Here is a 144,179-nt window from a genome sequence, read left to right on the forward strand (position 1 = left end):
GGATTGTGCTGGTCATTATGGAGGCTAGATCTGAGTATATCCTGAAGAGCTTGTTTAGTTACGGCAAATTTCTTCAACATGTGAATGTCATGAAAGTATTTAATTTCTCCATCATAAATGAAACTCAGTTTAGCTGGATACAGAATCCTGTGTTGAAAGTTATTTTTTTTTAGGAGATTAAAAGTCGATGACCACCCTCTTCTGGCTTGAAAGTTTTCAGCAGAGTGATCTGCAGTCATTCTAATATTCTTCCCTTTTTAGGTTGTGGTTTTCTTACATCTGGCTTCTTTCAGAATTTTCTCCTTCATAGTAACATTAGTGAAGTTATTAATGATGTGCCTGGGGGATGTCTTATTCGGGTTGAGTCATGCTGGGGTTCTGAAACTGTCTGCTATCTGAATTTCAGAATCTCTTGGCATGTCTGGAAAATTGTCTTTCATAATTTCATGTAGAAGAGCCTCTGTGCCTTGTGAAGCCACTTCATCGCTTTCAGGGATTCCTATGAGGCGAATATTAGCCTTCTGCGAATTATCCTAGGGCCCTCTGAGAAAATGATCCGTTTTTACTCTACATTTCTCTTCCTCTTTGAGTGTTTGGGAGTGTTCAAAAGCTTTGTCTTCAATGTCAGAAATCCTTTCTTCTGCTTGCTCCACTCTGTTACTGAGGGATTCTACTGTATTTTCCAGATCTTTGAGGGCTGCAAATTCTTGCCTCCATGTGTCAACATCTTTGATGATTTTGTCTTTAAATTCTTTGAATTCTTGAGACAACTTTTGAATGGCTCCTTGGATTTCTAATTCCAACTTTTCCTCCATTCTATTAATCTTGTTTGTAATCCAAATTCTGAATTCGATTTCTGACATCTCAGCCATCTGTTTATGAATGGATCTTCTGTTATGTCAGCCATATCTTTCCTTGGGTGGGGGGGGTTGATCTACTCTGGTTATTCATGTTACCTGAGTTTTTCCGCTGATTCCTCCTCACGCTCATTTTGCACCGTTTGCCTAGATGAGTGGATAAAGAAAAGTTGGGTTCAGGGCTCCAGGAGTAGTGATTTACCAGCCCTTTGCCCAAAATCTGTGACTAGTGTCTGTACATTTTCACCTGGAGCTTTGCAAAGGACCCGTACTTTGCGATGGCCTGAGAAACTGGGGACCTGCTTGGTGTGGTGGGGCTAAGTGGCTGTCTTGTTTTCAGCTGATCTCTCTCTGACCCTAGTGAATCAGTTACTGTGTGTTAAAGTCTCAGCTGTGGAGAAATACCAGCAATTAAGTCACCCCCACCCCCCACAGGGAACAATTGGAAAAGGAAAATCAAACCTTACTACAATCACACACCCTGGGTACCACTTGGATAGTCCTCAGGTGATTGGCCCAGTTCAAGTGTTCCAAATCAATTATCTCAGTCATCATCTGTCTCAGGTGGGAGAGTTTAAAAGGTCTCTGGCAACTAGATCACAGGGGTCTGCTGACAACTCTAATATGACTTGCTCCGGTGCTCTGTGAGGTCAGGAGGACCCACCCAGGAAATAGACTAGTCTGGGAAGGTTGATGCTTCCTTCTCCACCTTGCACCTCTGTCACACCAAGTCACTGATTACCCCCATGGCTGTGACCCAGTTGCCTCCAATGAGCAGATACTCCAGGGATTTGCACCTGCCTAAATCACAGGGAGATCTATGTCTCCTCAGCCAGGCCGCTGCTCTCTGCCACTACGCGGCAGGGGGAGGTGAGGCCTGACAACCTCAGGTGCTTAATGGAGGCTGGGGCCGTTCACTCAGTTCCAGCCCTGCCCCTAATTGATGTTACTGACAGAACAGAACAAGTTTGTGGAATTTGTTTCTGTCCTGGCTAAATTCCCCTGCAGAATAGAAGCTGTTTTGAATTCACAGAACTGTGCTTCAGGCTCTGTCTGTGCTGCTGCCCCGTCTCAGCTGTAGTTTGTTTGTGCAGCATGGTTAGCTGTCAGTTCCAGCCTCCTGCCCTCCTTTGTCTTGGTTAATGATCCCCTGAGGGCCGGTACATCCCAGGCTCAGTAAAGTGTTCATCTGGGTCAGCCCTGCCCTGGGAATCTGCCAGGTCTGCACATGCGTATTCCAGTCCCCATGATCCCCCCCAGGCCAGTACTGCCTCAGGGAAACCCTTTACTCACGGTGCCTGCATTTCCCTCCAAGTTCTGTTCCACCAGTGGCTGCCACTGGAGAAGATGCACGGAATCTTCTGTTTGCCCAGAGAGACAGGGAGTGTGACTCCGGGATATCCAGGGGTGAGCCCTATGGTTGCCAAAAACGGCTGCTGCTCTGTCCCTTGGGGCACCACCACTCCTGTGTGGTTCCCTCTCAGCCGACATTCCTCTCCTCACTCCTGTGCTGCTGAATCAGCACTGACCAGCACCAGTCCATGCCCTGTCCACACCTCTCAAGAAAATACCCAAGAATCTGTACTCCTGGGGGACAGGCTTCCAGATCTCAGAGTGAGAGTGGAGGGGAGTGCTTGGGAGTTCAGAATTGCAGGTAGAGAATATGTATAGTTTTATAAGTTTTATGCATGGCAGGAGAGTGCCATGGCACCCTAGTAGGGGAAATAGGTCCAGTTTGAGGGTCTCTCCTGTGGGATATAATGGGAGGACTTTTGAACTCTGCTCTTTTGTTTATGGGGTACTCTGAGCCGCTATCATGAGGGAGGGGACTCCCGTCTGCTTCGCAATGGATTTTGTACCTTTTGTTTGTATCCTTGGGGTCACAGCTTGCCTCAGCAGGGTTGATGTGCGTTCTTCAACCTTCTCTCTTGGCACAGCTCTAATCTGCCAGGTTACTTGCTAAATTTCTGTCCTTTAACTCTCCTTCTGGACAGGAGCCTCTGTGGAAAGCTGGCTTCAGTCAGCCATCTTGACTCCACCCCTGGCTCATGTATTTTAGAGTCTCTCTCATAAATTGAGGTGCATTCTGGTTGGGTACATAAATGTTGATAATTGAAACCTCATCATGTTGAAAATTGCCCTTAACAAATATGAAGTGACCATGCTTATCTTTCCTTAGTTTTTTTGGTTTAAAGCCTATTGTATCTTCAAATAAAATTGCAACACCTGCTTTTTTCTGATTTCCATTTGCCTGAATTATAGATGACCATCTCTTCACCTGAGTCTTTGTTGATCTTTTATGGTAATGTGAGATTCTTGAATTCAATAGATGTCTGGCCTGAGTTTTTGTATCCAGTCAGCCAACCAGTGCCTCTTTAGGGGGCAATTTAAGCCATTCACATTAATTGAGAGTATTGATAAGACAGATAGTATTTTGGGTATCGAGTTTTTTGAAAGTCCAGTGGACATTTTTAATCCTTTCACCACTGTAGAAGTTGAAATTTGATCAAAAGTTTCTGAGTGAGTTTACTTTGGTGGTGGAGGATTGTGTTGTTTATTTTTGAGGATAGGTCTGAGAATATCCTGGAGAGCTGGTTTAGTTATGGCAAATTTCTTCAACATGTGAATGTCATGAAAGTATTTAATTTCTCCATCATAAATGGAACTCAGTTTAGCTGGATACAGAATCCTGGGTTTAAAGTTATTTTGTTTAAGGAGATTAAAGGTCGATGATCACCCTCTTGTAGCTTTAATGGTTTCAGCAGAGAGATCTACAGTCATTCTGATGTTCTTCCCCTTGTAGGTTATGGTTTTCTTACGTCTTGCTGCTTCCAGAATTTTCTCCTTCATATTAACTTTGGCGAAGCTAATTATAATGTGTCCATAAGAATTTTTATTTGGGTTGAGTCTTGCTGGTGTTCTGATACTGTCTTCTATCTGAATTTCAGAATCTCTTGGCATGTCTGGAAAATTCTCTTTGATTATTTCATGAAGTAAAGCATCTGTATCCTTTGCAGCAACTGCACCACTTTCAGGTATTCCTATAAGGTGAATATTAGATCTCTTTGAATTATCCCAGAGCACTATGAGAGAATGATCTGTTTTTGTTCTCCACTTTTTTTCCTCTTTGAGCGTTTGGGAGTGTTCAAAAGCTTCGTCTTCAATGTCAGAGATCCTTTCTTCTGCCTGCTCCATTCTGTTAGTGAGGGATTCTATTGCATTTGTCGGATCTTTGAGGGCTGCAAGTTCTTGTCTCAATGTGTCAAAATCGTTGCTGATTTTGTCTTTGAATTCATTGAATTCTTGAGACATCTTTTGAATTACTCCTTGAAATTATAATTCCATCTTTACCTCCATTCTATTGATCTTATTTGCTATCCAAATTCTGACCTTGATTTCTGACATCTCAGCCATTTGTTTATGAATGGGATCTTGTGCTGTGTCTGCCATATCACTCCTTGGATGAGTTGATCTACTCTGATTATTCATGTTGCCAGAGTTTTTCCACTGATTCCACCTCATGATTGTTTTCCACTGTTGGCTAAATGGGCAGGTAAGGTAAAATTGGATTGGGAGCTCTTGGAGTCGTGGTTAACTAGCCTTTTGTCAAGGATCTGGGACTGATGACTGCAGCTTTTTCCGTATATCTTTGCATAGGACCCGTAAAGTATTACAGTCTGAGGCTGAGGAAACCTGCTTGGTGTGGTGGGGTTAGGTGGCTCTGTCTTGTATTCAGCTGGTTCTTGTCCGATCCTAATGGATCAGTGACTCTGGTGAAGTCTTAGCTGTGGAGTAATACAAGCAAGTAAGACACCCACCCCCCATGGACAACTGGAAGAGGAAAATCAACCTTTCCTGTTACCACACAACCAAGGTACCACCTGAGAGAGTCCTTGGGTGATTAGACCAGGTTAGGAGTTCCAAACCAATTGACCCAGCCAGTATAAACTCTCACGTGGGAGAGTCAGAAAGGTCTCAAGCAACTAGATGGCAGAGGTCTACTGGCTGCTCATATTTGGCTCACTCCAGTGCTCTGTGGAGTCAGAAAGGCCCACCCAGTAGCAGAGTTGGACCAGGGGGCTGAGTCTTTTTCTCCACTTTGCTCCTCTTTCACGCCCAGTCACTGGTGACCCAAAGCAGCTGAGGTCCTGCTCCCTGAAATAAACAGATGTGCCAGAGCTTTGTACCTGTCAGAGTCAAAGGAAGGTCAATGCCCAATAGCCCAGCCACTACCCTCTACTGCCAGCTGGCTGAGGGAGCTGAGGCCTGCCTGCCTCAGGTACTCAATAGCCACTGGCTAGTGTTCCACTTGGACTCAGTCTAATCCTGAGGGTAACAAGTTAGCAAATGCTTTTCTCCCCCAGCCACTGTGCGTTTGCCCCAGCTACTCTGCAGCACTGGTATCCCTATAGAGTGAGTTCTGGTTTCCTCTGGCAGTCCTCAGAGTTGCAGAGGTGTCTCTCCAAGATTAGACCCTGGAGGGATTGCTCTATTGTTGCTGGATCTTTGTGGGAAGTGACACTGCACAGCTCCCAGGCAACTGGGAGTAGCTCCAGGAGCATGAGGCACACAGATCCAGCAGCAGGATGGTGGACACTGCACACAGTTCTGGCAATGCCTGGCACCTGGTGACTTTAGCAAGGAGAGCACTTGGCTCATGACTCTGGCCGGGCGTGGTGTGGTGCGGAGGCAGGGTTGGTGTGGGGGCTGGGGCATGGCACGTGCAGCTCTAGCAGCATGGGATGCAAGGCTATGGCCAGGTGGGGTGGGGTGCTTGGTCCAGCAGGGTGGGGGGGTGCTGGTCATGAGCATCCTCCCACAGTCTCTGCAGGGGTTAGGCTTCTGGTTCAATAGGCAAGGGGGGAAGGGTGGACTAGAAGTTCAGAATGGCAGGGAAAACATTAGTTCAATTTTTCTGCCTGGCAAGAACGTGCTCAGGGTCACAACATGGTCCCCCTGGAGAAGTAGACCCCAGTTCCTAGAGCTCTCACCTGTGGGGTGAGACAAGAGGTCCTCTTTCACCTCTTGCCTATGGAGAACCTACAGCAGTGAAAGAAGAGAAAAAGAAAAAAACACACATGCAACTTTCTTGGGGAAGGGGATGGACACTTTTCCTTTGGGATGAATTTTGTACCTGAAGTTTGCTTTCTTGGAGTTGCAGCTTGTCTCAGCAGAGGTGACCTGCAGTTATCACTCTTCTCTCTCGGCTCAGCTCCAAGCCTTCAGCTTAATTGGGTACATTCTGGACATTATCCTTCCCTATGGACAGGAGCTTCCATCAGAGGCTGGCTCCAGTTGGCCATCTTGCCCTTCCCCTCCAGTGGACATTTTTCATCCTTTCACCACTGTGTAAGTTAGAATACGATCAAAAGTTTCTGAGTGCATTTACTTTTGTGATGGATGATTGCACTGGTCATTATGGAAGATAGGTTTAAGAATATCCTGGAGAACGGGTTTAGTTATGGCAAATTTCTTCAACATATGAATGTCATGAAAGTATTTAATTTCTCCATCATAAATGAAACTCAGTTTTGTGGGATACAGAATCCTGGGTTTAAAGTTATTTTATTTTAGGAGATTAAAAGTCGATGACCACCCTCTTCTATCTTGAAAGGTTTCAGCAGAGATATCTTCAGTGATTCTAATGTACTTCCTCTTGTAGGTTATTTTTTTTCTTACATCTGGCTGCTTCCAGAATTTTGTCCTTCTTTTTAACTTTGGCAAAATTAATTATAATGGGCCTAGGAGGTATCTTATTTGGATTGAGTCATGCTGGGGTTCTGAAACTGTCTGCTATCTAAATTTCAGAATCTCTTGTCATGTCTGGGAAGTTCTCCTTCATTATCTTGTGAAGAAGAGCCTCTGTGGCCTTTTGAAGCCACCTCGTCCCCTTCAGGAATTCCTATAAAGTGAATATTAGTTTTCTTTAAATTATCCCAGAGCTCTCTGAGAAAATGATCCATTTTTGCTCTCCACTTCTCTTCCCCTTTGAGTGTTTCGGAGCATTCAAAAGCTTTGTCTTCAATGTCAGAAATCCTTTCTTCTGCCTGCTCCATTCTGTTACTCAGGGATTCTACTGTATTTCTCAGATCTTTGAAGGCTACAAATTCTTGTCTCAATGTGTCAAAATATTTGGTGATTTTGTCTTTGAATTCATTGAATTCTTGAGACAACTTTTGAAATGCTCTTTTTTCCTTGAATTTATAATTCCAACTTTACCTCCATTCTATTAATCTTATTTGCAATCTAAATTCTGAATTCGATTTCTGACATCACATCCATCTGTTTATGAATCGGATCTTCCTTTGTGTCCACCATGTCATTTCTTGGGGGAGATGATCTACTCCAGTTATTCATGTTAGCAGAGTTTTTCCACTGATTCTGCCTCATGATTATTTTACACCATTTAGCTAGATGAGCAGATAAGGTGAAGTTGGGTTGAGGGCTCCTGGAGTAGTGACTAACCAGCCCTTTGCCCAAGAGCTGGGACTTGTGTCTGTACCTTTTCCCTTAGAGCTTTGCAAAGGACCTGTACAGTGCTATGGCCTGAGACACTGGGGACCTGCTTGGTGTGGTGGGGCTAAGTGGCTCTGTCTTGTTCTCAGCTAGTCTCTGTCCTACCCTAGTGAATCAGTTACTGTGGGTTAAAGTCTTAGCTGTGGAGAAATACCAGCAATTAAGTCACCCTGCTCCCCACAGTCAACAATTGGAAAAGGAAAATCAAACCGTCCTACAACTATACACCCAGGGTACCACTTGGATAGTCCTCTGGCAATTGGCCCAGTTCAAGAGGTCCAAATCAATTGTCTCAGTCATCACCTGTCTCAGGTGGAAGAGTTTAAAAGGTCTCTGCCAACTAGATTGCAGGGGTCTGCTGACAACTGAAATATGACTTGCCCTGGTGCTCCATGAAGTCAGAAGGACCAACCCAACTAATGAATTAGTCTGGGAAGGTTGATGCCTCCTTCCCTACCTTGCACCTCTGTTACACCCAGTCACTGGTAACCCCGCAGGGCTGTGACCCAGTTTTCTCCAATGAGCAGATGCTCCGGGGGGTTGTACCTGCCTGAATCACAGGGAGATCTATGTCTCCTTGGACAGGCTGCCGCTCTATGCCACTATCCAGCAGGGGGAGCTGAGGCCTGACAACTTCAGGTGCTTAATGGAGGTTGGTATAGTTCACGCAGTTCCAGCCCCACCTATGATTGATGTTGCTGACAGAACAGAACAATATCACAGAATTTGTTTCTGTCCTGGCTATATTCCCCTGCCGACCAGACACTGTTTGAGTTCACAGAAACTGCAACTCAGCCCTAGTCTGTGCTGCTGCCCAGAGCTGGCATGTCTGTCTCAGCTGCAGTCTTTGTTGGGGTGGGCATGGTTAGAGCTCACACTCAGCTGTCAGTTCCAGCCTCTGCCCGCCTGCTGTTGTTTCAGCTATGAGGGCTGGGTGCTTCTTAGGCTCACTAAGGCAGTCCTTCTGTCTCAGCTCTACCCTGGGAGTATGCCATCTCTGCATGTGTCCCTGCCACTCCCCGCCCAGGCAGGCACTGCCTCAGGCATACCCTTTATTTATGGGGCCTGTGTTTCCGTCCCAGATCTTTTCCACCACTGGCTGTCACCAGAGAAGATGCCCGGCTTCCTATGCTTGCCCAGAGAGGCAAGGAGTGTCTCTCCAAAATATCCCCAGGGATGTGAGCCCTGTTGTTCCCGCTGCTGCTGCTGCTGCTGCTGCTCTGTGCCACAGGGCACTGCCTCTCCCTCTCCCATATGGTTCCCTCAGTTCACTGTTTTCTCCTTACTCCCATGCCTCAGAATCAGCACAAACCAGGAACAGCCTATGCCCTGTCCACACCTCTCAAGAAAATGTCCAAGAATCTTGACTCCATGGGGGACAGGCCTCCAGACCTCAGGGTGAGTGTGGAGGGGAGTGCTGGCTGTTCAGAATTGCTGGTAGAGAATATATACAGTTTTTTACAGTTTTATGCCTGGCAGAAGAGTGCTATGGCACATTCGTAAGTCCTCTCTAGGGAAGGAGTTCCGGTTGTCAGAGGGTCTCTCCCATGGGATAAAATAGGAGGGGATATGAACTCTGCTCACTTGTTTATATAGAGTATACTGCTAGCCATTCTCATGGGGGAATGGACTCCCGTCTGCTTGGCAATGGATTCTGTACCTATTGTTTGTTTCCTTGGGGTCACAGATGGCCTCAGCAGGGTTAATGTGCATTCTTCAACCTTATCTCTTGGCTTAGCTCCAAACCATCAATTTACTTGTTAAAGCTCTGCCCTTTAACTGTCCTTCTGGCCAGGAGCCTCTGTGGAAAGCTGGCTCTAGTCCACCATCTTGCCTCCACGCCCTGATTATTATTATTATTTTTTTTGAGACAGAGTCTCAAGCTGTCACCCTGGGTAGAGTGCTGTGGCATCACAGCTCATAGCAACCTCAAACTCTGTTTTGTTTTGCTTTTGAGACAGAGCCTCAAGCTGTTGCCCTGAGTAGAGTGCTGTGGCATCATAGCTCATAGCGACCTCAAACTCCTGGGCTTAAGCGAGTCTCCTGTCTCTGCCTCCCAAGTAGCTGGGACTTACAGGTGTCTGCCACAGTGCCTGGCTATTTTTTGGTTGCAGCCATCATTGTTGTTTGGTGGGCCTGGGCTGGATTCGAACCCACCAGCTCAGGTGTATGTGGCTGGCGCCTTAGCAGCTTGAGCCACAGGCGCCAAGCCAACAACCTCAAACTCTTGGGCTTAAGTGATTCTCTTGCCCCAGCTTCCCAAGTACCTGGGATTACAGGTACCTGCCACATCACCCGGCTATTTTTGGTGTTGCTGCAGTTGTCTTTGTTGCTTTAGCTGGCCCAGGCCAGATTTGAACTCGCCAGCCTCTGTGTATGTGGCTGGCACCCTACCCACTGAGCTACACGTGCCACCTGGTTTTGTTTGACTTAGGTCTTATATACGTCTTCTATTACCAAAGAACATTTTTTTTCTTTTTTTTTTTTTTTTTTTTAAGGCAAAGTCTCACTCTGTTGCCTGGGTAGAGTGCCATGGTGTTATCATAGTTCAAAGCAACCTCAAACTCTCTGGCTCAAGAGATCCTTTTGTCTCAGCCTCCCAAGTAGCTGGAGGTACAGGCACCTGCCATGACAGCTAGCTTTTCTATGTTTAGTAGAGACAGGGTCTCATTTTTGCTCAGGCTGGTCTTGAACTCCTGAGCTTAAGTAATCCACCTAACTTGGCCTCCCAGAGTGTTAGGATTGCAAGTGTGCCACTATGCTCCATCCAAAGAACACTTTTAATAATACTATGTTCTTGGAAAACATGGAATAAAACAGTTAAAAGAATCAAATTTTTATAGAAAACGAACACTATCATTTCTAGAAATCAAGGCTGGGTGTGGTGGCTTATGCCTGTAATTCCAGCATTTTGGGAGGTCAAGGCAGGAGGATCACTTGAGGCCAATAGTTCAAAACCAATCTGGGCTGTTCCATATCTATAAAAAATAAGAAAAATTATCTGCATATGGTGCCATACTACTGTTCCCAGTAGTCAGGAAGCTAAGGCAGAAAGATCACTTGACCCAGAATTTTGAGCCTGAATTGAGATATGATTCTATCATTGCACTCCAGCCTGGGTGACAGAGGAAAATCCTAACTTACAAAAGAATAAAATGACTAGGCATCAGAGAACTCGCATATAATCAGCATCAAAGCACAAATACAATTGGGTCATACTTTTTGATAATTTTCAGTTCAAGTCTATTATATGGAATCAATACATTAAATTGTTAGGTTACTCAAAAGGGTCCCTATATATTGTCAAGTATACAAGTAGCTCTATAAAAATGAAAACACCCTGGAATCCTAAATTTGACTTAACATTAGATTTTATTAGCAATAATTCCATTTGCCCAAAGGGTAAAAAGGTAAATAGTAATTGCTTTTCTATTTTAACTAATGCCCTTTTTCTCCTTTACTAAAATTTCCTACGGCATTCAGAGGCATTAAAAATGATTCATTTTTAACCAAGCATGGTGGTGTGAGCCTATAGTCCCAGCTACTTGAGAGGCTGAGGTGGGAGGATTGCTTGAGTTTGAGACCAGCCTGAGCAAGAGCAAGACCCCCATGTCTACAAAAAATAGAAAAATTAAGTGGCTGTGGTGGCACGCACCTGTAGTCCAAACTACTGGAGGGGCTGAGGCAGGAGGGTCCCTTGAGCCCAAGAGTTTGAGGTTGCCGCAAGCTATGATGATGCCATGGCACTCTGCCCAGGGCAATAGAGTAAGATTCTGTCTCAAAAAAAAAACAAGCAAACAACAACAACAACAACAAAAAATCTCTGCTGAGGAAGTACATTCCCTTAACAAACATTTAATGAGCAACTTTATTTGCCAGACACTATGTTAAGTGCTATAAATACAACAATGAAAAGACACAATGAAAGTACAATTTTCAGAAATCATTGTGTCCTCCTTAACTACCTAAAGAATGGTGTGCACACATAGTAGACATGCAATAAACATCTGCTAATAAATGTATGAACAAATGAGCTTGTAATTGAATAAAGCCAGACAAGTAAACAAGAAAATACAATATGGTGTGATCAACACTATTTTAGAGGTATTCATGGAGGAAAGGGGAGAAGGAATCTAACCTTTATTGGGGATCTACTTTGTGGCAGGCACTGTGTGCACCTTCTATTACATCACATAGGAGGAGGTGCAGTCAACTCAGCCTGGGGACAGCACAGAAGGCTTCTGAAGGAGAGTGAGGCTGTGCACACTGATTCTCAACAGACAAGGAGGGTGTGTGTGTGTTGTAGGGTAGGGGGCTGCAGGAGTTTAGAGAATGAACCAGGCAGAAGAAACATGGGTCAGGGCAGAACGTAGTCAAAGAAAAATAAAACCCTAGAAAACTGAAATGGAAACCTAAATAAAACCAGGGACAAACAACAGTGCAATTCAAAGAGATGAGGCCTTGCCTATTAATTGCCCACTTAGATGTCATTTGAAGAGTAGAAGAAAGCCCACTGCCCAAAAATCATCGTTCTGACAGCCTGTCAATGATGTCTGAAAGTATGCCACTGGAAACTCATTACTTTGAGTCATTGACAAATTGCCCGGTTAAAAAACAAATATCCCTCCTAGAATTCATTTCCTTTTCTTGATCTGGTTACTAGATTGGCAGATCAGAGAATGTGATAGCTATAGTAGATTTCATTTCATTCAGGCGTTGAACAAAGTTTCCCATAATGCCCTTGCATATGAGATGGCAAAATATAAGCTGAATGCTCAAGCTGTTTGTGGAGATGAGCCTATAACTAGTTGAACTGTAGCCAAAGAAGTGAAGGAATGGTTTAGTATCAGACTAGAAGGGAAGTTCCAGTAGAAAGCCAAAAGACCCTATTTGGGGCCATATCTTGTTTGGCTCATTTATAATTTTGTCTCACTGTAAATAAGAACTTTTAAAACTATCAGAGCAATCTAGAGACAGAATGGCTGCCTTGGGGAGTGATGAGCACCAGGCACTGAGGGATTCACACCAACTTTGAAGAACCCTCTACCCAGTAGTCAAGCAGTGGAGAGGCCCCTTTTAAATCAGTGTAATGTAGCCCAAGAGTTTGAGGTTGCTGTGAGCTATGATGATGCCACGGTACTCAACCCAGGGTGACAGAGTAAGACTCTGTCTCTTAATGAATGAATGAGTGAATAAATAAATTAGTGTAATATTATGAATCAAGCATGAATTTTGAAGTCAAAAGATCTCGGTTCAAATCTCAGTTTCACCGCTTACTAGCAATGTGACCCTGCGCAAGGCACTTAACCATAATGATTTCAAGTTCCCTGTCTGGAATCTGGGGATCAAAATATCCACCTTGTAGCAAATGCTGTGATAATGTAATATGTAAAACCATCTAGCACAGTGCTTGACACACTGCAGGTGATCAGTAAATGGTAGTTATTATACCGGTGACTCAGAATAAGACATACAAATACATATTAAACCTACTAATGACACAAAGGTAGGAGGGACTTTGAAATGATTTAGGCAATATTGCAGTAATTTTCAACCAGTGTGCCGTGGCACACTAGTGTGCCATGAGAAGATCATAGATGTGCTGCCAAAAATTTTAAAGATCATTAATTAAATTATTTTTGAAACAATTTCAAAGCACAGCAAGTATATTCTTTTTTGAAGTCTTTTTCTTTTCATGTGCTGTGGAAGTTTAACTATAGGTTCAAGTGATCCTTGAGATACAAAAGGTTGAAAACCACTGCAACGTTGGATAATGCTGAGCCTAACCTGACAAGGTGATTGATGGATAACATTTACAGGAATAAATGTAAAGTATTACTTTTAGCTTTAACACATGGCAAAAGGACAGAGTGAGGGAGATCTGGAAAGAGCATGGGCTTGGGAACTCTGTTTTATAATTGGGGCATCCCACACTTCACTCATTTCTTCATTCAATAAACATTTATGGAGCACTGTGCTAGATTCTGGGGAAACAATAAGAAATAAGATGCAGCCTTTTCCCTCAAGGACCTCACAATTTGGGGAGATAGACAACGTAAGAGAAAAATTACAGTACAACACAATGTAATTATTCTAATCTCAAAGCCACATAGCAGGCCCAGAGATGGCACAGAGAAGGGAGTACAAAATTAGAGGAGGAGGAGATAACTTTCTGAAGGACCTGATCCCTGAGCCTTCCCCCACCAAAAAAAAAAAAAAATCACATTGTATTTATTTTTGAACAGCTAATTCAGATTTATGGTACAAAGTACAAAATATACAAACAAGTGGGCAAAGTAAGTTTTCCTCCCACTCCTGTACCCCAGCCACCCAAGTCTCCACAAAGGTAGATCACAGTCACTAGTTTCTTGTGTATTTATCTAGACATACTTTGAGTCCAACTTTGAAAGCCAAATGAAGACTTGGCTGGAAGATAAGGGGCCATACTAAGCAGAGAGAACAATGTGTACAAAGGCATGGAGGCATGGTGGAGTGTTCAGTCTGACATTATTTGGACAAAGAGGATAAGGAAAAGATGGTAGGAGATCTCTTTGCCTACTTGCCCTGGCAATGGAGGCCTGTTCTCTGTCTATGGCGAATGCATCCTACTTTGAAAACTTTCTTGCTCTGTAAGCCTTTCTTCTCCTCAATAAGCTTTGTTTCATGCTTGCCAAAAAAAAAAGAGAGAGAGAGATAAAAAAAAAAAAAAAAAGATGGGAATGGTAGGCAGGGGGTGCAGATTGTGAGAAACTTTGTAAGGCACATGGGGCAGCTGTACCAGTAAGCAGTGGGAAGCCATGGTAAGGCTTTAAGGAAAGGAGTGGTGTAATAGGATTTGTATTAGAGAAAACTCATTCCAGCACCAGTGTGAAGGATGAATTAAAGGGGAGGTGGACAAGGGCAGGGAGACCAGTTAAGAAGATATTTGAGGCGGCACCCGTAGCTAAATCGGCAGGGCAACAGCCACATACACCTAAGGTGGCAGGTTCGAACCCGGCCTGGGCCTGCTAAGCAACAATGAGAAACTGCAACCAAAATATAGCCAGGCCTGTGGTGAGCACCTATAGTTCCAGCTACTTGGGAGGCTGAGGCAAGAGAATTGCTTAAGCCCAAGAGTTTGAGGTTGCTGTGAGCTGTGATGCCATGGCACTTTACCGAGGGCAAAAGCTTGAGCTTCTGTCTCAAAAAAAAAAAAAAAAAAGCTATTTGAATAGTTGAAAAAATAAGATGATGGAAAGCATGGACTAATAATATGATGTAGTAACATAAAGGAAAGATGTATCAGATGGATACTTAGAAGGCAGAATTAATATGTCTTCATGACTGGTTGAATGAAGAATTTAGGATGGCTCCCAAGTTTCAGGCCTGGACAACAGTGTTAATAGAGTATGAGTCACCAAACTGTGGTAGGGGGTGTATAGAGGAGAAGGGATGGATTTGAGTAAGGAAGATAAATTTGGGGCACGCTGAGTTTGGTTTCGAGATATCTATGGAATGTGCCATGTTCTACATGTCTCATCTCAAGTAAGTATACAAGTCTGGGGCTCACATGAGAGGTCTGGGACTACAGTTATAGGTTTGGAGGGTCAATCACATGGTAAATAAAACAGTGGGGGAATGGATGAGGTGATCTGGGGGAAAGGTTTAAATGAGAAAAATCCTAGGAAGATATTCTGGTGGTAGAGGAAGAATCCACAAAGGATCATGAGAAGAAGAAATCAGTGAGGAATGAGGAAAATCAGGAGAGGAACATCACCAAAGCCAAGGAGTAGGCACTTTCAAGAGAAGCATAGGATAGAAGAAGTAGGGCAAGAGAAATCAATTATGTTATTTTTGAGGGACAGGGTTTCACCATGTTGCTCAGGCTGATCTTGAACTCCTGGTCTCAAATGATCCTTCTGCCTCAGACTCCCAAACTGCTGGGATTACAGGCATGAGCCACCACACCCAGCCAACTGATTATGTTAAATGTAGCCGAGAGATGTTCAGTAAAACAAAAAAGAATCTTAAAATTGTTCATTGGATTTGGCAATTAACATGTCATTGGTTTTAACAAGGACAGTAACAGTAATTTTCTGGGGAGGGAAAAGCAAGAGTAGGGGCTGAGTTTTGAATAGGAGGTGAGGAAATGGAGAAAGTGTCTACACTTTTGAAAAGCTTCCATGACAATAGAAGAAGAAAAATAGGGCATGTGCCAGGTGGGATAGAATTGAAAGAAAGTTGTGGTTGTTTCTTTTTTAGGGAGGGAAAGTTGAGCATATCTAAATGCTAATGGGGTGGTCATGGTGGCTCACCCCTGTAATCCTAGCACTCTGGGAGGCCAAGGCCGGTGGATTGCTTAAGGTCAGGAGGTCGAGACCAGCCTGAGCAAGAGTGAAAGATCATCTGTACTAAAAATAGAAAATGAATCTGACAAAAAAAAAGAAAAGAAAATTAATCTGACAAAGACATCTAGAAGATACAAAGAAGTCAATTTAAACAATAAGAAAAGAGCAGGTGCCGAGCCAAGAACAAAAATCATTGTACCTCAAAGACATTTGCACCAGAATGTTTATTGCAGCTCAATTCATAATTGCCAAGTCGTGGAAGCAACCCAAAATGCCCATAAACCCATGAATGGATTAACTAACTGTAGGTATATGTATACCGTGGAATACTACGCAGCCATGAGAAAAGATGGAGACTGTACATCTTTTATGTTTACCTGGATGGAGCTGAAACACATTCTTCTTAGTAAAGTATTGCAAGAATGGAAAAAATATATATCCAATGTACTCAATACAATATGAAACCAATATATAAACAATTACATGCTCATATGAATAATAAAACACAAATATAGTCTAAAAAATAAAATTTTTATTAATTTGAAATTAAAAAAATAAATAGTCAAAAAAAATAGAAAATTTAGTCTGGTGTTCTGGCAGACACCTGTAGTTACAACTACTCAGGAGGCTGAGGCAAGAGGATCACCTGAGCCCAAGAGATTGAGGTTGCTATGAGCTATGATGATGCCATGGCACTCTACCCAGGGCAACAGAGTGATATTCTGTCTCAAAAAAAAAAATGCCAATGGGAAGTAGCTAGTAAAAAGAGAAGTGGTTGAAGATATAGATGAGAAAGGGGATAACTGATGAAGAAAGGTCCTCTCAAGGGGGTGAGAGAGAATCGGCTCCAAAGTACAGAGAGATGAATTAGCCTTAAATTGGAGAAGCTAAGTCTATTCTTGCAAGGAAAATAAAGTTAGGATTTGTAGGTGTGCAACTATATGGCAGAGGCAGGGTTGAGTGAAGGCAGGAAAATGAGCATTAGCATCTGATGGCCTAGATTTTCATAATGAAATAAGAGGTAAGGTCATCTTCTGAGGATAAAATGGATCCCTGGAGTTGGTTGGTGGAGTGAAGGTAAAAATGATGGAAGGATGAATTTTTTAAATAGGTCATTTACAAGGACATCAAAGTCACTCAAGATGGTGGCCAGAGTTGGGATGGAGGGGAGACTATAGTGAGGTGCTGATGTCCTCAGTAAGTGAGAAAACCGGAGTACAATAGATGACAGTAGGAAGGATTAGAAGAGGGCGTCTGTACCATCTCCTGGCCCCATAGGGTAAGAAAGAGCAGAGAACCTCCACCATTGAAACTTTGGGGAGGTTACTTAGTAGATATTAGGTACTTGACCTAAAGTAGGTGCTTAATAAATATGAAGAAGCGACTTACTCTTTTTTAAACTAAATATGATCATAAAATTGCACCAAAAGAGCATAGGAAGTGGCATTCCCAGTGTACTCAGCTCTAGTCAAACCACACAGGCAACAGTTTCCATTTCCAGGTGCTTTATTTATAAGTGAACATTTACAAACTGTAATACATCTAGACAAGGGCCCCCAAAAAAACTATTGAAAGCTGATTAGGATTGGGTATGTTTCATCTAGCAAAGAGATGATTAAAGGAGGATATGATGGATGTCATGAAACATTCGAAGGGCTATTTTTGCTCCATATGATAAAAGTAAGATTAATGGATAGAAGTTGGAAGGAGAAGATTATAATTATTTTAAAGCACAGTTTTTAATTCATCTGATGATGAAACGTGAACTTACCTAGTCCATTCATGTGGGAGCCGAATGAACACTTACCCACTCAAGGTGGTAGAAAGGCCAACCCCAGGCTGGGTGCGGTGGCTCACATCTGCAATTCTAGCACTCTGGGAGGTGGAAGCAGGCGGATTGCTTGAGCTCAGGAGTTCAAGACCAGCCTAAGTAAGAGTGAGACCCATATCTACTAAAAGTAGAAAAACTAGGTTGATGTAGTGGTGGGAGTCCATAGTCCCAGCTCTGGGGAGGCTGAGACAAGAGGATGGCTTGAGTCCAGGAGTTTGAGGTTGCTGTGAGCTATGACAACATGGCCATCTACCCAGGGCAACAGAGTGAGACTGTGTATCAAAGAAAAAGAAAGAAAGAAAGGCCAACCCCAAATTTAACTTCCCCAGAGGTTTCAGGGCCCATGGAAAAGCAATCCAGTTGTTGGAGGCTACAAATCCTGAAGCTGATTTGCAGACACGGAGAGAAACTATTTTCTACCTAAAAAGTAGAGCTTGGCTGGAGTGGAGGGCTATCTCTGATTCTTGTTATTGGGGAAAAATTAGTCAGAGAGTCTAAAAATAGAAGAAAAACTTGCAAGAATGGTTCAAAATGATCAGTCAAAATCCTAAGGGAAGGAGAGAAGGTGGAAAGATAAAGCAAATAACCTTCCAGGGGACAAATTTTTTACTGAGCTTCTGGAATTGGCAGGAGGACTCTGCAAAGAATCTTTTCAATGGCCACTTTAAACTAATGCTTGGTATAGTTTCAACTATGTGAAAGGATTAAGAATCTGGATTCTTTAAGAAACCAGGCTGTTTCCTGCTCCAAGTGAAGGCAGTAGTTTTGAGAAAGGAAATTAGAAAGAGCTGGGACTATAGTGTTACTACATGCCTTTCTTTTTTTGTTGTTGTTGTTTGAGACAGAGTCTCACTCTGCGCATTGTTGTTGTTGAGTGCTGTAGTGTCACAGTTCACAGCAACCTCAAACTCTTGGGCTTAAGCAATCCTCTTACCTTGCCCACCTTGTAGCTGGGACAACAGGTGTGCACCACCACACCTGGCTAGTTTTTTCTATTTTTAGTAGAGATAGGGTCTTGCTCTTGCTCAGGCTGGTCTTGAACTCCTAAGCTCAAGCAATCCATCTGCTTCAGCCTCCCAGAGTGCTAGGATTCCAGGTGTGAATGACTGTGACCAGCCATGCTTCTATTTTTTTTTTTTTTTTTGAGACAGAGTCTCAAGCTGTCACCTTGGTAGTACCGTGGCATCACAGCTCACAGCAACCTCACACTCTTCGGGCTTAAGCAATTCTCTTGTCTCAGCCTACCAAGTAGCTGAAAGGACAGGTGCCCGCCAGAAAGCCCGGCTGTTTTTTGTTGTTGTTGTTGTTGTTATTGGAGTTGTCATTGTTGTTTAACAGGCCTGGGTAAGGTTTGAACCCACCAGCCCCAGTGTATGTGGCTGGCGCCCTAACCACTGAGCTATGGGCACCACCCATGCTTCTATTTTTTAAAAAAATACAATAGTGGGCTCGGCACCCATAGCACAGTGGTTAGAGCACCAGCCACATACACTGAGGGTGGCGGGTTCGAACCCGGCCCAGGCCAGCTAAATAACTGCACCAAAATAATATCTGGGTGTGGTGGCGGGCACGTGTATTCCCAGCTACTTGGGAGGCTGAGGCAAAAGAATTGCTTAAGCCCAAGAGTTTGAGGTTGCTGTGAGCTGTGGCACCACAGCACTCTACTCGGGGAGACAATGTGCGACTCTGTCTCAAAAATATATATATTATAGTGGCAACCATTTATTGAGCTCCATGAGGAGAGAGTAAAGAAAGTGGCCCTCAATTGAAATGAAGAAACCTGATACAAGAGCACATTCACACACTCTTCTATACAAATCCCTCTCATGCATACACAAACATCTCAAACACCTGCCTGCATCATATACATAATATCCACACACAGGCAAAGCTCCAAATGGAAATATATTCATAATCACAAAGATTCAAATATCTTACATATATAGGATCTTACTCTTGTTTTCTTTTTAACTCTATCCCATTGAAATCAGTTCTTTTAACATTTGCTTTATGTTTGCACTCTATTGTTTTTGTACATAAAACACTGAAAGTAAGAAGGATGAACAATAGCCCTGGCGTGGTGGCTCACACCTGTAATCCCAGCACTCTGGGAGGCCGAGGAGGGTGGATCACCTGAGCTCAGGAGTTTGAGATGAGCCTGAGCAAGCGTGAGTCCCCATCTCTACTAAAAATAGAAAAATCAGGTGGGTATTGTGGCAGGTGCTTGTAGTCCCAGCTACTTGAGAAGCTGAGGCAAGAGGATCCCTTAAGCCCAGGAATTTGAGGTTGCTGTGAGCTATTTGAGGTTGCCGCCCCAGCTACTCTAGCCTGGGGCAACAAGGTGAGACTGTCTCAAAAAAATAAAAATAAGGGCCGTGCTGGGTAGCTCACACCTATAATCCCAGCACTCTGGGAGGCCAAGGCAGATGGATTGCTTGATCCCAAGAGATTGAGGTTGCTGTGGGCAAGAAAGTAAGACTGTGTCTCAAAATAAGAAGAAAGAAAAGAAAAGAAAGAAAATTGAAATCATCTGGTCCAGCTTTCTACCTGCCAACAGAAGTATCTATACTATTTGAGACCTCTAATTGTCTATCTTGTACTTGATGGTCCCTAAGAACAACTTTAAAATTTCCCCTAGTTGCCCTTCTCCACGTTTTATTTCTCCTTGATCAATCAACAAGTGTTTATTGAGTATCTACCATACTCAAGCACTGTGCTATGTATGCTCGTGGAAACAACCTCAGTGGCAATTAGTAGACGAATGGATAAAGAAATTGTGGGATAGGGCAGTGCCCCTAGCTCAGTGGGTAGGACACCAGCCACATACACCCAGGCTGGCGAGTTCAAACCTGGCCCGGGCCAACTAAACAACAATGACCACTGCAACAAAAAAGTAGCCAGGCATTATGGTGGGAGCCTGTAGTCCCAGCCTCTTGGGAGGCTGAGGCAAGAGAATTACTTAAGCCTAAGAGTCTGAGGTTGCTGTGAGCTGTGACACCACTGCACTCTACCAAGGGCGACATAGTGAGACTCTGTCTCAAAAAGAAAAGTAAAGAAATTGTGGGATATATATATATATATTCAATGAAATACTATTCATTGTGTATATATATAGGAGGAAATCCTGTCACATCTTACAATGTGGATGAACCTGGAGGACATTTTGCTATTTGAAGTAAGTCAGACACAGAAAGAAAAATACCATACCCCACTTATAAGTGGCATCTAAAAAAAGCTGAATTTATAGAAACAGAGAGTAGAATGGTGGTTATCAGGGGCGGCATGGGGAGATGTTGGTCAAAGGATACAAAGCTTCAGTTATGTAGGATGAATAAGTTCTAGAGATCTAAGGTATAGCATGGGAACTGTAGTTAACAATATTGCACTGTAGGAGGCGGAGCAAGATGGCAGCCAAGTAACAGCTTCCTTGCATCTGGGCACCGTGAGTCTGGGGAGATAAGACTCCAGGCATCTCTGGATGGTGGGAACTGCCTATCATCACTCCTATGAGGATACAGGGAGTCAGCGAGAGACTTCTGGACCCCAAGAGGAGGACTAAAACTGTGGAAAACCGGCAAGTGGTCGCGTGTCTTCAGTCTGTCTAAACCCGCCCACAACTGTAAGTTCAGTAGCAGCGAGACTGCAAACCAGAAAGGCCTTACCTGTGGACTGTTTTGATGTCCTTGGACTTGGCACTGAGTTGAACTGCCTTGGGGAAGGCCTGAGCGGGAGTGCGGAGAACTTTGGCCGTTGTCTAGGGCCCCAGTCTGAGCCGCTGAGCCAGACAGAGCTAATAGTGTTTGGCGGTGGGTCACACGGATCCATTGTCAGTGATCTGCCCCGGCAAGCTCCGCCCTCAGGGTCGCAGAGCTAGAAAGGGTGGGAGCTGGTAACCCAGCAACCAAGTAGCCTAAGGGTGGGGTCTGAGCCGCCTTGCAGCCCTAACCCTCAGGGGCAGAGTGAGACCAGTTTTGGCACACTGGGTAAGTGGATAGCCACTTCAGCAGCGATTCCAGCGAGAAAGCTGGGAAAGCTTCTGCTCAGCAAGTTTACAAGTCCAAAGTGCCTTTTAAGTAGGCTGAAGAGAGATTTAGGGTGTCTACCTGCTGGGGTTTGAGAAATCAGCAGCCTCCAGTCGTATCAGAACTGTGACTAACATCTCATACCCCAGAAGACCACGTGTTGCCCAGACAATATTCAATAACATATACAAACTGCTTTGTTTTTGGTTGTGTATTTTTTTCTTTTTTTTTTTTTGTTTGGTTGGTTTTTTTGTTTGTTTATTTTGACGTTGCCGATGTTCTTTTGTTTTTTTAATTTCAATCTTTTCCACACAGATCCCTTTTTCTTTCTCAATTTTCCTAGTTTAATTATAATTTCCCATTGCTGCCTTTTTGAATAACTTCAACTTCATTTTTGCTAGTGTTTCTACCGATATAATTTGGTTTTTCACCCAATTTTATCCCTGTAAAGTTTTCTGTTTGCTTGTTTTGGTTTGATTTATAGCATTTTTGTCTTTCCTCTCTACTTGGTGGAGGTGGGGTACTGTGTCTGACCAGGTTAGCAAAGAGCTGCTGACCTCAAGGGAACCACGCAACTGGGCACCCCCAGAAGGTGGGGTTTTTTAAGGTTGTGTCAAAGTACCCTACTGTACACCTATATTGCCCTGTCTCCCTCTTTCTGTGCCTCTCTTCTTTTTGTCAATATTCCTTATACCCACCCCTTCTCCTTTCTCTATCTTTCTTTTTTTTCTTATCACTCGGTCCTCCTTTCTTTCATCCCCTTTTTTTTCCTCTTCAACCTTCTCAACCTTCTGGTCCTGTAACCCTTAGTCCACAGGCACAAGAACTTAAAGAGCAAGAGGAAGTGAAAGGAAAATTAGGGCAAGGAAACAGATAAAAGAAATCACTCATGAGGAAGAATCAGCAGAAAACTCCAGGCAACATGAAGAACCAGTCTAGAACAACCCCACCAAGGGACCATGAGGTAGCTACTGCAGATGATTCCACCAGTATAGAAATGTTAGGAATGACAGAAAGGGAATTTAGAATACACATGTTGCAAACAATGAAAGAAATGACGGAAACAATGAAGGAAACTGCTAATAAAGTGGAAAATAACCAAAAGGAAATCCAAAAACAGAGTCAAATAAGAGATGAACGATATGAAGAATATGAAAAGGATATAGCAGACCTGAAAGAACTGAAATAGTCAATTAGGGAACTTAAAGATGCAATGGAAAGTATCAGCAACAGGTTAGACCATGCAGAAGAAAGAATTTCAGAGGTAGAAGACAAAGTTCTTGAGATAACTCAGACAGTAAAAGAGGCAGAAAAGAAGAGAGAGAAAGCAGAACGTTCACTGTCAGAATTATGGGACTTTATGAAGCGTTCCAACATACGAGTTATAGGAATTCCAGAAGGGGAAGAAGAATGCCCCAGAGGAATGGAAGCCATACTAGAGAATATTATAAAAGAAAATTTCCCAAACATCACCAAAGATTCTGACACACTGCTTTCAGAGGGATATCGGACCCCGGGTCGCCTCAACTCTAACCGAGCTTCTCCAAGACACATTGTGATGAATCTGTCCAAAGTCAAGACAAAAGAAAAGATTCTGCAAGCTGCCAGGAGTAAGCGCCAGTTGACCTACAGGGGCAAATCCATCAGAGTTACCACAGACTTCTCTAATGAAACGTTCCAAGCAAGAAGACAATGGTCATCTACCTTTAATCTACTTAAACAGAACAATTTTCAGCCCAGAATTCTGTACCCTGCTAAGCTAAGCTTCAAAATTGATGGAGAAATCAAATCATTTACGGATATACAAACATTGAGGAAATTTGCCACAACAAGACCAGCTCTACAGGAAATACTTCAACCTGTTCTGCACACTGACCACCACAATGGATCAGCAGCAAAGTAAGAACTCAGAAATCAAAGGACAGAACCTAACCTCCACACTGATGCAAAAGATAAAACTAAGCAATGGACTCTCACCAAATAAGACGAATAGAATACTACCACACTTATCAATTATCTCAATAAATGTTAATGGCTTGAATTCCCCACTGAAGAGACATAGATTGGCTGACTGGATTAAAAAACACAAGCCATCCATTTGCTGTCTGCAAGAAACACACCTGGCTTCAAAAGACAAATTAAAGCTCCGAGTCAAGGGTCGGAAGACAATTTTTCAGGCAAATGGAATTCAGAAGAAAAGAGGAGTTGCAATCTTATTTTCAGATACATGTGGATTTAAAGCAACTAAAGTCAAAAAAGACAAAGATGGTCACTTTATATTGGTCAAGGGAAAACTACAACAAGAAGACATTTCAATTCTAAATATTTATGCACCCAATTTAAATGCTCCCAGATTCTTGAAGCAGACCTTACTCAGTCTGAGCAATATGATATCTGATAATACCATCATAACAGGGGACTTTAACACACCTCTTACAGAGCTGGACAGATCCTCTAAACAGAAATTAAACAAAGATGTAAGAGATTTAAATGAGACCCTAGAACAACTATGCTTGATAGACGTATATAGAACACTCCACCCCAAAGATAAAGAATATACATTCTTCTCATCACCCCATGGAACATTCTCCAAAATTGATCATATCCTGGGACACAAAACAAATATCAACAGAATCAAAAGAATTGAAATTTTACCTTGTATCTTTTCAGACCATAAGGCACTAAAGGTGGAACTCAACTCTAACAAAAATGCTCAACCCCACCCAAAGGCATGGAAATTAAACAATCTTCTGTTGAATAACAGATGGGTGAAGGAAGAAATAAAACAGGAAATCATTAACTTCCTTGAGCATAACAACAATGAAGACACAAGCTACCAAAACCTGTGGGATACTGCAAAAGCAGTTTTGAGAGGAAAATTCATCGCTTTAGATGCCTACATTCGAAAAACAGAAAGAGAGCACATCAACAATCTCACAAGAGATCTTATGGAATTGGAAAAAGAAGAACAATCTAAGCCTAAACTCAGTAGAAGAAAAGAAATATCCAAAATCAAATCAGAGATCAATGAAATTGAAAACAAAAGAATCATTCAGAAAATTAATGAAACAAGGAGTTGGTTTTTTGAAAAAATAAATAAAATAGATAAACCATTCGCCAGACTAACAAGGAATAGAAAAGTAAAATCTCTAATAACCTCAATCAGAAACAATAAAGGGGAAATAACAACTGATCCCACAGAGATACAAGAGATCATCTCTGAATACCACCAGAAACTCTATGCCCAGAAATTTGACAATGTGAAGGAAATGGATCAATATTTGGAATCACACCCTCTCCCTAGACTCAGCCAGGAAGAAATAGACCTCCTGAACAGACCAATTTCAAGCACTGAGATCAAAGAAACAATAAAAAAGCTTCCAACTAAAAAATGCCCTGGTCCAGATGGCTTCACTCCAGAATTCTATCAAACCTTCAAGGAAGAGCTTATTCCTCTACTGCAGAAATTATTCCAAAAAACTGAGGAAGAAGGAATCTTCCCCAACACATTCTATGAAGCAAACATCACCCTGATACCAAAACCAAGAAAAGACCCAAGCAAAAAGGAGAATTTCAGACCAATCTCACTCATGAATATAGATGGAAAAATTCTCAACAAAATCCTAGCCAATAGATTACAGCTTATCATCAAAAAAGTCATTCATCATGATCAAGTAGGCTTCATCCCAGGGATGCAAGGCTGGTTTAACATACACAAGTCCATAAACGTTATCCACCATATTAACAGAGGCAAAAATAAAGATCATATGATCCTCTCAATAGATGCAGAAAAAGCATTTGATAAAATCCAGCATCCTTTTCTAATTAGAACACTGAAGAGTATAGGCATAGGTGGCACATTTCTAAAACTGATTGAAGCTATCTATGACAAACCCACAGCCAATATTTTACTGAATGGAGTAAAACTGAAAGCTTTTCCTCTTAGAACTGGAACCAGACAAGGTTGTCCTCTGTCACCTTTACTATTCAACATAGTGCTGGAAGTTCTAGCCAATACAATTAGGCAAGACAAGGAAATAAAGGGAATCCAAATGGGAGCAGAGGAGGTCAAACTCTCCCTCTTTGCTGACGACATGATCTTATACTTAGAGAACCCCAAAGACTCAACCACAAGACTCCTAGAAGTCATCAAAAAATACAGTAATGTTTCAGGATATAAAATCAATGTCCACAAGTCAGTAGCCTTTGTATACACCAATAACAGTCAAGATGAGAAGCTAATTAAGGACACAACTCCCTTCACCATAGTTTCAAAGAAAATGAAATACCTAGGAATATACCTAACGAAGGAGGTGAAGGACCTCTATAAAGAAAACTATGAAATCCTCAGAAAGGAAATAGCAGAGGATATTAACAAATGGAAGAACATACCATGCTCATGGAAGGGAAGAATTAACATTGTTAAAATGTCTATACTTCCCAAAGCAATCTACCTATTCAATGCCATTCCTGTCAAAGTACCTACATCGTACTTTCAAGATTTGGAAAAAATGATTCTGCGTTTTGTATGGAACCGGAAAAAACCCCGTATAGCTAAGGCAGTTCTCTGTAACAAAAATAAAGCTGGGGGCATCAGCATACCAGATTTTAGTCTGTACTACAAAGCCATAGTGGTCAAGACAGCATGGTACTGGCACAAAAACAGAGACATAGACACTTGGAATCGAATTGAAAACCAAGAAATGAAACTAACATCTTACAACCACCTAATCTTTGATAAACCAAACAAGAACTTACCTTGGGGGAAAGACTCCCTATTTAATAAATGGTGTTGGGAGAACTGGATGTCTACATGTAAAAGACTGAAACTGGACCCACACCTTTCCCCACTCACAAAAATTGATTCAAGATGGATAAAGGACTTAAACTTAAGGCATGAAACAATAAAAATCCTCAAAGAAAGCATAGGAAAAACACTGGAAGATATTGGCCTGGGGGAAGACTTCATGAAGAAGACTGCCATGGCAATTGCAACAACAACAAAAATAAACAAATGGGACTTCATTAAACTGAAAAGCTTCTGTACAGCTAAGGAGACAATAACCAAAGCAAAGAGACAACCCACACAATGGGAAAGGATATTAGCATATTTTCAATCAGACAAAAGCTTGATAACCAGGATCTATAGAGAACTCAAATTAATCCACATGAAAAAAGCCAACAATCCCGTATATCAATGGGCAAGAGACATGAATAGAACTTTCTCTAAAGACGACAGACGAATGGCTAACAAACACATGAAAAAATGTTCATCATCTCTATATATTAGAGAAATGCAAATCAAAACAACCCTGAGATATCATCTAACCCCAGTGAGAATAGCCCACATCACAAAATCTCAAAACTGCAGATGCTGGCGTGGATGTGGAGAGAAGGGAACACTTTTACACTGCTGGTGGGACTGCAAACTAGTACAAGCTTTCTGGAAGGAAGTATGGAGAAACCTCAAAGCACTCAACCTAGACCTCCCATTCGATCCTGCAATCCCATTACTGGGCATCTACCCAGAAGGAAAAAAATCCTTTTATCATAAGGACACTTGTACTAGACTGTTTATTGCAGCTCAATTTACCGTTGCCAAAATGTGGAAACAGCCTAAATGCCCACCAACCCAGGAATGGATTAACAAGCTGTGGTATATGTATACCATGGAATACTATTCAGCCATTAAAAAAAATGGAGACTTTACATCTTTCGTATTAACCTGGATGGACGTGAAGACATTATTCTTAGTAAAGCATCACAAAAATGGAGAAGCATGAATCCTATGTACTCAATCTTGATATGAGGACAATTAATGACAATTAAGGTTATGGGGGGGGAAGCAGAAAGAGGGATGGAGGGAGGAGGGTGGGGCCTTAGTGTGTGTCACACTTTATGGGGGCAAGACATGATTGCAAGAGGGACTTTACCTAACAATTGCAATCAGTGTAACTGGCTTATTGTACCCTCAATGAATCCCCAACAATAAAAAAAAAAAGAAAAAAAAACAAAATAAAGGAAATATACTCATTAAAAAAAAAAAAACAATATTGCACTGTATACTTGAAATTTGCTAGTAGGGTAGACTTTTTTTTTTTTTTTTTTTTTTGAGACAGAGTCTTACTCTGTTGCCTAGGCTAGAGTGCCATGGCATCATCATAGCTCACAGCAACCTCAAATTCCTGGTTTTGAGTGACCCTCTTGCCTCAGCCTCCCTAGTAGCTGGGACTACAGGCTCCCACCATGATGCTCAGCTGTTTTTTTAGAGACAGAGTCTCACTCTAGCTCAGGCTGGTCTTGAACTCCTGAGCTTAAGCAATTCTCCTACCTTAGCCTCCCATAACAACAACTTATATGAAGAGATGGAGATGTTAATTAACTTGATTGTAGTTTATGTATATTAAAATGGTATGCTGCATACCCTAAATGCATACAATTTCAATAAAAAATTAAAACAAAACCAAAAAGCTTGTGGTTGCGAACATTATAGCTCCCAAACCTGTCTATCTATTAGAATTACCCAGGGACTGTGTAAAAACATAATTCCCTGCTTCCCATCCAAACCTACTGACTCTGATTGGGGTCTGTTGAACTGGGAGTTGAATTATTAATTATGTTCACCTGTCAAATTTGTATGTTGAAGCCCTATCCCCAGTACCATCCTCAGAATGTGAGTGCATTTAGAGAGGATCTTTAAAGAGATGATGCAGTCAAAATGAGATGATTAGGGTGGACCCTAATGAATATGACTGATGTCCTTAGAAGAGGAAATTTGGATGTAGACACATACAAAGAGAAGTTCCCGTGAAGACCCAAGAAGACAAGCATCTACAAACCAAGTAAAAAGGCCTCAAAAGAAACCAACCCTGCCGACACCTTGATCTCAGACTTTCAGCCTCCAGAACCAAGAAAAGAAATTTCTATTGTTTAAGCCACTCAGTCTGTGGTACTTTGGGCAGTCCTAGCAAATTAACACAGAGTCCAAACTACCTGAGGTTTTATTTTATTTTAATGATATACATATTTTAATTCAATATTCTTTCAACATGTATACAAATATAAAAACTTGTTAATGAGATTTTTCACACCCTTTTTAGTATTAAGTCTTTGAAATTCAATGTGTATTTTATTCTTATAGCACCACTTCAATTTAGATTAGCCATATTTTGAGTGCTCATGAGCCATAGGGGGCCAGTGTCCACTATATCATACAGCATGCGGTTAGATTATAATATATCTAGTCATGTAGTTGAAAAATTTCATTTCACATACATACTCTTAATCAACAGGAATGACTTCCACAAAACATTAACTATCATATACTATACCCTAAAGTTTATCGTAAAATGCATTATGATATAATTTACATTATTATTAACCTGTGTTAATAAAAATGCCCAAATACCTCAGTTTTAAAAATAAACTTCTCAGGCCAGGCATGAGGGCTCATGTCTGTAATCCTAGCACTCTGGAAAGCCGAGTCAGGTGGATTGCTTGAGCTCATGAGTTCCAGACCAGCCTGAGCAAGATCAAGACCCCATCTTTACTAAAAATAGAAAAGCTTGGCCAGGATTGTGGCAGGCGCCTGTAGTCTCAGCCACTCAAGAGGCTGAGGCAAGAGAATTGCTCAAGCCCAATAGTTTGAAGTTGCTGTGAGCTATGATGCCATGGCATTCTACCCAGGGTGACAGAAGGACAGAGGGAGACTCTGTCTCAAAAAAAAAAAAATTTAAAAAGAAAGCTTGTCAGGTCATTCTAATGTAGCCACCTGGTGCCAATCCAAGACATGAAGTTTGCTTAAGAGCATGAATGGGGTTTAGAGTCACAGTGACTTAAGGTCAATTCTCATCTCTTTCACTTCCATAAATAACTCTATGTCTCTGAGAGCTATAAAAAAAGACTGCCTCACTGGCTTGCAAGGAGGAATAAATGGAAGATGGTTGTCAAGCCTTTAGCACAGTGCTCAGCATATAGTAAAAGTTCATTTATGTTAGCTGTTGTTTTTCATATTATAAGGTTGATCTAGAGTACAGATTCTTTATTTTTTTGAGACAGAGTCTCACTATGCCACTCTCCATCACAGCTCACAGCAACCTCAAACTCTTGGGCTTAAGCCATCCTCTTGCCTCAGCCTCCCAAGTAGCTGGGACTACAGGCACCTGCCACAACGCCCGGCTATTTTTTGGTTGTAGTTGTTGTTGTTTGGCAGGGCCGGTCTGGATTCGAACCCGCCAGCTCCTGTCTATGAGGCTGGCGCCCTAGCCGCTGAGCTATAGGTGCCGAGCCTAGAGCAGAGATTCTTAAAAATACAGGGGATAAATGAACTTAGATGAAAAAACATTACATCTTTATTTTCACCAACCTCTAACTGAAATTTAGATTTCCTTCAATTACAAATGCAGAGAACAGATCACAGTAGTATTAACAGTACCTATGACTTTGTCACCGATAGAAGTCATAAATAGTTTTATGTCACGTTACTGTTATTATAGGTATCTTTAAATATTTTTACACTTACCATTACTTTGAAGTTGCCATGGTTATCAGAGCTGCATCAAGATCTTGTTATTTATTACATTAATAAGAAGCACTTATATAACTATGCCAGCTTCCATCTTTATCTTTTATTCTCCAGTAACATGAACTGCTTTGTGACCCTCACTCGCCCCTGGCATACTCACTGTTCTCACCCCCAGGCCTTTGTTCACTAGTCTGTGTATTTAGATGGCCCTTCCCTCTTTCCAGAGATAACCTCTCCTCCGCAGTACACAAGGACTCTGTCATCTCTTACCATTTGTACTGTCTTTTTTTTTTTCTTTGAGACAGAGTCTCACTTTGTTGCCCTTGGTAGAGTGCTGTAGTGTCACAGCTCACAGCAACCTCAAACTCTTGGGCTTAAGTGATTCTCTTGCCTCAGCCTCCCAAGTAGCTGGGACTACAGGCACCCACCACAATGCCCGGCTATTTTTTGTTGCAGTTGTCATTGTTGTTTAGCTGGCCCGGGCCAGATTCGAACCTGCCACCCTCGGTATATGTGGCTGGCACCATAACCACTGTGCTATGGAAGCCGAGACACCACTTGTACTGTTTTTGTCTGTCTACATATATTTCTGCTGCTAGACCATGAAGTCTTTGGGTATATGGGTAGTATCTTATTTACCTCTGAATCCCCCTTGCCACTAACACCGTACCTGGCACAGGGCAAGGACAGAGTAAGTGACTATTGAATGACTCCATCTGAGATAGAGGTGCCCCTTCTATTCCCTTTCTGCTCCACCCAAAAAGCCACTGGTTCTGTCTGGAAATGGAGCTTCCCTCTGTTGAGTTTATGCAAGAACATTTTGCTGCTTGGAGTCTCTCCATCCAACACAATATATGTCAGCAAAGCAAGGCTTCACAGAGGGGAGCCAAGGTAGCCCTGCCCAGTCAGCCTTCTCCTGTGAAGGTATGCAATATGTTACCATAAGCTGGACTTGTATGCAAATACATGGCAGCTCTCTGAACTCTATTGTTGAACTACCTATTTTTTTTTATATCTCAATTATATTTGCTCTTGATCAGCCTGGATATAGTATGCAAAGCTGTACTGAATTATTAACAATGCTGCTTGAGAGCAAGGACTACAACAAGGGAAATGTCAAGGGGACAAAAATCTTGAGTTTAATGGTGCCAAATGTCAAAAAGGAAATACTTCCACCAGGGCCTTGTCCCAAGGTTATGCACAAAGATAAGACAACTCAGGCAAATATAGAAGCAAAAGGCCCAACAGTTCTCAAAACACAACTTAAACAAACATTTATGGATCTAATATATTTTGTTATAACATTTAACATAAAATAATTATAAACAAGAGGAAAAATCATAAACACTGTAATTAAAAAACAATTTAGTAGGCTATAAGTCTACACAACACAGATGAAATTTCATATTCTACTACCTCCTCTGGCTTTTACCCAAGAACATTAAAAAAAAAAAAAAGACAATGAAGAAGTAGAAGAAATTGGGAAATTAGCGCATCTAAAGGATTGGCTTTTGAGAGAAGAAACAGAGACTCCGGTGAGAACACAAGGACCCTACTCTCGGTTGTGCAGGTCTGGTCAGTGACCCCAGGGCCTCTTTCATCCCTGACCTTGGGATCCTGCCAGGAGCCAGGGATACTGCTTGTTTCTGCCTTTCTGGCTACTACAGCAGGCACCCCTTCTATCTCCCCTGAATTGGGAGCCCATATAAGACCCACAGGAAGCCACTGGAAGTAGTGGCTGCCCTTTGCTCCTAATCACAGGGCTCATGCTTGTAACACTTGGAGAAAATTTCAAGTCTATGGAAGTCAGTATCTGCAGGGACTCAGGCAAGCACAGCTCCGCTAGAAAAAGGGTGACCCTGGCCCTGAACGATTGGTGTCCCCCGCATATAGCTTGGCCTTGGGGCTCTCTTAATACAGGAGGTCTACCTCCTGTGCACTGTGAGTTTCACGAAGAGGCACTTCTGATACCTCACAAAGCTCAGACTTTTGTGACGCAGGCAGAGACGTTTCCCGGCGTGGGCACAAGATGGCAGTACGCACTGATTTATATCATAGGTCGCGCGGGCTTCTCAAAGAAGCAAATTGAAGAGGGGGTAGGGAATCATGGGAGAAATTGAAATCTATTCGAATTCTACATGAAAACCGAACATAGTGCTAATTTTAAATATTTTTCAAGAACCAATAATTATTGAATCCTACACATTCAATGTAATTCCAGTCTCTAATTTTCAAGACACCCGAAAGACAACCATTGAAGACCAAATACATCCCTACATCTCACCAAGCTGGGGTACGACCTAGAACACCAGTCTACTCTCCGTAGATCTGCCCTTTCACTTCACCTCAATTCCTGAGTCGCCCTCTCTTCAGAGCCAACAATCTCCCGACCTACACTTTCAAGACACCCTACTGCCTGTCCCAAAGCCTTTCAGGCCCATCTCTTGAAAGGGTAAGGACAGATGAAGACCACCTAAAGGTGCCAGGTGGGATTCAGTCAAAGGGAGGGGAGAGCTAGTTTGGGGGAATAGTAGAAGGTAAGTGAAAGGAGGGTAGTGAAGGAGAAATGAGAGAAAAAGAGGAAAGTGGGAGAAAGGGGAAAAGGGGAAATTGAAAAAAGGAGGATAAAAGAAATAGAGAAGGGAACGGAGGAGAAAGTAGAGGAAATGGGTAAAGTAAGAAAAAAAGGAAAAGGGGGGGGAACGAGGGAAATAAGGAGGCACGGTGGCTCAGGCCTGTAATTACAACACTCTGGAAGGCCAAGGCGGGTGGATCGCTTTAGCACAGGAGATTGAGACCAGCCTGAGCAAGAGCGACACCTGTCTTTAAAAAACTAGCCAAGCTTTGTGGCAGGACCCTGTAGTTCCAGCTACTCACTCGGGAGGCTGAGGCCAGAGGATCTCTTCGGCCCAGGACTTTAAGGTAGCTGTGAGCTGTGACCCCATGGACTCTTCCCAGGGCTACAGAGTGAGACTGTCTCAGAGGGAGACAGAGACAGGGAAGGGTGGGAAGCCTCCTGGACAGCTCGCACTGTAGGAATCCAGGAAGGGGACTCCTCACATGGAGTTCACGGAAGAGGGGACAGAGTTGGTGTGTGTTGGGGGAGGGAAGGTAGAGTCGGTGAAGAGAGAAGAAAGGGGCTGAAACTAAAGAGAGTTTGGACGTTCTTACATGAGTTCGGCTTAAGGCATTTATTGGGTACCCCAGATGTGTGCCTGGCACTCTGACTCTGCACAGGCAGCCGTTTTCCTAGCACACAGCCCCCCAAGCCGGCTTACGGAAGGTGGTAGCTTAAGGCTAAGACGCGACAGGCTTTTGAGCGCGTCGTCTCTCCTGTAGGGGGACCCGTCCGCGGTGGGACTAGAGACATCGTGCGTGCCCTCTCGCCCAGCTCAAGACCCGATCCCAGACGCCGGTAAATAAGGAGGCGCGGCGACTGGTAAGGGCTACTCTCAGGTCTGAGGCTGTGTATGTGCCGAGCCTGAGCCGAGGCACGGGATGCGTAGGGTGCGCGGGACGCGTGGAGTGCAGGAAAGCCGTCCCGGCTCCCAGGAGCGCTGCGGAGGGTGCGAGCGGCAGCGTGGGTGCCGGGACGCTGGCGGGCGGGGCCGGGGGGCAGGGCGGGGGGCAGGACAAGCGCTCGGGCCCGCGCCCGCGGGCCGGCCCGCCCGCCCTCATGCGGGGGAAGCGGCGGAGGAGCGTCCTCCGCCGGCCCCTCTGGGGTAATTTAAATGCTGTCACAGCCAGTACTGGCTCCCGGGCGTGCAGCTCGCTCGCTCGCTCACGGCTCCAGCTACCGCTCAGCCGGCACAGCCCAGGGAAGCCCAAGAGGCGAGTCGGGAGGGAGGCGGCAAAGAAGGGAAGCAGCGAGGGCACGCCCGGGTTCTCCCTCTGCCCTGCTCCCGCCCTTCCTGCAGCCACAGGTCCGCCCCGAGCCCCGCTCACACTTGGGAAACTTGGGACTGCTCTGGGGCAGCGTGTGGCTGCTGAGCGGGGGCGGCCCCGGCTTCGGGGGGAGGGGGAGGAGGAGGAAGAGGAGGAAGTGAGCCCGAGGGATCAGCTCCGAGCTGTTTGTCCAGCTGTTTCTATTCGCACCCCGAGAGCACCATAGCTAGAAGGGGGCCGAGCCCAGGGTGGCTGGCTTTAAGCGCTAATTTCCAGCTCCTCTCATACCTTGTCTTTTCCAGACAGGCACCCTGGAGTCCCCTCAGAATAACCCGGCGGGCGCGCACCTGCCAGACGTCCCTGACGTCCCAGACGAGAAGACCCCTGAACCTGAGAAGATGGCCCAGGCCAAGAGCGACTGCCGCTCACCTGTGGGTCTCGACTGCTGCAACTGCTGTCTGGACCTGGCCAACCGGAGCGAGCTCCAGCAAGGCAGTAGCGGGGAGAACAACAACCCCGGCAGCCCCACCGTGAGCAACTTTCGGCAGCTGCAAGAGAAACTGATCTTCGAGAATCTCAATACCGACAAGCTGAACAGCATAATGCGGCAGGATTCGCTTGAGCCCGTGCTGCGCGACCCCTGCTACTTGATCAACGAGGGGATCTGCAACCGCAACATCGACCAGACCATGCTTTCCATCTTGCTCTTCTTCCACAGGTGGGTAGCTGGGCACGGGTGGGTATGTGGTCCCGGCTCGCAGCAGCCTCTGCTGCACCCTCACCTCTGACAAAGGGGGCAACCAGGAAGTTCACAGGATGGGGGTAATGGGGAGGACGGGCTCACACAGGCTGCGGTGACTGGACCTTGGGGAAGCCTGGCAGGTGCAAGCCCTATTTTGAAGGGTGCAAAGGTTTTCCAAGGGGGATGCTGATGCACAGAAAGCATGCAGATCGCGGGTAGAGGTAAGTGGCACCATACACTTCTCTGGCGCATGCATTTCTACAGCCCCTTCGGAGAGAGATTTTGCCTTGGGGTCCCCTCGAGATTCCAAGTTACATCCCTCTCAAAAGTCCATTTGTAAATGTGCAAACTCAGATTGAAACTGCAAGGGTTTTTAAAATACTGAGTGGCCCTGACTGACAGTGAGAGCAAGCAGAATATCAAGACAAATTATGCAGCTGATGGTGGTGGTTTGGAATTAAAAAAAATCCAAGACCTGTGAGAATTTCTTGAGGTCCTCCATGGGGGTACCCACCTCCTCCATGGATCACAGCCGCTGATTTCAAGTGTAGGCGAAAAGCAACCCCAGAGAGCATATTAGGACATCTCTCTGAGTACCTCAAGAACTGTGTGTGGCAGGAGGGTGGGTGAATCCATGTCGTCGTGGCCAGCGAGTGTTGCAGTGCAGGTCAGACTTTCTAGAAATCTTGCTGGAGAGGAGAGGAGAGAAACACAATGGGAAAACTCAAGGTGGCTGCTGTCCTTGACTGAGATGCTATGGTAAGAGCAGTTCTCAGGGAACAACTGAGACAATTTAGAGGCAGGGGAAGCAACTTCAGGAAACCCAGTCAGGGGTTCAGTGTTGTTAGCGCCACTGAGACAGGGCACTTGTGTGTGTGTATGTGTGTGTGTGTGTGTAAGAGGGTGGATTTATTTTTGCTCAATGACGAAGGTTATGTAAGAGAAAGACATTATTGCTGTGGCAGACCTGGGTTGTAATCCAAGTTATGGCTCTATCTGTCTGTATGAGCCTGAGCAAGTTGCCTGACCTCTCTGATCTCTCTAAGGTTCCTTCTACTCTGCAATTCTAGGTTATGGGCTGGTAGTGCGCGCAGACAAAATAATAAGAAATTCTGAACACTCACAAAATATTTGGGTGACAGTGAGGCTAAAATAGGAGATTTTTTTTTTTTTTTAGACAGAGTCTCACTATGTCGCCCTCGGTAAAGTGCCGTAGCATCACAGCTCACAGCAACCTCAAACTCTTGGGCTTAAGTGATTCTCTTGACTCCCAAGTAGCTGGGACTACAGATGCCCGCCACAATGCCCAGCTATTTTTTTGTTTGTAGTTGTCGTTGTTTAGCAGGCCTGGGCTGGTTTCGAACCCGCCAGCCTTGGTGTATGTGGCTAACGCCGTAACCACTGCACTACGGGCACTGAGTCTAGAATAGGAGATTTTAATAGCAATCAGAAAGGCAGACATGACCCTCACTTAATGCCAAGACCAGGTTTGCCTCCGTTGCCCCAAGACAAATGCAGGCAGGACAAACAGGGCTGCGGACTTCATTAGCATCATTATAACAAGTTGTATTCATCAGGCATTTTTAATGCCATTGCAGCCCTTTCCAGTCTATTATTTCACTTTGGGCATCAAATTATTTCATTGTCTAAAATAAACCAGGCCGCAGATGGAACAGGTTTCAAGGGAATCTTCATTTCTGGTGAAAGATTACTCCAAGTGTGTTCAGCCCAGAGCTGCTGAAACCCTGCCGAGCTAAGTCCCTAGCAGGTTCCTAATGATCCACCCATCTCTGTTGGAGAGTAGCAGCGGGGGAGGGCTAGCAAAGAAACCTGGAAAGGACCTTTAAAGCATTTGCATTCTTTCAACTGGGCCTAGGAGGGTCAGACCTTGGTGAGTGAGGTGTAAGGCTGAGATTAAAGTGTTCACTTGTGCCACACAGGGGGAGGGGCCAGGAGGGACGTCCTTGTTTGGGTTTTTTGGATCAAAAGACCTCCTTTGTCTTCTCTACTCCACTGACACCAGTATATTGATACTTGGTTCTCTGCAAAGCCTAGAAATGCTACAGATTGGGAATGGGGACATTGAAGGACAGGGTGAGGGAGGAGGGTGAACTTATTAGAAGGGTATGCCCATGCCTCCTGGGATCACAGCAACTCAGCGTCCCAAACCACTGAATAGCAAACCAGCAGGCTGTCAGGCTTTGCTGAGGCTGGGGAGTGATAGGGCCCTGTGGTTACAGACCTATGCTTCTAGCAGGACAAAGCATTCTCTCATTTTCCTGGACAACTGGGACCTTAGAAATTGTAGATTCTGAATTCAGTTTAGGGTTTGTGGGGAATGACACGCTCATTAGCAAACTAGGAGACATTATTGCTGATCATGGGGATTCTCTGGCAGTGAACAGCCCTCTCAGTGAACGTTTCCTTTCTTCATTGAATTTTCTGGGTTTCTGTCTTCATACTTAAGCCATCATCTTTACTCCTATTCCACTTAGTGATTTGACATTTCAGGTTCCTATTGGGTGTCTTTTTCCTGTATTTACTTTCAAGGCCACCTTTCCTGCTGAAGACTCCTGCTACATTCCCCACCCCTGGTCCTTTAGCCCATTCCTCTGTTTTGAGGGCTCCTATATTCTTGGGAAGAAGGGCGGGGCACATTCCTGATTTATATCTGGTTTGTCTGCTTTGACCTGTCCTTCATTCCCATCTTAGCTGTTGATTTCCTTGGAACACAAGAGTGTAAGCAATTTGAAGGTAGGGCTGTGTTTTACTCACTTGGTTTTCCCTTGGATTCTAATTATACAACCAGTACTCAACAAAGGTTTTTTTTTTTTTTTTTTTAGTTTTTTTAGTTTTAAATATTGATATGGACCCAGGTAAAGATTTTACAACTTTAATCCTTTTTGGAAAATTGTATTAAGGTTTAAGTGTGGTTTTGCCCCCACATGTAGTAACTCTAATAGCCTAGTAGAAGGCCTGATGGTGGCCAGCGCTGTGTATATACATCAGAATCAGCGTCAATGAGCATGCAGCTTGTCGTCATGTACATGATACCTCTACTAAGGGGTTGTTAAACACCATCTCTTCAATCTTGTGTTCTGTAAGTAATAATAGATTAATAGCTAACATTTATTGAACTTTTACAATGTGTACTAAGCATTAAATCTGCACAATCTCATTTAATACCTACACTAACCTTATCAAATGGCTACTATTACCACCCATTTTCATTTTGTAAGAAAGGAAGTTAAGGCCAGTACTTTACAAAGAAGAGCAAGGCCTCACAGTGATCTCAGGTGGGTGTATGAATGGTCTGTAAAAGAATTGTTAAGAACATGAAGTAACTATACGAACATTAAAGAAACTGTTGGAACACTTAAGAATTTTCTATGAAGCAGAGGTAAGTGTGGGCCCAGAACCCTTGCAAATGGTCAAAATGTCCTTTTTAAGTAAGGGCAGCAGACATCCCATTCCTGGGGCACAGGACTTTCTGGACTCAAACCTGGACAGACCCAGGGAAATGAGGATGGTTGGTCACTTGGTTATTAGAGGACTCAACTTTGTCATTTGAATCACTCCTAATACTGGAAAATTTAGGAAGGAGATAGAATATGCTGACAAACAGCTGGAGTTTCCTATTTAAATGTAGTATATGAAAAAACTCCCTCTGGCAATTTTTTTTTTTTTTTTTGAGACAGAGTCTCAAGCTGTCACCCTGGGCAGAGTGCCATGGCGTCACAGCTCACAACAACCTTAAACTCTTGGGCTTAAGCAATTCTCTTGCCTCAGCCTCCCAAGTAGCTGGGACTATAGGTGCCTGCCACAATGCCCAGCTGTTTTTTTTGTTGTTGTTGTTGTTGTTGTTGTTGTTGCAATCGTCGTTGTTTAGCAGGCCTGGGCCGGGTTTGAACCCACCAACCTCGGTGTATGTGGCCAGTGCTACCCACTGACCTACGGGCGCTGCCTACCCCAAACTTCTTTATCAGCTCTATTCTGCCTTTGACCCCAGAGCATATCTACCCAGCGTGGTCAGAAATACTCTGAGTTCCGGTCCATCTCTAAAATTCCTAGGATTCTACCATTAAGCCACTAACCCAGCACCAACTAGTTCCCACACCTACATGCTCAGAAGATAATAATAATAGCAAATATTGCTAATTGCCTTATGCATGCTAATTCATTCAATATCTGCTATTGAGCTGATATAGTATAGTAGCAAAGAGGAGAAATATAGATTCAGAAATCAGATTTTCAAGAACAATTTGCACACAAAAATTATTTGTGCTTTTCTAAGGGAGTCTTAGAACCAATAATCTCATAGTGTTTATTCTTGGACCTGGCTTCTGAGCAGGCAGCCACTTACATGGTGTGATTTAAGGGGCTGCCTGCTGTAGTGCCTAAATTCATACTATTTAAGAGTTAGTTCTCTGTCCATGTACCATCCTAAACTCCTCTCCCATAACACCAGTGGTATGCGGCCCACACTGTGAGAAAGCCTGAATTAGAGATTGCAGCCCTTTGTCAACTAATTTACCGTTTGATTTTGAGGATAGAATTCTTTGCTGTAAAGAGGTTTTGGATTTCTATGTGGTTAAGCCTGTCATTCTTTGCCTTTGTGATTTTTGCTTTTGGTATCAACCTTCGAAAGTCCTTCCTTAGCCCAAGGTAATTTAAAATAACTATTTCCTGAGTGCCTAGTGTTCTGACAAAGAATAGGCACTCTTGGATTAAGGAACATTCTGTGTTAAAAAACACAAGTGCATTTGTAAACTTAACATGCATGGTTTGGGTACCTCATGAGAACCCAGACGTGTAAGATGTTTTTTTTTTTTTCTGGGGCACAGATAAGAATCACATGTTCTAGGAGGCTAGTATGAGGGAGCCAGTCCTTTCACCAATGAATGAGCCTGGTGCCCTTTCCAGCACCTACTATTATGTATGAGTGTGTGTGAGAGAGAGAGAGAAAGAGCGAGAGAGAGGGATGTATACGTATTTATTGTATATAATACATACATAGTGGTATATATAATATAAAAATTTCTGCTTGAACTATTTTAAGTGTACAATTCAGTGGCATTACTTGCATTCACAATTCTGTACAGCCATCAGCATTTCCAGAACTTTGTCATCATCCCAAACAGAAACTCTCTGTGCCCATTAAACAATAACTCTCCATCTTCTGCCCCCCCCTCAGGTCCCAGTAATCTTTAACTTGCTTTCTGTCCCTATGAATTTACTCTAGATAATTTATTTTATTTATTTATTTATTTGAGGCATAGTCTCACTATGTCACCCTGGGTAGAGTGCTGTGGTGTCATAGCTCACAGCAACCTCAGACTCTGTGGCTTAAGTGATTCTCTTTCCTCAGCCTCCCAAGTAGCTGGGACTACAGGTGCCCACTTACAACACCTGGCTATTTTGTTGTTGTTGTTGTTGCATTTGTCATTGCTGTTGTAGCTGGCCCCGGCCAGGTTTGAACCTGCCAGCCTCAGTGTAAGTGACGGGTGCCCTACCCACTGAGCTACGGGTGCCACCCTACTCTAGATATTTTATATAAGTGGAATCATATGACATATGGCCTTTTGTGTTGGGCCTCTTTCATTCAGCATAATGTTTTCAAGGTTCATCTATATTATAGCATATACCAGTATTTCATTACTTCATTCTTTTCTGTGGGTGAATAATATTCGATTGTATGAATATACCATTTTTTTTTTTTGAGACAGTCTCGAGTTGTCACCCTGGGTAGAGTGCTGTGGCGTCACAGCTCACAGCAACCTCAAACTCTTGAGCTTAAGTGATTCTCTTGAGCTGGAACTACAGCTGCCCGCCACAATGCCTGGCTAAATTTTTTTTGTTGTTGTTATTGTTATTTAAGCAGGCCCCAGCTGAGTTCGAACCCACCAGCCTCGGTGTCTGTGGCCGGCACCCTACCCACTGAACTACCGGTGCTGCCCTGAATATGCTGTATTTGTTTATCCATTCATCTTGTCAGTGGACACTTGCATTGTTTCCACCTTTGGCTGTTGTGAAGAATACTGCTGTGCACATTAGTGTACAAATATCTGTTTGAGTCCCTGTTTTCAGTTCTTTGGGGTTTATTCCTAAGAGTGGCATTACCCAGCACCCTTTTCTCAATTCTGTGGCCCTCTGCTTACAATCAGTCCATGTGTAGTGACTGTCATGAAATGAGCAAATGTCTTGTTTCTTTGAGGAGAATGCTTTGTCCCTGAGTCAGCTGCTGGTGCTGTTGATTACAGTGAAAAGAAAGATAACAAGTTTAACAAAGTGATGGTGCTAGCTGTAAATAGAAGTGATGTGCTTTCGAGATTGCATTCATGAGTTGGAGACTGGCAAAAGTTTTAGTGTGTATCACTCATGAATGGCCAGGGTCTAGCATACCTTTTAAAAGAGTAACATGTGACACCATTACTCATCATTGACTTCTTTGTATGGATTTGTTTATCAGACCTTCGGTCAGAGTGACAGCTCACTGAGAGTACGGTTATATGGCAATGGGGCATGGGAAAGGGAAGCCAAGTTGGATAAGAAAGGTAGAGAGATGGAGGCTGGAGTCCATGAAAGGCCTAGCTTAGGTGGGCTGCTGCAGCATGGGGCTCTGGGCAGTATGAGAGCTCAGGAGATCTGGTTGGAAAGTTCAGGCTCTTAAAGAAAGGTGGAAAGAATAGAAGGTGGCTCACGCCCGTAATCCTAGCACTCTGGGAGGCCGAGGTGAGTGAATTGCTTGAGCTCAGGAGTTTGAGACCAGCCTGAGCAAGAGTAAGACCCCATCTCTAAAAAAATAAGTGGGCATTTTGGCAGGTACCTGTAGTCCCAGTTACTCGGGAGGCTGAGGCAAGAAGATCTCTTGAGCCCAAGAGTTTGAGGTTGCTGTGAGCTGTGATGCCATAGCACTCTACATGACAAAGTGAGACTCTATCTCAAAAAAAAAAAAAAAAAAAAAAAGAACAGAGCCTGAATTTCATCTACTCCTCAATTTTTCTAGGAGTAGACCCAGGGAAGCCTACACCTCAGAAAATAACTCTTTCCAGGGTGACCTTATTTTCCCTCCCTGCCTAAAGAAAAGGTTAACACCCCTGCATATATTTGCACTTTTAGATAAACTAACAAGCTCTCAATTCCAGGTAGAGTGTTGGTGCCTTTCCAAAACAGGTCCCGGAGGCCAGAGAGTCTGGGTAAATGCAGATGGATGTATCTGGCCAAGGCTGCCAGGATCTCTGCACCCCGTGGGTAATGGAGCCTAGCAGAGTACTTGCCCCAACCTTGTGGGTTGGTTGAAAGAGTGAGGTCGGCCATGTCCTCCCCTGGTGGTGGCTGTTGCGCTGTATTTGCTCATCACAATTCCACTCCTACCTGATCTTTCTGCTCTTATGTAAGGGATGCCTCAAGATAACTGTGAAGCCATAATATGCCATGGCTGGTTGGGTTTACATAATAAATTGGTTGTGTCGTGCAATAGCCTCTTGAGCCGTGGAGAAACCAATGTGCTGAGTTGAGATTAAAGCTTGGGCTCATTTGGTGGGGCACTCTGTGTGCTCAGTGTACCCAGGGGAGAGCATTCCACGACCACAGGGGCCAGGAAAAAGAAATTTCTTTTTAGATGAAGAGAGCAATAATGGCCCAGGACATACTGTGCTGTCCCAGTGCCTGCAATAATAGAACAAAGGTTAGGGCTTCACTGTAACACCACAGCTTTGGCAGACAAGGCCCTCCATAGAACCCCATGGGCTAACTGGAACTCCGTGAAGGCCAGAAGGCTAGATCTCAGCCTCAGAGCAACCTAAGTTTGATGAGGAATTGGGACAGAGAAAATGGCTTCTGGAGATCACTGCCTGCCATGCTGAAATCCAGTTTACTAGAGTTGGAGTGGGGCTAAGATAGCGTCTGCAAGAGCAGAAAGCAAACTTTTCCAAATGCTACTCCAGGCAGGGAATTTTATCAGCGTACAAGGCAAGTTCACTTGTACTTTCTAGCTGGAATTCCTTGCCCCAAAGTAGCTATGGCCCTTCTGGAAACAGTGTAAGAGCCCAGCCAGCATGGGAGACTGAAGGGGAAGCCTCCCATTGTGCAGACAACGACCCAAAGAAAGCAAGAGCTTGGAAGCGGGCTTGGTCAGTGATGACCCAGGCTTACTCTCAGCCTTCCTCTCCTGGGAGCTGCTTTCCTCAAATAGGTCCAGCCTAAAATTGGGACCCTACTTATAGACAAAGCACCACAGGGACCTTCCCCATCCTTCCTTGAAGGAAGACTTGACTCACAAAATAGCCTTGGATACTCAGCCCACTTCCTCTCATCTTCTCTTCAGGGGAGGTGGAGAGCAGCTGTTCACAGCTTAGAAGACTGCCAGGGTTCCTGCTCCGTGCTACCTGGGCTGATGATTGGCTACAGCAATCCCTAAGGAAGAAGGGGAGAGGAGTGAGAGAAAGGCAAGAGGCTCCAGAGGCTCCTTCCTGGCTTACCTGGCTCCAACACCCCTCCTTTGGTGCTGCCGTTTAGCCTCACTTCCAGACTAGGCTGGGCCTAGGCCAGCCTGCGGGCCCTGACTCATAACTAGTGTAGTGCTTTATGTAACAGAGCCAGGTTACTGAGGCATCAGGCTTCTGCTTGCTCTGTGGCAGGCTTCCCTGGGGCCAGGCATTCAGAAGCCTGCTGGGGGTCCAAATTGAGCTCACCATGCTTCCCATGGAAAATCCTCTCTCCAATGTTAGGCAGGCGATCTGCTCAGAAGCAAGTGCCAGGCTGTAAAGGCGACCCCCAGAGTCCCCACACTCAGCAGTAAATGTAAGCAGGCAGGCGAGCTGGAGTGGGCTTAGTCTGACCTGAGAAATTTTGAGGCAGGGCCAGGGGTCGGGGGACCTGCCATCACCTGATCAGTGCACTGCCTAAGAAACCACCTGGTGAATGGAAGGGCCCCAGATCAGGTCTCAGAAGTCCTTCTTCCTTTTGTATCTGCTCGTTGGTTCAGGGACTGTTTGGCAGGGGTGTGGAAAGGCACCCCAGGCTGACTGACATCAGGTGCAGAGGTTGGGGGGAAGCTGGAAGAGCTGTTTAAAGGGAGGGCTTTCAAGAGCCAATTCCTAGTCCATTCTCCACAAAGTCTCAAAGTGCCCATGCTGGCCTGAATTCACAATGATTCTTAGCTCTCTTCCTGGCCTATTCAGAAAATCACATTTCAGCTTGGTGCAACTGAATCCCCAGTGAAGTCAGGCTTGCTAGATCCTCTGACATATTTCTCTACCAAGCGAATCTATCTACAACACAGAATATCCCCATCAATCTAATATTCCATTGGTTCAAAGATTGTGACTAAACCAATAGCTCCTTTTCTGTTTCCTTGTCTTTGCCCCAGCCTGTCCCACTGTCTTGCCAGTGGGTAAATAGCTCACAGGCCGAGAGTAGGTGGAGACACTGCTCTCTAGTCCAAGAAAGAAAGAAAGGAAGAAACAGGTAAATAAATTTAAAAAGGTGGTGTCAGAATTATTAGTAGTCACAGTATGTGTCCAAAGCTGACTTGTAAGTCCTTGGACAAGCCCAAGACCACCATCTCAGGATCAGGAGAGCTGAGCACTCCTAGTCTCCCAAATGATAGCCAGAATCCAGTGAAAATTGGGGGTCCTGAGGTAAAGATACAGAATGCCCCTTTTGGGGATTGCTCTCAGGCTTCTAGCCCCTCGCTTCTCCTCATCCCCTCTGCCCTTTAGGTTCATAGTCAGTTGTGACTAGAATAGGGCCAGCAAATGGACTAAGAAGCTGTTAGGGCCCCTACCAGCATCCTTCAGCCATCTTGTCTCCTGCCTAAATTAGTCTCAATGGGGCACCCCACATCCTACACTCTAACAGTTTGGGGGAGCACCACTATACTGGGGCATTGGAGTAAGACTGCCCACCCCAGGTACTTGTTGTGGAGTAGGAGGAGTTCCCCTTCATGCACACAATGAAGATGACACACAGGATATAGACTAGACACAGAGGAAAGAGAAAGAAAAGAATGAAAAGAAAAGGGAGAGAGAGAGGAAGAAAGAAAACGAAGCAAAGGAGAGAAGGAAGGATGGAGGAAGGAAAGGAGAAGAAAGAAAGAAAAAAAAAAGAAAGAATAAGACCTGCTCCGTTTTAAGGCAGTATAATTTGCCTGCCCAGGTGCACAGAGAAATGAATGATGACAGCATCTCCCTCGGCCTTGTAGTAAGCAACCAAGCACTCCGATTAATCAATCCATCATTTATTGACCCAGGGCCTGCTATTTATTGAGCGTCGACTGCAGATTTATTGAATGCCTACCCTGCTAAGCACTATAGAGGACATGGAAGACGTCAGAGGCTAGGACCAGGGCTGCGAGGAGCTGAGAGTGTAGCTGGGGGTTGTGCCACAGCTGCATCCAAGGCCAGTGGGGAACAAAGAGACTGACCGCAGGCTTCTCCTGCGCCTTGAGAGAAATCTCTTAAGCTTACCACTCCCAGGGTCCACAGGTCTGGAGCTTGGGCAGTGCCAAAGCAAACTAGGAAGAGTCTCTTTATGGCAGTGGCTTCCAGGGGGGCTTAGAAGAATGGGTTGGGAAGTGGGTGGCTGGGTGGCAGGGTTTTCTGGTTAAGAGAGGGAAGCAGAACCTTACCAGTTCAGCAGGGTCCCTAGGTAGGAAGGAACTTGCCTGGAGTGTGAACACTTTTGATTCTTCCTGGGCTAGAACCCAGTCACCAATATTCAGGAACAAGACAGAAAAGTTCACTTTACACCCCTCCCCTCCGTTGTCCCTCTCTGACTCAGGGCAAGCTGGACCCTAGTACTCTCTCCTCAGGACCCTGGGCTAGCCCTGGGTAGGTGGAGGCCTTCAGGGCCTGGGAGTACGAAGGCACCTCTCCCTTCTGCCTGGAGAAAGCCCATTGGAAGCAGGGTTGAGCCTGTGGGTGCTTTTGAGGGTGGGCACCAGAGGAGCCTGGAAGCTGTGGCTTCATATCTGTGTGTCTCGGGCCTCAGTCTCTTTAAGGCCCCTCTGAGGAGGGTGACAGAAGCAGGGGGAGTCAAGGTGTTGCCATGGGAGTACATGTGCCATTCACCCAAGTCTTTCTGGAAAAAAGTTACTGGTGGCCCTGCATGGTGTCATTTTCGTCTTGTTTGCAGTTCAGTCAGACTCTTCTTCCCCAGATGCCCTATAAATGAAGACCTTAGGGTAGGGGTGAGAAAGACAGGAAGCCTCAAGCTGACAGGAAGAGAGAGGGAGCTGGAGTAGCAAAAGAAACCAGTCTCAGGTAAACTGGGGAAAGAGAGTGCTGCTTGTGGTCAACACTCCATCCTTGCTTTCTGTGGCCCTCTCTCCAGGTTAGTGACCTGGACCCCTGTGCCCATATTTTTTTCCCACCAGTGCTCTGGAGAATTCACATTTAATTTCATGAACTAGTCAATAGCAAATATTCTTTGCACACCTTTCTTTCTTTTTCTTTTTCTTTTCTTTTCTTTTTTTTTTTTTTTTTTTTTTGAGACGGAGTCTTACTATGTTGCCCTCGGTAGAGTACCGTGGCGTCACAGCTCACAGCAACCTCAAGCTCTTGGGCTGAAGCAATCCTCTTGCCTCAGCCTCCTCAGGCACCCACCACAATGCCCTGCCATTTTTGTGTTGCAGTTGTCATTGTTGCATTAGCTGGTGGGGGCTGGGTTCAAACCTGCAGCCTCTGTGTACGTGGCCGGCACCGTAACCACTGTGCACGGGCGCCGAGCTATCTTTGCAAACCTTTCATGTGCAAGGCTTGGTGTTTGGTATTGGGGATATAATGGGAAACACACAAAAGGCATGATCTCAGCCAGCATGGAATTGTCAATGGAGTGGGAGAGACAGACATTAACCAAATAGTCACACTAATGAAAGAATATATAAAGGATCAGACAAGGCTTCCTGAGGAAGTGATATTTGAGCTAAAGAAATGAACCTCTAATGCTGAAATTATAATCATCAGACTCAGCCCAAGGGAGACATTTTCAGATGGAGACTTTCTAAAGAACCCCTGAAGTCATACCCTGTAGGTAGCTTTCACACCCCCAGAAATATCTCCAGACCATGAGTAGCCAGCAGGTCCTGAAGGGGAGGATTGACAACATTCTGACAAGAGGAAGAGATGAGTTTGAAGCCCATGGGGCAACTGGTATTTAATGTCATCCTTTGCTAAAAATAGTCCATGACAGTATGGAAATGTGTAAAGGCTGGCCCTGGGGACCAGTGATAAAGTGGGTATAGCCTGTGGGGAGGAAAATTTGTTTTTGTAAATTATTCACTGTAAAGAAAAAAGAAAGGGGGAGTACTCTGGGTTTTCTTTCCCCTTTCAGCTTCCTTCTGAGTTATGAATGAGTCTCATTGTACAGAGGCAGTGGGGCACAGAGCTTTAGGCTGTGCTCCTTTCTGGGGCCCAAGGTGTAAATTTACTGCGCTGCAAATTCTGAAAAACAGCCTGAATGTAGAAGAGAAGGGAGACTACACCTCCAGGAAGGGCAAAGCAATTTATCAGGGGGCCCCAAAGAGCTTTCATTTGAGAGAGGTGGTCCCACCACAATGGCAGGACAGATGATAGCTGAGACCTCAGTATGAACAAGGGAATCTGATTATAAAGAGTCAGGATAGGGCGGCACCTGTGGCTCAGTCGTTAGGGCGCCGGCCCCATATACCGAGGGTGGCGGGTTCAAACCCAGCCCCGGCCAAACTGCAACCAAAAAATAGCCGGGCGTTGTGGCGGCCGCCTGTAGTCCCAGCTACTCGGGAGGCTGAGGCAAGAGAATCGCTTAAGCCCAGGAGTTGGAGGTTGCTGTGAGCTGTGTGAGGCCACGGCACTCGACCGAGGGCCATAAAGTGAGACTCTGTCTCTACAAAAAAAAAAAAGGAGTCAGGATAAAGCCAATAGAACTTGTTTAGCCAAAAGGAGGTAAACCTGGAACTTTGAGGGACCTGTGGGGCAAAGCTAAAGGAACTAAAATTATTGATCTAAGAGAAGTTTAAGGGTAAGGAGTGGAAGATGGTAGAGAGAAAAGAGAGAGGTTGACTTTCAAATATAAGCAAAGTCAATTCAGAGTGGCTGACTGTTTCCCAACCACACTAGGAATGGAACAAAAGGAAACAGGCCCATAGTGTAGCATGAAGAATTGAGATTAGATATTAGAAAGAACTTCCTGACTCCAGGCATTCAGAGAAGCTAGACAAAATTACCAAGGGATGTTACATGTAATTTATAAACACGGGGAAGGTGGTGACAGTAGCATAGGAACTGGATAAAAGTATGAAAGGGCTAGTTTTATAAGGACCATGGACAGAAGGGGACAGACAGGTGGGAAAGCAAAGAGATAGGAGTTTGTGCTTATACGAAAAACGAAAGTGCGTCTGTGAAGATGAAAGTGTTTTCATGAAAATACTTTCAAAATAAAGTTGTCAATGAAATTTCCATTGGCAGCAAGCCAGTAAAACTAAAATACACTCTCCTGCGACTAAAAATAGGGTCAGAGATTAGACAAAGAAGCTATTAGGACCCCTTCTAACATCGTTCAGCCCTCTTGTCTCAATGGCGTACCCCATATCCTAGTGTAATAGTTTGGGGGAGCACCCCTATGCTGGGGCATCGGAGTAAGCCTGCCCACCCCAGGTACTTGTTGCGAAGGAGGAGGGTTTCTCCTTTATGCACACAAGGAAGATTAGACACAGGAGATACAGCAGCAAACAGCAAACCATGCAGGATCCTTGTCACAGGACACTTAAAATTTACAATTTAGTGGTGGAGACAGACATCAAAGAGTAATCACACAAATAACAACATCATCACAATTGACTGTAATGAAGGAAAAGTGCAGGAAGTGAGGAAAACACAGGCTATAGGGATTTCACCCAAAATCAGAAAAATCTGCAAAAGAAAATTCACCGTGTAAAGACCCGGGGCATTGAACGTGCACTGCTGTGAGTGATTCTTGCCCCCAGTCAGTACTAAGGAAAGGCAAAATGACCTCAGTCATTGCTGATGCCCTAAGATGTGGATTTTGAAAACCCTCCGGCTCACTGAAACCCCGTCAGATAGGAGCAAAGCCCCAAGGAAATTTTGTCACTGCCAAGATCAAGAAGCCTTGATTTAGACAGAGTGATTCTCTAAGAAGCATAATGGCCTATCAGCTGCAAGTCAGGATCAGAAAGGCTTTGAAGAGCTCATCACCTGCCAGACGAACAGGATGGAAGTCAGGGAAGAGAGTGAAGACCTAATGTGATGAAAATTGCACTTGAAACTGACCCCCAGAAATGACCGTGTCTCCCAAATTCAGTGCCCTCAGTCTCTTCTTTAAAATGTGGGAGTCTAGTATATTCTAGTATTAGCTGTAAGGTGTGCCCAGGGCTATTGAGCAGGACAACCATTGATAGACTTTGTGACTTTGGCAAGTGAAACTAACTGGACCTCAGTTCCCTCCTCTAGAAATTGGTGGTAATGTGGTTGGGAAAGTTAAGGGAGAGGACACTCCTAGAAAGCACTGAGTATCCTTTCTTTCATTCTCATTAGGCAGGTCTTCCGTAGTACCAGAACAAACCTCATCTGGCTTGCCTTGCCTTCCTTTCTCACTAAATCTGTCTCTCACTGACCCCACCTCTTGCCCTGTCAATCACACACCATTTCCTGCCCAGAGCCAGGTGTCACCTGAAACCCAGTCTGGAGTGCTTTCTCCCTGTCAAGGCTTGCACTTTCAATCTTCTTTATTCACACTCAGGTATAAACGGCTGAGAATACTTCTGGTTTCCCTCCTGCTGGGTTGTGGAGAGCTTTGAAATGTTTATAGGAAATCAAAACTTACAGAAGCAACAGGGTGCCCTAGCGTTATTGTTCTCAAATGGGAAATGATTTCAGAAGGCAATGGGGCTGGGGATAGTCTTAAGTTCCCAAGCCTCTCCCTTCCCAGGGTTGGTGGCTAGCCCCTTCTGCCTCCATATGCACCTTAGATGGAGACACAGAGGCTCAGAACTGGTAGGAGTTTCCGCAGCCATTGGATCTGATCCCCTCCCATTATAGATGAGGAAACTGAGGCCCAATGTGGGGTGGGAACCTGCTCCCAATCAAACAGCCAATTAGTGACCAGCTAGAAAGAGAAGCCATGTCTCCTGATTTTCTGATCCAATGGTCTTTCGACTTCTCGTCTCTAGACGGTTGTGCACATCCCATCCCAGTAGGTACACAACATCTCCATGCCAGCAGACCAGCTTTGGGTACACCTGATGCCAAAAACGATGTTTTTTTATTTGATTTTATTTAATGGAATTGACCAGTGGTTTGGGTGTTACAGAGCCCCGGCCCTGGAATCCTGCTCCTGCTCAGGCTGGGGCTGCATGCCACAGCCACAGTCATGCAAGGGGGACAGAAAGGCCTGCTGTTCGAGTTGGAAAAGAAATCAGTTGCTGAAACATTGGTCTTTTTGAAAGTTCCAACCACAGGGGCTGGCTGGCAGAGCCGCCGTCTGGGCTCCCCCGGAGGATCCGGCCCTCCCCTTCAGTCTGGGAGTTAGTTTAGGAAGCTGGCCCAGCCTCTGCAGAAGATCCCGAGAGCAGCGCTCACCCCAGGAGTTCCAGCCTTCCCTCAGAGCCTGGGAGCCCCCTGAAGGCACTCAGGGCCCTGAATCTCCTCCTGCCTCTACAGCCGAGCCAGCCCAGGCTGGCCCTTAGGCTCCCTGAGCACTTTTTCTTCTGAGCCTGGAGTTTCCAGTTGCTCCCGCCCAAGCCAGGAAGCTACAGAGAAAGCAGGCAAGAGTGAGAGAGGGGAAAGGGAGAGCGTGCTCAAGTAAGAGAGAGGAGGGAACCAACCCCGGCCAGGCGATCAAGGCTTCCCTGGACAGCGGTAAGATGAAGGTGGAAAGGCTGGAGGAGCCCCAGCTTGTGGAGGAGCCCCAACTTGGGGAGAACCCAGAGCTTGGGGAGGAGGCGCAGTTCCTGGAGGAGCTACAGCTCGAAGTGGTAGAAAGTGGGTCAGATTTAGATCCAGAAGATTTGGGTTCAAGTCCAGACTTTGCCACCAATCTGATGCTTGAGCTTGAGTAAGTAACTCCCAGCCTTTCTGTGGGCCATTTTTCCTACTTAATGAACAGGGGAGGGGAGAGACAAGATGATCTCTAGGGTCTCTTCCAACTCAGATATTCTGGAAGACTGTACTTCTAAAATCTTGATGTGTGAGAATAGTATGCATGGAAACTTGAACCCCAAGTCGATGAACCCCAAAATGTCAGAATGGTGTTATGGAGGAGAAGGAGTTCACATAAACAAGACAGAAGAAAAAGAATGAGAAGGTGGTAGATGTGTAAGAGTCATGACCCCAAAAGGGGGTCTAGGCTGAACAGAACATTAGGGTATTACAGTGGATTTTCAAAACTCAAGGATAGGCTTGGAATGGGTCAGTAACGAGAACCAAGTTGTTTGGGGCGTCACTAATAAGCAGTTGCTAATAACCTTTTCCACCAAATGTCTCCCAGTGACCCCCATCAGCCCCAAAATGCAAGTGCCGAACCCAGAATGCATTTTTTAAGTTCTGCAGAAATTCTTAATCGAATTGGGGGCAATTTCAGATGTTGACATCCAGATCTAACTAAAACCAATCTGTTTGGTGGTCATTGGTGTTTGGTACATTTCACTGTATTCAGATTCCTTCAAAGTTCATCATCTTTTCTGGGTTACATGGTGAGAGTCTCTAAGCCATAGCAGGTGACATTTCACTAGCCAGGGAAAGCACCTGCCAGTCCAGGCTCCCTATATGGTATATCATCTGCAGTGTCTTCTGCCAACCACATACCCACCAGTATCTCCATGGCTGGCCAAGCTGCAGTGGTGACAATGAGTAGAAAAGGAACCTCCCACCCCCTACCCCCGCACCCCCGCCCATCCAGACATCTGCCCACAACCCAGATGCCTCCCAACCACATTGCTCCCTCCCTGCTAGGCCTCATTTTTGGCTCAATTCATTCTTTCAACAATAATTTCTTGGGTGATTTCTGGCCACTCGGTTAATCTTAATCAATGATAGATTCCTAAGATTGGAAGGGATCTTAGAATTTGAATTCCCACAGGACAGTGGTTTTCACAGAACCATTAGGGTCCTTCTTGGCAGCTGCTGGAGGGGGGAGAGAAAGGGAGGTGAGTTTGGGGGAGGAGAGGCAAGGGTGAATATGAGAGGGAAGGCGGAGAGTGTTTGGAGGAGGACAAAAAAAAAAAAAGGAAAAAGGACAGGGAGATTAGGCCACTACCCTCATCAAATAGACACAGATAAGGTCATAAATAAGAATCTGTATGTGCCTTTAAAAGTTTGTAGAGCTTTGGTCCTCACCTGGTTTGCTTTACTTTAAGAGAGGGTTTTCAGGCTGGTTAGTTAGTTTTCCACTGACAAAAGGTGTCCCCACGTGAGTAGTGGATGTTGGATGTTGGGGACACTGGGAGCAGGGTGGGAGGAGCTCCTGGCCTCAGCCCCGCCTTCCTCAGAGCTTTTCCAGCTATTCCTCTAAGGACTTTGTATCCAGAGACACCGAGAGCTTCCAGATTAGACCAGAGGGTGGGAGTAGAAACAGGGGTGATTATCTGTTTAACAAAAACAAAAAAAAGTTGTAAGCCACAGAATGACCTTCACTCCCCAGCTGAAAGAAGAGTCTTTTCTAAACCACCCCCAGCGAGTGGACACATTGCCTAGGCTGGACCGTATCTACACAGACGCCAGTTCACTGGGTCAGCGCTGATTGTAAGAATCTGTCTGTTTAGTGAAAATCAGCACACATCCACATCTTTCTTGCCTGCAGAACGCTTTGGCCCCTCCTCTCATGTTCCCACTGCAGGCCTCTTTTGTCTCCTGACCCTAAGGAGCAGGTTCGGGGAGATGGATGGTCACTGGCTTCCCCTGGTGCATGTGGGGGCAGCCCATGTTCCCAACTAGGGGCACCACATGTTCCGTGGAGCTTGGGCCAGACAGGCAGGCTACCGATGTGGGCTTGGGGCACTCCAGTTGATGTAGCCCCTGGGGCCAAGGCAGAGGAAGTCCACTCCACAGAGGGCACTGGCCGAATTAAGTGAAGTCTACTGTGGAATTCTGGGCAGGGAAATCGCTGGAGGGAAGGAACACTTGACGAGGAATAAGGGCCCTGTGTTCTGTTGCAAACCCCAGCCTTGGCTGAGGCTGTCACCTGAAAGGAGAAAAATAATAACGGCCAGGACCCTGAGAGGAAGGAGGAGGGAGCTGGGCTCAGGATGGTATTCTGGCCATTTGAGGCAGTCTAAAGCTGTGCTGGCTTTACATTGAAGAAGGAAATAAAGCCCCACTTGTTGGCAGCAGGGACCATCTGCATACGTATACAGAGAGCACTGTTTCCCCAAGTGGGGTAAACATATGCTGGTGGTGTGCAAGAGGATTTTAGGTGGACTAACTTTGTTTTTCTATTTTTGTAGCTATTTATTTATTTAATGTGTATGGAGGGGGGAAATGCAGCTAACATATACCCCATGATTTTGAAAATATTTCTAAGCATGAGGCATTTTTTAAACAGCGAATCTGCAGAAGCTAATTTAGAGAAAATATTGAATGAATACAATACTCAGATATAGCAAAAATCTTGACAATGGTAGACAAGTAAGTAGAGGTGAGGACATGTTATTGCACTGTGTGTTAGCAGAGGTGGAGCAAGGGAAGCCATAGGTAACAGGAGCCATACAGTACAGTTTGAGATCTTTTCCATGTGAACCTAGCTTGAAGTCCCCCTCTGACAGCCTTATTCCAAGTGTAAGAACAAACTGCTATTTTTATATCCCTGGTGTCCTGCTCTGCCCCATGACACTCAACACTCCAGATTAGCAGTGGGCCTTTCCCTTGGTTGAGGACACTGTCCCCACCATGCTCCAGCAGACTTGGGGAAATAGGGCTGGAGGGTTGATAGGGTTGTCCTCACCTGCGTCCACTGATTTATTTTCAGCATTGTTCACGGACATGTTCATCTTAAATTTAAGGAGGTGTTTCCAGGAAGCAAGTCAAGAGGTGATAATCTTTCTTTGAATGCACAAAGCCACAGTAGGACTGGAAATATGTCACTAAGGCAATTTCACATGGACTTGCGCTGATTTCTGGACAGATTCAGACAAGGTTTGGTGGGAAATGTATACAAAATCAATCTGTACAACAGGGTTCCCCCTTCTGCCAGGAGTTTGTGATGGGCTTCGTGTAAATAAGTTTGGTCCAGGGCGACGCCAGTAGCTCAGTGAGTAGGGCGCCGGCCCCATATGCCGAGGGTGGCGTGTTCAAACCCAGCCCCGGCCAAACGGCAACAAAAAAATAGCCGGGCGTTGTGGCGGGCGCCTGTAGTCCCAGCTGCTCGGGAGGCTGAGGCAAGAGAATCGCGTAAGCCCAAGAGTTAGAGGTTGCTGTGAGCCGTGTGACGCCACTGCACTCTACCCGAGGGCGGTACAGTGAGACTCTGTCTCTACAAAAAATAAAAATAAAAAAAAAAATAAGTTTGGTCCACTTCCTCCTTCCATTGCCCTGTGATACAGAACATGATCATTAGTCCTGCTTCTTCCCAAGGCTAACCTGGCAGATTTCATGAGGGTGAGCTCTGGAGGGAAGCAGAAAGGTGATGAAGGTTATGGGTCCAGTCTCCTGCCTTCTGGCTGGGTTATAGCTCAGGAGCCTTGTGTGTCTTTCCCGTATTGTTCAGTCCCTTGAACTGTCTTTAGCAGAAGCCTCAAGCAGAGACAGCTGATCTTCCAACACCTCTAAGAAAGGAGATACGATGTGTTCTTTGGTCATACATTCTGGTGTTTAATAGCGTCTGTTCTTTGAGATTGCTCCTCCTAATTCTGTCTTCCAGCTTTCCTATACTTATACTTAATGTATTTAATATTCTTAAATGATTGTTATGATGACTTATGTCAGCCTTCTTTTCCAAATTAGCTAAATCCATTTAAAAAAATACCTTTGAACCATCTTGTGTTTCTCCATCTTTTAAATAGCGTACAAGTTCTGCACTAGAGATTTCATCCTGTCCTCTGTAAACAGTGGAGATGGTAAGGCCAGGTACAGTGGCTCGCGCCTGTAATCTTAATACTCTGGGAGGCCAGGGCAGGAGGATTGCTTGAGCTCAGGTGTTGGAGACTAGCCTGAGCAAGAGCAAGATCCTGTCTCTACTAAAAATAGAAAAAAATAGCTAGAAAAATTGGCCGGACGTCATGGCTGGCTCCTATAGTCCCAGCTACTCATTACGCCGAGGCAGGAGGATTGCTCGAACCCAGGAGTTTGAAGTTGCTGTGAGCTAGGCTGATGCTCTAACCTGGACAACAGAGTGAAACTCTGACTAAAAAAACCTGAGATTGTAGTACAAACACCTTTGCCATTAGACACTCACCCCAATCTCACCTCTACTCATTGACTCACATTTGCAGGATTGCAAGTTAAGAAAGGAACAAATTAACTGGACTGCAGAGGACCCAATTGCCTGCCCTAACCACCGGAGCTAGCTGTCTTACAGGAAACTGAAGCTCTATAGGGTTTCGTTAGTGGCCAAGGACCATGGAATAGAGAAGGAAGATGACCTCATAGTTTCTACATGCTTCTTTCCTATTTAGAGCATCCAAGATCATGCTCATTCCTTAATGATACTAATCTGTGCACTAGCATTGCAGCCTCTGCCTTTAACTGCCTGCCCACATAGTCCCATTCTTGTATCTGGGTAGAGTACGTTTTGATTATCCCTGTATTCATTATCCACTTTGTGGATTATCCATAGCAATTATAAAATCACAGGCTGCCCCTTTCCCACCTCCTAGCTAGTTTTTGGGAACTCAGGTGTCTTGCAAAAATAAATTACCCACTCACACATGGATTCCAAATCTGAGCATGATTGAATTTCACATGGCTAGGGTAACGTAGGACCTGTGACATGGGTAATCCAAAATAAGAGATAATACAGGGGAGAAATCATGGATAGCTAGCTTTGAAATTGCACGATAGGTCTAATCTTTTTCATAGTTCTGCCTTCCTAATTATTTGGGCTGATGTGAAAATGACCTTGCTAGAAACTTGGAGAAATTGGATTTAGGCAGAAGCTAAGCTGAGACCAAGCATTGCTACTGATATTTCATGAAGTGGAAAAGCCACCCGGAAACATTTGGCAGCTGATTTTCGAGTGTACAGAAGTCATTTCTGTGTGCCTTTGGAATATGTCATCTGTTTGGGTACCATCTGGATTTGTCCAGGAAGGTCTAGGGGGCCTGCACACTGGTACCTAGTTTGACTTGGGAGACAGAGCCAGCGAGTCCCCAGGAAATCCATAGTTCCCTTCTTCCTCCCTGAGATAGCCCAATGGTTGTAGCACAATGCCTGGTCTGATCATTTGACCTGTGTGAGTCTGAAGGAGGTGGTGCAATTCATCTGAGGGAAATCACATTTGAGGCAGGAAGGGGCACGGCAGCCTCTTCAGCCAAGGATTTATGTATGTGTCACAAGAGGGAAGTGTGAACTGAGAAATGACTCCCAGAAGTGCTAGAATTGGAAGAGGCAGCACTGCTACCTATCACAGTCAGTAGTGTGCTCATGGAGAATCTGTGCTACCTCAGGAGGCCAGCATCCCAGCCCTTCCTCCCTTCCTCGAGTCCATCCTCCCTCCCTCTTGCCTCTTTGGCTCAGCACACCCTTAAGAAAACAGAGGAGAGCTGGCCAGGTGCACTCTGCCAGGAGCCAAGCAGTAGGTGAAGGAAGGATAACAGGGGCTTGTGCTGCTCTGTGCCTGGCAGTTAGAGGCTAAAGGGACAAGTCTCAGACCCCTGAGCTAGCCACAGCCGGCTTGCCACTGATACCATGTCACCATGGCTAGAGCTAGTGGCAAGCTGGGTGGATAAGGCTTCTCTTGCTCCTGCAGCCTCCAAAGACCAGTGAGATCAGTTGGGCTCTATCTAGACTTAATTCTTGCTGTCTTTGTGAATTGATTTTTGCATTTTTGCTTGCCATGTGTATCTTGGCTATGGGACCTCTGCTGAACCTGGAACTGAGTTTTCTTCATGTCCCTTCTGCTCTGCAAGGCGGCCAGCCCAGCTCCCTTGGCAACCTCTTTAGGGTCCAGTGGTGTCTCTGGGCAATCTAAGCTGGGCAGCAGCGCTCCATCCTTAGGGCTGTCTCCCATCCAGATGGCTTCTAACCCCTCCAATGCAAAAGGCCCCAGGTGAAAAGTCAGGTCCACCAGCCTTTGGGAGCACTCACGCAAGGGGAGCAAGGCTAGGAAAAACTCCCAAGCTTCCAAGGTAACTCTTTGCGCCTCTCTTCTCTCTTCTGTCTCCAGGCAGCAACTTGGCCCAGGGGGCAAATGACTTTCCACCCCCCCCCAATCCACAAAAAAGAACTAATGACTGTTTTCCTCCCTTCTGGAAGCTGGGGGCCTTGAAGCCCCGTAAGAAAAGTAAATGCCCCCAGGCTCCAGACCTAGTCCCTTCTTACAGGCACTTGGTCTCTGCCTTAAGTGAGAAGGGATGAGCATGAATTCTAGGGAAATGCCTCAGACTGGAGAGGAGATTGTATCCCCTTTGTTGTAAACCTAGTTGCCTAAATGAGAACCATTTTTAGCTGGGGTAGAGGAAGCAGGCCCATCCATCAGAAAACAGTGGACTGGGTAAGATTTGGTTTTGACACTCTATGTTCCACCTACTCCCATCTAGCACAAGCTCCTTCACACTACCCCCAACTACTCAGGGCTTTCTTTCTTTGCTTTGCTTTTTTTTTTTTTTTTTTTTATTTAATTTGGCCCATTTTGTCAGCCTTGCTTTTTTTTTTTTTTTTTTTTAGACAAGGTCTTATTCTGTCACCCTGCTAGAGTGCTATGGCCTCATATCTCACACCAGCCTCAAACTCTTGGGCTCAAGTGATCCTCTTGCCTCAGCCTCCTGAATAGCTATGACTACAAGCACCTGCCACAATACCTGGCTAATTTTTCTATTTTTTAATAGAGACAGGGGTCTTGCTTTTGCTCAGGCTGGTCTCTAACTCCTGAGCTCAAGCAATTGGCTGCCTCAGGCTCCCAGAGTGCTAGGATTAGGTGTGAGCCACTGCCAGCTCTCAGTTTAGAATTTTCTGGATCTCCTGTGCCTTAACCATAGCCATCCGGCCACACTTTCTGTTAATAGTAATGTCATGCCATGAATATAATGGTGTAAACAACCAGGTAGCAACTGGAATGTGCTTCCCCTCCCAAGTCACCATTGTATTTAAACCTGGGCCTTAAAAGGAGTAAGCAAAGTAAGAATTGCAGGCTCAGCAGAAGGGGAGTGGAGCTGAGCTTTTGGGGCATGGTCCTCTCTGACCTTTATCAAATCACACCCTGCAGGCAGCCACCTCTCCACCTCTGGGTAGGGCCATCTCTGGAGATGTGATTGCCTTTAGAAGAGGGAACTGAGAACATCCTGGCTAGGTAAAGTCCCCAGGTTAGTCTGCAGAGTGGGTAGCTGAACTCTGCCTGGGCCTCTGGTCTCTCCCCTGACTGGCCAGGCGGGCACTTATGGAAGATGCAGAGAAGAAACTGGAAATCTTCCCTAGAGCATACCTGACTCAGTTGACTTTTTAAATATCTGAGAAGGCAAAAGTGAGGCAATTACTTGTAATAGCAAAACCATTCCTGCTTTAAGGGAGGAGCTCTAACCACTTACAGAGCAAGGGTTACAGTCCTTCCAGGGCTCTGTTGCAAAGCTATTTGGGGCTCATTTGCTCTTCTTTCCTTCTTGAGTTCTGTTCCTCTCTAGGCCTCTCAGGAGCCTCTCTCCCCACCTCCTTCCCGGTGTCGGTGTCTGTGCTCATGCAGTTTACGCAGGGAAGTAACCTCTAGCCAAGTGATTCTCTCATCCAACACATTTTCCGAGATGGTCCCACTGCTCCCTTCCATAAGAGCAGGGACAAAGACTGTCTGGGCCAACATAACGACCTCTTCCCCTCCGCCCAAGCACGCCGGAATTCCAAATGCTCTCGTTTCCTTCGAGCACAAATGGCTTTTGCTGCTGATCCTCGGCTCTGGGTTACCCATTTCCTGCTCAACCCTGGCACAGCAAACCTGTCTCTGCAGCAGCTACCTCAGAGTAATTTGAGAAGCAGCTCTAGGCCACCACATGTGGAAAAGGAATCAGGGGAAGACACATGTGGAATAAGAATCTCCTAGAGCAAGATGCTGGGCTTTTGTAAACGGTTTTAATAATAGAGAAATACCAGCGCCGGATGTTTCTAGGATGCCAGCATAATTTACTCTAAGGTGATTTTTTGAATTATTATGATATCCTCCCAGTTTCAGCGACTTTAACATCCCTGATCCTGTTCCATCTGCCTCAGGGAGTCAGCTACCACCCACCTCCTGGCTGCATGAAAGTCTTGGGCACATGTACCCCTACTCAGCTTGGAGCTCCAACTGGTACCTGCAGTATCTGATCTGTTTCTGCCTAGTCAGTCAGATGTGCCCTGTTGCTGAGCCTGTTTGGGTGGGGAGGATGGGAAATTGGGGCAATGCTCCAGGAGGGACTGTTCTCAGTTCCCACCCCACTTCAAGCGCCAGCTCTCTCTCCTTGGTCTATGTCTCCAGTTTCTAGGCTGTAATCCTGGTCAGGACCAATGCCCTTCACTTGTGATGCTGGGTCTGCAGTCTTGCTCATGCTACGCACTCTGCTACCTCACCTGCCACTTCCACTGCTCCATCCTCTGCCTAGCCCCTGGGCTGGTGACACATTTCTACTTACCTGGCCACTAAGGCCTCCCTCCTGAAGACTTCCTTTGGCCTTTTCCTCCTCACCAGACCAGGATGCTCATTCCTGGTGGGGCCACAGGATGGAAGGTGCTGCTTCAGCAGACTCACCCTAGGGAGCAAGCGCTTCCTGCTCAGAGCTAAGTGAGAAAGCAGGAGGATTGCTCATGTTCACTGTTCACTTGGTCCATGGCTTTGTTAATTTCTGCTTGCACATTTTAAAATTTACTTTATTTTCTTAGAGACTCACGCAGGGGAAGTAACTCTGGTGCTCACTCTGTTGCCCAGGCTGGAGTACTGTGATGCCATCATAGTTCACTATAGCATCAAACTCCTGTGCTGAAGCAATCCTTCTGCCTCAGTCTCCTGAGCAGCTGAGACAACAGACAGATGCCACTATCCCCAGCTTGGAGCCACGTTTAATAGACCTTCCAACAACACCCATTACCAAATCTACAACCCCATTCTATGGTAACCTGAGAATGCAGGCCTGGGACCCCAGATGAAGCTGCTGAGTAGATAAAAGGCATTACACACAACTCTGTCCACCTTTCTATAGTATTGTCTCAGCCCCATTCCTGTGTGCCCTGCACTCCAGCTGCTCCAGTGCCCAGGGAGCAGCAGGTGCTAGAGCTCCTGCTCTATACTCCCAATTCCAGTGTGCTCCAAGGGCAAGTGGAGGGCCTAGCCAGTGAGACCCCATGCCCACCACAACTTCAAACCCAGTAGTTCTGTTTTCATGTATTTTACATATTGGCTGTTCCATGCGAGATTCTGTTTGAAAGTGTCCACAATTTTTAAAAATTATTTTTTATTTTTTAATTTTTTTGGGAGATGGGGTCTCACTCTTGCCCAGGCTGGTCTTGAACGCCTGAGCTCAAGCAATTTGCCCATCTCAGGCTCCCAGAGTGCTAGGATTACAGGCATGAGCCATCAAACTAGGCTCACAAATTTTTAAAAAACAAATCACTAGGCCTTTCTATCTCCATATCAGAATTAACCTCCTCTTGTCCTCTTCCCTTTGGCTCTGAACTGTGCTTAGATCCGTGGGGGTAATGCTAATCAAATAAGCATCCCTACTATAGGCTGGCTGTGGGCTAGCTGGCTGGCCATGTGAATGCCTTCACTCAGTTAAGATGGTAAGGAGAAAAAAAAAGATGGTAAGGAGAGCAGGCAGATTGGCACTCTGCTTCTCCCATCACATGGCCACCTCCCCACCCATCATTAATAGTAATCCCTCGCATTTGCATAGCACTTGACAATTTCCAAAGCACTTTCACAGACTTTATCTTATTTGATCCTCTGGAAAGCCTGTGAAGGCCGTCAGGGCAGGGGCTGTTATTTACATTTTACAGACTTGGGAGACTCTCGAGATCATTTAATCATTGGACTCTCTGAAGAGCTTGCTAAGGGAACTAGTTGGTGTGAGCTGAAGGGCTGGTTAAAACGAACAAGAATTGGAACAAGGGTTATAAAAGGAATGACAGAGGAGGGAGATTGAAGCAGAAGGGAAGAAGAGCCCACAGCACTGGGATACACCAGCCCAGTTGGCGGAGCATTTAAGAAGCAGTATTGGGGACAAGACATGATTGCAAGAGGGACTTTACCTAACAATTGCAATCAGTGTAACCTGGCTTATTGTACCCTCAATGAATCCCCAACAATAAAAAAAAAAAAAAGAAGAAGAAGCAGTATGGAACTTTGAGAGGTGCCAACTCAAAGAGGCAGAAATTTCCCCTTCTCTAGGACAGTGGCTGTTGGGGCACCTGAGCCAGGCACTGCTCCCAACGTATCTCTTTCCCACTCCACAAACCTGATCTTGTCACATGGCTCTCTTGAGGCTCATGGAGCAAAATTTCAAGGCCTAGAAATGGAAAGGCCTGTAGAGATAATCTAGTCCAGCCCTAAATTTCTCAGGAGAGGAAACAGAAGCTCAAAGATAGAAAAAGTCTTGCCCAAGGTCATGGAGAAGTAGAGGCAGAGCTGGACTGAAATCCCTATCTCCTGACCTTGGCGTCCAGAGAGTTTTCTGCTAGTAACATACGGTTCTGTGTGTGTGTGTGTGTGTGTGTGTGAAGGCCTGTGGGCATTACCCGGAATGCCTGTCCAGTGAACTGCCGTGGCCTGGACCTTGTACCCATACACAATGGCTGGAGGTTAAAGCCATTTGTAGGGCCTGGGGTATGATAGGGTGTGAGAAAGACAGGGTTCAGGGTTTCTCTCCCAAGGGGATTCACCCATATAAACTGCTCCAGGTAATTAAGATCCCAGAAGAATTGGCAGCTGCTTGCTGAACAAATTAGACTCTGCCTTTATGGGCATGTTCTGTGCTGGAGATCAGAAGGCCCTCCCTGATGTTTGGTTCATTAGTCATTGTTCCCTGTCAGAGCAGGCACTCAGAAAATTGGATGTCTGGCAACAGCCTGTATTTAGAAATTCAATAGCAAGAGCAGCAATGGCAACAGCCGAGTGTCTGGGACAGTGCTCCATGCACAGTAGGTGCTTGAAAAATGCTTGTTAGCTAACTAATGAACTAAGTAAAGAAAGCCTTTAGTCCTCTGTGCTATTCAGAATGAAACAGTGTCAATAACAGATCTGATTGCTTTTCAGCCAAGCCACATTCAAACTTTTTAATGGGCAGGCTGGTGGGACTTGGGTAAAAACTCAGTGGATGCTAGGTTGTCTGGGCAGACTGCACTGTGTAGATTACACTGCCCACCGCTTAGAAATCACACTGCATTTTGCTTAGATCAGACAGACCCTCTGCTCCCTCTCAGCTTGCCCATGACTTCCTTCTATCAAATATACAAAGCCTTTTCCCCAGTTCTAGGCATTTGGGGCCAGAACAGAGTAAGCCTGGCAGGGGACAAGATGAAGTCCCAGGGCATGTGTGATGAGAGGGAAGTGAGTGGGCTTGTAAATGAACTTTTCCTTCTTCTTGCCACAGGCCAGGCCACAGGTTAGGGAGGTCTCATCTTGCCACAGGCCAGGCCACAGGTTAATTTGGGCAGGCACTTGGGCATTGTTCTTAAACGTCAGGGAAAGATTTTTGTTTTTGTTTTGTTTTGTTTCTTATACTAAATGTTCTTAGTTCAAAATACCCAGGATTCTTTGTAAAGGTCAGCTAGCATAGCCGGACTAAGAGAATCTTAGAAGCTTTTGGCAGTCACTAAAGGTTACCGCTGGTGTCTTGTCTATAGGCCAAGGGAGTGAACTCTGAGAGGGATTTCAGATGTCCTTGATGGACTTTCCCATCATGCAAAGAACCATTAGAAAAAGTACTTCTCCAGTTCACCTAGCTATCCGGTCACTCCTCTAAACACACTCCAGTGAGGAAGAAAGCACAAAGAATTTATTGAGCACAGGCTTCTTTTGCCTTTGTTAAGCAGGAGGACATGTACGAGTGTGTGTGTGTGTGCGCATAACTGTATGTATGTCAGGACTTGAGTGTGTGTAAGGGGCTTGGGGAGTAATGTGGGTGTACTTCAAAAACATGCTTACATTGTATGGAAAAAATGTATGGTAAATATATATATATGTTGGGGGGGATACCTATGTTTGTGAAGGGACAGCTAGAAGGCTAGATCTGGGAGGACTGGTGTTCTTGTGTGTGTGACATATGTGTGTCACTCTATCTGGGTCTCTTCCCGTTTATGGGACCTGAGAGTCAGGGTAACGAAGGTGTATATGAAGGAGGGATGTATGTGCCTGCCTATGTGTATGTGTGTGCAGATGTGTGTGTGTACGTGTGTGTGTGTGTGTACATCTTTCTGCTGAGGGTGTATATGTCTGGACTATACTCAGGTCTTAGGCCTGCCTGGGAGAACCATCTCGACCCCTCTTCCCTTTTCTGCACTCCCAGACCTCCCTAAGTCCTCTGCCTCTGCTTCCTCCTTCTTAGGGACATAGCTGTGTGTTTTCTACCATGTGTCCCCTCTTTCTCTGTTTCATGAGAAACAGAGGCGCCCCCTTTCCTGGGCCACCTGCAGTCTCTTCCAACAAAGTTGGGATGGTAAGAAGGGCAATGCTCAGTGATTAGGAAACAATCTCCAAGCCAATGAAATGTCTGCCTAAAGATTGTTCTTGGATCGATGGGAATCCTGTGGGTCACCCTTGGACAGATTAACATCATCAAGAAATGTAATATAGATATTCAATCCTAGAATTTTTGGTGAATTAATTAAAGCCTTGTTTTTAGTTCTATTGAGAAGGAAAATCATTTATTATCTTTAGTCTGACCCCGTGCCTCCAAGAGAACTCTCATTCTGTGAAAATAAGGGCTGAGGTAGGCAATTCACACATACTTGTGAAATCTAAGCAGATTATCTCACCAGTGGCTATAACTGTAATAAACTAAAGTGACCTGGTTTAAACAAACAGATGTTTGGAGCTGACAATTGAAGTGCAAACATGACCCTAATTAATGACTTGGTTAATAGTAAGTAGTTCACTCTTTAGAGCTATTAGCTAAATTCTCAGTCTTTGGCTATAACATATGTCTCCAGGCTGCTTTTGTATTCTTTCTGTTAGAAATTAAATATGTCTAGCTACTCTGTCTGTGAAGCCACTTGTGAAGAAAGAGAGAAGTACAACCTAGAGACAGTTCTAATTTGAAGAGTATTTTAGGAAAAGTATTCCTAAATACTCAGGGTTTCCATCCATGAATGTGTGTCCACCATCAAAAGAATCCCCTTCTATCTTCTCGTAGGTAACACATAAACAAAGCACATGTTAACACATTAATGAACAAACCTGATAATCTAGTTTCAGATGATTTCCTATTGATAATTGACTCTGGATCTGATGTAGTGACATGGCTAGTTTCAGAGAGAATAGCAGGCACTTCTGGAAAGGAAACTAGAAAACAGCTTAAGACCCTGTTGCCAAAGAGATGGATGAAAGAGAGCAGAGGATGCTGGGAAATGTAGTGTCCAGCTCCTGGACATCATGGCTGCTTGGTGTGAGGTACCCCACCCTCATCCCAACTGCTTATTTGTTTTTTCATCAAGATGGGACAGGGAGGGGGTGGTTGAGTCAACTGACATGCTGGCTTTGGGTGACCCTTCCTTCAAGAATAGCTCTTTCTTTGCTGCAGCGGATACATCCAGCTGCAGATTTCCGTCATCACTGGACACGCTTGCAGATGAATTCAGAAATTATACTGGCCTCCCCAGTTGTTACTGAGTTGAACAAGCACTATTGAGACTATCCTCTTGCCCACACAACTGTACTGGGTGCCATAGGAGGAGGGAGGAGGGGAGAAATAAACACCAAAGTCCTGCTTTCCACCCTTCAGGAGCTTTAGGTCAAATTGGAGAGACACGATACGTAGAAATCACTCAAGAACAATTACTGAATATAAAGGTATGCAGCCACAGAAGCAAAATAACACAAACCGAAATTCCTATAACATGATGGGCTCTGGTCTTAGGTAGAATTAGGTGGCAGTTCAACTATCTGGAAACTTGCTGCAGAACTTCATGAGTGGAGGGTCAGAAGGATGTTGTTCTAACTGTGGCACATATGCCACATATGTTCAGCAAGAACAAGGAGAATATAAGTGCTTAGGAGAGGTTCTGTGGCATGTGCTAAGTATTGAAAGTAGTAGGCGTGATTGTCTTCCATGCTGCGCTCTCTATTTTATGGCTCTTTGCCCAGATATCCAGGCCGCTCTATCTCAGAAAATGGTGTGTGCTGTTTCCACGCTGGCTGTAGTGAAAGGTTGATGGCTTGCAGTAGCGGAGGGTTGGTCATATCAAAGAGGGCAGGGAAGCTGTACCATTGTCCTTAGCTTCAGCCCCAGCCGATGGCTTGAGCACAGACCTGGTAGATTTAATTTTGGCCTGGGAATACTGGGGTCAGCCTTGTGGACCTTGCCATCTGCCTACAATCTGGCCCCAGAGGTTGCACAATGTTGAGAAAGCTTTCCATGGCTTAGCACCTTCTCAAAGCTGCTCGGCACTCCCACCCACCCACTTTCTCTCCTATGTTCATTTCAGGCTACACACTTAGGTCTCAACTGGAATATTACATTTGGGCTGGGAAGGAGCAAGGTGGACTCTGAATTTCAAAAGAGGGGCAAAGGCTACATACTTAGGTTTGTCTGCAATTTCCTCTCCCAACCAGTGGACAAACAAGGACTGGGTTTCTACCCTCTTCCAAAGCTTGAACCCTCAGTAGGAAGAACGCTCTAGAAAGGGTGAAATCAAGAAAGAACAGGGATCTGCAACTCAACTCAGGCTTGATATTGATCCCCAAGTGTGATGCCCACCTGGCCCACCTTTGTCAATGGGCATGCCTGTTGACAAGTAAAGGAGTCTAGAGTGCTCTTTGCTCCCCACAAGCATCCTGATCATCCTTAGCTCATCAAGCTGTGCTGTAACTTTAATAGCTCTGGAGCTGGGTCTACTGCTTCTGGGGCCTGAAATTTTTGCTTTGGCCTCTGGTCGGTATATCTTCTTTCAACCATGGCCAGGACGTTAAAGTATACAGGGAAGTACCCTGACTTCTAGTACCAGTTCTGCTAACCAGCAAATGTCTCTTCCCCACTGTGGGCCCCAGTTTCCCCACGTGTAAGATGAAGGGGTTAGACTGATCCCTAAGGTGCTCTTCTGGCTCTGACTTAAGTGTCCTCCCTTTTTTCATGAGGTAAACACTTTGCAGGGAGAGTGGGCATGGAACAAGGGACGTTTGAGGACTTCCGCTTTGGAAGCTGGTGCAAAGTTCCCAGGCTGTGTTTGTTTTTGTGTCGTGTTTGCTTCTTCCCAACTGGCTTCTCCCATCGCTAAGGGCCAAGGGCGCTCTGCTTTGGGCCTCGGGCGGGTGTGGCTGGGTGGCGGGTCAGGCGGGTCAGTGGTTCAGGGACACCCTGGGAGCCTGGGCTGGCAAGGGCAAGTTCTGTCACTTCTGCTTGAGCTTCCTGCCTGGCGATCCGGGGAAGGCTCAGCTGGCCAGGCCCCTTCCCTGGACAGCGCTTCTGCTGACCCTAGGAAGTCATCCTAGCTACAGGCTGGCAGGCTGTGCTGCAGGGGCTGGCTGCATATGGGAATGGGCACTTTGGTCAGGGCTCCCAAGGAGTGGGGATTTCTGGGGGATGATGTGAAGAGCCCATGCTGATCCTAGGATGGGATCAGGTTCCCCCCAGGAATCTGGGAAACTTGTAGGGAGGCCCTGTGGGAGCTGATCATCCGTAGGCCAGGGAGTGGTGGTCATTAAGGCTGTAAATGAAGAGTGGGCAGAGAGGGGTGACATTACACTCTGCTTCCTCCAAAGCATCTTGGAGGCCTTCAAATTCTGCTGTTCCTTTTATGAGGGAAGGTAGGCTTACACAAAGCCACAAGACCAGGGGATGGAGGGAGGGCTTGTTGGTCGGTAATGTGACAGTGGGACTCCCCCTATTCCTCAGTCCTTTCTAGGGAGGCGGAGCCTAGGCAGGGAGAACAGTGGGGATGTGCCACACAGAAGGCAGTGTCAGCCACAACAAACAAGCAGAGCCTCCCAGACACACACACACAGTCTTACTCATGTGCACTCTCTCACTCTCTCTCTCACACACACACACACACACACACTTCTATATATGTGCCTGAAAGTATGTGCCGAGACCTCACTATACAGCCATCCCAGGCCCCAAAATGTGGCTCCGCGGCGTCAACTTTTTGTGAGGACAGCCTGTGGCCCAGCCCACATCACCTGCTGGTGCAACTTCACTTGGCCCAGGTATAGGGGAGGGAAGAGGTTCCTTGGGAGGGGAGGGACATTTTGTAAAGCTTAAAAAAAAAAAAAAAAAGAAAGAAAACAAAGCAAGGCTGAAGTCCTCCCACAGGCAGGCTCGTGCTCCGGGTGTGCTTTCGCAGGCCAGAAACTACAGAACTGGGAGTACTGCCAAGTGCTTTATCAAAGGAAACAGCCCGCCCAACAGCTGGAGATGGGCTCTTGCCAGCTGTGCGTGCCTCTCAGTCTCTCCTCCTTTTCTCTCCCCTTCTACTATCTCCATCCATTCGTCATCTGCAGCCTTGCACTTTGCATTGGGAGAGCCCACAGACAGACTTTCTTGGGCCACAGAGAGTACCGTAGATGCTGAGTAACGGAGCAGACTGCAGCCCCAGCTGGATTGCGGGAGGCAGTTCTTGTGAGGAGATATGTTGCCCAGAAGCTGGTCTCCAGGAATTGAGTTGCAGACACTTCAGGAGCTTCTGCTGCAGCTGGAGCCTTGGGGAGACCCAGTCTAGTAGCTCCTCCTTAGACTCCTTTTTACTCACGGCAGGAGGCAAGTGCCTGGCTGGGCTGTGTGTGTTGGCAGCAAGAGGGTGTTTTCCAGCAACCTCAGCAACTTTGCCATCCATATTCATTAATTAGTTAATTACTTGGATTCCTTTCTCTAAGCCTTGGGCTTCCCAGAGGGGGAGGAGACAACATGAGGGGGTGGGGGAGAGCTTTAAGGAAAGGTGTTCTTCCCTTCCTGGGGCTGGGCATCCACTGGCAGACACTCAAAGAGAAAGGACAAGGGGGAACCTCCTGTGGCTTCACCCCTTCTCCTGACCCTCATCCACCTCAGGCTCCCACTTTGCCAACTAAAGTGGCCAGCACAACCCTGAAAGGGGGCTCTGAGCTGCATTTGGAGAAGCACCCCAATGGAGAATGGTGCCAGTGGGGGATACCTAGTTCTGTGAGTGGCAGTGCTGGGCTCCAGGAGTTGAAGGCAGCAGCCCCATCCCTGGGGAGGCCCAGGAGCTTTATTCTTTTCCCTGACCACAGCCCACACCCCTTGCCTTGGTCGAGCCATGGGGATGGCTCAAGGCAAACCTAACACTGCTCTTGCCAGCCTGGCCACGTCTCAAGGGTAGGGCCCCTGATACATTCATCTCTATACCCCAGTGCTTGCCATATGCTGGGGGGCTTAAGTAATGTCTGGTGAGCTGGACTCTGGAGAAACTCACTTTAAAGCTTAGATTCTTACCAAGCAGAAGGCAGTAACTTATCTGTGTGTGTTCTCTAGAGTGTCGTTTGAATTTATTCTTTTTTTTTTTATTGTTGGGGATTCATTGAGGGTACAAGAAACTAGGTTACACTGATTGCATTTGTTAGGTAAAGTCCCTCTTTGAACTTATTCTTTAGCAGAGTTTGACTGAGTATTGGTGAGATGGCAGCAACACGTTGGTTGCTATGGGGCTTACCAAGAGGGGTGGGGCCACACACTTGGATAATATAGCTTCTGGCATCTGGTGGGCATTCTGCCCATCCCCCCTCTCTTTTTCAGCTCCCTCCCACCATCATGGTTCTTCTCCCTGAGCCAAGCTTTTGGATCTTCTCTCTTACCCCTTTATTTCCTTCCTTGAGGCTTCTTCTACACACAGACATGTTCATATGCTTAGTCACAAGTGGCCCTAGAGTGTAATGAGCACAGGCTTTGAAGCAAGACACACCTCAGGTTGAATCCCTAGTCAGCCACTTTCTATTCTTGGTGTGATTTGGGGTAAGTTATTTTGCCTCTCTTAGCCTTAGATGCTCCTTCTGCATCTTGGGAATGACACGAATAATGCTGACCCCGTGCATCTGGGAGGGCCGATAGAGATAGCATGTACACTGCATATGAAGTGCTTTGGACCATGTTTGGCACAAACTAGGGACTCAGTGACTATTAGATGCTGGAGTTCATTACTGTTGCCCTGTGTATGTGGTACGTGTGATGATTGAAAGAGTGTCTATCACATACAGCTGGTCTGCTAGGACTGACTAGGTAGGCCCTGACCAGGTCACTTAGAAGACATTTTAGCAATTCTATTTGTCCAACTCTGGTGGTCACAATCCTGTGTGATTCGAGATGCGGAAGTCAAGAGCCTAAGGCACAGCTCAACCCTGTAGCTCAGAGTCTGTCCCTCCCAGGCAGGGCTTCCCCTCAGGCCATAAGACAGACCAGACTGGCTCCTGGGCATGGGGCCAAACATCTTCTTGGGAGCTCCACCTCCTCAACTTCTTTGGTCTCTGACTTCCTGGCTTCCCTCGCATGAGTACTTCTTTGTCTCACCTGTCTACCCCGCCCTAGGCTCCGACACACATGCCATTTTCCCCAGAGTGTGGTCAACCTTGATTAAGTGTATCTGAAAGGACCAGGCCAGGACATCATGGCCTGTTTATGACCATCTCCCTGAAGGGAGGTGTGTGTGTGAGCCTGCAGCCCCAAGGTGCCAGTTCCTCTGTATGTGACATCAAGATTCCTCATTCCTGGTTCGAATACTGATTGCTCCACCTTCCTTCAGCAGCAACCTCTGATGTTAAGCAGTGGGAGGGATGCTGATGTGTTTATTTCCACGATCTGTGATCTAGGTCTTCACGAATGGGGGTTTGTGGGGCTTGCCCCCTCCAGTTCCCTTGCAGGGGCACTTCCGATGGTTGGCACCAGCAGCATGTCAGCTGCAGGGAGCAAATGGTGTAAGGAAAGAGATTCCAGGTCTTCTTTGGCTATAACTGATTCCTTATTTCCTCTCCTTTCCCAATTTGGGAGCATTTGTTGCTGTCTGAAGGGCCTGGCAGTGCCAAGACCACAATAAACAGCTTGTCCAGTACACACAAGCTCTTTGGACCCTGAAATGTCAGCTGGCCAACTGGCTCACAGCTAGCCCCTGCTGCGTGCCGTTTGCATCCGGCCCCAACAATGCCACTCAGCACTTGTAGAGCCATGTGTCATAGCAACAAGGCTGGGGGTGGGGGCCCACCGTGACCTGGTCCAAGCTCTGAGAAGCCAGGCCCAGGGTCCACACTTAGGGTCCCTAGTCAAAATTGCTGCCTTAGGGACCCAGCTTTTCAGTCTTAGAACAGAAAAGTGTCCCCTTTAGCTCCACCTCAGGCCTGGCCCCACGGACACCAGACAGCCAGACTCCCTATGCCCCATATGGCTGAACCTCTGACTGGTGGTGAATAGAAACATCTCGCCCAGTGAAAACTAATGGGGTGTGGGGCACGCGCCTCCAGGGGGTGCAGACTGAGCACAAAGGGCAAGAGAGGAGAGGGAGCAGCAGCAGGGTCTGGTGGTAGGAGTGCCAGGCCAGGATCCAGGAAGCCTGGGCTCTGCTCCCAGCCCCTGCCACCAACTCCCTTGGCGTCCTTGAGCAAGATCGTCCAGAGGGCGGGGTTGGGGAAACAGGCACAGGGCCAAGACCTAGCCTAGGAGAAGATGAGCTGAGAAATCTTGTTCACGCATTCAGGAGGTAGAGGTGGAGTGTTTAACCAGGGAAACTTTTCACTGAAGATCTACATAATTGCATCTTGACTAGCATGCATCTTGACTAGCAAGGGAACCAAACTCAGGTGCCCAGGGGACCAATTAGAAAATAGGGGGCCACTTCTTCTAAAATGTCTGCCCTTTGACTTGGTTGGGAGACCAATAGGCAGTGATCCCTGCTGCCAGACTGAGGGCAGAGGGCATAGTTGTTAGCCCTGGGATTGTCCTCACTTTTGCCTCTTGAGGCCACTTCTCAGCTTCTTTGGGGTGTGATGTTTGTCCCTGGTCCTAGGAGTTTGTATGGAAAGGACTTGTCCCAGCTCACCACCCCAGGCACCTGTGCCTTAGTACCCTGTTGTCCAGGGACCCACACCATGGCACAAGCTTGCTCTCAGGACCCTCGTTGACATCTCATCCCTGAGTGTCCCCTGCCTGGTAGCAACAAATCTGCTATTTATCTGGCTTTATATGCTCAGTTGAAACTCACGGGGTACAGTAGCCTTCAATAGCACAAAACACAATCCAGAGAAGCTAACAATGTCTGACACAGGATAGATTCCCAATAAATACTGGTCAAATGAATTCAGGGTAGAATCAACTCATGACACCCTTGTATAAAAGACTGCATTTAATGATAGAAATTTCAGGCTCTACAGTAAGGACCTGTTTGGGGGCAGGAAAAAGCCTGTTTTAAGACCATGCAAAAAACAGCATGGGGGCAGCCACCCTCCATGTGTGGGGAGGGAAAATAGGGTATATCTATGGTGTTGGGGGGAGGATGTCTGGGAAACGGGCCAACATCCACTCCAGTCTGAGAGTCTCAGACACTTTGCAGTGCAGGAAGTCCCCATGGTGGTGTCTAATTGGCTTTCTGGTTGTTCTCTGACCTACTGAAGGCCCAGTGTGGCAAATTTGGAGCTGGGCTGAACTTTCAGAATCTCTACTGGAGCTTTGGGCAGCTGTTGGTTATTTTCAACCAGGTGCCAGTTGCTGGAGAGGACCTTGGATCTGAATACTGTTGTCTAAGGGAACCAGTAGGGTCTTGCCAGGATCTTCACATGTCACTCATACCTCAATGTGCCCCCTGTGTCCCATTGGTTCGGGGGCTCTGGGAACTGTGATCTGGCCTTCTCAGCTTCCCTCATCAGGGTGAGTGAAAAAGAATAGCCCAAGAGGAAAGAACAAATAGAGGAAAGGTCTCCAGGTCTGTTGACATTATAAGTGCTATTGATTTTACAAGATTTTTCCATTGGGAGGACAGTAAACTGACCTCGTTTTGCTGCCGGCGCGGGCTCTGACGCCACTGTCTAGGCCATGAACTGAGAATCCGAGAGGCTATGGCTTTATCTCAACACATACTTGATAGTCACCACCCTCGTCAAGGCCATGCTGGGCCTCTTGGGTGGGATGTGTGGCAGGATGTGGGTGGTTCCAGGCATCTCAGCTCCTTCTACCTTTCCTCAGGGACATTGTGTGACCGTGGGCCCAAGCACTCCCAGATCTTGTTGGACTTGGACATCAGTAGGAGGCTTTTCAAGCAAGAAGGATCATAGAAATAAAGCTCAGCTCAGACAGGAAGAGGGTGGTTGAGAGAACATTGAACTATGATGGGTGACTTGGGCTTGTGTCTCAGCTCTGCCACTAATTATCTGTCTGATTTCAGGCAATCTATTTCCTCTATCCTGGTCTCAGTTTTCTGTTAAGTGATAGATAGAGATCCTTTCCAGCCCTAAAAATCCAGCAGGCTTGTGAAAGATATAGACAGAAGTTAGTAAGGAGGAGAAGAATATCAAGAAAAGAGGAAGGGACATGAATTAAAAATTCCAAGAGAGTACAGAAGGGGAGAACTGGAAGAGGAGAGGTATGCTGCATTAGGGTGTAGTGGGAGTGGCCCCGAGTGGAAATGTTCCAATTCTATCACTAATGAGCTGTATGACCTTAGGCAAGTCACTTCCCCCCTTGTACCTTATTCAAGTGGGAGGAAAACAGGTTAGGCAGCCCCCTCCCACCCATGCCAAACAGTTAGGGAATAGATTTGGTGCTCAGTGGTGTGACATGGACAAAATGTGCATTTGAATAAGGGAAGGGTGATGGTGGCTGGTGAGCTAAGGCCTTACCTAAAGGAGCAGAGCAGAGGCTCCAGGGTTGGACAGACCTGGATGGAGTATTGGCTCTGTCCTTACCTGGCTGTGTGACCCTGGGCAAGTCAGTTTCCTCACCCAGAAAAGGAGGGAGTTGAACTAGTTGATGTTCAAAGCTCCTTTCATCTCTCTGAATATATGAGAAAACAAAACACAACAAAAAGAAGCCAGAGATGCCAAGTAAGCCAAAGGGGAGAATTGTGCATTCAACGAAAAAGCCAGCTGGTGTGGGTCAGGCACTTATGCCAGGAGTAAAGAGGAATGACATTCTCAGAGCAATAGTGGGTGGGGGAGGGGAGGCAGTGGTGCTGAGGAGAGGAAGGAGAGGGGAAGGAAAAGGCAAGGCAAGGTCATGTCAAAGGCGTGATTGGAAAGGACATTCATGCATGTTTGGTGAAAGAGGACTTGGTTGCCTCCAAGTATGCTGGGGAGAGAGAAGCCACCACCCGGCATAGAAGTCTCACTTGGGTCTCAGAAGGTAAAGGTGACAGTGAGTGCTTACAGCAGACTCACTGAAGGAAGGACCCCACTGGAAGGTGAGAAGCTGCAACACTTTCAAATTGGCAGGCTTCCTTCTAGTGGAGCGAGTGAGGTCAAAGGCCCACCAGTAAATCTTTGGTACTCTTGGATTTCATACATCACTGATCCCTGCCCAGACCCAGACATACAGTCTGCACAGAGGTCCTGAGAGGGAATTCAGGCTGGCTAGGGTCACATGATAATTTCGTGGCAGGGCCAGGAACAAAGTTGATCGCTGTCCTCATTCAGAGCTCAGTGATTATGTGTGACTCCTGCCCCATCTGTTGGAAGCTCTTGAATCAATCCCTAATTGGAATGTTGGCCTCTTAGGGGGGGGAATGAAGTGTAGGAAAACCAATTCCAGGTAACTGAGCCTCTAAGGACCTTGCATGAGCCGTGCTAGGTAATGCCTGGTGAGCCTTGAGGAACAGGGCCCACACTTGGCAAGGGGCAGTGAGGGCTGGGTGAGGGTGAAGAACGTGGGTTCTGGATTCAACTGGATCCTCAAATCTCAGTTCCAGCTGTGTGACCTTGGGCTGGTCACAACCTCCTTAAGTTTCTGCTTCCTCATCTGTCATCTGCAATTTTTTTTTTCTTTTTACATAAGGTTATGTGAACAACAAATTAAATCATGCATGAAAAGTGCTTGGCACAGTGCCTGGTACATAATAAGCTCTCAATAAGTAATCGTTATTATTATTGCTATTACTCTTATTGTTACTGGTAATAAACGAAGCAATTTGTGATCTTTCTTGCCAATCTCCCTCTTCCCTCTTCTCTCGCTTGCTTTGGAGTCTTGCCACGTGTTTAGCTGCTGAGTCTCAGGCCTCTAAGACCACCTCGTTCACCTCTGTGATGGGACCAGGTTACTCAGATGCCTCTTCAAAGAATCCCAACCCCCCTCCCAACCTGTCTGCCAACATGGGGCCCCAGCAGCGAGTGGAGGGAGGGAGACAGAGACAGGTGGCAGGGGCCAACAAAATGAGGCCATGCATTGCCACCCTGTCGCCAGTTCCCTGGCAAGGTCTAACAAGGTCACCTTTTGCTTCTAATTTCCTTCTTTGGGGAGAGGAGGGTTGAATTGCAGCCCAGAGGGAGCATTTAGATGAAAGCAAGGGCTTTGCCCCCACAGTATGGGAGAGACACTCTCTCCAGTATTTTTTAGACCAAGAGACATTCCACCCAAGAGCAATGTCATCACCTTGTACATGAGCAGAGCTGTTAGATCCATGCTGTGTGTGGTGGGCCTCGTTCTACAGCCCCTAGGAGCCCTCGATTCTGGGGAGGGAAGCCCAGGTTTCTTCAGGTGAGGAGGTTCTTGGGTGTGGCCTTGCAGAGAGAGCCGATTGCTTGTGCTGAGAAATTCAGAGGGTGCCCCAAACTGCTCCCGAGCCTCTCATCCCTGGGGGAAAGGTGGGGACACCAGAGAAACTCGGTGGCACCAGGCCAGGGAGGACTGAAATCACATTCTAGCGTGCAGGTCCTAGAGATGAAACAGCCCAGCCCATTCTCTGGGTTGAGAGGTGAAGGGGAAAATGGGTGGAAGAGCAGACGGGCAGGGCCTGCCGAACCTAGAGGTGGGGCAGGCAATTGTCTATCTGGCAAGATTTCAGGGGCCCCAAAGCAGACTCCACCCCAAACATCTTCCCCAGCACATGTAACCAAACAATGGTGTGCTTCTCGAGCACATGCTGGGTGTTCCACCTTGTGCTCAGCCTCTGTAGAAAATTGTCAGGTTCAGTCATTACCCCCCAGAGTCCCTTCCTCTTTAAAGCTTTGATGGGGAGAGCCCGAGGTCAGGGCTGGGAAAGCAGGGTCATTCCCAAACAGTACAGCAGCATGAGAGGGAGAGAGTAGGCAAAAGGCTGGTGAAGGAAGGCCTGAGGGTGACAGGATGGGTGGTGAGGGGACAAGGGTGGAGCAGGAGATGTTCTTAAGCGGGGTGGAGGTGCACAGAAGACCAAATGTGGCTAAGGGCCAAGCCCTGGGGGAGAGACAGAAGTTGGGAGAGTGGAAAGGGGCAGGTCTTAAGCACACTGATTTTTTTTTTTTTTTTTTGAGAAGAGGACTCTACCAAGTAACCTGAATGAGTCCTGGGGGGGACATAATAATCCCTATTATTTCTCCAGGGTCTTGCCTTGTGTAGAAAGTGTACTTTCACTAGTGGGCTGACCCGGCGGCTCTCTTTCTCTCACTCTCTCTTGCTGTCTTTCTTATTCTCTCTCACTTTCTCTCTTCTTTTCACTTTCTCCTGTGTGCGCCTACACATGGCGTGCGCCTGCACATGGCGCGCACACAGGATCTGTAATTTTCAAAACAGTCCTGCCAAGGTGAGTAGGGTGGAGTTAATTACCACCATTTGACAGATGAAGAAACTGAGACACAGAGAAATGAAGCGATTTGCCCCGTAATACAGGGACTGGCAGAGATGGGACCAGAACTTTGGACTCCCAGCTCACAGGGCAGTGATTGCCAGAATTGGCCTAATGAATACGGAGGGAGGGTAGGCAGCCATCTCCACAGTGTTATTTGAGGAACTCTGGGAAGGACCTCTACCCCATAAATCTCTCTCTCTCCCCACTCACCAATACCTGAAATTTCACTCTTTGAAGATTCATTCTTTTGGATTGGAGTTGTGGCCCCTGTTGTCACCTGAAAGGGCGTGGGGAGGGGGAGGAAGAAAAAGTAGGGAAGACAAGGGACAGCACCCGAGCACCTCAGAATAATGTCTGGGAGTGTCCCGAGGAGAAGGCATGGCGAGGAGTGGGGTGGAGTAGGGCAGGGGGTGTGTTCACAGTGGAGGGAGGCAGTGCTGGCAAGCCTCCCTCTTTTGCGTAAGGAGGGGAGGAGCTGTGTCAGAGTGAAGGCCGCAGCAGCGCTGGGAAGGAAGGGGGGGCAAGTCTGCTCAGAAGCTGGCGCTCTAATGGGTGACTGCACTGAGCCTTAGACAGTGGTTGGGGGAGGACGTCCATGTGGCCTTGGCGGAGGGGTGGGGGAGGGCCGTGGCGAAGCGGCTGGACAAGGAAGCAGGTTGGCCTAAGAAGCTGGAATTGTGGAGGGGCGGGGAGGGGTGGGGGGAGCTATTCAGGGAGCTGGCCTAGAGCCATGGGCCAGTCCCAAGGGGGTGAACAGAGGCTTGAGTGCTCTAGGCCCCATTCCAGCTCCTGACCTTGACTCACCATGCAACTTGGCACTTTTCCTACCTCAGCCCAGACACCCATCAGGTCTCTGCTATCTTGGCTTCTTGTTTTCTGTAAACCGGTGTAAAAGTTACTCCCCTGCCTCCTCCTCCCAACTGGCCCTGCCCTTCCTACAGCCCTCTACCTCCCACCCCCAGGTCCCAATCCAGCATCCTGCAAGCATCTCGTGCCTCACAGAAGCTCTTCTCACAGTCTTTGTTCCCAGACCTGCTTCTCTCAACACAGGCTGTCCCTCGTAGTGCAGATACGATTTATTGGTTGTGAGAACAAGGGCCTGAAGCACTCACCTAATTCTTGCCCTAGACCTCTTGACTCAATATGGCTATAAACAGTTGCACATGAGGAAATCAAGGCTGAAACTGTTAGAACCGGCAGCAACCTTAGAGGTCACTTTTGCTATTCATTCATTCAGTTATTGCATTTGTTGAGCATGTACTGTGTGCCAGACACCATTGTAGGCACTTGGGATATAGCTTCTGACTTCATGGAGCTGCTGTTGTAAACAGGGGTCTCATCCATCAGGTAAGCACCCAAACAAATTTACAGCTCCAACCTTCTCATTTTACATTTAGGAGAAATGGGGGCCCAGAATGGTTATGGGACTGTTCAAGGTTGTTCCCGCAGTCGGGGCAAAACCAGGCCAGCACTCAGATTTCCTGACTATTACTCCAGTATTCTTTCGGCCATGTCTATACAGAATCCAGCACAAGTGTGAGAGCATAGTATTTATCCCTATACGTAGAACCATCCTTACCTAGAGTCAGAGTAGGCAAGATTTGAAGATCATTGATTAAATAATTTCCCCCCTTCCGCCCTCCTCAACTTGTTCTCTCCCCATTCTCCCCCCACCCCTTTTCTAAAATTATAGCATTGGCTTGGTGCCTGTAGCTCAAGTGGCTAAGGCGCTAGCCACATACACCAGAGCTCGTGGGTTCGAATCCAGCCTGGGCCTGCCAAACAACAATGACAACTACAACCAAAAAATAGCCGGGTGTTGTGGCAGGCACCTGTTGTCCCAGCTACTTGGGAGGCTGAGACAAGAGAATTGCTTGAGTCCAGGAGTTGGAGGTTGCTGTGAGCTGTGATGCCATGGCACTCTACCCAGAGCGACAGCTTGAGGCTCTATCTAAAAAATAAAATAAAATAAAATAAAAAGTTAAATTATAGCGTTGAGGCCAAGCATGGTGGCTCATGCCTATAATCCTAGAATTTGGGGAGGCTGAGGCAGGAGGATTGCTTGAGGCCAGGAGTTGAAGCCCAGCCTGAGCAAGACTGAGACCTCATCTCTACAAAAAAATAGAAAAACTAGCCAGGTGTTGTGGCGTGTGCCTATAGTCCCAGCTATTCAGGAGGCTGAGGCAGGAGGATCACATTAGTCCAGGAGTTTGTGGTGAGGTATGATCATGCCACTGCACTCTAGCCTGGGTGGTAGAGCGAGGTCCTGTCTCAAAAAATAAAAATAATTATAGCATTGATTAAAATCTTGCCCCTGTGATCTGACTGAGGAAAATCTGTTAAACTACTGTCTGCCATTTACACAAACAAATTTCTTCAATTTGTCCTTTAGGACTGGCCCAAAGGCCAGGTATGTTTGATTTTCTAGACAGAGAATGGGGGTCTCCCTTAATGAGGGCACTGCTAGGACAGAATCCCCTTCTAACTCCCTGCAGCCATGGGCCCCATGAAACTCCAGGCAGCGGGAGGGCACAGATAGCCTGAGGGGACAGGCAGCAGGAAGATTCCCTGACAAGGAAGCAGGAAGGTTCTGAAGAAAGACTCCCACTTTACAGTTTAGCCTGGGGGCCAACACTGTAGACACTATGATTGGTGACATTTTGTTTCAAAATACATGTTTACATTTGTTCTTTCCTTATGCTGGATTATACTGAGTCCTTTGTCCCTTCCCCAGCCCGTCTGGATAGCTTACACTTATTTGCTATTGCTGAGTATCCTTCCCTGAGAATGGTCAAGCAGGTGCCCTTAAACAGTCTGCCAGTCTCTGAATTGAAATGCAGATCCATCCTGGTATTCTAGGGGGGCTCACTCTTCCAGGGAATTCATTGCCTTGGGAATCTTTTAGTCAACAGAAAGAACGAGTCCCTGCCCAAGAGCTTCTCCACTTGGACCCTGTGAAGGATGCTTTTAGATTCCCCTACAGCTGTGATAAAGGGAGTCCACTGGGAAAGGATCATTGGTGCGGGTTCAGTTGCTACCTAGCATGCAGCTGTGCCTGGAACCCTTCTTACAACAAAGCACACTCCCCCGCTGGAGATAGTCCAGTGCTTTAGAATCACAGACCGGGGATTCTCATCCAACCTCTGCCACATACTAGCTATGCAACTCCGGGCAAAGTTATTTAACCTCTCTGCACCTTAGTTTATTCATCTACAACACAGGCCCAGTCATATATGATATAATACCCAACTCCTAAGACTGCTGACAAGATTCAAAAGGGTAATGTGTCAAATGTTCTTAGCACAGTGCCCACTAAGTAATCTGTGCATGGGAGCTACTGATGTTATTATTTGGACCAGATGAGGCTTTGAGATCTCCCAGTGTTAGGTCAAGACCTAACAGCTGTCCATCTCACCCTCTTGTTCAATTGAGATTTTCGTAAGTCAGATTTGCTTAAAGCAAGGCCCACCTGCAGGGCATTCCCTTCACTGGTGACTCACGGGTGGGATGCATTTCACCCACCTATTTTAAGCTGTTCTACATTTTCTTCCCCCTGACGTGGTTGTGTTTACACAGGGGAGGACAATCCCAGTCAAAACAAGATGAAAATACACTGCTGGCTGGGAGCCCCAGGCTAACTGGTTTCAGGTCCTCTCCCAGCTGTCAACGCCTCACAACAGGGCCACACGGGTAGGGGGATGCCCAGCCCTACTGCCTCCCTCTATCGGCCCAGCGCTGCCTGGTGTCAGGCAGTTGGCTGCCACCTAGTCAAGCTAGAGTAGTGGTTCTCAACCTTCCTAATGCCGTGATGTATTTTCATTGTTACAAAGAGGTCGCGACCCACAGGTTGAGAACCGCTGAGCTAGAGGGAGCCCCAGGGCCAAGGTTTTTCCAGAGTTTTACAAGGGCAAGAAGGAGGGGTGATGAGGGGTAAGGGCCACCCTGGCCAACTCTAGTGTGAGTATTATGTCTGCTGCCAGAGCCACCTGGTGAACAGGCAGAGAAGGGCACTGCCAACAGAGAGTGGCGGAAAATGCCCAGAGAAAGCTCCCCCAGTGACCTGCCCTTCTGCCCAGAACTCCTCCCATCAGACTTCTTTGGGTTAACAGAAGGCTCTTGGTCGAAAGAAATTACCCCAGGGAAGGAGAATTCATCAATCCCTATCAGCCATCGACTCTGCCTGGCGGTCCATTTCTCAGCTGTGCCACCTTATAAATGAGGCAGTAAGGCCGGAGGAGGATGCATGGAGGGCGTATTTTGATGAGCAAGCAAATAGAATCTCCTGGACAGGGTGCTTTTAAGATAAGCGTCCCCAATATGCTCGAGGCAGCCTGCTGCTCCTCACAGCATCTTCCTAACAGCTTGCTTTTATTTCCAAGAAGAGAAGGAGAAAACCATCTTCTTTGCCATCAACTCTACTACTCTAGGGCTGCCCACTCAGACACAGTTTGGTTTCTTGCCAACATGTCTTGAATATTTGGGCACATTTGCCTCTGTTCTGAAAGTCCAAGGCCATCAGGTAACCACAACTCATCATGATACCCCATCGTCAGCAGCACCCCACCCGTCTATACTTAGCCAGCCTGGGTCACTTCTCCCAGAAGCCCCCCTATTTGGATCAAGCTGAACCAGGTTATCAAGTTCCTCCCCTGAGAAAAACTATAGATAGTTCCCCATCTGAGAAAGACTTTCCTTTATCTTGGTGAATGTTGGGGTATTTTTAGTCTGGATGGGTTTTTTCATCCCCCAACTTGCATTATTCCAGTTATATGGCTGTCACTTAACTCAGAGAATCAGGCCAGGTAGCCTTAAATCCCTTTTTGATATTGGTGCCAACTGAGACTTGGCTGCCCTGCTTTGGGCTTCACCACCCTCTTCTGCTCCCTGTGGGTGACCTATTCCCAACTGACCTAGCCGCTTTAGTTAAATATGGAAACTGACCAAAGTTCCAGCATTAGTGAAGGACCAGGAGCACACACATGGGTGAATTATCCCTTTTATTGAAGAAGTTGGGCCCCACTTCCATGCCATTAGTGGCCACTTACTCAATTAAACTGTGTTTGGATTTCCCAAGTATGTTTGATTTTCACAGGTCTTTTGTGTTTCTAACTGCAGAGTTTCTCTCAAACCATTGTCTCCAAATTAAAATGTTAAAAGAAGGATAATTCATGAATTGGCCTGTAGTTCATCTCCACTGGGGCCATTAGTAAAGTCCTAGCACTCAGACAACCCTTTTCTTTATTTATTAAGCATGTATTTACTGCATTCATACTGTGTGCCAGGCACTGGTCCAAGCCCTTGGAGTCCAGTGGTGAATAAGACAAGCTCCTGCCCTCATAGGCTAGTCTAAGAGGCTAATCGATGCTCACTTGAGACCTTGCACTGCCCATTTGCATCATGGTCCAATCTGGCTGTGCCTTCAGCCCTGCTGGAAAGAACATAGGTCCCACTGATTACTGGTTGTTTGTACCATAGGAGAGGCTGTTGAGGTCGAAATGTTGTGCAAATTAGAAATGCTATGTGCAGGCCAGACTTGGGGGCTCATACCTGTAATCCTAGCACTCTTGGAGGCCAAGGCAAGGCAGCCCTTGCTTTGGCTCAGGAGTTAGAGACCAGCCTGAGCAAGAGCGAGACTCAGTCTCTAATAAAAGTAGAAAAACTAGCTGGATGTTGTGGTGGATGCCTGTAGTTTCAGCTCCTCGAGAGGCTGAGGCAAGAGGATCACTTAAGCCCAGGAGTTTGAGGTTGCTGTGAGCTGTGATGCCACAGCACCATACCCAGGGCAACAGAGTGAGACTGTTTCAAAAAAAAAAAGAAATTGTGCTATGTACAGGGAGAGGTTGCCTAGAAAGACCTTCTGGAGAGTAATTGAAATATAGATTCCATTTTAGCAGGAACTCCTCAAACTACCCCATCCCCATAAGAAATACAGATAACGTGTAAAACCATGGGAACAAAAATTGGAACTGGACAGAGGTTAGAAACACTAAGACTTTGAAACAGCATTGAAAGGGCCACTCATATGAAACCAGCACATTGTACCCCTTGATTGCACTAATGTACACAGCTATGATTTAACAATAAAAATAAATAAATAAATAAAAAAGAAAGAAAAGAAAGGGCCACTCATGTGGGGAGCCATTTTTCCAGCTTTGCTTAGGGAACAGGGCCCTAAACATAGATACTCATCATAGAGTATATCACATTCACATCCCCCCACTCTTTTTTTTTAACTCTCCAAAGAACTCAGCTATGGCACAGGGTGTCTATAAAGTCTGGACACCTAGGCAAAACAAATATTTATAATAGCATCAAGGACATCTTCAATCTGAAAAGAAAAGAAAATGGTTATCTATTTTTTCACACTTCAGGGTATCCGTAACATATACACCTTGTGGAGGCGGGGCGTTATTCTCATTTCAGGGAGTGAGGATCCAGCAGCATAGAGTGTCTAGAGGTCTTCTATGCAGTCCTCCACTGGTTAGTGGCCAGGGTGGAAAGGAACTCTGGCCTTCTGCTGTATTTTCTTCCCACTTGACCAGCTCCATTTAGAATGGGTGCTGGAGTGACATTTCTCAGGACATAACTCCCTTTGCATATGCATCAGGGGAAGCCCCTCACTTCTTCTCATTCCTGTCCTCCAAGGGCTCAGTACCAGCTCCATGAACCAAGCCAATCATTGCAGCAGCCTATTATTGTAGAGAAATCACTCAGTGACGTGACAGATACCTTCTGGGTTATCTCCCAGCTGTGCTCCAGGCCCTGGTTCCCTAAGATGTCCCAGGAGTATCTATGAAACTCTTCTTCTCCACTGCTGAGCTAGTAACTGTACTTGGCTATTCCTCAGTTTCCATATTTACTTTAGCTCTTCTACAACTCTGTCAACAAACTCCATGGTATTATTAGTTTTAGCAAATAACAGGATGTCAGAACTGTTGACCAGGATTCATTAGTTTGCTGTGAGAGCTCTGTCCCAGGACATAAGGGCTAGTGTTTCTCTTATTTTTTAAGATGTAAGAGCTTTGGTGAGAACCCTTTCCTGGTCAGGTTCACTGTGCTCTGCTGTCTATGGGTCTTTGAGTCCACTCATGTCCACAAAGGCTCCGCCCACAAAGACCTGGGCACTTCTGTCTTTGCTTGGTGGTATAAAGACGTCTATAAGTAAGTTTTCAAGAAACCAATGCCAATACTTCGAATTTTGCAGTTTTGTGTTTTATCCTCACATTCTCGCCGTGCACTTTAGAAGTTTGTACTTGGTAAGGTGGCTTCAGTGCTTAACATTCATGTTGTCAGCAAGGGTTGGGGGATGGTATTTTAGACTGGCACTAAAAATGTTCAGGCTTTTGACCCCAAATATCTTTCTCTTTCGACCCAACCCCTAACACTGACTGTCTCAAGAAGCAAGAACAGAGGTTAAAAGGGTCACTGTGTTGCTGGCAGGCAACCAGGAAGTTCAGGCCATGGGGGGAAGCATAGCATTTGTTTATTTAAGTCCCAAATCTAGCAGGCAGTGTAAATTAAACATTAAAAGAAAAGAAAAGAAAATATCAAAACACAGGCCGGGTATGTACAACAGAAAATAGCAAATTGCCCTCCTGCTCCATCTTGGGAGAGGGGAGTCAGTGAGCAGTGAAGAGGGCCTCATTGCTGGGGTTGGAGTGAGGATGGGAGGGGCTCCAGGCTTGGATCAGGGTGGGGGTGGGTGTGTTTTCAGAGATCCTGGCAAGTCTTTGTAGTTAGTCCCAGCAGGTTCTTGAAGGGGGAATGAGTCATACCCCTCCAACTAACCTGGTAGTCAACCCATGTTTGACCGGGTGGTGACAGCCATGGGGCTGGAGGAGAGCTGGCTCCTGTAGAAGGGAAAAGGGGCTGATTCATTGATAAAACTGTGCTGTTAGAGAAAACCCAGCCCCTTCCCATTCTCTCCCCTGGGTTCTCTCTTTCTGACTGTGAGGCCCACCCTCCTGTCCCCAAATTGCCAGGATGAGAGTTCTCCCTGATACCTGTAAAATGTCTTAGCAGGATTCTGCTCCTTAGAACAGAGAGGCAAAATCTGCCAAAATTTAGGTATCAATCATAGCAGGTTAAGGGGCATCCCTCTAAGAGTAGCTCTCACTCTTACTCATTTTGATGAAGCTTTCAGGAAGGAGAGAGAAACAGATGGCAGAATGGACAGCAGACCCAGAATAAGCCAAACCTCATCAGAATGCGTTATATACAAAGTGGGTCTCAGTGTCCCCGGCACCACGAGGGGTCTTTAGGTAGACTATTTCTTGGCTGTCAACTTTAGGCCAGTAGTTCCTAAAAGCGGTTCCACCAACTGGTGCCAGAAGAGCTGCATCCAAATCACCTAAAAATTATCCTTCTCCAGTGCATGAGATCTACCAGGGCTGGAGGCCAGAACATCTGTATTTTCCACAAGCTTCCTCAGGTGATCCCGTTGTTAAGAATCTCATCTAGATCCATTTTTTTTGCCTCCACAGCCCACTGTCAAGGTTTACTTGCTGTGTGCCCAGTTGTCTGGCTCCTGACTACTTTGTGGAAAGTAATGATAATTTAGTTCTTACTTAAGTATTTGAGCTGATAGTGGCTGAAAGTGGCACTTTTCCAGGGCTTTTTCATCAGAAAAGAAACTTTCCTGATTCTCCGGTGTGTAAAGAATTCCAGGAGAGCCAAAGGCATGGCTGTGATGGTGACATATGTAGGGACTATGGTAGCATGTCTGGACAACAGCTCTGACTGAGAGGGATTTTTTTTTTTTGTCAGTGCCTTATCCGATCACACTTCTCAGGTCACAGAGGGCATCTATGCCAGGACTGGCTCTCGTTAGAACTGTCCTCATGAGGAACTTGTGGGAATCGTTGCCGAGGCACCCATGTGACTGACTGTGCACAATTGGTGCTTGTTTTTATTTCACCTTCATTTAACAGAGTCTGTTATAATGTACGATTGGCATCTTTGAAAGCTGCGGTCCTAGCAGTGCCAGGGACTTCCTGTTTCCGGTGTGCAGGGTGAGGCTTCAAGCTGGTTCTCCCTGTGTCCACCTGAAGGCCACTCCAAACTTCCCCTAAGGTCCTGTCACCCGTGACCCTTGTACAGTACACAGCCATCTCTGATGTCAGAGAGAGCAGAGACCACGGCGTTTGGCATTCTGGCCCGGCCTACAGTTCCTGTCTTGCTATCTTGCTATGTCCTGGGGCCCTACTATCCCTTTGGGGTTATGGAGAAGCTGGCAATAGCGCAGAAGGTGGGTTGCCCCTCTCTGCCTGTCTCTATGAATTAGACTCTGTGAAAGGCTGGAGAAGGTGTTTCCACAAACATGTGTGTGCTTCTGGGCTTCTCTTTCTTCCTGGTAAGGTGTGCGTATTCCTTGTCAACAATTCTCAAACCTAGCGGGAGACCTTTCTCAGCCCCTCTCGGCACTCCTTCGCGGCCTCTGGTGCTGTTCCCGTGCTTGAGGGAGGGGTTTGCCCAGGGAGAAGCTTGCCCCGTTTCTCTCCTTTCTTTCTGTCCTGGGAGTAGTGTGCCCCCTGCCTCCTCCGCTACTGCCCTCCACCTCAGCTGGCCGCCTTCTTTCCTTTCAGGAAGCTGGGGTGGGTGTGGGGGCTGGAAAGGCGGAGGCCCTTTGCAATCTGCAGAGCCCCTTTTTACAAGTCAGAGTCCCACAACAGAGGATCAAGGAGATACCTCAAGTGAGCCCAGGGTGAATAGCTCTGCTGTGAGGTAAGCAAGGGCCTCAGAAGCACAATGCGAGAGCCCTGGGAGACCCATAGTGCTTACCCATCATGGCCAAGGAGCAGGCCTGAAGAGGCCAGCATTATTAACCGTCCTTTTGTTCCCTAGGGAACCTGTGCCACTTCAAAGGTCACCCATTCTACAGCGGGGCCCACAATGGAGCCAGGTGCTCCACCTCAGAGCCCCTGCGCTCTTCACAGACCCCTTGCCTGCTGGCTCCATCCACAGCCTCAGCAAGACCCTCCTGGTTCTTGTCTTGCGAGCATTGCCAATAGCCCTCAGTCCTTCACAGGCCACTCAGAGTAACCCTGGCAACTGACAGAGAAAATGGCTTGGAATTTCGGCTCTGGGGACTGGTCCACAGAGCAAAGGGGATGGGGAGAGGCCCTGCCAGTGTCTCTCTGGGCTGGGTGGCCTGATGGAGGGCTCGTGCACTTGCAGACAGACAAAGGTGGAGAGTGGCTGAGTTCTTGCTGTTTTCTTCCCCAGCCCCTGGGAAGGCTGCAAGGTGCCATGATTTCCAGACAGTGGGCTGTGATGAGAGGGCCTGTTTGTCTACCTGAAGATACTTGCTGCTCTGTGGGGGAGGGCAGGCTACCTTAGCCCCAGAGGAGCTGGCCAAAGGAGAAAGGTGCGGCAGGAGGGGGCAGGAAAGCCCTATGGCTAAATGAAGGAGGGCCTGGCAACTCAGAAGGCAAATACCTGTGCCTTGTTCCCTTGCTTTATAAACCTGGGATTTCAAGGGAATCAAGGTGAGAAACCTTTTCTGGCACTGTCACCAACAATGTCAAAGAAGCCATAGGTCCAAGTTTCGGGACTGCTGCATTATCCCCATCCAGGTGGGCCCCAGCCAAAGGGCAGGGAGGGGAGAAGAAAAGTTCTCCCCATTCTGTGGAATGAAATGACACCCAGGATGGTAACAGCATGGTCCTTCCCTGCAGGGCTGACGCTACCCTCCTGAGCCCCCCCAAGCCGGAGGCTTTTTCCTAAAGCAAACATTTCACTAAGGTCTAACCAGTAAGGAGATTTCTGAATTTGCGACAGACCTAGGATATCTGGAAGGAAGCACAGCTTTTGACTTGTACGCCCTGTTTGCTTTTTAAAAATTTCCCCAAAATGTGCCTTGAGCTTTGATAAGCATTCGACCAATTTAAATGGAAGTGATTTGAATTGAATTAAATGATAATAGCAACTAGTGTCGGGAAGGGGAGGGAAGACTGTGATTCCATGTACCAAGGTTGATTTTACAAACCTCTTTTTCAGGAATATCTATTTCATTCTTGTAGATGGATAATGGGGAGGGTGGAAAATGAGAAGAAGGCTTGGAAAAATTATGGAGGTAGATTTTCCCAGCTGCAAAGGATAAGGGAAAGGGAGATGGGCATAAATATTGATACAAGGTTCGTGTCATTTAAGAACCACTGAACTAAACTGCATGTCTGGATAGGTCGCCAATAGTTCTAGTCCTGCAGAGATGTCAGGGCAAACCCCCACACACACCATATTTAACCACCGAAGTTGGGATGATGAAGGTGTTTCAACAAGAGCAATTTGTGACTTCTCTGAATGTGGTCAAGTGGCGTAGAATGCCTTATCAAAACAGGGTTTGGTTCTGACTGTCGGCCCTAGTGTCACACAGAGATTGTTTGTGACCCTGGCCCGGAGGGAGCTGAAAGGCACAATTCATCGCTCCTGCTATCATTCTGTGCCAGAATTTGCTGGAGCTGCTTTTCCAAGACAGTATCCTATCCATCTCTCCACCAGGATTCTCCTTGGACTCCCTCCCACCCACTATTCCTTCTGCATCTCCATCTGCATCCTCCTCCCCGTCTTCCTGCCCCCGAAAGTCAGGGCTTTGGGCTCTGGCCATGCAGGGCAGTTCATATGACCCACCGAGAACAAGGCACTTTCTCTGTTTCCGTCTTTCCTTCTTGCTTCCCTCCTTCTGGACCTTGGGGATTTTCCATGAAGCCCAAGTAACTATGTAAGTGGCAGTGGCCTTCCTGTCCATAGTCTTCCACACTGGAGTGGAAGCAGAGGGGAAGAGAGAAGATAAGCGAGAAGCAAGGACGAATTAAGCCATGGAATTTCAGCCTCCTTATTCCCCCAGCCTCTTCAGAAAAAGGGACAAGTAAGTAATTAGAATTAGACAGAGCTTCAGACGGAAGGGGCCCCGTGGTGGAGGAGTAATGGGGAGGGATGTTTTTCAACCGTCTGTCCTATTAACACTGTGCTAACGCTCTAGCGCTCAATATCCTTTTTGTATTTCCCCGTGTTTGCTTTGTGGCTGGTCCCGCACCTCTCTCATCGTGTCTTTTTCCCGCTTCTCCTGACACAAGACCCTGTGTTTTGCTGGCAACATCGCTGAATCTTTGGGTGGAACATTCCCTGTAGAAAATAAGGAAGACTTGCCTATAAATAGTTTCCTTCTGGCTGCGTGGTACACAGTGCTTCAAGTGTGACAAAAAGGGAAGTAAGATGTTCCCCCTCACAGCCACCCCCAACCTACCGCACCCACCCTGAGTCTGCTCCCCGTCACTCTACAATGTGCTGAGATCCTACCCCAGGGTTCTGCCACCCAGACTTTGCCCAATCTCCATTCCATTGTCCTGTAACCCCGAGTAGGAAGGACTCTTGTCCTGTTGAGTTTGGCTTTGGACATGGAACAGACGGGCGGGAATGCTAAGACATTTCTTCCAGCTCAAAGGGAATATGTTGGTTTCCAAGGCCTCCTGAAAAGGAAAGAGTTGGCCCTGTCTTCATTGCCCTCCATCCCTAAGATCACCCCTGAGAGAGGTAGGGTCGGCTATGCCTGTTTCATCGCCAAGTCCCTAAGGAGTAAAATTGAGAGGCAGCTGAGGGCCTGGCTCTTCAGCTAGGCGCTATTGCCATGCCGGCTCTGGGTCCAGCCTACATTGTAAGTTTCAGGGTGTCAGAAAAGAAGTTTGCAAACATTTATGAATGTTGGGGTTGCTGGGCTGTTGAATCCCTAGGCCACTGTTTACTGTTGGGGGCCCACCTCTGTAGAACACAAGGACACCGAGTCTCAACAATCAGCACATTACTCAGAAACATTAGATCAGATCATTGATATCATGTACAGCACAAATTTCCACTCACTGCAAAGCTTGGTGCAGCTACTCTGGGCAGAGGAATTTTCTGGTATGCTGAGGGTTAAGCAGAAAATCCCTTGGGTTCTTCCTTATTTTACCCCCACCTCTCCAATCCATCCTTAGCTCTACTACTCTTGTTGCTGGAAGATCTTTCTGCAGAGACATTTAAGTCCATATTCTTCCGTGAGGGAGCCAGCAGACCCTGAGAGCCAGTCATTCTTTACTAATGGAAGATCAGAAGATCTTAGGGTGATCACTTCTTATGGGATAGAAGGAGAGGTTCTGGACAGAAGAGAGGATCAGAGACTGGCTGAGTGTAGGCTGAACCTGGGACATCCTTTTGAAGTTGTTTTTGTAAGGTAAATCCCTGCTAGGAGCTTGTTTTCTTGTTGTTGACCTTATTCTCTGAAAAGCTGAGCACAGCAGGAATGGGGGGGAAAGGAGTTAATTAAGGGTGCCAGTGAGCGGGCCTCAGGAACTCAAGCTTTGACTACACTGTGATTATTATTCTGAGATTCCATACTTTATTTGGAATGTTGTATACCCCAAGCCTTCATATTCCATTCTGGAAGCCACCTGGTTGGATTACTATTTCTTATTTCCTAGACAGAGATAGCTTTCGGAAAGGTGTGACTGAGCATGGCTTGCTCCTAAAGTTCATTCGGACAGTTTGGATTTTCTTCTGGCTGCCCATCGCTGCTCTCCCCTGCCTTCGGCGTCAGAAAAGCCAGTGCTTGCAGAGCTTAAAGGCCGCCTCTGTTCTTCTCTAATGGTAATGCTGAGGTCCTCGTGCTTTCTTCCTCCTTACTACTCTCTGGCACCTCAAACTCATCCCTCAACTGCCTCAACTTACTCATCCAACCCTGCACACACTCAACAAACCTACTCCCTGCCCTACACTGGTCGGTGTAGTTGGGACAAACTTGGTCTCTATCTAGGTCAGGAAGACCTGGGCTGGAGTCCTCACTCTGCAATTTATTAGCTCTGCCACTTTGAGCAAGGTAGCCTCTCCAGACCCTCGGTTTTTTCATCTGCAAAATGATGATGACAGTGCCCACACCTTGGAAATTGTGATGCAGCCAGCACAGTGTCTGCCCATAGCCCTGTTAACAGTATTTATTATTATTATCCGTGGGTCTGGAACTCAGCTTGTTTTTTTAATTGAAGCATAACTAATGCACCATTCAAATGCAGCTTTGCTACCAGACTTAACCCCTTTTCTCTTCCTTCTCCAAATTACCTGGATTTCTCTGACTCTCCACATAAGGGAGTCTCGTCCCAAGGAGTTATCTTACTTCCGTCTTGTTTCCTGTTTTTCTGACAGCTTTTTTTTTTTTTTCCCTGAGAACCCAGCTTGTTTCTCTCTCCCCTTTTCTTCTCATCATCTCCCTTGGAATCATGGGGTGGGAAGCAATCATTAAGGAAAAATTAATAAGCCAATGAAAGGTCAACTTAGAGAATTTCTGGACCAAAAAAGTTTTATGTGGCAGAGGGCAGATTAATATATGAGGGAATTCCAATGTCAACTAAGCTCCTGATTTAAGAATACTTTTTCTCAGCTAATATTCTTGATGACCCATAAATATAGTCGGGACTTTGCTCTGTCTACTACACACCGTTTAATACGAACACTGTATCTGGAGAGTTTGTGTCCTAAAGGTAACAGAATGTCCTGAGATTGGGATTGTCTCCCACCTAAAGTGGGGTGAAGAAAAACCCAACTCTGGGCTAGTGCAGTAGGTTTTCTTGGATAGTTCTCTTGGTCAGCCCTCTGCAAATATAATGGCCATTATACACATATTACCACCATCAAAATCCACCACCAAAAATATTCCCTGTTTGGTGGCATAGCTGCACTGGAAGCCTGAAAGAAATCAAGGTCTTAGACTAGACTGGGCTTGGCTGGGGCCTTGGCCGTGGTGTCCGTGCCAGGTACCTGGTTAAGAGAAATATCCTGACGCAAATAATAATTACCTTTTTTGCTGATAAGAAGCCCCAGTACTTTTCCAATGGCATGATTGCATTAGGAATATTTCTTTGGACCACAGCCTGTGGAGCACTGATTCATGGGCACTGCCCTTAACTTCATCCAAACTATTGTGTATGTGGTGGAACCCAGTGTTCTGATGGTCCTAGGTTGGTGTAAATAATATTCCCGGTTGCATCACCTGTCCCCGCTCCTCTTGCTCCTTCTGGCAGCAATTCTGTTTTTGTCCACTAGGTGGCCTTGCCTAGGAAGGAGCTAGAGAAAAAACCTCAAGCCTCTGGTGCCTTTTTGTTTTTCTTCCTAGGCTGAAAAGAATGAAAATAGATCTTTATGGAAACATGTGTAACTCTTGTTGGGCAACAATCACCTAATCTTCTTTGTGTTTTGGAGTCTGTTCTTTCCCATCACAGGGGCAGGTGTTTTCTTGAGATAGTATATATATAGCCTTGATCTGGAATTTTGTTGTCATTCACTGTTCATAGGAAAGCAGCATTTTGTTTTCTTAAAAAATGGGAACATGAATGTTGAATGTGTTTTATCCGAAGTGCAGGGTGTGGAGACCAGAGAGAAAAGGCTTGGCATCTTGTGGTCACTCCACTGCAGAGTCTCTGCCTCACCTTCTCTGTCATCCACTTAGCTGCTCATTCATACATGCTCCCTCTATACAGATGTGCATACACTGATTCGTGCAGACCCCGTGCATGTATTACATACATGTCACACAAACAGGTACCCCCACACTTGTAGATTCAAAGGAAGAAGTGAGTGGATGGGTGCCAGGGTTTGGGGCAGGCTGATGGGACTGGCTAGGTGAGGGAACAGCTGGCTTGGGGAGAGAGTGAATGTGCAGGTGACCAAGTTCGTGTGCAAGGGAGCGTCTAAGAGGGCAGTCACCAGGAAAAAGACGAGGCTTCTGATGGTGTAGGCGGGTGTCCAGAGAGTGTGACATTATTAGAGCCTTGCAAAACCATCAGGTGTATGTTGTCTGACACCTGAAGAAGAGCTTTTAAAACCAGCGCCATCCTCCATTGAACGCCTTCTGCCTTCTGTTAGGGCATTTGTGTTTCACATTTCTCTAGAAGTCAGCTCCAGTTGGGTTTTTAGCAATCTCCAGAGCCCTTTTTGGAGACGCCAGTTGGCACAAGAAAGTGCTGAACTGTTTACAGTCCCAGACTAAGGTTCAGGGAGGGGATGTGGTTTAACTGGGCCACAAAGCCCGGTACAGGACTCATTTGCATGGCCCCTGACGCCATGTGACGCAGCCGGCTCCTCCTATATAAAGAAACAGGAGCCGAAATATCTCCGAGTCTGGGTTGGACTGGCGGCTGTGGAGTTTGTGACACACTAGGTGACAACCTTCGAGTCAATTCCCTTCAACTCCAGCCGGAGCGCTTGCCTGGCTTCGGGTCCATTCGGCAGCCTTCGTCCCCTCCTAGCCCAGGGCCGAACTCCGGCGCAAAGCCCAGCCCAGAGCAGCGCGCCAGCACCCGCAGCCGCCCAGCCCGCCCAGCTCCCCGGCAGCCCGAGCCATGAACACCGAAATGTACCAGACCCCCATGGAGGTGGCGGTCTATCAGCTGCACAATTTCTCCATCTCCTTCTTCTCTTCCCTGCTTGGAGGGGATGTGGTTTCCGTTAAGCTGGATAACAGGTAACCACCGGCCCCAGCAGTTGCGCCGAGCCGAGCCGGGGTGCGGGCGGGGGCTGGGCTCCGAGCCGGATCTCCGAGCGAACCGTGCGCCGCGGGTCCCCGTTCCCCGTGGTGCAGCATCCTGGGAAGGGGCGGGGGTAGGGGACGCAGGAAGGGGGGTCATCGCCGCTCTGGGATCCGTCGTTGGAGCGTCCCTGCGGCCGCTGCGCCGTGAGAACCAGCTGCTGCAGCCGCAGAGGCAGCGGGAGGCAGAGAGGCAGCGGGCAGGGCTGGGCAGGGCTGGGCAGGGGGCCGGCCGCGCGCTGTGCGCGGCTTGCGAGAAGGCCGGAAGCTTCGCCGCCGAGAAGGAATTCCTAGCTAGCTTCAGAGCCCGGTAGGTTTGCCCTGGACCTTCTGGGCCGGAGGCGGGGTGACTGCCCGGGCCGCGCGCCCCCATTGTTTGCATATCTCCCAAGCAGGCCACGTTGGCCCGTGCGCCCCAGGACCCGCGCGCCGCTCTGGTGGCTCGGAACTCAGGGCGGCGGCTGCGGCGGGGGCGCGGAGCCAGCCTTGATGAGGAGGTGCGGCATCCTGGAGGGGCCAGGGAGGGATCTGGGGACAAACTGCCCGGAACTCCAGGCCAGGGAGGCGGGAGAGGGGAAGACTGGGCTAGGTGGAGGACTTTGGCCACAGCTTCCAGGTACTGAGAGTGGAACCAAGTGGGTAATGAGTCGCTTTGCTTTTTGTCTTGGCAGTGCTTCTGGAGCCAGTGTCGTGGCCATTGACAACAAGATCGAGCAGGCCATGGTGAGTGGTATCACTGCGTCATTCCTATCCCCAGACTTAGCTGCTGCTTATGTAACTCAGGGCAGGACTGAGGAGGTGGGTGCAAAAGCCATTAGCCAAAAGCCTGGGGGAGCAGACAGGCTGCTCCCTTTCCACCCTGGAGGCATTAGGTCAAGTCCTATTAGAGAATCACCTTTTAGGACATTTCCAGTCTTGCCCTCACTGAGCTTCCTCCTATCTTCCTCCCTTCTACATCTCAGGGCTTTGGAGCAGCCTCTGGCTTGCTCCTGGGCCCGTTGCAGGGCTAGGAGCTCAGACTTTTGCCTGCATCCCGCAGCTGGCAGGAGGCAGAGCTCATTGGATGCAACCGCACTGCAGTGCCTCTGCAGAGCCTGGGCTGGGGTCAGGAGTTGGGAGGAAACAGGAAGCAAAGCACCCACCCCTTCTCCCTCTCCTTACCAGGTAGAGGTCATACTCCAACAAGCAGCCAAAATGGCTATAGAGAGTGGGGGCTTCCAGCAGTTAAGAGCCATTTAATTGTCCTGGAGCCTAAGGACATGTTCTCTACCCCCAGCACACTCATCAAATTCAGAGAAGATGCAGCAATCCCAGTACCTTTCCCCAGGGCCAGTGTCCTGTGTTGTGTGTGGCTGGGCTACAGGATAGCTCTGACTCAATGTAGTAGGTCATATGGAGGGGAGGAGACTCCAGAATAGCCAGTTTTGTTCTCTTGGTGAAGATTTGTAAAGCAGACGAATGGTATGGGGGTGCATTTCAGGGTCTCCCCCGCACCTGGGCCATCGGCAGCAGGGTTTTAGGTAGAAAGGTGGACATAGCAAACCACTGGCAACTGCCAGAAGTCTTACTGCAAAGGTCCCTAGCAGCCAATTTTGAAAGTCATTACAAACTTTCAGGGGGAACCTATTTAGTTCAAAGCTGGGCTCCCAATTCTGACATGGCCTAAATCATGTCACTCTCCTGAAGGGGAGGGTTAAAGTGTTTCAGAGAAAGGCACACAGGGATTGGGCTGCAGGGCCAGCCTGCTGAGGGATGGCTGGAGGGTGGTGGCATGAGGGACAGGCACCCGGCTGGCAAGGTGAAGATGCTGCCCAGGGGCCTGATGGCTAAGGAATGGCTTTATTGTAATTCCCTTGGTGGCAGGATCTGGTGAAGAATCATCTGATGTACGCTGTAAGGGAGGAGGTTGAGGTCCTGAAAGAGCAGATCCGTGAGCTGGTGGAGAAGAACTCGCAGCTAGAGCGTGAGAACACCCTTTTGAAGACCCTGGCAAGCCCAGAGCAGCTGGAGAAGTTCCAGTCCCGTCTGAGCCCTGAAGAGCCAGCTGCTGAATCCCCTCAAGTGCCGGAGGCCCCTGGTGGTTCTGCGGTGTAAGTGGCTCTGTCCTTGGGGTGGGCAGAGCCACTAAACATGTTCTACCTAGTTCTTTCCAGTTTGTTTTTTGGCTCCCCAAGCATCATCTCACGTGGAGAACTTTACACCTAGCATAGCTGGTGCCAAGAGATGTCCTAATGACATGGCCACCTGGGTCCACTTTAGTGACAGACCCCTGACAAAGAGCAGGTCTCTAGAGGCTGAGTTGCATGGGGTCTAGTAACCCCAAGCCAGTGAGCCTCTAATGCTACTGTGCCCTGGGGGCTCCCAGGGCCTGGGCAACTTAGCTGCAACTGGCAAAGGAGGAAGGTAGTTTGAGATGTGATGCCTCCTTGCTCCAGAAAGTATAAGGGGTCTGTTTTTCATTTCCATGGACATCTTCAACAGCTTCACCAGATGACTGTTCTTACGAAGAAGCCACTTGTGTTCTAAGCAGAGGCAACCTCTCCCTTCTCCCCTGTCTCGTTAAGGCAGGGGGCACAGATGGGAGAGATTGAGCCAAGTCAGCCTTCTGTTGGTTAATATGGCATAATGCATGGCTTTGTACACAGCCCAGTGTGGGATTACAGCTTTGGGATGACCGCTTACAATGTTCTGTTTGGTTAGTATTGGAATAGTTTTTCTATATAGCCATAAATGCGTATATATTACCCATAGGGCTAGATCTGTACCTTAGTGTAGTGATGTATACATGTACACATACACCTACATGTGGAAAGGCCTAACCAGCTTTGGGAGTATTGACTGGTCCCTTATCTCTTAAGGATAATTGTTGTGTTCATTTACCAGATTGATCCAGTTTGTCCTTTAGGTTAAGTAAGACTAAAGAGTAAAGTCAGGGAGGGGGCCAGCCTCTTAATGTGGCCGTGGATGCCTTGCTGCTGCAACCCTTTCCTCAGCTGTCCACTGAAGACGTGTGAAGTCCTCTTTTGAATGCCAAACCCACCATTCACTGGTGCTGACTACATAGAATGGGGTTGAGTGAAGAGTAGCTTGGACTTCACAGTGTTGTTTAAAAACTTAAAAAAAAAATCTTGTTGAAACTTTCAAGTTAATAGAAGGATGGTGTCCCACTGTAGACAAGGGATCGACGAGGGAATGGTTTTGATCTGATGGAGCCTGGGACATGTACCCAAGGAGCTTGTCTCTAGGGGGTTCTGTGACAGCGAACACTCTCCACTTTCTGACACCTTATCCTGATGGACATCTCCAGGATTTGGATTTGGATTTTTCAGACGTAGCTTGAAATTTCAATAAACTTTGCTCTTTTTTTCTAAAAATAAACTTGGTGTCTGATCGAGTGTAAAAAGACTGGATGGGAAAGGTCCCTCACGTGGTGGGGGGTTGCTGTTTTTCTGCTCATGTTCACTGAGCTCCCCCTAAGTGCTGGGGGGGTGCTAAGCCACATGCACGATCTTGTGTGCTGGGCACTGTACTCACATGAAGGATGTGCTCTTCACTCTTATTGTGAGGAGGCTCAGACTCAGTGAATTTAAGTGACTTGCCCTAAGTCACACAGCTATTATGCAAATCACAAGTGCCACCTGCATCCTTCCTTCTCTGTCCTGCTTCTTTTTTCATGAAGGCTTTGGAGTGAGTGGGGAGTTGACTACTAACACACAACCTTAGCTGGAGAGGTGATTTGGGAGGGAGGATACCCCCGAGAAAGCCCAAAAGCAAAGGGCAGGGCATACCTGTGAGGGAGCAAGAAGAGGGGGAATCAAACACAAGTGGGCTGCTTCTCCCTTCTGAAAACATCATCAGTGTCATTTAATGCACCCTTCTTAATACCAATCCACATGAGACCCTTGACCTCGGCAGAGGAGCTAAGATGACCTTAGTGAGACAAGGAGAGAGAACGTATGAGATGGCAAACTCACTTCCCTATTCTCTGCTCATTCCCCAACCCCTGCCCTCAATCCTTGCTGCTGCACTGTCACCACTGAAGGTTGTCTCACAAAACCTGCTGGCCATCCAGCCAGGTGGGCAGGGCCAAGTCTAAGGTTCCTGACTCTAGCTTCCCTCTTCCACCTCTTGGCAGTTCATTATCCCCAATTACCCTTTCCCAGCCCCATGTGCCCAGCACCTGGAGTCCTGCTATTTCTCTGATTGGTTGTTGAAAAGCGTTCTGTGTATCTTCTACCCTGCCCTGAACTGAATCCACTCTGGACCCTGAGCTGTGTTCCAAGCCTACTGTGTTGCCAAAGGAGACTACCCCCCCCTCTTTAAGTGACTCCATTCAATCTCCACTTCATGTAGCATAGATACCTATCCTTCCGCCACTTGAACAGAACTCCTTTATTTTCCTGAGCCACAAACCTCAAGGTGACCAAGTTGTCTCAGCCCCATCCCTTGCACCAATTCATGCCCAAAATAATCACAATGGCCCGTGTCCTTCTCTGCAAAGGCCAATGTGTATGGCCTTTCATATTCTTTTCAAATCTTTTCTATTCTTTTCAAATCACCAAAACCCCTCGGAACATTGCAAACCTCTGCTTGCTGACCTCTCAAATCCCAATTTATCTGCCTGCTTCTAACCTCACTACTCATGATGCCAAGTTCACTGTCTACACCTGCCAATGTGGTCATGCCATACAGATTTCATAGCTGTTGGTACAAACTTTGGACTAGTGCATCAAAGCCCCCAGGCAGCCATTTCCCACCTAGACAGGTACTCCCAATCCCCACTTGCCTCCACACTCTCCCCTTCTCAGGAAAAACTGAGACTTGACAGCTATTCAGCTCATCCGTAGACTTCCCACACCCAATTGCCTGCTGAACAAGAACCAGCAGACCAAAAAAAAAAAAAAAGGAAACCCAGAAAATAGCCCAGCAACACCCCAAAACTCAAAACTCTCTGGTCCTCAAGCTTTTCTGTACAAGAAAGGGGAAAAAACTGGCCCCACAGTCTCATAGTGGTGAAGAGAGAGAAACTCTGTTTCCTAGGCAACCCTGACTAAACAGAGACAAACATTGCAACTCCTGAGGCCAAGCGGTTACTAGACCAGATAAGAGGAACTTTGTAGATGTTTGTCAGTCACATACAGGAGCAGCTCTCTGTTGTTGTTCCACAGAAAGCCAACTAAGGGTGGAGAAAGGCAAAAGAACATAATTGCTCTTGGAGGGACTTATAGGCTTTGGGGTTCTGGGCTCGGCTGATCCAGCTGGACCCAGAACAAAGAAAAGAACAATGAGCCCCCGCCTGCCTATGCCATCCCTGGGTGTGCCCACCTATCTATTGCTTCATCCCCATCTCAGGTCTCCCAGCCCAGGACCAAGGATGAGGAGCACCTCTCTGTGCCCACTTCCTGTGCGTGAACATTCTGTTTCCTGCCCTTAGGAAAAGAGGTGGCTATGGTTTAACTCTATTTGGCAGACAAGGAAACCGAGAGCCAAAGGGCTCAGTTTACTCCCACAACTCCTGCACATCCCACGGGGCGGTAGTTCCCAACCTTGGTGACAATGAAGGCCCCTTTGAAATGTGAAAAATATTCTCAGACCTCCCCCAACTCAATAATAGGGGAACTTTTAGTATTCATTGAGGAAGAGAGAGAATGTAATGACCATCACTGGCCATGAATTCAGTGGGCTTTTAAAGGAATTGATTGTATTTGCCACAAAATCCTAGATGTGGCCTTGAAAGTTCCAATAGTAAAGCATGTTTTATTTATTTATTTATTTATTTAGTCAGAGTCTCACTCTGTCACCCTCAGTACAGTGTTGTGGCATCACAGCTCACAGCAACCTCCAACTCTTGGGCTTAAGTGATTCTCTTGCTTCAGCCTCCCAGAAGCTGGGACTACAGGCAACCGCCACAACACCCACTATCTTTTGGTTGCAGTTGTCATTGTTGTTTAGCAGCTGTGGGCCGGGTTCGAACCTGCCACCCTTGGTGTATGTGGCCGGCGCCCTGCCAACTGAGCTATGGGTGCCGCCAGTAAAGCACATTTTAATTAGACAGATTGGGCCATTCCCCAGTGTATGCATGTTTCAAAACATCATGTCGTACATGATAACTGTATACAATTCTGTCAATTCAAGAAAAAGAAAAGAAAATTAGAGCAGAAATGTGGGCAATAGATTATTCACATACAAGAACTGCTTGGGGCATAAGGTGTGAGGCTGTCAGGCTGGGGACACCCCTGGGAGGGCTATGAAAAGGAAGCTAGGGAATGAACAGATGAGGAAGCAGGGCCACTGGGACCTGGGACGTAAGGAGGACTTTAGAAAGACCATAGGAAAGAAGGTGCATAACTACTGTCCCTTAAGCTATTTGAAGTTGTCTTAACATCATCCTAATTATTCTGGAAAATCTTGCTTTCAACTCTCCCCTCCTCCCCTCCTAGTTGGCTGGATATTAATGGACATAATTAGAGCTTTGTAGACAGCCCAGTTCCCCAGGTTATCTCATGCAGAGGAGTTCCCTGGAACTCTAATACTTAACACTTAACTACTTCCACTAAATCAGGCAAGATTTGACAGAGAACTCCATCAGTTAGCTATTCAAAGCAGAAATGGTTTCCAGGGAGGAAAGGACTGTAAGGGGCGATGATCATGATAATTAATAATAATAGTTAACAGCTGCATGGCACTTCATGCCAGACATACGTCTAAGCCCTTTTATATCTATGGAATCTTTCAATCCTCTCCAGAAACATGAGGTGTGTTCTATTGAGATCCTCATTTTACAGATAAGACAGTGAGAAGAGAAAGGCACAGAGAGGTTAAGCAACTTGCCCAATGTCATACAGCTGGTAAGTGGCAGAGCCTGTGCTAGAGGAGGGCAAGATGGATGCATTGAGACGCAGGAAGGAGAATCTGAACAGTTTTCATAATTCCTCCTGTGTCACCAGAAGTTGTTCCAGGGATGATGGCAGAGGGGAGGTAGAAAAGAGATCCCCCCCAAGCTAAGAAAAACATGACTAATGAGCCTGGGAGGGGTGGCAGTGAACAGGGAAGGAGGGAAAGGAGAGGGTAGGAGGCTGCCTTGGCTGGCTTCCAGCCAAAAGACCTTAGATAGGATCTGATAGGTCCCAGGGAGCCATGGTAGGCTTCTGAGCTGGGAAGTGATGTGATGCAAAAGATATTTGTAGAAGATGGGTCCTGGCAGCTGGAGAGGCTGGAACAGGGAAAGGCTAGTGGCAGGCCAGCTGTTGCTGTAATCCAGGTGTGAGGTGATGAGGGCCAGCCGGGGCAGGGATAGGGGTCATGGAAGGGAGAAGAAGGGACAAAGCTAAAAGATACTAAAAGGCAGTCTCTCCAGAGCAGTCGGCAGTCCACCTGCATCAGGTTTGTTGGGAAATTTAAAATGTCGATCCCGGGCCCCACCCCTACACTAAAGAGGTGTGTAGGACTTGGGAATTGATAACTCTAACAAGGCCCTGGTGATGCTGAAGTGTGGGAAGGTTTGAGGACCCTCTACTAGGTGAAAAATCAGCATGCCCTGGTTGCAAAGTGAGCTGGGGGGCAGAGTTATGGGTGACTTGAAAGGTTTTAGTTTGGGATTTTTTTTTTTTAATTTTTATTTATTTATTATTTTATTTTATTTTATTTTTGAGGCAGAGTCTCACTTTGTCGCCCTGGGGTAGAGTGCCGTGGCATCATCATAGCTCACAGCAACCTCAAACTCTTGGACTCAAGCGATCCTCATGCCTCAGCTTCCCAAGTAGCTGGGACTACAGGCACCTGCCACAACTCCCGGCTAATTTTTCTGTTTCAATAGAGATGGGGTTTCACTCTTGCTTAGTCTGGTCTTGAACTCCTGAGCTCAAGCAAAGTGCTATGATTACAGGAGGGGAAGAAAAGGCTGCAGCTTCTCAGAGGCACATTGCCTTCCAATTTTGTCCAGCTGAGCAGAGCACGTTTACATACGGAAATATTCCATAATGGGCTGTGGAAAGAGAACAGTGAAGTCAACGGGCTAGAGGGCGAGCCTCTAGCATGTCTCTGTGTCATAGGAGCTGAAGATGCCCCAGAGAAGTGGCTGCAGAGGGGGACGAGGGGAAGGAAGGCCCAGAGCTGAGCCTTGGAGGCTGTCCCCAGAGAGGCCTTGCATGCCAGGTAGGAGGAGGACAGGCAGCTGGCTGCGGAGGTGACAGAGAAAGGGACAGGGAAAGCCCAAAGAAGTGCTGAGGTTTGGTGATGGTCTTTCTGTTTTTTCATCTATTTTTTTTTTTTTTTACATTTCCTCTTCAGAGCCCCCACTACAAGCCTTTCCATCCTACACAATTAAACTAGTCCCTAAAGGTCACTTTGGGGAAGGCTGAGGCAGTGAAATGTTCCAGGAAGAGACAGCAGGGGTCCAGGGCTAGCAAACTATATGACCTTAGGCGAGTTGTTAGCATCTCTAGATCTCCTTTTTCAATCTAAAAAACAAAGTGGTTAAGCGAGATTGTTTCCAAGGCAGGTGCTTTGTAAGTCTACCTGGGCCAGGAAGAGCCCTCTGACTGTGAGACTCATACACATCACCTGTCACCTCTTTGCTCTCAGCTTCCATTGCCCTTCCAGCCCCCAAATTCCATTCATCCTCATATCTAGTTCTTATCAGGTTACCCGGGTTAAATAACACCAAGAAATAGCCACTTTTTTGCTTTGGAGGCAGAGTCTCACTAAATCGCCCTCAGTAGAGTGCTGTGGCATTATAGCTCACAGCAACCCCAAACTCTTGGGCTTAAGCGATTCTCTTGCCTCAGCCTCCCAAGTAGTCCGGCTATTTTTTTCTTGTAGTTGTCATTGTTGTTTTGCAGGCCTTGGCCGGGTTCGAACCCGTCAACCCCGGTATATGTGACTGGTGCCCCAGCTGCTGAGCTACAGGTGCTGAGCCAGGACTGGTCACTTTTAAAGACTAATACATGGCCCAGCACCTGCAAGAGTCAATGTAATTTTGTAGGAGAATGAATCACAGACTTATACCCACTTTTTTCATTTCAGGAACCACTTCTGGTTGCCCACACTGTGAGAACACACTCACCAGCTCTGGGTCAGGTCACCAAACTAGTGCGAGAGGGAGGCCGGCAGGTTCTATGAGTAGGCAGAACCCTGAGATAGGTTTGCCTTTGAAAGACTTATGATTGCTGCAGACACATGGGGTGAGCAGGAAAGAAAAGAGAAGGATGACTCAGAGGGGTGGGCAGCAGCCAGAAGAGGGGCCGTGTAACAAAGAGGGCAGCCCCAACCCATTGGAACTTCCTCAGCTGGGCTCCTCTGCTATTCCATCGGTGAATTTGTTGCTACCACCTAAGAGAAAACCACGAATTCAACCCCAAAGACTCTCTTTTTTTTTTGGCCAGGGCTGGGTTTGAACCCGCCACCTCCGGCATATGGGGCCGGTCTTTGCCCTCCATTGTAATCCAGAACTCAAGTCATCCCAGCTGCAAAGCTAACCTGACCACTGAGGGAAAGCATCTTGAGGCACAAGTGATATCATGGTAAAGTCAAGTCACACTGGGGATCAGAAAATAGATTAATAAACCATTAGCAACCATCTGTCCCAAGCCCTTCACTTCCCACATTAGGGTACTGAGGCCCAGAGAGGCAGGCTAGTCCCAGCCACTCATAGTCAGCAGCAGAGCCAGGACAAGCCCTCTGGCGTCACACTCTCTTCCGATGACCCGCCTGTAAAATGAGGAGTGGGAGCAGAGCGGCAATACTTGTGCACTATGGCTGCACAGTGACATCACGTGGGGAGAGCGTAAAGCAATCCTGAATGCCGAATCTGAGCCCCAGAAATGTTGATAAAATTAGGCTGCGATCAGGACCTCTCGGATGATCTGCAAGGATTGCTCTAGTCTTGAAACCCAGATCCATTCATTCAATTAATATTGGCACCTATTGTGTGCCAGATGCTGTGTGGGGTATGGGGGATGCAGTGGTGACCAGGTCCGATGTGGCCTCTGTGCTCCAGGGACTTATTTCACATTTCCCTATGGAGAGAGCAGGTGAGACAAGATGAGTTTGGAAGGCGGAGCTGGACACTCTCAGACTCTCCCCTTTTCTCTCCCCACCTCTGGGCTCTCTCCCCTGGCAGAGTGCACATGCTCTCTCTTCTCTTACAGCCTTACAGGAACTTTAGAGGGGCAGGCTTGGCCCCTGCAGAGGAGACCTATGCTTGTCTACCTATGACAGGGACAGGATGGCTACGTCCATCTCCATGGGGAGAGGGGCATGGTTAGCAAGGCTGTAATGCTACTCCTTTTTCTCCAAATAGCTTTATGATTAATAAATGTGACATTCTTATCTCCTGCCTGATTCATGTCTGTGCCTCTCTTGACTGATTCTGACTTCAGGCAAAGAAAAGTGGTGCTATTTATCAGCCTCCTCATAGTTCAAAACAGTCTATTGGGGATGATGGGCAAAATGTAAATAATCCTATGGCCCCTTTGTCATCTTCTTGTCCTCTATTTTGGGGTGTTTCTGGACCCAGCTCTATCCTGTCTATGCTCTCCCTGGCTGGGTCCATCTACCCACAAGGTCTCAAGTAACACTGTCATGCTATGACTCCCAAATTCGTATCTCCCGTCTAAGCATTCCCCTGAGCTCCAAACTCCAATATTCAATGTTCTTCTCAACAATTCCATTTGTGTGTGTCACAATCACATCAGTATCTACATGACCAAAATCAAAGTATGCCTACACCTTCCCCAGTGTCCCCAGCGTCCCCTTGCCACCATTGACACACCTGCTCAAATCAGAAATCCGGATTCCTCTCTCCCCCTCAGCATCCACATCCAATCCATCACCAGGTCTAGGCCCTTCAACCTCCAAAACACACCTGAGTCCCTCCACTTCTCTCCAGCCCCATTGCCACTACCTGATCTAAGCCACTGTCATCTCTTACACAAAGGCAAAGGCCTCATGCTTGGGTCTCCCTGCTTCCATGATGGACCTTGTCCAATTCCACACAGTGGAATTGTGGCCAGAGTGACCTCCTTCTCAGAGGAAAATCAGATCATGGCGTTCCCTTGCTTTAAGCTTATCAATGGCTTATCATTGGACTTAGAATAAAGTCCAAACTCCTTCCCATGGCCTACAAGTGCTTGCGTGATCTGGCCTCCGCTGACCTCTTCAAGCTTTCTCTCATGCCACCGCTCCACTCTCACCAAGCTCCAGCTCTACCGAGCTGCTTTCACTCCTCAGATACCCCCCAGACACCTTAGTGTGTGTGGTTCCCTTGGCCCAGAACCTCCCACCAACACCCACCCCCACTGTTGGGGTGGCTGCTTATTCCTGCCCTCAGGCTCTCCCCTTCCTCTAAGAGATCTTTGCCCACCACTCTGTCTAAAGAAGTTTCCCCCATGGTCCTTCCTTTGTTGCACTTATCCCAGATTGTAATAATTTGTTCACATATTTGTGTGTGCTTCAGCCTCACTGCTCTGGAAGCTCCCTGAGGGCAGGACCCATACCTGTTTTGCTCCCCAACTATATCCTCAGTGAACACAGGGCCTGACATGTGCTGATGAATAAATAAATTTATGGGAGTTCCACATGTTACAGTGGGCAATGGTGGGTAGGACCAGAAATTTTCAGATGGGGATGGTGGGCAGAGGAAGCTTTGCCAAAGCCTTTGATATTGTGCAAGTAAACTGGCCCCCTGTTTTATGATGAAAACAACAAACTGTTCATTTTGTCAACCACTTTTAATTGAGCCATCCTACGTGTTGGGCATCAGGCTAGGCACTAGGATACGATGGCAAACTGGAGAGACATGATACTGCCACCATGGGGCTTACTGTGAAGAAAAATTGCCTACAGGCTCCTAGTATTCCAGTGTCTCTTGCCTAGGGACCCCCTTCCTTGTTATCCCTTAAGACATTCTAAATGCTTACTTTCCCCATGTCCATATTTTAAACCTCTAAAACTTCAGCCCATTTTCTGGACTTATTTGTTAAGCCACAGTCTCCATTTAGGGAAGGGATACAGTATTAGTTAAGATTAGCTCTGGCTGCAATAACAGAAAAAGTAATAATACTTCCTTTAGAAAGATAGTTTATTTATTGCTCCCATAAGAGAAGTCAGAAGGTAGGCAGTCCAGGTTTGACATGGTGGCTCTTTATAAAATTATGAAAGCCCAAACTTCTTCTAAATTGCTGCTCACCATATTTAGCATGTTGCCTCATTGCCCAAGATGGCAGCTCAAGCTCCAGTTATTGTATCCACAATCTAGGCAGCAAAAAGGAGGAAAGGAAACGAAGATGGCTCCTTCCTTTTGAGAAAGCTTCCCAGACATAGTGTAAACACTGCTGCTTATATCTTATTAGCCAGAACTGAGTCAACCAACCTCTAACTAAAAGAGAGGCTTTCTTTACCTGAGTATATTGCTATCCTCAAACAAATTCAAGTTTCTATTATTAAGGATGAGAAGAAGGGGCTTAGGAGTAGGCAACCAGTAGTTTCTTCTTCAGGTGTTGGATATTATTAAGCAATGAGAAGGAGGGAGAGGAGAGAAAGAGGAAGAGAGCACAGAAAAGAGCTTTGTAAAAGGTTCAGTGACCACTGACTTTTGCATAGGGGGATGGGGACCTGCCTCCTCTTATAGGCCAAAGCTGGCTGGCTTAGGGAACACAGGAAATAAAGTGGATCCTTGGAGGGTAGAGGTTGTGTCTCTGCTGCTGCAGAATTGTTTTCCAAGAGTGACCCAGGCCAAGGGGACATCAAGAGGTAACCCAAGAGGCCTCTCATCAGAGAAATTTCAGAAACAAGGAGCCCACACCATCACCGTCAATGTTTTTCTGCAGGCAAAGTGGATAGTGATCTATAAAGTGTAAGGTAGGCAGTTCCAGGTGAAAATCAGGGGCCCTCATATGGAAAGTTAAAATTTCACAAAAATCCTCTTAGTTTTTGGTGGCTGTAAAAGGAATGTCAACAGAGAATCTTCAAACCTTCAGGCTACAAGAGGGCTTGAGAGTCTTCCACCCATCACACCGTTTTCCACCCTACAGCCTCACACTCAGGACAGACAGGCTGTATTGAGATGTTAATTTGAAGGGATTATTTTCTATGGGAATATAGCTTTGTGCAGAGCTAAAAGATTTTTTTGTGGGTAAAAATTACCTAGTAACACCCATTTCCCAAAACCTAGAATTACAGGATCTGTTTCAATAGTCTTCAACCTTGCTGAAGGGCAGTTGCTAACCTTATGGGTAATAACATAGACAGCTGAGTGTCACTGAGGGCTAGATCATTCTCTGAAAGTCCCTTCTTCTTCTCCCTCCAAAGGCATCGATATCATCTTGGCAGCCTCTGCCTTGCAGAAGGTCCAGGCATATGTTTCTTCTACCTTTAGCAAAAGGCAAGGGGCTCTTTAGAACTTGGGTCTCGAGGGCTCACAACTGAATTCTTCTATCTCTAGTTCCTTTTGAGGTCCTACAGCTTGACTACCTTCAATCTCTCCCACTGAGCCTGTGAAATGGACACCAGGGCATTGTTATAAACCATAGGGAAAACTAAAACTTAAAGAAAATATTTTTATTCTGCCTCTGGACAGGGCCCACGCTGGTGCCAGGCAGAGCTATGGAAATTTGTCACTTGACTTTGCCCATCCAGTGAGTGAGAATTACTCAGGCAGAACACAACTCCTGCCCCTCCCACAAATGCTGAACATTCTGTTTTTTGCCCTTAGGAAGAAAGTAGTAAATAACTGCATTCTCTTCTCCCAGTCGCACACCCCCCTTCTTTGCAAAACCAAAGAATTGGGTCATATTACATAAGTCTATGTGGTTTCAAAGGGCTGAACATCAAGCTTCAAATTGTTGTCACACACACATGTTGGAGCACAGCCCATGTTCTCCTGGATAACACAAAGAGAAGCTGCTGAGTTCCAAAGTTTGGCAAATTTTTTTTGCATACACTTCAGATTGTTTTGACTCGTGTGGCCTATTTGAGTTCCTCTCCTAGAAGGCCATTAAGCTCTGTTAGGAGTTACTTAAAACTAACCCAGACAAGCACTCATTAGGGTAAGGAAGGGGCAAGTTATCAGAAATCTCAGCAATCCACTTATCAAGGTCAAACCCCTCCTTTCATAGATTCAGTCATTCACCTGTTCATTCAACAAATATTTATAGAGAATCTATTATTTGTCAGGCTTTCTGACACATGAGGTTCCTGGTCTTATGGAACTTACATTTTAGTGGAGGGAGACAGACAAAAAATAGAGAAACAAGTAAGAAGCCAGGCGCCGTGGCTCACACCTGCAGTCCCAGCAGCACAGGAGGCTGAGGCAAGACGATTGCTCAAGCACAGGAGTTTGAATCCAGCCTGGGAAACATAGCAAGACCCTGTTTCAAAAAAAAAAGAGAAAGCCGATTCCTTAGAAAGAAACAAATAAGAACAATATCACATAGTGAGGAAGCTGAGGCTGAAAGAGAGGAAGGGACTTGCCCGACGCCACACAATTCAGGTCTTCTGATTCTCAGTATCTCCTTTTTTCACTGAACATATATTGAGCATCTACCATGTTCCAGGCATAGCACTAGGCATTGAGAATATGAATAAGATAGACAAGGTACCTGTCCTTGCAGAGTTTATAGTATAGTCTGGAAGATAAACTGTGAATAAATGCAGAAAACCCATAAAGACTTCTGGTTTCTGGTGTGACATATAAGGAGGTTAACAGTCACCACTCTGTTCTTGTAACACGTACAAAACTAAATGAACTTGGGTGGCGCCTGTGGCTCAAAGGAGTGGGGTGCCGGCTCCTATGCCAGAGATGGCGGATACAAACCCAGCCCAGGCCAAAAACTGCAAAAAAAAAGCCTGTGGCTGTGGCTCAGTCGGTAAGGCGCCGGCCCCATATACCGAGGGTGGCGGGTTCAAACCCGGCCCCAGCCAAACTGCAACCAAAAAATAGCCGGGTGTTGTGGCGGGCGCCTGTAGTCCCAGCTACTCGGGAGGCTGAGGCAAGAGAATCGCTTAAGCCCAGGAGTTGGAGGTTGCTGTGAGCTGTGTGAGGCCACGGCACTCTACCGAGGGCCATAAAGTGAGACTCTGTCTCTACAAAAAAAAAAAAAAAAAAACTGAATGAACTGGAAAATCAACAACTCTTCTTAGATCTCTCAGAGATGTGGGATCGCAGAGCAAACTGCTACCTCCAAAACTGGAGAGAAAGACAGGCAAATACAGAGAATCACCATTTTCCAGACTAGAAGCTTCTGCAGGAACCATCACAGGAGTAGAAAAATCTAAACTGTAATTGATAAATTGCTGGAGGCTCAGTGTGGACAAGCCTGGGAATTAAAAACTCCAGGGGCTACAGTACATCTTACAAGGGTACATGTGAAACTTACTAAATGCAGAATATAAATGTGTTAACACAATAGCTAAGAAAATGCCAGGGAGGCTATGTTAACCAGTTTGATGAAAATATTTCAAATTGTATATAAAACCAGTACCTAGTGTCCCATGATTGCATTAATATACACAGCTATGATTTAATAATAAAAAAAACTCCACAGGCACTCAGTCCTGGGGGCCCCACACTTTTGTGAGTTTTACCTTCAGGGGTTCTATCATGTTATCACAGTGAATATCAGAGAAAAATCCCCTCATGCTTACTGTAAGGGAAGGGGAAAATAAACCATGAAGTTCACCAGACCATAATGTTCTTCCTAGAAAGGCCTACCCTCCAGAAAAACTACTTTACCAGAACCTAAACTGCTAAGGTTTTATCAGAGCCTAACCAACCTGGGGGAAGGAAATGCCTAATCCCAGTTTTCTTCCATTTGGAGGAAGAGAAATATCTGACTCCAGCCCACTCTAGCCATCTTGTCCCACGTAAGGGAACAGGGACTGAGAAGCATTGGTGAAGTTTGCTGCTGTGGGGCACAGGCTAACTTAGAGACTGAGACCTAATCAATGGGCTAGAGAGTACTTCCTCTCTCCTCACACCTTACACCATGTCATTAAAGGCCTATTTACCCCATACCTCATTTCTACATTTCAACAAAAAAATTACAAGGCATACTTCAAGGCCAAAAATAGAGTATGAAGAGACGGAACATGCATTAGAATCAGAGTCAGATATGGCAGGGATGTTGGAATTATCAGAAAATAAATCTTTTAAAAACTATGATCAATATTCCAAGAGATTTAATGGGAAAAGGAGACAAGCATGCAAGCAGAAAGATGGAAATTCTAAGACGGAATAAAAAAAATAAGTGCTAGGAATCAAAAAAATTGTAGGAGAAATCAAGAATGCCTTTGATGGGCTCATTAATAGACTGAACATAGCTGAGGGGAAAAAATCTCTGAACTTGAGGATTTGTCATTAGAAACTTCCAAAACTGAAAAGCAAAGAGAAAAATACTTGTTTATAAAACAGAGCAAAACACGCAAGAACTGTGGAACAATTACAAAGGTGTAACACACATATAATGGAAATACTCCTGAAAGGAAAGAGAGAAAGTAAAAGAAGAAATATTTGAATAATGACTGAGAATTTCCCCAAAATGAATGTCAGACACTAAACCACAGATCCAGAAATCTCAAGGAACACCAAACAAGATAAATGCCCTACCCACAAAACTACAACCAAGCATGCCATATTCAAAGTTTAGAAAATCAAAGGTAAAGAAAAAAAATCTTGAAAGAAGCCAGAGTGGGGGAAAAATCTTACCTATAAGAGAAGAAAAGATAAGAATTACATCTGACTTCTCAGAAACCAAACAAGCAAGAAGAGAGTGGAGTGAAATATCTAAAGTGGGGAGAGAGAGAGAGACCAACCTAGAATTCTGTACCCTGTGAAATAATTTTTCAAAACTAAGGAAGAAATAAAGACTTTCATAAGCAAGCAAAAACTGAGGAAATTTGTTGCCAGCAGACTTGCTTTGCAAGAAATTTTAAAATAATTTCTTTTTTTTTTTCATTTATTTATTTTGTAGAGACAGAGTCTTACTTTATGGCCCTCGGTAGAGTGCCATGGCCTCATACAGCTCACAGCAACCTCCAACTCCTGGGCTTAAGCGAATCTCTTGCCTCAGCCTCCCGAGTAGCTGGGACGACAGGCGCCTGCCACAACGCCCGGCTATTCTTTGGTTGCAATTTGAACCCGCCACCCTCAGTATATGGGGCCTGCACCTTACTGACTGAGCCACAGGCGCCGCCCTAAAATAATTTCTTTAGAGATGAGAAAAACATGATGTAAGTCATAAACTCAAATTTATATAAAGAAAGGAATAACATTACAGAATAAGTGAAAGCCAAGGCACAGAGTCTCTTCTCCATGAGATTATGAAGGAGAACTTTCCAGACATGCCAAGAGATTCTGAAATTCAGATAGCAGACAGTTTCAGAACTCCAGCACGACTCAACCCAAATAAGACATCCCCCAGACACATCATAATCAATTTCACTAAAGTTAATATAAAGGAGAAAATTCTGAAAGCAGCCAGATGAAAGAAAACAATCACCTACAAGGGCAAGAATATTAGAATAACTGAAGATCTCTCTGCTGAAACCTTTCAAGCTAGAAGAGGATGGTCATCGACTTTTAATCTCCTAAAACAAAATAACTTTCAACCCAGGATCCTGTACCCAGCTAAACTGAGTTTCATTTATGAGGGAGAAATTAAATACTTCAATGACATTCACATGTTGAAGAAATTTACCATAACTAAACCGGCTCTCCAGGATAATCTCAGACCTATCCTCCATAAAGACCAGCGTAATCCTCCACCACAAAAGTAAACCCACCCAGAAAATTTTGATCAAATTCCAACTTCCACAGTCGCAAAAGGATTAAAAATGTCCACCGGACCCTCAAAAGGCTTATCAATAGTCTAATTAATGTGAATGGTTTAAATTGTCCTCTAAAGAGGCACAGGTTGGCTGACTGGATACAAAAACTCAAGCCAGATATCTGCTGCATACAAGAATCACATCTTACATTAAAAGACAAATATAGACTCAAGGTGAAGGGATGGTCCTCTATACTCCAGGCAAATGGAAAGCAGAAAAAAGCAGGTGTTGCAATCCTATTCACAGATGCAATAGGCTTTAAACCAACTGAAATAAGGAAGGATAAGGATAGACACTTCATATTTGTTAAAGGTAATACTCAATATGATGAGATTTCAATTATTAATATTTATGCACCCAACCAGAACGCACCTCAATTTATAAGAGAAACTCTAACAGACATGAGCAACTTGATTTCCTCCAGTTCCATAGTAGTTGGAGATTTTAACACCCCTTTAGCAGTGCTGGACCCAGAAGACCAAAAATCACAATATAACAAAGACATCTGTACCAGAATGTTTATTGCAGCCCAATTCATAACTGCTAAGTCATGGAAGAAGCCCAAGTGCCCATCAACCCACGAATGGACTAGCAAATTGTGGTACATGTATACGATGGAATATTATGCAGCCTTAAAGAAAGATGGAGACTTTACCTCTTTCATGTTTACATGGATGGAGCTGGAACATATTCTTCTTAGCAAAGTATCTCAGGAATGGAAGAAAAAGTATCCAATGTACTCAGCCCTACTATGAAGCTAAATTATAGCTTTCACATGAAGGCTATAACCCAACTATAGCACAAGACTATGAGGAAAGGGCCAAGGAAGGGGAAGGGAGGGGGGAGGTTAGGGTGGAGGGAGGGTAATGGGTGGAGCCACACCTATGGTGCATCTTAGAATGGGTACAGGCAAAACTTACTAAAGGCAGAATACAAATGTCTATATACAATAACTAAGAAAATGCCATGAAGGCTACATTGAACAGTCTGATGAGAATATTTCAGATTGTATATGAAACCAGCACATTGTACCCCTTGATTGCACTAATGTACACAGCTATGATTTAACAATAAAAAAAGAATAAGTGAAAACAATTCTTATTCTTAATTTAATAGTTTTTAAAAAGTAGTAATAGCAAGAATGTATTTGAATATATATATATATGTTAAATGAATGACAACAATAAGATGAGACAAGAGGGAAGGATTAGTATAATTTTGTTATAAGGTACTTCCACTATTATGAACTGGTATCATTTATTTGAAAGTGGACTGGGATGAGTCGTAAGCATATATTGCAAACTTTAGGGCAACCACTAAAAAAGTTTTTAAAAAGTATAATTGAGGGATCGGCACCTGTAGCTCAGTGGTTAAGGCACCGGCCACATACACCAGGGCTGGTGGGTTCGATCCTGGCCCAGGCCTGCTAAACAACAATGACAACTATAACAAAAAAAATAGCTGGGCATTATGGCGGGGGCCTGTAGTCCCAGCTATTGGGAAGCTGAGGCAAGATAATTGCATAAGTATAAGAGTTTGGGGTTGCTGTGAGCTGTGACACCTCAGCACTCTAGCAAGGGCAACATAGTAAGACTCCGTTTCAAAAAACATATATGTAATTGATGTGACAAGAAAGAGAAAATGAACTCATGAAAATGCTTAACTGAAATTATAAAAGGCAGAAAAAATGTGGAAGGCAAAAATAGGAATGAAGAAAAGAAGAAAAAGAACAAACAGAAAACAATAACAAATATGGAAGATATTAATACAACTACATCAATAATCACTTTAGCATCAGTAGTCTAACTACACCAATTTAAGACAGAGAATATCAGAGTAGAGCAAAATAAATATACCAATTTAAGACAGAGAATGTCAGAGTAGAGCAAAAAAACCAAGATCCAAATATATGTCGTCTATAAGAAACCCACTTTGGGCGGCGCCTGTGGCTCAGTCCGTAAGGTGCCGGCCCCATATACCGAGGGTGGTGGGTTCAAACCCGGCCCCGGCCTAACTGCAACCAAAAAATAGCCGGGCGTTGTGGCGGGCGCCTGTAGTCCCAGCTACTTGGGAGGCTGGGGCAAGAGAATCACTGAAGCCCAGGAGTTGGAGGTTGCTGTGAGATGTATGAGGCCACAGCACTCTACCGAGGGCCATAAAGTGAGACCCTGTCTCTACAAAAAAAAAAAAAAAAAAAAAAAGAAACCCACTTTATTTATTTATTTATTTATTTATTTATTTTTGAGACAGAGTCTCACTTTCTTGCCCTTGGTAGAGTGCTATGGTGTCATAGCTCACAGCAACCTCAAACTCTTAGGTCAGGTGATCCTCTTGCCTCAGCCTGCCAAGTAGCTGGGACTACAAGTGCCTGCCGTAATGCCTGGCTATTCTTTTAGGGACAGGGGTGTTGCTCTTGCTCAGGCTGGTCTTAGGAGCTCAAGCAATCCACCCACCTCGGCTTCCCAAGTGCTAAGATTACAGGCATGAGCCAATGCACCTGGTAAGAAACCCACTTTAAATATAAAGAAACATATAAATTAAAAGTAAAGGGTGGAGAAAGATATACCATGCCAACACAAAGGAAAGTGGGAGTAGCTATACTAATTTCAGAGAGAACAGACTTTAGAGCAAAGAAAGTTAGCATGGATAAATGGAGGCATTACACAATGATAAAGGGTTCAATTCTCCAAGAAGACATAACAATATTTAATGTGTATATGTCTTACAAAACAAGAGTCAAAATATGTGAGATAAAAAACAATAGGCCTGCAAGAAGAAATAGATGAATCCACTATTACAGCTGGAAGCTTCTCTATCTCTATATCAGAAATAGACAGATATAGCAGGCAGAAAATCATTAAGGACAGAGTTGAACTTAACAGCACCATCAATCAATTGGATATAATTGATGTCTATAGACAATTCCATCAAATGACAGCAGAATACACATTTTTCTTAAGCTCACAAGGAATAGTCACCAGGATAAACCACGTGCTGGAGTATAAAACACTCCTTAAAAAGTTTAAAAGAATAGAAACCATACAATGTCTGCTCTCAGACCACAATGGAATTAACTAGAAATCAATAACAGAAAGATAGCTGGAAAAAAAACAAAATACTTGGAGAGTAAACAGCATATTTCTAAATAACACATGGATCAAAGAAGAAATCTTAAGAGAAATTTTTTAATATTTTCAGCTAAGTGAAAGTAAAAATGCAGCTTATCAAAATTTGTGGGATGCAGCAAAAGCAGTGTACTTCAGAAGGCAGTTTATAGCCCTGAGTGTGTATTTTAGAAAAGAAAAAGACCTAAAAATCAATAATCTAAGCTTTCACCTTAGGGAAATGACAAAAGAAGAACAAATTAAACCCAACGTAGCCAGAAAAAAAAAATAAAAACAATTAGAAAAGAAATCAATGAAATTGAAAACTGGAAATGACTAGAGAAAATGGGCAAAACCAAAAGCTAGTTCTTTGAAAAGATCAATAAAATCAATACTCCTCTAGCCAGGCTAACTAAAAAGGCAAGAGAGAAGACACAAATTGCTACCATCAGAAATAGGGGATATTACAACAGATCCCATGGATATCAAAAGAATTATAAGGGAATATTATGAACACAAATTTGATAACCTAGATGAAATGGACCAATTCCTTGAAAGACAAAATCAGCCAAAACTCACACAAGCAGAAATGGAATAGGCCTATTCATTCAACTAATAAATTCAAACTGTTCAGAAAACTTTTCATCATGAAACATTCATAAGAAAAGAATCTAGACACAGACCTTACAACCTTCACAAAAATTAACTCAAAATGTACTATAAACGTAAATGTATAATGCAAAACTATAAAACTTCTAAGAGATAACATAGGAGAAAACCTAGAAAACCGTGGGTTTGATGATGACTTCTTAGATTCAACACCAAATCCATAAAAGAAATAATTGATAAGCTAGACTTGAGTAAAATTAAAAACTTCTGCTCTGTAAAGACACTGTTAGGAAAATGAGAAAACAAGTTGTAGACTGGAAGAAAATATTTCCAAAAGACACATTTGATAAAGAATTGCTAACCAGGGCGGCACCTGTGGCTCAAAGGAGTAGGGCGCTGGCCCCATAGAGGTGGCGGGTTCAAACCCGGCCCGGGCCAAAAAAAATTAAAAAAAAAACTGCAAAAAGAATTGCTAACCAAAAAAAAAAAATAAAATAAATATATATATGCCTGTTAAAATTCCACAATAAGAAAACAACCTGGACCAGGTGTGGTGGCTCACGCCTGTAATCATAGCATTCTGGGAGGCAAAGGCAGGTGGATTACTTGAGCTCAGGAGTTTCAGACCAGCCTGAGCAAGAGTGAGACCCTGTCTCTACTAAAAATAGAAAAACTAGCCAGGCATTGTGGTGGGTGCTACTCAGGAGGCTGAGGCAAGAGGATCACTCCAACCCAGGAGTTTGAGGTGTGAACCATGATGCCAGGGCACTCTACTCAGGGCTACAGAGTGAGACACTGTCTAAAAAAAAAAAAAAAGGCAACCTGATTTTGGAATGGGCAAAAGCATAAATAGAAACCCCACCCAAGAAAATATATGAATGGAAAATAACCATATGAAAAAATGCTCAACATAATCCCATGAGGAAATTGCAAATTAAAACGAGACACCTATTAGAATGGCCAAAATTTATAACCCTGACAACACCAAATGCTGGTGAGGATGTGGAGCAACAGCAATACTCATTCATTACTGTTGAGAATGCAAAAAGGATACAGCCAGTTTGGAAGACAATTTGGCAATTGCTTACAAAACTGAACATTCTCCTACCAGAATTCACATTCCTTGGTATTTACCCAAGTGACTTGAAAACTTATGTCCATGCAAAACCTGCACAGGAATGTTTATAGCAGCTTTATTTATATTGGAGTTGCCCAAACCTGGAAGCACCCAAGATGCCTGTCAGTAGATGAATGGATAAAGAAACTGTGGTACATCTAGACCAGTGGTTCTCAACCTTCCTAATGCTGCCAGCCTTTAATACAGCCGCGACCCACAGGTTGAGAACCGCTGATCTACACAATGGAATATTATTCAGTGCTAAAAAGAGATGCACTATCAAGCCATGAAAAGACTTGGAGGAACTTTAAATGCCTATTGCTAACTGAAAGAAACCACTCTGGAAACATTACATACAATGTATGATTCTAACTATATGAAATCTAGGAAAAGCAAAACTGTGGCGACAGTAAAAAGATCTGGGCTTGGGTGGCTAATGCCTGTAATCCCAGCTACTCAGGATGCTAAGGCAGGAAGATCTCTTGAGCCCAGGAGTTCCAGCCTGTGCAACACAGCGAAGGAAGACTCTGTCTCCATTTAAAAAAAAAAAAAAAAAAAAGAATCCTGGGAGGTGCCTGTGGCTCAAAGGAGTAGGGTGCTAGCCCCATATACCGGAGGTGGTGAGTTCAAACCCAGCCCCAGCCAAAAAAAAAAAAAAACTGAAGGAAAAAAAAAAGAATCCTGGGCCAGGAGCAGTGGTTCATGCCTGTAATCCTAACACCCTGGGAGGCTGAGGTGGGAGGGTTGAATGAGCTCAGGAGTTTGAGACCACCCCAAGCAAGAGTGAGACCCCGTCTCTACTAAAAATAGAAAAACTAGCTGGGTGTGGTGGCAGGTGCCTATAGTCCCAGCTACTCGAGAGGCGGAGGCAGGAGGATCGCTTAAGTCCAAGAGTGTGAAGTTGCTGGGAGCTATGACCCCATGGCACTCTACCCAGGGCGACAGAGTGAGACTCAAAAAAAATCCTGGCTTTGAGGGGGGTGTTAATGAAGAGGGAGGGAAGAGCAGGTGGAACACAGACAGGGGATTTTCAGTGCAGGGAAGCTATTCTGTATGCTACTGGAATGGTGGAAACATGTCATTATATATTTGTCAAAACCCCCAAACCCATAGAATATAAACTATGGACTCTGGATGATAATGATGTGTCAATGCAGGGCCATCAACTGTAATAAGTGTATGTACCACCTTAGTGGGGGATGTGGTTAGTGGGGAAGGCTGTGCGCCTGTGGGGAACGGGGCATATGCGGACTCTCTGTAATTCTTGCTCAACTTTGCTGTCAACCTAAAACTGCTCTAAAAAAAATAAAGTTTATTAATTTAAGAAAACATAGAAAGTTTGGGTCACAGGTACCTAAGCCATCATCTGTCCACTCCACTTAGATAGCAAATGGAGCGGCTGAAGCCCAGCATGTGGAAGATACTTGCCCTAAGTCACACAGCAAGCTTGTAGCAGAACCCAGGTCAAAACCAAATACCTTGCTTCTCTGTTCAATATATGATGCCCTGCCATGGAGCAAGGGTCAGCCCATTGTTTTTCAGTTAGACAATGACTTGCATGAGCTCTTCTAAAGTAGCTTATAGGCTCCATTGTTTAAGGGATCAAACGTCTTAGCCCTAAGCCCTTCTCCCTTGGAGAGCGAACTTTATAATCCGTGGGACTTTCTGCTTCATAAAAAAGCAGAGCTGTTACCAAACCCAGGCGTTGCTCTGGCCTCAAGTTCTGCTGAACCTTCAGAGCTAGGGGCAGCCTCAGAAGCAGAACCAGGAAAGGAGCCTGAGGCCTTTTCTCCCTGTTCTGTTCTAAGCCTGTCTACTGGCCAAAGTCCAGAGCGCCACAGAACAATCTGTCAAACTCATTCATTAGGTCCTATTTATTCACTATAAAGGCTTGTAATTTGTTTTAAGGGAGACTATTTACCTCAGTTAATACTCTGGGCTCCGGCTCGGCGCCTGTAGCTCAAGTGGCTAAGGCGCCAGCCACATACACCAGAGCTGGCAGGTTCGAATCCAGCCTGGGCCTGCCAAACAACAATGACAGCTACAACCAAAAAATGGCCAGGCATTGTGGCGGGCACCTAGTAGAAGAGAATGGCTTAAGCCCAAGAGTTTGAGGTTGCTGTGAGGTGTGATGCCTTGGCACTCTACCCAGGGCGACAGCTTGAGCCTCTGTCTCAAAAAAAAAAAATACTGTGGGCTCCATGCAGCACAATGTGCTTGAATCTGTATAGGCACATTTGAAGTGTGTCTTGAATGCACTTCCCAGGGAGAAACCAGTGTCTCTGTCAGTATTATCCTCTCCAGATGCCTATGATCAAGGCCCAGGTTTCTATTTGAGCTAACACGCATGAGTTTATACCACACTATCCAAATTCACGAAGAGCCCCAAGCTGCTTCCTTCACATTGAAAATGATTTAATGAGAAGTAACCCTTCAAGGACAGGTCTCCCTTCTCCTACTCAATCCTAACCCTTCTTCCTGGGCTCTCCAAGCCATCTAAGCCCCCACCTCCCATTTCCCTATCTGGCTCCTGAGGTTGGGGAACCTGCGGCCTTAAGGAAACTTGTGGCTTACTAGGTACTTAAGTGTGGCTTTTGGAAGGAATCCAAATTTTACAGAACAAATCCTTTTATTAAAAGAGATGTAGCAGAGAGAGATGAAGCTTTTCTTACCCCCTTTGGTGCTTAAAAAAGAATAATCTTGGTCAGGCACGGTGGCTTATGCCTGTAATCCTAGCACTCTGGGAGGCCAAGGTGGGAGGATCACTTGAGCTCAGGAGTTGGAGACCAGTCTGAGCCAGAGTGAGACCCTGTTTCTGCTAAAAAAAAAAAAAAAAAAAGAATAGAAAAATTAGCTAGGGGTTGTGGTAGGCACCTGTCTTCCCAGCTACTCAGGAGGTTGAGGCAGAAAGATTGCTTGAGCCAGAAGTTTGAAGTTGCTGTAAGCTAGGCTGATGCCATGGCACTCTAGCCTGGGCAACAGAGTGAGACTGTCTCAACAAAAAAAAGAAGAAGAAGAAGAAGAGGAAGAGGAAGAAGAAGAAGAGGGATCCTGAAATCAGAAGGCCACAGGTTCCTCACACCTCTGTTGTCTTGTCTCTTTCCTTATAAAAAGGACTCTCCTCTAATCTTTCACCCTCCTCTTGTCCTGGCTGCCACCCTACTTTACTCCCTCCTTTCAAAGTCCTTGAAGTCCTTACTGACCCACTTCCTCCCTTCCCACTCACTCCTGAGCCCAGCAGCTCAGGTTCTGTCCCAACCACTCCCCTGTATCTGAGGATTCAAAGGAAATGGCAGACCCAGTGGCCACTTTAGCCCTGGGCATTGCTGTACAGGCTCCCCTGCAAACTCCCTTCCCCCTCAGCCCCCGGGTGCCTCTTTTTCCCTAGTCCTCCTCTGCACCTGTTACCTTTCCTTTGTAGCCACCTTTACAAGATTATTCTCTTCTGTCCCTCTTATGTGTCAATGGTCCCCAGGACTCTGTCCCTGGACCTCTTCTCGTCTCACTCCAGCACATAGACTTTCCCATTTTGACCCCATCCAGTATCATCTCTCCACCTCCATCTATATATTCTCACATCTGTGGACCCAGCTTGGATTTCTCCCCTTAACCCCAGACCCATATGTCCAACTGCTGGGTATCCCACTGACATTTCACACTTACTGTATCCTAGACTTAACTCATCATTTGTCCCCACAAATTTTGCTCCTTGTTCCCCATTGCCCTTCTTGCTATATGATTCCATCAGACACCCCATGACTTAAGCCAAAAATCTAGGAAGTAGCCCAGACTCCCTTTTCTCTTTCATCCTTTCCCACATCCAGTCTATTAATTTGTCCTGCTGGCTCTACCTTCAGAATATATCTAGAACATGCCCATTTCTTTTCACGTCTACTATATATCAAGTATCCCTTATCTGAAATGCTTGGGAACAGAAGTGATTTAGATTTTGGATTTTTTTGTGGAGGGGGGAGGGTGGAATATTTGCATTATACTTACCAATTGAGCATGCCAAACCCCAAAATCTGAAATCCAAATGAGCATTTCCTTTGAGAATCATATTGACACTCAAGTTTCAGATTAGGGAGCATTTTGGATTTCTTATTTTCAGATTTGGGATGCTCAACCTGTATTACCTTCCTGGTCCACACCTCCATCCTTTCTTACCTGATAGCCTCCTTCCTGGCCTCCCTGGTTCCACTCTCACCCCTTCAATCCACTCCCACTTGACAGCCAGAGGGACAGATGCAGCATCAAGTGGCCCACGTCACTCTTCTGCTCAAAATATCACAATGGCTTCTCGTCTCACTGGAAGAAAAGTGAAATTCATTATCTTTGCATAGAAGAAAGTGCACATACCGGTTTCCCCTGCCTAATCTAGCCTTCCCTCTCAGTGGTCCCCCTCCTACCCCATGCTCCAGCCACTTTCCATACCAAGCTATTTCCCCTATTAGGACCTTTGCTAGTAACTGTTCCCTCTGCCTAAAACAATCTCCCCATTACAGTCAGCCAACCTGGTGACCACATACTCATCTTTCAAGACAGCAAAAGAAATCTTTCCTGATATTCCCAGGCTGAATCAATCATTCCTTCTGCCACATCCTATAATTCGTCATCAGGAAATGCCTATTAAGCACTGATTGTGTACTGTGTCTACCCACTTCTATAGGTAACCAATTCTATTAGTTTCTGGTTTATTATTCCTGTGTCTCTTTTTATACAAATGAGCAGATGAATCTATATATATATTTTTTACTTCCCCTTCTTTCTTACACAAAAGTAAGCCTACTATAAACATGTTTCTTGCACTTGTTATTTTTTTTATTTAAAAATATATCTCCAGGCTTAGCACCTGTAGCTCAAGTGGCTAAGGCGCCAGCCACATACACCAGAGCTGGCAGGTTCGAATCCAGCCTGGGCCTGCCAAACAACAATCACAACTACAACCAAAAAATAGCCAGGCATTGTGGCGGGCACCTGTAGTCCTAGCTACTTGGGAGGCTAAGGTAAGAGAATCGCTTAAGCCCAGGACTTGGAGGTTGCTGTGAGCTGTGATGCCATGGTACTCTACCCAGGGAGACAGCTTGAGGCTCTGTCTCAAAATAAAAAAAAAAAATTAAATTAAATTAAATTAAAATATATCCCCAAATAAAAATAAAATAAAATAAAAATATATCCCATAAGTCACTCCCTATCAGTGCATAAAGAGAACCCTCATTCTTTTTTTTTTATTATTAAATCATAGCTGTGTACATTAATGCAATTATGGGGTACAATGTGCTGGTTTTATATACAATTTGAAATACTTCCATCAACCTGGTTAACATAGCTGCATTTTCTTAGTTATTGTGTTAACATTTATATTCTACACTTAGTAGATTTAACTTGTACCCTTGTAAAATGCCCCATAGGTGTGGTCCCACCAATTACCCTCCCCACCCATCCTCCCCCTCCCCCCCTTTCTCCTTCTTCTTGGGCTATAGTTGGGTTATAGCTTTCATACGAAAGTGTGGGTGTTTATAAATTTGTTTCATAGTAGGGCTGAGTACATTGGATACTTTGTCTTCCATTCTTGAGATATTTTGCTAAAAAGAATATGTTCCAGCTCCATCCATGTAAACATGAAAGAGGTAAAGTCTCCATCTTTCTTTAAGGCTGCATAATATTCCATGGTGTACATATACCACAATTTATTAATCCATTCGTGGGTCAATAGGCACTTGGGCTTCTTCCATGACTTAGCAATTATGAATTGGGCTGCAATAAGCATTCTGGTGCAAATATCTTTGTTATAAAGTGATTTTTGGACTTCTGGATATATACCTAGTAGAGGAATTGAAGGATCAAATGGTAGGTCTATTTTTAGATCCCTAAGTGATCTTCAAACATCTTTCCAAAAGGAACATATCAGTTTGCATTCCCACCAGTACCCTCATTCTTTTTAACAGTTGCATGATACTCCACTCTTTGGCCATGCCATAGTCTATTCAGCCACTTGCCTATATATGGACATAGGTATTAATGGTCTCTAATATTTTTGCAATCACAAGCAACACTGCCATGAATAACCTCCAGCATATGCATTTCCACATGGTTGGAGGGGTATCTTCAGGATAAATTCCTAGAAATAGGATTGGTAAGCCAAAAGATAAATGCATATATAATTTTGTGAGAGATTATTAAATTCTCCCCCAAAAGGTTATATCAATTTTCTTTTTCACCAGCAATATACGAGGGTTAACTAAGGAATTTTTGGAAGAGGGTTTTCTCAGAAAATTAACTAGCTCCATTTCCTAGCTGACCTGTCTTTGCCTGTGTCTGATTCACCCCAGTGCACACGAAGGCCCCTCAGGCACTTAGTCCATAACACTGCCCCATAAGAAGCACTCACTCTGGAGCAGGGTACAGGGGACAATGGACAAAACCAAGCCCTCGTTGCTGAAGGTCCTCCTGCATCTTCTGCCTTTCACATTCTCCTTGAAAAGAAACAGTAAGCAAATTATACCGGCTCCAAGGTCACAAGGCCAATCAGAAGTGACTTAAACAAGTGTCAATTAGCTTCAGGAACGCAAGAGGAAGTGCAGGGAAAGTTTAGTACTTTTCCAGGTTCAACGAGTACCAATTTGATTCATCTGAAGGCCCCTAATGAGAACAGACATCCATCTTATAAATAAATAAGCCATCTTATTGAGAAAAATAATAATAAAAGTAATTTACTGTGCTTCAAAGATCACACAGTGCTTTCGCACACATATATTATCTCATTTGATCCTTACAATAGAAGCACCCACGCTGGAACAATTGCTTATTGGCCAATCTTTGATGTATAGTAAGTGGTTCATGGACTTGAACTGTGATTTATCCACCCAGACTTCAAAGAGTTAACTAGAGCTGAACTATAAACAACCTGAACTTATTAGAGGCACAGGGTTGGAGGAAGCCTGGGAGCAGGAAGTGGTCAGGAAGCTAAGTGGGCCCCAGGCTCAAATTTCCCTGACCGAGAGCCTCAGATGAATTATGGTGGAAAACCCCAACTGTAGTGTGTCCTCTGCCTCTAATTTAGGCATTTAATAAACAGATTGCATCGTCCTCCAGAAATAAGGGAGGTTTGATAATTTCCTTGGATGGAGAGTTCTAAGCAGTTCTGTGGCTTTGTATGGACCTTCAAAAGAACTTTTGCAGAGTCTGTGAAACTTTTTATACTTGTCTATTAAATTTTCACTAGGCTCTCCTGCCCTCATTAATATCATTAGCGTATAGAACTGAGAACCCATCCAGGATTTGTCTGACATCCCAGAACATAAGAGAGGGATTAGGAGGCACACATTTTGCTAATGTTCCCAGCCGGCGGGCAGCGCCCTCCTGCTTCGCCCTGGATGCCCAGGACTCCAGGCATGGCAGCAAATCATCACCAGGAGATCACTGAAAGAGGCCTTCTCTTGACAATTCAGCTCACAGCATCAAAGAATCCACCTGCTTCTACCAACATCTTAGGCAGAACCTCAAAATGCAAAGCAAGGAGGATCAATTTTCTTTCTTTAGCAGCCCCAACTTGTCCGGGCTTCAAGGGCAATTAGGATGGCATAGAGCCTGCAAAGTTGCTGCTTAGGGAAGCAGTTCTGAGCGTGGGGTGTGGAGTGTGGGGTGTGGGATCAGGATCAGGCAGACCTGAATCCAAATCTTGGCTCTGCCCTTTGCTGTATGTTCTCGGGTAAGTCGTTTAAGTTCTGAGCCACGATGTCCTCATCTGTAAAGCACATGTGTGAAGTAAGGACTTCATTAATGTCTACCTCACAGGAGCTATTGTGGCGATTAAGTGAAATAAGAAATAGAAAATGCTTAGCCCAGCATCTGGTGTAGACATGTAGCAGCTATTTAACTCTTAGCACATCACCACTACAAGTGACCTTGGAGAGTATTTATTCTGATTCCCCACCTCAGTTTCTAGATGAGGGAATGGGCCTAGAGGGGGATTATCTAACTCATTAACAAAAGAACCAGGATGGCTTGGTGCCCATAGCACAGTGGTTACAGTGCCAGCCACATACACTGAAGTTGGCAGCTTCAAACCCAGCCCAGGACAGCTAAAACAACAATGACAACTGCAACCAAAAATAGCCGGTGTTGTGGGGGGCGCCTGTAGTCCCAGCTACTTGGGAGGCTGAGGCAAGAGAATTGCTTAAGCCCAAGAGTTTGAGGTTGCTGTGAGCTGTGACGCTGTGGCACTCTACTAAGGGCAACATAGTGAGACTCTGACAAAAAAAAAAAAAAAAAAAAGAACCAGGATAAAAAGGGTTCCTGACCTTTTTCAAGCCACCATGGTGTTTCTCTTGTCCAAAGCAGATGGGTAGGCTGTGAAGCAAGGACTGATATGCCAGAGACCAGGTTGGGCAAACAGCAAATGCCAGTTTGACTGGCACGGTGTAAGGGGGTACCAATGCTGATTAGAAAGTGAGGCCTTGTGAGATGAGGAATTTTCCTGTCTGGGATTATGTTTCTGATTATCTACACCCTAGGCATTTCAGCAAAGCCTTGGTTGAAAATTCATTTGGTGGCAGCGCCCATAGCTCAGTGGGTAGGGTGCCAACCACATACACTGAGGCTGGAGGGTTCGAACCCAGCCCGGGCCAGCTAAAACAACAATGACAACTGCAACAACAACAAAAAAAAATAGCCAGATGTTGTGATGGGAGCCTGTAGTCCCAGCTCCTTGGGAGGCTGAGGCAAGAGAATCGTTTGAGCCCAAGAGTTTGAAGTTGCTGTGAGCTGTGACGCCATGGCATTCTACCCCGGGCAACAGCTTGAGACTCTGTCTCAAAAAAAAAAAAAAAAAAAAAGGAAGAAGAAGAAGAAAAAGAAGAAAAGAAAAGAGAAGAGAAGACATTTGGTGTCATTTTCCCTAATTTGGTGCTCAAGCCAGTCCCCACAAAGAATAAATACCCTGCACCAATGCAAACAGAGCATTCATCCTTCTTTGGCTGTGAGCAAGGCGCCACTCCCCAGGGCATTTTGGACCAGCTGTGGGGTGGAGGAGGGAAGGAACTTCACTCCCCAGCTCATTTTGTGGCGGGAAGTCTGTGGCTTTTGCAAGGACAAGTGAGGGTGTGGGGAAAGGAAGCAAGGATGCTGTGGCTCCTGTGATTGGCCATCCACAGAAGTGGTGTGTCAAAGAGCAGCCAATCTCATCCAAGCTCAGGCTCTCAGGCCTGCCCTCTTGACCTCACGTGGCCCTGCATGAGGTTTCTGCTTGCTTATTCTGAGAGCAAGGGAGCACTGGGAGTCCTGCCCAGCTCAGCACTTCCTTACACCATGGAGGCAGGAAGGAACTAGCCCGTGAGTACTTAGCTCCTGTCTGAGCAACCGCCAGACTAAACAGGGTGGGGATATGTAACTAAGAACTAGTGTTGGCTTCACTGCACCCCAGGCACTGGAACAACAGAGCACCCCAAATAATGGAAACCAGGCCCGGCGTGGTGGCTCACGCCCATAATCTTAGCACTTTGGAAGGCTGAGACAGGGGATCACATAAGGCCAGGCATTCAAGGTCAGCCTGAACAACATAGATAGACTTTGTACGAAAAGTAGAAAAATTAGCCAGGGGAGGTGGCACATACCTGTCATCCCACCTACTTGGGAGGCTGAGGCAGGAGGATCATTTGAGCCCAGGGGTTTGAGGTTGCAATGAGCTATGATGTTGCAACTACACTCTATACTGAGTGACAGAGGAAGACCCTACCTGAAACAATAACCTGCAAAAATCAAAATAAAACAAAATAATGGATACCAGGTATGTTTCATTTCCTTCCCACTCTGAGCGTCTACATCAGCTTCCAGAACCCCAAATTGGCCATGATGCACCAGTAAATTAAGAGAATCCACTTAGCCTTCTCTGCTTGGTTCTCTGTTAATTTCCCTCTTGCATGGGCTCAGTGCCCAAAGCTCAGTGGGTAGGGCGCTGGCCACATACACGGGGGCTGGCGGGTTTGAACCCAGCCTAGGGCTGCTAAAAAACAATGACAACTACAACAACAACAACAACAAAATAGTCAGGTGTTGTGGCAGGTGCTTGTAGTCCCAGCTACTTGGGAGGCTAAGGCAAGAGAATCGCTTAAGCCCAAGAGTTTGAGGTTGCTGTGGCACTCTACCGAGGGTGACATAGTGAGACTCTGTCTCAAAAAAAAAAAAAAAAATTTCCCTCTTGTATGAGAATAGGACCAGGAAGCAGGGTGACTTTAGGCAAACAGAAGTCCCTTCTCTGGGCCTCAGTTTCCTCATCTGTAAAATGCATAAGCTGAACTCCACAGCCACCACCCTAGCCAGGCCAGGTCACATCATAACCTCCTGACTTCTCTCCGCCTCCACTCTTGTCTTCACTCAATCCATGACCTACACAGAAGCCAGGGGACACCTTAAAACACAAATTACATACATCGTACCACTCCCCACCTTAAAACCTTCCCATTTCACTTTAAGTAAAATACAAGCTCTTTGGCTGGGCATAGTGACATATGCCTGTAATCTCAGCACCTTGGGAGGCTGAATGGAAAGGATCACTTGAGGTCAGGAGTTTGAGAACAGCCTGGGAAACATAGCAAGACCCTATCTTTACAAAAGATAAAAAAATTAGCCAGGCGTGGTGGTGCATGCCTATAGTGCCAATTACTCGGGAAGCTGAGGCAGGAAGATCACTTGAGCCCAGGAATTTGAAGTTGCCACTGCATTCTGGGCAATAGGGCAGATACCTGTCTCAAAAAAAAAAAAAAAAAAAAAAACAAAAAAACAGAAAACAAAACAAAGAAATAAAAACAAAAAAATGCAAGTTCCATCAATCCATTTATGAACTCTCCTTACCATGGCTCACAAAGCCTTGTGTGATCTGATCTCTAGCAAGCTGCCTAGTCTCACCTCTTGCTTCTCATCCCCTCCCTCCTTCTGTTCCAGCCACATCAGCGTTCTTGGATGTAACACATACAGAGTGCCATGCTTGGAACTTCCTTGAGTCCCCACATAGCTATACCCTCTGCCTGGGATTCTCTCCCTCCAGGTTTTTGCCTATGTAGCTCCTGGTCATGCTTGTGATCTCAGTTCAAGGTCACTTCCTTGGGAAATCCCTCCTTGAACAGCCCCACTCCTCTCCCTCTCACCAGGCTAAGTCAAGTCCTCCTGTTACGTGCATTTTCACTGGAGCTTATTCTTTTTTTATTAATAGTGCTTATCACAACCTTAATTCTCTCTGAAATTATTTAATATCTACCCCACCGCCACCACTACCACCAAACTGTAAGCTCTGTAAGGGCCAGAATCTTGTCTGTCTTGTTCACTGGTTTATCTTTTGTACCTGTGTAGTTCCTGGCACATAGGAGGAGCTTATAAAAAAAAGTAGTTGAATGAATGAAGCTCCTGGCAGCCAGCCCACAGTGCCAACATTACAGCTCCTTAGCCTGCCATGGCCAGGGAAGGTCACTGTGCTCTTGCCTTTCTGGAGCTATAAAGCATCAGGGTTGACCTATCAACCTCCCTGTCAGGCAAGCTGGGAAGGCAAATCTGTCCACGGAAAAACCTCAGAATGAGGTTACTCCCAAAGCCAAATGCAAAAGACTTTGGTTTATGTTAGTTGAGCTTCTTGCTCTTTTCATGAGTGATTCAATTCCCTAAATATCTATTGAGCACCAACTGTATGCTAGGCCCTGCTCTAGATGCTGCTAGTCTAAAGGCTTTAGTCTCCCCAGATGGCCTGAGCTCTTCAACGGCTCACATGTAAACAAGCAATTCTCACACGAGTCAGACTGTGATAAGTGCCTGGGAGGACAGAGGAAAGAGGAATTGAGTACTGATTGTCCTCTGGAAATTTAGTGGGGGAAGGAGGAGGGGCAGATGATTGTGCAAGAGGGTAACCTGATTAGTGGCAAAGCAGGAGCGCATTTCCTGATGGAAAGATGAACATCAGGGAAGCATGCCTGTGGTGGGAAAGCATTTGGGGGAGGGCTACATCCAGTAGCCACCAGGGGCTGCATGTGGGGGTGTCAGGAGCATGAGCACCCCTAATCCACACTCACACTCTCTACCACAGCATCTGTCACATTATTGGGTGTTGGTACCACCCAGGGAATTGCTGAAACATGTCAGGAACATGAGCACCCCTAATCCACACTCACACTCTCCACCACAGCATCTGTCACATTATTGGGTGTTGGTACCTCCCAGGGAATTGCTGAAACATGTAGAACCCACGCCTTCCTCCTAGCCAGCCCTGTAGACTCTAGTCTAGTGGGTCTGGCATGGGGTGTGGCCATCTGCATGTATAATCAATGGTTCTGCAGCAGGTGGTCCAAAGAGAACACAGAGAGGACTACCAGCCAAGGGGCCTGGCCAGTAGCTGACACGAGTGGGAACTCGAGTGGAAGCCTAGGCCCACAGTGGGTCCTGTGAACTCTGGGAGCATCAACAATCTGGGGGAGTTGTGGCTGGACCGGAGAAAGGGAGTTTGTGTGTAAGTGGCAGAGTTTGGGTGAGGGTGAGGTTAATGGTATAAGAGAAGAATCCTGAGCTCATAACAAGAGCCCTCAGGGAAAAATAAAATAAAATAAAATAAAAATTGGGCATGGTGGCTCACTATAATCCCAGCACTTGGGAGGTCAAGGTGGGTGGATTGCCTGAGCTCACAGGTTCGAGACCAGCCTGAGCAAGAGCAAGACCCCCATCTCTAAAAAATAGCCGGGCATTGTGGTGGGCACCTGTAGTCCCAGCTACTTGGGAGGCCGAGGCAAGAGATCACTTGAACCTAAGAGTCTGAGGTTGCTGTGAGCTAAGACACCATAGCACTCTAACAAGGGTAACCAAGTGAGACTTTGTCTCAAAAAAAAAAAAGGAAAAAAAAAGAGTCCTTAGGGCCTTGGTGATCATCCATGCCCAAGTCCCATCCTGCCAGGCCAAGGATCTCTTGGGTGCCCAAGTGGTTTCTGGACCAGAAGGGAAGAAATCCCTGGGGGTGATCAAGGAACAACAGAACCTCCAGGCCACTCCACACCTCCAACTGGGCAAAGCTCAAATGGTTCAAAGTTTTGGCCTACGGGTGACAGGGAGTGGTAGAGAGAGAGAAGGAGATGTGAATGCACTTCATTCATTCATTCAATCATGTATTCATTCCACAAACTGTGCTGAGGGCCAGACACTGTACTGAGCCCTGTGGGATGTGGTGGTACCACCATCTGCCCACCTGTCAAAGCCAGAAACCAGAGTGGCATCCTAGACTCTTCCATCTCTCCTACTTATCCCTTCCCATCAATCCATTTACCCACTCTCATTGATTCAACCTCCTAAATATCTTCTGGCTCCCACCCCTCTGCCACCACCACTGCAGCACCAGAGCTCAATAACTCTTGCCTGGACCATTGCAGAAGTGTCTTCACTGCTCTCTCCACACTCAGGCTAAATTCACTCCAATCCATTTTCCACACTGCAGCCAGGTGGATTTGATGGTCTCTTATTTTTAAACAGCTTGACTGAGGTATAGTTTACATACCATACAATTCATACATTTTGAGTGTAAATTCAATGACTTTGAGTATATTCATAGAGTTGTATAATCATCACCACAATTAGATTCTAAAATATTTCCATTGCCCCATAAAGGTCCCTCATTTCAATTAGAAGTCTCTCCCCATTCCCACCCCTAGTCTCAGACAACCACTAATCTACTTTCTGTCTTTGTGGAGTTGCCTTTTCTGGGCATTTCATATAAATTGAATCATACGATATGGGGTCATTGGCATTTGCCTTTGATTGCCTCTCAGTACAGAAGTCTGCTCAGTCTCAATTAAATCCTTGAATGGGCTTGGTGGCCATAGAACAGTGGTTATGGCACCAGCCACATACACTGAGGCTGGTGAGTTTGAACCCGGTCTGGGCCAGCTAAGACAACAACAATAACAACAACAACAAATAGCTGAGCATTGTGGCAGGCGCCTATAATCCCAGCCACTTGGGAGGCTGAGGCAAGAGAATTGCTTAAGCCCAAGAGTTTGAGGTTGCTGTGAGCTGTGACACCATGGCACTCTACCCAGGGTGACATAGTGAGACTCTGTCTCAAAAAAAAAGAAAGAAAGAAAGAAACCCTGGCTTGGTGCCTGTAGCTCAGCGACTAGGTTGCCAGCCACATACACCAGAGCTGGCGGGTTTGAATCCAGCCTGGGCCTGCCAAACAATGACAACTACAACCAAAAAATAGCCGGTCGTTGAGGCTGGTGGCCTGTAGTCCCAGCTACTTGGGAGGCTTAGGCAAGAGAATCGCTTAAGCCCAAGAGTTTGAGATTGCTGTGAGCTATGACGCTACAGCATTCTACTGAGGGTGACACCTTAAGATTCTGTCTCAAAACAAACAAAAATAAAACCTTGAATAGCTTCAAGGTCCTTTACTGTTCAAGGTCCTTCATGGAGGACCAATCCTTGACCCTGCTCTTGAACTCTGATGGTTCCCTAACACACACCCATGCACTCTTTCTGGCCCCCATGCCTTTGTGCCTGTGGCTCCCCTGACTGCAATGTCCTTATGCCCTCTCCACAACAGGAATCACCTCTGCTATGTCTTCAACATCCCATTCCCCAAATTCTGCTCACCACTTCCACAGCTGCAACCACCTCACACCTAGGTTTTATCCATCATGTCACATTGCATTGTAAGTGTCCACATATGTTGGTTTCCTACATGGACTGTGAGTTCCCTGAGTGCAGGGATTCCATGCTTTTCATCTCTGTAGCCCCTCCACATTGGAAACAGATCCTGGCTCAATAAATGTTTGTTAAACCAAACAGAACTACAGAAGACTCGGTCTAGAAACTGCCATTAGGGAGCTCACAGTCTTGTGAGGGGGAGAATGATCAACTCATCAGCCAACATACATTTATTGAGGCCACACTGTGCGATGGTGGGAGGAAGGAAAGAGTAGAAAAGACGAGGCCTGTTGCCTGCCCTGTTGAAGCTTGCAATCGAGTGGAAAAGATACACTCACCACAGATCAACAGCTGCAAGGCAAAACATTCATAGTCAAGTGTTAGGTGGAACAGTGGGATGTATCACAGAGTTCAGGAAAAGGGGGAAGTGACTGTTGTTGGGGTACTTGGAGAAAGTATCATGGAAGAGAAGACTGAGGGTGGGGAAGGGCAGGAGGATTTGGATAGGAGTGGGAAATGTACAGAGCATTTTTAGATGGCACTGAAAGAGTGGCCTGAGCAACATCTCAGGGCAGAGGGCAGAATGGTTTGGAAGATAGAGAACCGGGGGGGGGGGGCAAGAAATCAGTTTGGCAAAGGGTAGGGACTTCATCCAAGAGAGTAGTAAGACCTGAACTAAAGCTCTAGCAGCAGGAACGGTTGGTTATGCAGCTGCAGTAGGCTTTTCTGATATAGCAAATAAAAATATGAGACACAATGCAAGGGGCATACTTACACTAAAAATTATTTGTGTCTCTAAAATTCAAATTTAACTGGGCACCCTTGCATTTTATCTGACATCTCAACTCGGTGGAGAGCAAGGATGGACCAAACTGTGAATGTCTTGAATGCCACAATGTTTACCCTGTGCCCTGGGGATAATAAGAAGTCACAGAAGGTTTTGAACTTGAGGATTGACAGGATGACGTATGTCTTTCAGAAAGATGGTTCAAGCCTGGGCAACATAGTGAGAACCCATCTCCACAAAAAATTAGCCAGACGTGGTGGCAGGCGCCTATAGTCCCAGCTACTTGGGAGGCTGAGGCAAGAGAATCGCTTAAGCCCAAGAGTTTGAGGTTGCTGTGAGCTATGACACTACAGCACTCTACTGAGGGTGACACCTTAAAATTCTGTCTCAAAACAAACAAACAAAAATAAAACCTTGAATGGCTTCAAGGTCCTTTACTGTTCAAGGTAGGAAGATTGCTTGAGTCCAGAGGTTCAAGGCTGCAGTGAGCTGTGATTGTGCTACTGCACTTCAGCCTTGGTGACAGAGCAAGACCTTGTCTCAAAAAAGGAAAGAAGGAATGAAGAAGGAAGGAAGAAAGGAGAGAAAAAAAGGGAGGGAGGAAAGGAAAGAAAGATGGCTCAGGTAGCAGCAAGGAGGATGGGTTGCTAGAAGGAAGAAGTGTGAAGGTTGTGACAGTGGCTCAGGGGACAGAGAATCAGGGCCTGAGTCATAGCAGAGGAGGTGAGCATAGAGAAGAGGGTGGAATGCAGGAGCAACCCAACTCAAATCAGATGATGCTATCTCAAGGCCAAGTGCATGTTGATAGAGTAAGGCATGGGGGTATTGCCTGCAGGGGTGCAGCCTCCATGTAGGGGCTGGGTCCCACATTCACTGTGACTTTCCTCACTACCTCCTGCTGCTCAAGGGGTGGAGGTAAGACTTCTTGGAAGAGTCTGAGCAGCTGCCATGGCTGAAACCCCTCCCAGGCTTTCCTCCAACCAGCCAGTCCTGCACACTTCCCTTTCCCTCGGGTCGCAGCGCTGGTCCAGAGCACACAGTGTTCTCCCAAGCAGATGCAAGCATTCTGGGCTGGGTGAATCACTGTCCCTGGGTAGAAGGACATGCCTGCTGGGGCAGAAACCAGGCAACACCAAAGAACGTGCCAACGGGCCTGTGCATACTGTTACAGAAAGGTTTACACGGGAGAGACGACAGCTGCCAGAACAATGCTAGCCTTTTCAGGAGTGACTTTCAGCATGGCTGATGAAAGAGATGCACCATCTCAGCCCTGCTGGCCAGGAGTATCTAGAACATTCTCCTAGCTGAAGTCTAGCACTCCTTGGGGATGCAAGAGCCAAGAATTCAGGACCCGCTTCTGTGTGGTCTGTTCCAGCTCAGCCCAGACTTGCGCTAAGCTCAAGTTCTGCCCCTATTCTATGATCCTTATTGTTTCATGTGGGTCCTCACATTGTTTGGGCAGGGACAGGAGGCTAATAGCAGTGACTTTCCCCCATAGGCTACAAAGTCGGGTTAGAATTTTCCCAAGATCACTGCTGTCTTTCTTTAGGATCTGTGGGACACAGTGGTCCCTCAGGGCCTGTAATGGAGTTGCCAGAAGCTTCCTGGGGGAACCTTTGAGGCTATTATGCAGTCAGAGGGGAGGTTCCTAGTATAGTGGTTAAGCATGGTGGCTTTCAATTCGGATGGATCTGAGTTCTAGGCCTCACTCTCCCCTCACTAGCTATAGACCTTGGCCCAGTTACTCAACCTCTCTGAGCCAGAATTTCTACTCCCAAAGTGTAAAACAATGGCACTAAAGGTACTCGAAAGGTAAACATTTAGCCTTGCAACTAGTACTTGGTAAGCATTTGACAAATTTTAGCTATTACAATTAACCCCCCTTTGAGTTTATGCCTCTCATCTCTTGGTTTTCTTCAGCCCTCATCAGATTCCTTCTACTGAGGTCACTGCTCAGGACCCTCTCCTTCAGGCCACCATTGCCCGACTACAGACCCCTCTCCAAGGATCCTTCTCAGAGGATCTCAGTCTTTGCTCCACAGATGGCTGTTCTCTGGGGGCCTCTCATTCTAATTCAGAGCCACTCGCCCTCTATGCCTCAGCCTTTGCCTTTTCTCCCTTGTGCCATTGTTGAAGAAGGAGCCAGAGACAGAGGGCAAAGGGCAGGGCCAGAGAGCAAGCTGACTGTGCTGGGCAGGGCAGAGGAGATGCTGAGAGTCTGTCCTGTCAGCACTTTTTCTGTGTGGGGAGACAGCTGCAGAGGGACCGAGCTTTCTGAGAATTTCCAACCCCAATCCTGTGCAAAGCTGGGCTGCCCCTGGACCACAGCCCCCTCCTCGGCAAGCTTTCTGATCTCTTGGGTGGAAGGAAGGACAAGATTTCCAAGAGCTCAAAAGATTCCCTCCCACATAGCCCTCTCAACAGCCCCCCACAGTTCTGCCCGTAGCTGCCACCCTTGACTGCTGTCTTGGCGGTGCCCACGTGCCTGGACTCACTCCACACACTGAAAACCCAAGGGGCAAAGCTAGTCTTGAAAAGAGAGCGGGTCCCCAGGGTGACCTTCCACCGGAGGCGTTTGTTTGCTCTCCAAACTGCACACCGGGTCTCCAAAGGCACTTTCTTGCCCCTGCACCTCAGAGGAGTTATCAAGAGCAAGTGTGAAAATGTCCCCAGTGCTAAATCAATTAGGATCGTCTTAGCAATCAAGCTCTTGATTTAACACCAGCTTTATTTCCCAGCTTTTACTGCACCTTCTAGGTAGAATCTCATTAACTCTTTTCCAATCTCTAGGAAAAAAGAAAAGCAAGCCCTTGAGAAAAGGAAGACACAAACAGCTGCATTCAAGCCCATTTCACGGGGGAAAATAGGTAGTTAGGATGAGGGGGTGCTGAATAGAGATGTGATGCTTAAAACATCTGGGAACTGGTATCAGTCCCTTAAAAGCAAGGCTGGCTGGGGGGCCTTCCCATTGCCTTGCCCGGCTGCGTCCCTCCCACTCAGAACGCAATGTTCTGTCTTTTTGTGGTTATAACCTCTTTTCACTTGGAATAACTTGCCCTGTCTGGACCTTGAACAGCGCTGCTGCTCTAAGACGCTATCACGCAATAGACATTACCCAGCGGGCCTCGGGCGAGGTCTCCTCCCCCGCCCCCGCCCACTTTCTTCCCCCTCCCTGTCCTCCTTGTCCCACTCCAAAAGTCACTGTGGTTGGTTCCCAGGCGGCGGCCAAGCCCACGCTGAGCCGCATCACTGGCCTGTGTCCATCCCCGCGCCCCCTCCCGCCGTGACCGGCAGCACATGTCTGCCCACGCTGCCCGGCGGCGGTGGGGAAGTACAGGACATGTGGCCTCCTTGTGGTCGCCAGACGAGGGCGGGGCCGGGACACTTTGCCCTGCCTAGGGCTCCCGCGAGTTCTGAGTTTGGGTGGCTGGAGTGGGGACAAGAGGCACTGGGGAGGGCGTTGAGTTCTTTAGATTTTCCAAATGCCTCTGACACATGTCCTCGCTCAAAGCTGCCCAAGCAAACAAAACAAGCTCCACTAATAAGGGACATGGGGAGACGATCAGAGCAGGGGTCAGACGCCTCAGGGCCCGCCCAGACAGGTAAGGGAAAAGTGGCCAGGGCGTAGGCGTGGTTCTCAAACTTGGCTGCAAATTAGAATCACCGGGGGAGCTTTTAGCAACCCTGATACCCAGGCCTTACCTCACACCAAACTCATCACAATCCCTGGAGGGAGGGCAGGGAGTCGTTTTTTAAAGCAGAATTCGTTTTTTAAAAAATTCCTCAGGTAGATCCAATGTGCAGCTGAAGTTGAAAACCAGCAGGGTAGGAGCTTGTTGCTCAGAGCTGGTCCTGGCAGCCTGTGCCATACCTGGGAGCTTGTCAGATAGGCAGACTCTCCCGCCTGGCCCCAGACCTACTAAATCAGCATCCGCATTTTGAAAATACCTGTAACAGCTCTCTGAAGCTGTAATTCACATGCTAGAAAATTCACCTTTTTAAAGTGTACAATTCAGCAGTTGTTATTCACAATATTGTTCATCCACCACCTCTATCTGGTTCCATTCTCATCACTCCAGAAAGAAACCCTGTTCCCTTCAGCAGTCACCCCTGATTTCCCTCCTCTCCCCCACCATGAGTAATCACTGCTGTTCTGTCTGTATGGATTTGCCACTTCTGAATATTAGCATCTACACACAGTTTGAGAAGCACAGGTGGCATGCGAGACCTAAAAGAAGCAACCCTCATTCCCCTGCCACAATTGTCATGCGGGCACGAGGGTCCAGAGTTGCTAGATTATCTGCTTTTTCTCCAGAGAAGCCCCCAAATCTGTATTTTTATGTGAAATCTTGCACTTTTTAAAAGATTGGCAACTTAATCCAATTTTCAGAAAACACTGGGTCAAACAAAACCTGCCCAAGGGCTGGATTTAGTTCATTAGCTGCAGGTTTGCAACTTCTGATGATCACTAGGTTCTTACCCACACCCACCCAAATCCTTCCCACTCCAGCCATAGTTTTTTGTTCCAGTTCCCATGAGTATGGGGAAACAACTGCTTTGGTAGCTTTCTCATTAAACCCTCTCACGTCTTATTCCTCCCTTCTCCATACATACATCCAAATATGTCTTATGGACCTACTATGTGTTTGGTGCTTTCTATTTTTTGAATCACTTAAATCTTCACAACAACCTTTATGACAGCTATTATTATCCCAATTTTAAAGACAAGGAAACTGGAGCTCAGAGAGGTTAAGTAAGTTTCCTGACATTGCATTGTCACTAAGTGGCAAAGCCCAAGGTCTTTCTACCTCACCACACTGCCTCTACTTTACCAGTCTCTGTCCCAAAGCCCCATCTTTCATTTCCTTCTTCTTTCTATTCCGAATCTTCATCATTTTTCCTAGATTGTGGAGAGAGCTCTGTAAGGAAAACTCTAAGCTGTTACAGAGCCATGCTTGCTGGGGAGAGTGTCAATTTCAAATGCTCAGGCTTGTTTTCCCATAAGTACACTCATCCTTGTCAAATACGTGTCGTGATCTTTGGTTTGGAAAATGTGGTCTACATAAGTGAGTTGTGCTTTATTTTGACACTGATTCATATTCAGCTTGTGGTCAACTCCCTCCTTCACTTGGTGTTTTTCTTGTTTATTTGTGTTGAGCCAAATTATGTCGTTAGGTTTTGTCACTAACAAACCCCTTACACTTGTCCCTGCTTAATTTCATCCTAGTTTCACATGACTGTCTTCCTCCAACTCATCTGATTGGAAATCCCTCTCCTGTTTGGTGGAGGTTTGGGCTCCTCTCAACCTTCTTTCATTTTCAAGTCACTTTAGGCTTCAGGAAACTGTCTTCACCCTCCCAAGAGGTCCCATTTGGCTCCCTTCCTTCACTGCTCTGGAAACCCTAGTTAGGCCTCCTGCAGTATCATGGAGACAGGTGGAGGGAGATAGAATCTGTTCCCCTAAATTGGTTTGGGGTGGAGAAGGGTCTGGCTGTGGCTGGCAGTGTCCCCTCATAGTGGCCTTAGGCTGGAAGCTCTCTTAGGCTAGCTCCAGACCTAGTCTTGTCCCAAGAGGGTGTCAGGGGTCCATGGACTTCTCTTCAGATCAGAGGGATCCTTAGTCCTGGAGGACCCTTTGGCAGGAGGTCCTTTAACTCAGTCCAGACCCCTTAGGACATCTGATTATCTGAGCGCTGCAGGATCCCAGGCGGTTGCTAGGTGCAGGGCTCTCAAACAATGCAGTGTGACAGTTCCCTAGCCCGCCCCAGGGGCCTCCCCAAGCCACAAGGGTGTGGTTTGCAGTCTGGGTACATTCTGTACCCTCACTCTGGGGGCGGGTTTGTGGTTCCGGGTGCTGTGCAGTGGAGCCCCGCCCATGCCTTTCCTCTCCAGCCACAAAAACAAGCTTGACACCAAGAGAGGAAGAATAAAAAAAGCTGTTACTGTACAGTTAGTCCCTGGAGACTCTGAGATGGACCAGCCCTTTCCCCTTCCCCAAAGGCATCCCACGCATGGAAGGCCAATAATTGCTGACTGTCTACTGCTGGTTCTTCCCTTCCCATGCCTTCCTGAATAGCTAGCTGCCTGCAACACAGAGCAACGACTGGGGGTTGGTGGGGTGCCAGGCAGTGCTCTCTAGGGATTGGCTGTCCTGTCTTCCTCCAGAGACCCTGAGACATAGCTATTCCATCTCTACCAACATTTGGCATCCTCACATTTCTCTGGCCATTACTCTGACTGCTAGGTTCCCAGGCCTCTGCACCTTAATTGTTATTATTAGCATCATTATTATTAGCTACCACCCATTGAGGGCCCAAATGGCATTGGGCACTTTCAACCTTTCCCACTTAATCATCACAACCACATTGTGCAATAATCTTGAGACTAATTTCACACTCACACATGCAGGCACTGTTGTAAGCACTTTACATATCTCACTGAATTCTCATAACAAATTTGAGTTAGGTCTCTGTACACTTTGCCACCAAGGAAATTGAAGCACAGAAAGGTGAACTACTGTGCCTGAGGTCATATACTACTGAGTGGGAGAATTAGGATCGGAACTCAAGACTGCTGCAATCAAGTTCGTGTTCTTTCCACTGGATTGGAGCACACTGCCTCCTTTTTCCCCAGGGCAATCCCAAGCACCTCCTATCAATCTTTTCACTGGAGAATAGACTACTTTGGACCTCGGATGGGTGGACATGTTCTCTGGAGCAGCTGGGAGAGGCAGAAGCAACCTTTGCTCAGTTATAGGGATTCCCCAGGACTCCCTGGGAGTCAGGCCGCACCCATCTGCTTCTGCTGGGCTGGCACTCAATGTCTGCTCTGGAGTGGGATGGGGTCTCTCTTCTCTTCTCTTTTCTTTTCTTTTCTTTCCTTTCTTTCTTTATTTTATTAAATCATAGCTGTGTACATTGATATGATCATGGGGCATCACACACTAGCTTCATAAATCGTTTGACACATTTTCATCACACTGGTTGACATAGCCTTCCTGGCGTTTTTCCGTTATTGGGCTAAGACACTTACATTCTACATTTACTAAGTTTCACATATATCCTTGTAAGATGCACCGCAGGTGTGATCCCACCGGTCCCCCTCCCTCTACCCTCATCCCCCTTTCTTTTTTTTTCTTTTCTCTGCTTCTTCTTCTTCTCCTTCCTCCTCCTCCTCCTCTTCTTCTCCTTCTCTCTCTCTCTCTCTCACACACAGACACACAGACACACAGAGGAGGGTGGGGAGGAAGGAGGAGGGGCGGGTGAGGACACTCACAGTCCCAGAGCTCTCTTACACCCTCTTCAGACAAAACATGCTCACTGCAGCTCCTGTCCAGGCGACCAATTTCTGCCATCTGAGGGCTGCCTGTCCTTTGGACCTCAAAATCCACCACCATTCTCTGTGGGCTACAAGCTCAGTGGATCAAGTCTCTGCTAGGGGTGTTTGGTTTGGTTTGGTTTTCATGATGTTTAGATTTTTTTTTAACCATTTTAACCTTTTAATTTTTTCCCCGTTTTTAACCATTTTAAGTGTATAATTCAGCGGCATTAAGTCCACTCAATTATTCTACAACAGTCACTACATCCATCGCCAGAACTCTTTTCGTCCTGCGAAACTGAAACTCTGTGCCCACTGAACAATAACTCACCTCATTCTCCCTTCCCCCTGCCCCCAGTAACCAGCCACCGTTCTACTTTTGTCTCTGTGAATTTGACTACTCTAAATCCCTCAGGTAAGTGGAATCATACAATATTGGTCCTTTCGTATCTGGCTTATTTTACTTCCAGTCATTGTCAAGGTTCATCCATGTTGTAGCGTGTGTCAGAGCTTGATTCCTTTTTAAGGCTGAGCGATCTTCCACTGCATGTATATTCCACATTTTGTTTATCCATTCCTCCACTGATGGACACTTGGGTTGTTTCCACCTTTTGGCTATTGTGAATAACGCTGTTTTTTTGTTTTTGTTTTTGTTTTTTTGTAGAGACAGAGTCTCACTGTACTGCCCTCGGGTAGAGTGCCATGACATCACACGGCTCACAGCAACCTCTAACGCTTGGGCTTACGCAATTCTCTTGCCTCAGCCTCCCGAGCAGCTGGGACTACAGGCGCCCGCCACAACGCCCGGCTATTTTTTTGTTGCAGTTTGGCCGGGGCTGGGTTTGAACCCACCACCCTCGGCATATGGGGCCGGCGCCCTACTCAGTGAGCCACAGGCGCTGCCTGTGAATGACGCTGTTGTGGACATTAGTGTACAGGTATCTATCTGCATCCCTGCTTTCAATCCTTTTGAGGATATCCCTAGGAGTGGATGTTGGAGCCATTTGCACATTCCCTAAGGTAGCCTAATGGCCTGAGGAAACCTGCCTTCACAGCTTTCTGCCCTGATTCTTCTTTGTCTCAGAGCACATGGCAGCACCTCTAGGAAAAGTATCTCATGCTGCCCATCCGACCCCCACCCAATCACCAATGATTCCCAGCACAAGCCTCTCTGGGCTTCATTTTGTATTTTTCTGACCCATGTACTTATGGTCACATTCTGTCCTCTTGAAGACTATGTCAGTCTCTGGTTGACTCCCCAACGGCCAGGACCACAGTTACAATAGCCTTTGTAAAACAAGTGGGGGACAGAATGGTGCAGTGGTTAAGGATGAGGCTCTGAAGCCAACTGCCAGGGTTTGAATCATGGCTCACTCCTTGTGTAAACCCCGGGCAGCCTACTTGACTTTGTCTTGCCTTTGTTTCTCCATCTGTAAAATGGGGATGTTAACAATAGTATCTATCTCAAGTGATTATGAGGAATTAAATGATATACACAAAGCCACCAGTCAATGCCTAGTGTATAGTAAATGCTAAATAAATAAGAGCTGAGGTCGGGCACAGTGGCTCATGCCTGTAATCCCAGCACTTGGGGAGGCCAAGGTGGGCGGATTACCTGAGCTTATGAGTTCAAGACCAGCCTGAGCTAGAGCAAGACCCTGTCTCTAAAAATAGCCAGGCATTGGGCAGCACCCGTGGCTCAAAGGAGTAGGGTGCTGGCCCCATATACTGAAGGTGGTGGGTTCAAACCTGGCCCCGGCCAAAAACTGCAAAAAAAAAAAAAAAAAATAGCCAGGCATTGTGGCAGGCACTACTCGAGAGGCTGAGACCACAGAATCACTTGTGCCCAAGAGTTAGAGGTTACTGTGAGCTGTGACGCCATGGCGCTCTACCGAGGGTGACAAAATGAGACTCTGTCTCAAAAAATACATACATACATACATAAGAGCTGTTATTGGTAAGTCCTCTTTCTGCCCCTCAATGTCTCTGACAAAAACCATCAGGAACATAGTGAATGCCACCTCAGTATGTTTTCAGGGAGAATTGGTATTGAGCTTATAGAATACCCTTGCCACTACTCCTCCCTGCTCCCCTGCCGCTGTGTTGATAGTCTTTGCAGGCCAGCGCGCCCTCCTCTTTGGTAAAATGCTTTTGTGAGGTTAGTGTAGACAATCTAGAGAACATTCGGCTTGCTCTCCTCACTCCTCTAGCCAAGCACATTGTAGCCACCGTGCAGTAGATAATCTGAGGTCCTGTTGGGGTCCCGCTCAGGCCAAACACAGCTCAGGAAGGCTGCCACCAGCAGCTGGCTTCCAGAAACCCTTCTTCCCCTTCGGGAACCTGCCACAGAAGGGCTATATTGTTTATGTCTTCCAAGGCTGGGAAAGAAAAAACCAAACTCAGTACATTTCATGCTTATCAGCAAAGATAGCCCTATCTTGTTTGTCCTGTTGGTTAAAGCGCCTTATTAATAGGGTCTATTAATAGGGTCAAGCCCATCACTTTAGTCTACTGGGCCATTCTCCAAACATTGATTGGGCACCTGTTACAAACCAGGCACTGTGGGATACAGAGATTGTAAACAAAGATGACTCTCTGGGAGGCCCCCAGGCCCAGATAATGCAATGCTCCTAGTACTCTGAGAGTAGCTCCCCTAACCCCAAATCCTCCTGGAAGAATCAGAGAATACTTCGCAGAGATAGCCCTGACTTTAGTGTTAACTCCAAAAAGAGCAGTTTGCTGGACTAAGGCCTGCAAGGAAGACAGGGCACTTCCCCAGGGAACAGGAAGCCTGTGTGCTAAGGTCTCAAACTGCCAGGGTGCTGAGGGAGGTGCCAGAGGCTGGCTGTAGCTAAAGCTTAAGGAGTGAGACTGAGGCACCAAGATGCAAGAAGGCCAGGGAGGCAGGACCCAGAGCATGGGGAAGTGATTTGCTATTGTTGTTTTCTCTGTTTTGTGAGAGTTTGGACTTTAATCCTGCAGGTTTTCCTGCTGAGTTCCCCAGCACACTAAAGGTCCACAGAACTGCCTCTGGGAAGCTATCCCAGTACCTGCCGGAGGTGACAGTGGAGGAAGGAGCAACGAATACACTGAGTGGATGGGGCTGTAGGATTCACCCCCCCTCTCCAAATAGAATACCTTCATTTTTACGTGTGTCAAAAATTTTTGGTTTTGTTTTTTAAAACTTCGTTTTTAAAGTTCCAATGTTTGATCAAAAAAAAAAAAATCACTACCCACACACAAATTTGAAAACTCCTGTGGTGGATAGTGGGCAAATATCAACAGATTTGGAGAAGGGGAGTTAATGTATTTGATTTATCAAAAATATATCTAACTGTTGTACGGAGAATAGATTACAGGAATGTATGAGAGTAGGCAGAGAAATCTATTAGAAGTCCAGGAAAGTGGTGAGAAATTGTGGAAATAGGGCTATGTTAGAAAGTAGAATAGGCAGGACTTGGTGGTGGATTGGGTATGGGAAGTGGGCCAGAACATGCCAAGAATGTCTTGACTTCTAGGTCTCTACTTAGAGACATTGGTTGAGCGTCATTTCCTAAAGGGAGAAAAATCTGATTTGGGCAAACATCTGAGTTCAGTTTTGGCCAGATTGGTTTGGGATATTGATGAGAGATCCAAGTGGAAAAGCCAAGTGGTTGGCTAGATGAGTGTGGCTTTGCAAGAGAAGGTATGGAGTAGTGCCAGAGAGTTGGGATTCAAGACTGCCCGAGGACTGAGTGCAGGTAGAGAAGAGGAGGGATCTGGGGACTAAGCCCTGGGGCACTCCATTGTTTAAAGTTCAGAAAGATGAGAAGGGCCCAGCACTGGAGACTGAGAAGGAACATCCAGTGTGGGAGGAAAGCCAGGCAAGTATGGAGAAGTCCCAAACACCAAATGAGAAAGGAGTTTCAAGAAGGAGTGAGTGACAGCGCCGGTAGCTCAGTAGGTAGGGCACCAGCCACAAACACAGAGGCTGGTGGGTTCGAGCCTGGCCCAGGCCTGCTAAACAACAATGACAACTGCAATAAAAAAATGGCCAGGCGTTGTGGCGGGCGTCTGTAGTCCCACCTACTTTAGAGGCTGAGACAAGAGAATCGCTTAAGCCCAAGAGTTTGAGGTTGCTGCAAGCTGTGACGCCATGGCACTGTACCAAGGGCGACATAGTGAGATTCTGTCTCAAAAAAAAAAAAAAAAAGAGTGATCGATGGGACAAATGGTGCTGAGAAGCTTGGCAAGTTGAGGACAGGAGGTTGACTATTGGGGTTGGTAAATCGGAGGAAGCCAGGGACCCTGACAAGAACAGTTTTGGTGAAGTGGTAGGGATGGAAGATAGATTGGAATGGATTGAAAAAGGAACAGATCAAAAAAGAGTGAATGGGGAGATAATAAGATAATAAGAGTTGTGTTTTGTTTTAGAAAGGAGGGTGGAAATATGTTCAGACTGAGGCAGGTTGAATCTGAGGAGCCTGTAAGACAGCCAGCCAGACTGTTCATTTAGGCAGATGGATATACAGGCCTGGAGCACAGGACAAAAATCTGCGCTGTAGGGTGGCACCTGTGGCTCAGTGGGTAGGGCACCAGCCCCATATACCGAGGGTGGCGGGTTCAAACCTGGGCCTGGCCAAATTGCAACAAAAAGTGGCCGGACGTTGTGGAGGGCGCCTGTAGTCCCAGCTACTCAGGAGGCTGAGGCAAGAGAATTACCTAAGCCCAAGAGCTGGAGGTTGCTATGAGCTGTGACGCCACAGCACTCTACCGAGGGCAACAAAGTGAGACTCTATCTCTAAAAAAAAAAAAAATCTGGGCTGTATGTATAGGTTTCTATATCAATCATTCAATAGGTAATCATTGAAGCTCAGGGGACTGATGACTTGGAAGGAAGATGGTTAAGGAGATGAATAAAAATACAAATAGCTTGTTGGGTGAGGGCAGGTCAAAAGTTGAGAAAGGAAATTCCTGGTTAATGCACTGATAGGAGCTAGTTAGCGTGGCTTTGCCCTAAAAGACATAAAGCTGGTGCACAAAAGCCTGGTGGGAAGAACTCTTAAGACTCAAGGCTGTACAGAAATTATAAGTTTTATGGTGAAGATGACTCTAGATGAAATCTAATTATTGACTTTTTTTTTTGGAGACAGAGTCTCACTATGTCACCCTGGGTAGAGTGCCGTGGCGTCACAGCTCACAGCAACCTCAAACTATTGGGTTTAAACAATTCTCTTGCCTCAGCCTCCCAAGTAACTGGGACTACAGGCACCTGCCACAATGCCTGGCTATTTTTTTTTTTTTTGTAGTTGTCATTGTTGTTTAGCAGGCCCAGACCAAGTTCAAACCTGCCAACCCAGGTGTATGTGGCTTGCACCCTAACTACTGAGCTATGGGCACCAAGCCTAACTGTTGACATTTTGTGATCTGGAAACTAACTGATTGTATGAATGAGCTTATGCACTACAGCAAGATACAAAATTAACCACTCAAGTTTTAAAAGAAAATGTACAGGCTGGGTGTTGGTGGCCCATGCCAATAATCCCAGCAGTTTGAGAGGCTAAAGCAGGAGGATTACTTGAGGCTCAGAGTTCAAGATCAGCCTGGGCAGCATAGTGATATTCCACCTCTAAATAAATAAATAAATAAATAGGCTTGGCACCTATAGCTCAGCGGCTAGGGCGCCAGCCACATACACCAGAGCTGGTGGGTTTGAATCCAGCCCAGGCCAGCCAAACAACGACAACTACAACCAAAAAATAGCCGGGCGTTGTGGCAGGTGCCTATAGTCCCAGCTACTTGGGAAGATGAGGCAAAAGAATGGCTTAAGCCCAAGAGTTTGAGGTTGCTGTGAGCTGTGATGCCACGGCACTCTACCAAGGGCAACGTAATGTGACTCTGTCTCAAAAAAATAAATAAATAAAAATAAATAAGTAAATAAAAATAAAAATAAAGGGCAGAGCCTGTGGCTCAGTGAGTAGGGCGCCGACCCCATATGCCGAGGGTGGTGGGTTCAAACCCAGCCCCGGCCAAACTGCAACAACAAAAAAATAGCCGGGCGTTGTGGCGGGCGCCTGTAGTCCCAGCTGCTCGGGAGACTGAGGCAAGAGAATTACATAAGCCCAAGAGCTGGAGGTTGCTGTGAGCCGTGTGACGCCACGGCACTCTACCAAGGGCAGTAAAGTGAGACTCTATCTCTACAAAAAATAAATAAATAAATAAATAAAAATTAAAATAGCTGGGCGCCCGTAGCTCAGTAGTTAGGGCACCAGCCACATGCTCCCGGGCTGGTTTCAAACCTGGCCCAGGCCTGCTAAACAAACAAAAAAAAAGTAACCAGGCGTTGTGGTGGGCACCTGCAGTCCTAGCTACCAGGGAGGCTGAGGCAAAAGAATTGCTTGAGCCCAAGAGTTTGAGGTTGCTGTGAGCTGTGATACCACAGCACTCTACTGAGGGTGATAAAGTAAGGCTCTGTCTCAATTAAAAAAAAAAGTTTGAAAAATTACCCAGGTGTAGTGCA

General features: G+C 46.2%; 1 protein-coding gene across 6 annotated transcripts; it reads left to right on the forward strand.

Moving 5' to 3' along the window:
* Positions 1-33,415: 33,415 nt before the first annotated feature.
* Positions 33,416-95,631, forward strand: TSC22D3 (TSC22 domain family member 3). Of its 6 annotated transcripts, none has more exons than XM_053579369.1 (4): positions 33,416-33,516; positions 34,265-34,680; positions 92,925-92,976; positions 94,117-95,631. In XM_053579369.1, the coding sequence occupies exons 2-4, from the start codon at positions 34,361-34,363 to the stop codon at positions 94,345-94,347; spliced, it is 603 nt and encodes a 200-aa protein (XP_053435344.1). In that variant the 5' UTR covers positions 33,416-33,516; positions 34,265-34,360; the 3' UTR covers positions 94,348-95,631. The 6 variants fall into 6 exon arrangements, with proteins under 6 accessions (XP_053435344.1, XP_053435341.1, XP_053435342.1 ...); XM_053579366.1 differs by lacking the exon at positions 33,416-33,516 and adding an exon at positions 33,756-34,000; XM_053579367.1 differs by lacking the exon at positions 33,416-33,516 and adding an exon at positions 33,772-33,912 and having other exon boundaries at positions 34,269-34,680.
* Positions 95,632-144,179: the final 48,548 nt, after the last annotated feature.

The sequence above is a fragment of the Nycticebus coucang genome, chromosome X, assembly GCF_027406575.1.
Source record: "Nycticebus coucang isolate mNycCou1 chromosome X, mNycCou1.pri, whole genome shotgun sequence".
Lineage (NCBI taxonomy): Eukaryota > Metazoa > Chordata > Mammalia > Primates > Lorisidae > Nycticebus > Nycticebus coucang.

Bases quoted from the DNA above. Each gene is read 5' to 3' on its own strand.
- TSC22D3 (XM_053579366.1), top strand. From the start codon at position 33,809: ATGCTGTCACAGCCAGTACTGGCTCCCGGGCGTGCAGCTCGCTCGCTC. The intron at 34,001-34,264 runs GTCCGCCCCGAG...TGTCTTTTCCAG, and splicing joins CGCCCTTCCTGCAGCCACAG to ACAGGCACCCTGGAGTCCCC. The intron at 34,681-92,924 runs GTGGGTAGCTGG...TTGTCTTGGCAG, and splicing joins ATCTTGCTCTTCTTCCACAG to TGCTTCTGGAGCCAGTGTCG.